The sequence below is a fragment of the Arvicola amphibius genome, chromosome 6, assembly GCF_903992535.2.
Source record: "Arvicola amphibius chromosome 6, mArvAmp1.2, whole genome shotgun sequence".
In the NCBI taxonomy this organism is placed as follows: Eukaryota; Metazoa; Chordata; class Mammalia; order Rodentia; family Cricetidae; genus Arvicola; species Arvicola amphibius.
In genome coordinates this window covers 141,059,009-141,182,331 of record NC_052052.2, presented here as the reverse complement: position 1 = coordinate 141,182,331, position 123,323 = coordinate 141,059,009, and the positions used below count along the sequence as shown (strand labels likewise).

At 40.8% G+C, this 123,323-nt stretch overlaps 2 protein-coding genes and 1 non-coding gene across 3 annotated transcripts; 2 read left to right on the top strand and 1 right to left on the bottom strand.

The window, feature by feature from the left end:
* Nucleotides 1–37,149: 37,149 nt before the first annotated feature.
* Nucleotides 37,150–117,169, top strand: Ranbp9 (RAN binding protein 9). The gene is given in 15 exon segments (XM_038332841.1): nucleotides 37,150–37,419; nucleotides 37,421–37,664; nucleotides 54,435–54,546; nucleotides 77,366–77,418; nucleotides 78,545–78,712; nucleotides 83,312–83,334; nucleotides 89,576–89,760; nucleotides 91,880–91,992; nucleotides 93,297–93,405; nucleotides 95,082–95,272; nucleotides 98,432–98,576; nucleotides 101,511–101,632; nucleotides 103,146–103,297; nucleotides 113,142–113,253; nucleotides 116,178–117,169. Coding segments are annotated over 15 exon segments (2,130 nt in total). The 3' UTR covers nucleotides 116,309–117,169.
* Nucleotides 88,932–89,034, top strand: LOC119818106. The gene has a single exon (XR_005286018.1). It is a non-coding gene; the product is annotated as a U6 spliceosomal RNA (small nuclear RNA).
* Nucleotides 117,170–117,844: 675 nt separating the features above from the next.
* Nol7 (nucleolar protein 7) lies at nucleotides 117,845–122,098 on the bottom strand. The gene is made up of 8 exons (XM_038332842.2): nucleotides 121,807–122,098; nucleotides 121,665–121,725; nucleotides 120,714–120,772; nucleotides 119,596–119,624; nucleotides 119,293–119,374; nucleotides 118,657–118,778; nucleotides 118,277–118,354; nucleotides 117,845–118,074 (listed from the first exon to the last, which is right to left on the bottom strand). Exons 1-8 carry the CDS (start codon nucleotides 122,058–122,060, stop codon nucleotides 117,995–117,997), a joined length of 765 nt encoding a protein of 254 aa, XP_038188770.1. The 5' UTR covers nucleotides 122,061–122,098; the 3' UTR covers nucleotides 117,845–117,994.
* Between the last annotated feature and the right edge of the window lie 1,225 nt (nucleotides 122,099–123,323).

Genomic DNA, 123,323 nt, shown 5'->3' with positions numbered 1-123,323 from the left:
TTTTTTAAAAAAGATTTATTTATTTATTATGTATACAACATTCCTTCCATGTATGCTTGCAGGCCAGAAGAGGGCACCAGATCTCATTATAGATGGCTGTGAGCCACCATGCGGTTGCTGGGAATTGAACTCAGGACCTCTGGAAGAGCAGTCAGTGCTCTTACCCTCTGAGCCATCTTTCCAGCCCTTTAGCATCCTTCTTCACAACACTAATTTTAAAGCTACCGTCGACAAGATAGTGTGACATGGGCAAGGAGAGACAAATGATTGACGGGACACACTGAAGTGGAGAAAGCTTTACTCTAATATGTGGTCAATTGCCTACTAACAAAAGTGCTGTAATTCAGAGTAAAGGCTTTTTCAAATATAATATGCTGGAAAACAGGATACCCATACTGAGAAAACATGAATCTTGAGTTTAACTTCACACCATATACAAAATTGAACTTGAAATAATCACAAGCTTATACCTTTGAAATTATACCTTTAAAAGCTGGAATTATAAAAACACTATGAGAGGGGATGGGGACATAGCTCCTTGGTAGAGTGCTTGTCTAATGTGCACAAGACACAGGGTTGGGTTTCTTACACTGTACAAAACTAGATGGGTAGCACATCTCAATGACACCAGCACTCTAGATTTATAGGTGGTGGTGGGGGATCAGAAAACCAGGTCACAATGACTACATAGTGAGTTTTAGGTCAGCCTGGGTTTCATGTGACTGTCTCAAACTTCTACAAGAAAAGATGGGCTAATCCCAGTACTCAGGAAGCAGAAGCAGGTGGTTCTCTGAGTTCGAGGCCAACCTGGTCTACAGAGCAAGTTCCAGGACAGTCTCCAAATCTACACAGAAAAACCCTGTCTTAGAGAGGAAAAAAGAGGGGGAGGAAGAAGGAGAAGAAGGAGGAAAAGGAGGAAGAGGAGGAGGAGGAGAAAGAGGAGGAGGAGGAGGAGGAGGAGGAGGAGGAGGAGGAGGAGGAGGAGGAGGAGGAGAAAGAGGAGGAGGAGGAGGAGAAGGAGGAGGAGGAGGAGGAGAAGGAGGAGGAGGAGGAGGAGGAGGAGGAGGAGAAGGAGGAGGAGGAGGAGAAGGAGGAGGAGGAGGAGGAGAAAGAGGAGGAGGAGGAGGAGGAGAAAGAGGAGGAGGAGGAGGAGAAGGAGGAGAAGAAGAAAATTTTTACAGTCTCATGCTGGTATGAAGATTGTTAGATGGGACACAAAGATGTGAACAATACAATTAGAAATTAATAAATTAAACCCTGTCTTTTCCTGTTACTGTGGTAAAACCACCTGACAAAATCAGCTAAGAAGAAAGAGTTTATTTCAGCATACAGTTCCAGAGATACAGTCTACCATGGGGAGGGGTGGGGGCACAGCTGGCAGCAGGAGCAGAAAGCATCTGGTGACAATGTGGCTACTTTCAGGAAACTGAGTGTGAACAGGAAACAAGACTGGGCTAGAAGGCCCCAAAGCTTGCCCTCAATGACCGACTTCCTCCAACAAGACTCCACTTTCTAAAGATTTCATAATCTCCCAAACGGCACTGCCAGCTGGGGGACCAAGTGTCCAAACCACAAACCTATGGAAGATACTTTACATTCAAACCATTAACAACCCCATCAGACTTTAACTTTTCACAGATATATTGGACAAGACTGACTTGTATCTATAGTTTATCAATAACTCCTAAGATCAACAATGAGAAGACAAGACTCAATTGTAAAAATCTGCATAAAATATTTAAACAAGTGTTTTACCAAAAAAGATATGAAATTGGCCAATAAGCACATGAAAAATGGCCAATATTTCTGTTCATCACAGAAAGATGAAGACTACAGCTGGAGCAATGGCTAGGGGGTAAAAGTGCTGTGCTCTTTCAGAGGACCCAGGTTTGACTCCTAGCACCCACCTGGGGGCTCACAACTCTCTGTAATGCCAATCACAGGAGAACCAAAGCCATCTTCTGGCCTTCCATGGCACCAGGCACACAGAAACCCATACAATAATAATAACTATAAATAAAAGTTTTTAAAACTACAATAGGAAGCTACTGTATAGCCTCTAGAACAGCTAAATTTTATATCTGACAGCATCAGGCTGTGGCAAGGAAGAAGAGCCACTGGAGCTAAGAGAAGTACAAAATGGTACAGCTGCTTTGGAAAATAGTTGAGCTGTCCTTACAAAAATCACTTTAGCCATGTGACCCAGCATTTCCACTCCTAAGAGAGATGAGTTGTAGGAACTCACAAAGACTGGGTGTAATGGCTCACACCTTTAGTCCCCCTTTTATGACACCTTAGGAAAAGATGCAGGGCAGAATCGGCGATACTGAAGACCAGAGGGTGAGAAAGGAACAAGGGGAGTATGTGTCGTGATGATAGAAACATTCAGGCTTGTTTATGATAATGACTACACAGAAGTGTATGCTAATGATTTTCCTAAGTGGGGCTTTTATAGGTGACTTATACTTCTATTATATAGGTTCTACCGAAAAAACTGTATTGAAAATAGGAGGTTGAAAAAGAAAGAAATACCATGTCTGGAAATAAAACCTATAATTACGTGAAACATTTGGGAGTGCTCTTAAAAAGCCTGGCCAGCTAGGCTTCACTCCCCATCCTAATATGCCAAACAAATAAATATGTCCATCAGCAGAGAAAAGAGAGTTAATCGATGTGGCTACACTGAAAAGTCCAGATGAGGTGGATGTTCCCCCACAGCCCATCTTTAGTGTATTGACATACACTTTTGGATTAAATAGCGGAGTAACTGGAGCAATGGCAATGGTTATGCATAATTAAGCACTCCTGGGTATGGTTGGGTCACTCATGTCTCAATGCTGGTTCTCAAGGCAACCATAGAAGCTATTTTTTGTTTGTTTGTTTGTTTTGCTTGAGGGAAGGAAACAGGACATCTTATCATGAAGTGGTCTGTGAAGTTCTGCTGTCTCTGGAATCCGAGGTGACTACAGATTTGGGACAACGACTGGAGACCTTTGGGCTCCTCTTGTTGGAGTCCTCTAGAACAGGAAGTTGTAAAAGGTGACAGTAAGATGCCTTGGTTATTCTTATCCCTGGGCCTTCAACACGGATGGCTTAGGTGACGCCAGTTTTTAAGAGAGGTGTTTTCTGAGTGATTAGCATGCCTGTGGGCAGAGGTAAGCTAATGACCCAAAGGAAGGGAGACATGCAGACCGCAGGTGGAGATGCCGGGCCGACCCGCCTGGGCTGCCTGGTGGGGCCCAGAAGAAAAGGCGCTGCTTTTAGCGGAAGCAGCTTCTGGTACCAGTTACAGCTGGGTGGCCTGATGACATCACTTCTTCTCTGGGGAGCACCTGCTGCCTTGCTAACAGCCCGGAAGCCTGGAGGATGGATTGCCTTCCACCCACAGTCCTCATGGAGAGACAGAGCAGGAGTGAAAAGACCCCGAGCTTAGACCAAAAGTCCTATGACGTGTGCTGAATAAACATATTCAAAATACTAATGGTTGGACTTAAAGAACACCGTGCAGGTGTTCTCAATTAACGTACACTAAACACTCATTCTGTCAATGGCCACCCCTCTCACCTCCACTTCGCCTCCCCTCCCTGATGTGGGAGAGTCTTCTGTTTGAGTTGATTTCATTGGCTAATAAAGAAACTGCCTGGCCCATTTGATGGACCGCCCCTTAGGTGGGTGGAGTAGACAGAACAGGAAGAGGAAGTGAGGTAGAAGGCTCAGTCAGATGCCATGCCTCTCCTAAGTTAGTCAGACCACCGTGCCTCTCCTCAGAGAGAAGCCAGACGCGATGAAGCTCCAGCCCAAGATGGACGTAAGCTAGAAACTTCCCGGTAAGACACCACTTCGTGGTGCTATACAGATTATTAGATATGGGTTAATCAAGAAGTGAGTAAGGGGCTGAAAATAATGGGCCAGGCAGTATTTAAAAGAATACAATTTGTGTGATGTTATTTCGGGGCATAAGCTAGCCAGGCAGCCAGGAGCAGGCCAGGGTGAAAAGCAGGCCAGCCCAAAGCTCTCACTACAGAATGGCACCCAACGTGGATAACTGAATCCACAGAAAGCCTGAGAAAGCTTGGGAAAGAATAGAGTAAAGCATGTTTTCTTGGTAGCAGCTATTTCTCAGGTTTGGCTTTGCTTGCCAGAGGTAAGAAAGCACTCTCATCTAAGAGAGACTTCCTGACTCAGCTTTAGCTGCAAAATCTTGCAGCTCTTTTAAGAGGTCCTTCCACGAAACACTTAAATGGTGTTGATGAAAAGCTGAACGTTTGTTTTTCGGTTTTCAGCCATAGCAGGAAAAAAGCTGTGCCGTTTTAAAATGCCAGCTTTCTGGGCCGTCCCACCAGGGCAAACTCTGACTCTTTCAAGCAGGCGGTCCTGACTATGGAGCTTTTGAGTGTTGTTTAACACTGTTGCAGCTTGCTTGCTGGCAGGGACCTTGAACCGCCACAGAGTTGTGGTGAGAAACAAGGCTATAGCCGGTACCTCTGCCATGAGTCTGGAAAGCTAAGGAATGGGCTGGATCTAGCTGTCAAAGCCACAGCTTTAATCCTACCTATATTGGTTGGTAAATAAAGAGTCGTGTGGTCAGAAAAAGAGAGATATACAGTAAAGAAAGATTCAAAGACAAAGAAAACCTCTAAATGGTTTACAGTGTGTTAAAATATATGCAGACTAAAGGTTAAAGTTCTTAAAAGTAAAAAAGAAAAAAAAAGGAAGTAGTTTGTTGTGGTGGTACACACCTTTAATCCCAACACTTAGGAGGCAAGGTATATTGACCTCTGTGACTTCAAGGGGCAGAGGTGGATTGACCTCTGTGACTTCAAGGTGTGGTAGCACACGCCTTTAATCCAAATGCCTGGGAGGCAGAGACAAGCAGATCTCTGTGAGTTCACGGTGTGGTAGCACACACCTTTAATCCCAGCACTTGGGAAGCAAAGACAGTGGATCTCTGTGAGTTCAAGGACAGCCTGGTCTAAAGAGTTATTCCAGGACAAAGATATAAAGAGAACCTGTCTCAAAAAATAAAAGTAAAAATAAACGAAATAGAGGTTAAAATAAAGCTGCACAGAGATGGAAAATACACAGAGAATCTTGGTACTGTATGCTATTATGCTCTCTTTGAATTGTTTAAATGCTGAGGAAGGAGCAACAGCTGCTAAAAGATATTTGTTTACAAATGCTGCTAAACTATTCCAGAATAGATATTTTGAAAATACCTTGACTTTAAAATTTGGATCTAAGGACATGATGCTTTGGAAAGGAGTTTCTTTTGTTTTTACAGAAAATGAGACCCTGTGGATTGCTTATATCCCAATATGGTATGATAGACCACGCCCTCCTGAAGGTTGTTGTGAACATCCTCAAAAAATTACTTTACGCAACTGATGACTGAGATGAACATGGTACACAGCTTACACCATAAAAGATCGGATTAACAGCGTCCCCATTCAGCAGGAAGCAGTTTGGAGAGAAATAACTGCACCCATATTCCCAAATATTGTTTATAAGTGTTCTTTTACATTTAAAGGGGGATATAATATGGAGATGAGTAATTTTGCATTGATATGGATTTGGCTTTAGTGATTTAAATTTAAGGTCAATTTTGTTATATGTATATGTATTTCTGATACTGATTAATGTATTGTGATTGTGTAGTTCATTTAAAAATGTAATGTATATAGGTTGTTAATGGATAGTTATCAATATTAGTAAAACTTGTAGTTATGTTAGTTAGATTTTCTAGCTATATAGAGATATATTTAAGTTACATAGGCATTCTTCATATCTTTCAAAGACTACAGAATATCGCATTTTAGATGTTTTAATAACTTAAGGCTTTTCATGACAATGAGACACGTCAGCTCCTGGCAGCACCAATCTACTTAAAGAGGAAGATGGGCATCGAAGAGGATACTTATGGAGTTTGATAGCCATTTGGGCAAGAAACTGCTCTTGCCTGGACTATTGCATAAACTGAACACAGAGAACCCTCAGAGAGAGGACTGCTGAACTTGCCTATAGGTGAGATGTTCCTTCTGGGTTCCTGATTCATGAAAGAGTCTGCGAGACATTCTGCAGGACACAGCAGATAGCGACTGAACTGTCTTTGAAATTTCCTGCTTTATGGAAATGTCTGCTGGAAACTATGGGCCTGAAGGCCGAAGATGGATGCTCCAACGGTACAGAGGAATTTTGGGTGACTGTCCAGGCAGCTAGATGTCTCTGTCATTTCTAGAGTTTTGTAAGTTGCTTACTTCTTATTTACTTAGGTAATATTATATCTTTCCTGAGTCTTTGATGGAGTTGAAGAATGGATAGTTAAAGTTTTCCTTTGTTATGATAAAAGATAAAATGGATATAAGTATTGTAACTAATTCTTACTTGATAACTATTTTGTTATATGTAATTTTACTATGTTAAAGTTAAAGCCTTTCTTTTATTGTTTAAACAGAAAAAGGGGAAATGATGTGGGAGAGTCTTCTGTTTGAGTTGATTTCATTGGCTAATAAAGAAACTGCCTGGCCCATTTGATGGACCGCCCCTTAGGTGGGTGGAGTAGACAGAACAGGAAGAGGAAGTGAGGTAGAAGGCTCAGTCAGATGCCATGCCTCTCCTAAGTTAGTCAGACCACCGTGCCTCTCCTCAGAGAGAAGCCAGACGCGATGAAGCTCCAGCCCAAGATGGACGTAAGCTAGAAACTTCCCGGTAAGACACCACTTCGTGGTGCTATACAGATTATTAGATATGGGTTAATCAAGAAGTGAGTAAGGGGCTGAAAATAATGGGCCAGGCAGTATTTAAAAGAATACAATTTGTGTGATGTTATTTCGGGGCATAAGCTAGCCAGGCAGCCAGGAGCAGGCCAGGGTGAAAAGCAGGCCAGCCCAAAGCTCTCACTACACCTCCCTGTTTCTTTTTTCCCTCGTGACTGAGGATCAACACTCCTTCAACAGTTCTCTGCCAGAGGTCACAGTGACCTACTTTCTAATTGCCGATTCGAAAGCACTCTTTCATCTTCAATTTACCTGGATCTTGGCTACACTGGGAGCGCCTCTGCCTCTGGTCTCACAGACCTGGAATTTGTTTCACGTCTGAGCGGCCTGTTTATCAGTGTCTCCCTGTCTCTCAGATGACCCCAGCTCAGCTCCATCGTTTCATGTTTCTCCCTTCTAGAGCTCAGCAAGTGTTTTCTGTAAGAGATCAGATAGTAAATATTTTAGGTTTTATAGATCACGGGGTCCCCTCCATAAATGCTCTTTTTTTTTTTCTTTTTGCTTGTCTGTTGTTGCTTTTAAATCCTGTGAAAATGTCACAGCCGTCCTTAGTTCATTGGCTATGTCCAAGATGAGTCTCTTTCTGTTCTTGTCACCTGATCCCCTTTTCACCTAGAGAGTTCTTCCTGGACTGTTCCCCCTATCCTCTGTCAACCATTCAGCACCCACCTGGAACCCAACTACCTAAAGAGACATTTTTTATATCCTTTTTTCCCATTAGAAGGGAGTTAAAAATATCCCCATATTTTTTCATTCCCAGAAAAAAGTTAGTTATAAAAGAGAAAAAAAAAGTTCAAGTGTATGAACAGATGCTTCATAAAAGAACAAATGTTGGGCTGCAAAGACGGCTCAGGGAGAAACGGCATCTGCTGCGCACCCCTGACAACCTGAGTTCAATCCCTGGAACCCACGTCAAAGTGGAAGAAGAGAGGCAACTCCATATACAGAGTTCCACGTTCAGGGTGAGACCCTGCCTCAAAGGAACAGAGAGTGACAGAGAAACACACGCTGACTTCCACACTCACAGAGACGCGTACATCACACACAGACATTACACACATACACTTGCGTGTGTACACACACACACACATTTTGTCTATCCAGTAGGTAAAACAATGTTCCTCATTACAGTGTTAGTTTGTGCATTTTGAGTCACTAATGAGACTTTTATTTTTCTTTCTTTTTTTCCCATTTTGCTGCTACACTGATGGCTATTCAGTTGATTTGCATCTTTCGCTATTCTTTTTTTTTATTTGTGAGCATTTAGGTTATGAAATCTTAGTTAAAATGTATAATGTAAACTTTGTTTTTGGTTCTTTGAGAGAGTTTTGTGTAGCACAAGATGGCTTCAAACTCACTACACAGTCAAGGCTGGCCTTGGACTTTTGGTTCTCCTTATTTCTGCCTCCCAAGTGTTGAGAGCATAGGCCTTCACCCCCATGTCCAGCTCTAAATATCTTGTTCTAGACTATCCTGGGCAAGTTTTTAGATTTAGTTTCTATGTGGGTAAATGTTTTGCCTGTTTATATTTGTGTGTGTACCATGTGTGTACCTGGTACCCAAGGAGGCCAGAAGAGGGTTGTCAGATCTCTTGGAACTGGAGTTATGGATGGTTGTGAGCCACCATATGAGTGCTGGGATTCTAACTCGAGTCCTGTGAACAAGCAACCAGTGCTCTTAACTGCTGAGCCGTCTCTCCAGCCCTATAAAGTGTTTGTGTGTGTTATGGTTTTTGTTTTGATTTTTTTGAGACAAGATCTCTCTATTATGTTTTATCTCTCTATTTATGTCTATTATGTATTATCTAGCTGTCTAGGAACTTGATGTGAAGACCAGGCTGGCCTTGAACTCACAGAGATCCACCTGCCTCTGCCTCTTGAGTGCTGGGATTAAAGGCATCTGCCACCACACTTGACTTTAGTTTTATGTTTTTTTTAAACAAGGTCTCTCAAGGTACCTCATGTGGAGTTAGACTTGTAATTCTGCTGTCCCAGCCTCCCAAATGTTGGGATTACAGACATGTGCCTCCACACCTGGCTATATTCTTTTATGTTGTCAAATCTGACCACTTTTAAATTTGTGTCTTCTGGATCATTCCTTTTTAGAATGGCTCTGTATTTCATATGCACAGCTGGCCTTTCCTTTTATAGCAGGGTCACTGTTAGGACTGCATTTACCACGGGATTTTTGTCCTTGACTACCTAGATACCTAGATAGGTGATGGCTTCTTTGAACTGAAAAAAAGTACCAGGTCCACCTGGCTCTCCCTTCAGTACCACAAGATACCCAGCTGAGGACAGCCACCACAGCTGGAGGGCTCCGGTTTCTGTTCCTTTCATATTGACTAAACTCAATGCTCATGGACATGCACATGAAAGCAATAATGTGGACTGGATTGTTTCATTTATTATTACAAAGCTCTATTGTTTGGTGTGTGTGTGTGTGTGTGTGTGTGTGTGCGCGCGCGCGCGCGCGCGCGCGCGCGAGTTTTGGATTCTCTTGCATCCACCTCCTAAGTGCTGGGGATAGAACCCAGAGCTGTGCTCATAGGCAAGTCCTGTACCAGCAGAGCTATGTCCCCAGTTACCATAACTCTTAAAAAGACTAGACCCAGGTACTGAAGAGATAGCTCAATGGTTAAGAGCACTGGCTGCTCTTCAAGATGACGGGGGGTTCAATTCCCAGCATCTATATGGCAGCTCATAACTGTCTGTAACAGATCCAGGGTGTCTGACACCCCTCACACAGACATACATGCTGGCAAGACACCAATGCACATTAAATAAATAAATAAATAAATAAATAAATAAATAAATAAATCACTTTAGCCAGATGGTGGTGGTACATGCCTTTATTCCCAGCACCCAGAAGGCAGAGGCAGAGGATCCCTGTGAGTTCGAGGCCAGCTTGATCTACAGAGCTAGTTCCAGGACAGCTAGAGCTGTTACACAGAGAAACCCTATCTCAAAAAACCAACAATAACAACAACAACGCAACAAAAAATCCCACATTTCTGCACTCCTAGCATTTGGGAGGCTGAGGCAGGAGGATCACAAGTCTGATGAGGTCAGCTTGAGCTACATAGCAAGAATTTCTTTTAGACAAGTTCTTTGTTGTGGTTCTTTGTTTAAGCAATTTTTTAAAAGAGTGAGTCTAAGGAGGCTGTGGATGCAATTTACTGATAACAGGTTGTGTGTGAGAGGCCCTGGGTTAAATTCTCAACACCAATAAATTAAAAAAAAAAAAAGACGAGTGAGGAGCTGAAGGCATAATCCAAGAAATTACAACCAAAGATTCCATAACAACCAAAAAATTGCTTTCTAAGCAAACCATAACAGTAGCATGGTGAGTGGAGGTGGAGCCTGGGACCAGTCAGTCCCTTGCACTCTAATTGGGTCATACCAGGACTGTGCTGAGGGACCCAGAAGCTTCTTTAGAACTCAGAGCTGAGTTCTTTCCTAGACGCCTTCCAGATCCTAAAGGCTGGGGAATGTTAGCAAGCAGAGGGCAGAAAGGCGGAAGGATTGCTTTGTTGCTTCATTTTGACATTTAAATATCACACTAAATGCCCCTGGCCTTTGCATTAAAGCAGTATTTGCTTTACAAGATGCTTCGTGATCTGTCTCAGACCTCACAACAGCCTTGCCTCACCTCTTACCTCATCTTCACCTTCTCTCCCTGATCCCCTCCCTTCCCCTCATCTCCTTTTCTTAATATAAGGTCTCCCCATGGAGCCCAGGTTGGTCTTGGATTCACATTATAGCCCAAACTTATTTTGGCTTCCTGAGTACAGGGGTTATAGGCCTGTACCAACACATCCAGGCACAGGCCCATAACCTTCTCTTTCTGTTCCCCAGAACAGTCCCTGTCTCGTCATCTGTGTGTCGCCTTTGCCTGCTGCCTTGCCTTCCTCTCAGTGTGTCCTTAGCTGCTGCTATGGGTCAAAGCGAACTGAGCACAGTGGTGGGCCTGTGATCCCAGCATTCGGGAGGCTGAGGCAGGAGCCTTGGCTTTGAATATCGAGAGTCTGCCTTCAAAACAAACAAAAAAAAAATCATACTTTGAGGTTCTAGCTCCTGGAACTTGAGAATGTGAGTGGGTTTGGACATAGGGCCATCCCAGAAATAGATGAATGGGGTGAGGTCCCATTAGAGTAGGGTGGCCTCTTACATGACTCCTGTCCTTATGAAAGGAACTGATCTGGACACACTAAGCCACAGCCTAGGGTCTCCAGGGGAAAACATGTGGGTTGCTAAGGATGACCGGCCATCACCAGGGGCTGGAAACATGGAACACATTCATACTCAGGCCCAGAGAAGTGCTAAGGAGGGCCGGCCATCACCAGGGGCTGGAAACATGGAACACATTCACACTCAGGCCCAGAGAAGTGCTAAGGAGGGCCAGCCATCACCAGGGGCTGGGGACATGGAACACATTCATACCCGTGCCAGAGAAGCAACAGTACTGCTCACACCAGTATCTTGACCTTGGTTTGCCAGTCTCCGGATCTGCAGGGTATCATACCCCTGCTGTTTGAGCCATGGAGTCACAGTGCCTTGCTTAAGTAGCCCCGGTAAACTTCAGAACCACCTATCTCGGTGTTAGTTATTTGTTCACCGCTACAACCAGATACCTAACCAGCATCAAGCTAAGGAGAGAGAAATTTACTTGGGCTCAAGGGTTGAGGGTGTGACACCGTCCATCATGTGCCATGAGGAAGGCATACAGACTCCATGGAAGTAGGGTCACAAGGCAGCTGCTTGCTCACCTCTCAATAGAGAAGAAAGGAGAGACACAACAGGAAGTAGGCCAGACTGTGAACCTCAACTGTACCCCACCCCTAAGATTCACCTCCTCCAGCAAAGGCCTACTCCCCAAAGGTTTCACAGCCTCCTAACAGGGACACCAACTGGGGACCAAGCATTCAAACCCATAAGCCTGTGAGGGACACTTTGCCTCTGAACACAAACCTTACATACAGAACTCCTCCCAAGCATCTGTGGCCCTTCTCTAGGTCACCCACTGTTCTCAGAACTCACACCGTGACAAGCAAGTTTTCTAAAACTATTGCTGGGCCTCCCCACTGCCCTCGGATGCCAGCCTCACATCCCATTAAATGTACCAAGATATGTGAATGTTCCAAAACATAATTTATTTAATTAAACATTATTTAATGGTGGAAATAGTTGGGAATGGGCTTTATAATGTTGTTTGGAAATGGGCTATGAGGGCCTGTCTCCGTCTACAACTACTTAATCCACCATAATTATGTATGCCTAGGGGTTATAGGGGAACATTTCTTTAAAAGTTGCTTTCAAATGTGACAACTTTTACAAATGTCACTTGAACTTGTATGTGATTGACAGTGCATTCCATTCTGTAGACACTTAAGCACTTATCTGATTTTGTCACAATTTTTAATATTTAGGGCATGATTCTCTCAGGAGTAGAAAAGGATGTGGGTCTTAAACTCCTCCCTGTGATACCTAAAGAATCATTTCACACACATACACTCACATAAACATGTGCACATGCACACATACTTACATGTACACATGCACACACACACACACACACATATATATAACATACATGAACACACACATATGCAAGATTACACATACAGATCACCCTGAATTTTTCTGGATTTGGTTTTGTTCTATGCTCGATGCTGGCAGTTACCATGAGCTTCCTACTGCTGTGACCATGAGCGCTGGATGGTGGTGGTGCACGCCTTTAATACCAGCACTCAGGAGGCAGAGGCAGGTGGATCTCTGTGAGTTCGAGGCCATCCTGGTCTACAAGAGCTAGTTCCAGGACAGGCTCCAAAGCTACAGAGAAACCCTGTCTCGAAAAAACAAACAAACAACAACAACAACAACAAAAACCACCATGACCAACTGCAACTTGGAGAGGAAAGGACTTATTTTTTAATCTTAAAGTTTATAGTCTGTCATAAAAGGGAAGTGAGGCCAGAAACCTGGAGGCAGAAACTGAAGCAGCAACTCTAGAGGAATGTTGAATTCTGGCTTACTTGGCCTGCTTTCTTATACACCCAAGATTGCCTGCCCAGGGGTGCCCTGCCCCATAGTGGGCTGGGCCCTTCCACATCAATCATTAATCCAGCAAATGCCCCACAGACATGCTCATAGGCCAGTCTGATGGAGGCATTTTCCCAGTTGAAGTTCTCTCTTCCCAAATGACCCTAGCTTATATCAAGTTAACAAAAAACAAACAAACAAAAACCCAGAAACAACCCCCTCCCAAAAACCCCAGCATAGCCCGCAACCGTGAAGCATGCTGGAAAAGTACAGTTCTCTTGGGGTGTACCCCAGCCTTTACCTGAGTTACAAGACGTATCACCTTCCATGTGAGCATGTTAGCTATTTTTTTAGGTACTTATGGTCACGATATGTGAGAGAGCAGCATAGAAGAAGGATCTGTTTTAGCTCATGGCTTCAGAGTGTTTACTCCACAGTCCAGGGCTCTTGGTACTGGGCCATGGCCACACTAACAAGTGCAGGAGTCTGTTCAGATACTGGTGACAGAGAGCAGAGAGAGGGACGGAGGAGCCAGGACAACAAAGCCCCCTCAAGGACACATCCCTAGTGGTCCGTTTCCCCCTGTGACCCACCACTTCAAGCTTGGCCCCACGACTCCAGTTATTTTAATCTTTGTATTTTTCAATTTTTTTCTTTGTCATTTTTAAAAAAATTTGTGTGCATTAATGTCATTGGTGTTTGCCTGCATGTATATGTGTATGAGGGTGTAGGGTACCCTGGAACTGGAGTTACAGACAGTTGTGAGTTGTCATGTGTGTGCTCGGAACTGAATTCCAGTCCTCTGGAAGAGCAGCCAGTGCTCCTAACTGCTGAGCAAACACTCCAGGCCCATTTTTCTTTCTTTTTTATTATTTATTTATTTATTTATTTATTTATTTATTTATTTATTTATCTTTGTTTTTCAAGACAGGGTTTCTCTGTGTAGCTTTTGGAGCCTGTCCAGGAACTCGTTCTATAGACCAGACCCGCCTCAAACTCACAGAGTTTATTTTTCAAATTTCTAAACTTACAAACATTTATTTTGGTATGTGTGTGGTGGGTAGGCAGGCAGGTAAACCTTTGTTGACAGAGGTCAGAGGACCACTATGGGAGTCAGTTCTCTCCTTCCACCCTGTGAGAGCTGAGGCTGGAACTCAGGTTGTCAGGCCTGGCCGCAAGTGCCTTCACTGGGGCCTTCTCACAGGTCCGCAGGGCCCACATTTGAAACAACCCCTAAAAAACAGCATTACCAGCTGGGGACCACGCAATCAACACCTGGGCCGATGGGGACCAGATGACATTCTAACCATATCTCTGTCTTTTCTGTATTTCCCCAACAATCTCGGATGGTCCTTGAGGGATCCGTCAAGATCTTACACCTTTCGCCTCCACCCAACGTGGTGTGTGTCGGTAGTCTCCTTCCGTGAAAAAACGGGCAACCGTGCGCAGATGTGACCTGAAAAAAAGTCACCGAGTATGGCAACAATTATGTTTAGACTTTAAAGCTGCAATGCGGAGCTAAATAGGAAGCAAAGAAAAATCCAGGATTCATGTTTTTTAACGTACCCTGAGGGCATTGGTGTTCCGGCACTGTATAGCAAAACCACACCATAAGAGATAAATTCTCCCAGCGCTGCTCCTCCTGAGGGACAGGCGTGGAGGCTGATTAGTCCAAGGTGACCAGTTTGATTGTACTTCTAGCTCTCTTGGCCTTTCCTCTAAGCCTTGGCTCAGGGAGGAGAGTCTCAGAATAGACCAAGCTAAGGACGTAGCATACATACTGTGAATTAAGTCCATGGACGCGATAAAACCACCGACGCCATGACGACGGGGTGAGTGTCCTCCAGAAGGAAGCAGGCACACAAGGGAGGGGAGGGAGAATTGGCAGAGTGTGGGCTTCTGTGTGGCGAAACAATGGCAATAGGAGAAAAGAGGCAGCAGCTGCGGGCCTGTGAGCAGAACCGAGCGAGCGGTATCAGCAGTGAGGCGTGAGCTTTGGGAGCCCTGCCTCCTTCTGCCCTCGCCACAGCTGGCTGTTGCCACCGTCAGTCCCCCGTTACACTGAAGAGGTTGGTCTGTAGAGGTGGCGCTTCGCAGCCCGTGATGCCAGCGTGATGCCAGCGTGATGCCAGCATGATGCCAGCGCAGGCTCGCCTTGCTGCCCTGCCTTTCTGGGGAGTCACATTCCTGTGTCTAGCAGTAGGTTAGATCCCGGCTCTCTTTGTATTGTAAGTTTCCTTGTGTAGCTCCCCGAAAGGAAGAATGTGAGTAAAATCTTTATGTACCAAGCCAGTTCATTCTGATGGAGGAAAGGACACTTATATCATACTCTTCCAATTCATTTCCCTTATTTGTATGGAGACAGAGTCTTGCTATGGCGCCCAGGCTGTTCTCGAATTTGTAATTCTCCTGCCTTAGCCGTCTATGTACCGGGACCACAGGTATATGCCGCCATGCTAGACTCAAAGTCACTTGTCTTGGCATTTATTGTAATATTTATGTGCGGGCAGCACTCCCTTGAGTCAAGACCTTACCCATTAAGGTTATTAAACACGTCAACAGTGCTTACTCTGTGCCAGGCATGATCTCGCCTGATCCTGCGTACAACAACTCATATAATTAGAGTGGATAGTCTCAGTGCAGAAGAGAAGCCTAGAGACAAACAGTTGGGAACGGTGTCCTCAAGGGTACAGAGTTCTTCTGTTTGGGTGTGAATGTGTGGGTGCAGGAGGTATGTTTGTGGGTGTGATGGCACACATACTACAGCACGCAAAGTTTAGAGGTCAGCGTTGATCCTCACTATGTCGGAGGCTAGCTGACCTATGGACTTCCAGGTAGGAGCCCGAAGATTACAAATGCGTGCCCTACTGTGTCTAGCTTTTAATTTGGCTTCTGGGAATGGAAACTCAGTTCGTCATACTTACACAGCAAGAGCTTGGCCCCCAGAGCTATCTCCCCAGTCCTAGATGTGTAAGATTCTTCAGCTCTAAGTGTTGATCCTGCCTGTACCTGCTTAACATACCCATTCTACAGAACAAGGGACCGAGGCATGAAAGGAGTCAAGAGAGACATCCTTAGTTAAGGGTTAAGTCAACATTTTAATAACTATATAGCAGGAGTCAAAATTTTGATTTAAAAAAATGAAGCCTAATTAATTCAGCTCAGTTGCAAGGGTGGGTGTTTTGGGAGGGAGCTAGAATTTATTCTTTGAAAAGTGTATGAATTATAGAATTATTTCTAGGAAGTTCATTCTAGCACATTAAACTAGATTTCAATTAGTTAAGTACTTCCAGATTGACTCTGAAGAGGCACTGTCATGTTCTTAATAAATGTTGATGTCTCACTTATACTGGGGAACAATCAGGTCTTAAAATCCTTAATATTGAGAAAGAGCTGGCTTTGTTTAGCTTGTCAAGTATGTTCCTTACGAGTTGTCTTAGTCAAAGTTCTAGTGCTACAAAGAGACACCATGACCATGATAATACTTTTACAAAGGAAAACATTTAACTGGGATTGGCTTACAGTTCGGAGGTTTAGTCCATTGTCTTCATAGGTGGCATATAGGCAGACATGGTGCTGGAGAGGTCACTGAGAGTTTTGCATCCATATAGGTAGGCAGCCAGGAAGAAAGCGAGAGGAGTCAGCCACTGGGCCTGGCTTAAGCTTCTGAAATCTCAAAGCCCACCCCCAGTGACACACTTCCTCCAACAAGGCCACACCTCCTAATGCTACCCCCTGTAGATCTATGGGGGGCATTCTTATGCAAACCATCGTGCAAGTCTATGGGCTAGCTTGGTAACTTGTTTGTTAAACAGCTTCTTAAAGATGTCACCATATCAAATGAAAGTAACACAATTTAGAGTTGAGTTGAACTCACCAAGGTTTTATTGCCCTTTGAAAGGCAAAATCAGGAAAGTTTCCAGCAGGAGCTACAGGAGAAAACATGGCAAATTTTGTACAGAATTCAAATTCTGGGTAACACAGGGTATAAACCTAATTCTTGCCTAGTATGCCTGAGGCTTTTAGGCTTAATCCCAAGCATCACAAAAATAAATAAATAAATTAACAGACAAATCTGGTCCACTGCTAATTGAATACAGATTTTTCTTGGGTCTAATTTCTACAATTAAAACTGTTTTAAAAAGAATTTAGAAGCCAGGCAGTGGTGGCTCATGACTTCAAGCAGGCAGATTTCTGTAAATTTGAGATCAGTCTGGTCTGCAAAGTGTGTTCCAGGGCAGCCAGGGCTGTTACATAGAAAAACACTGTCTCAGCAAACAAACAAACAAAAACTGTAGAGACTTCCAAATTAACCTTTCTGTGTATGAACACATGCGCTATTATCATGCAGCTGGAATTGGCTGCATAGTAGTGTAGGCTTTGACTTTCTTAGTCTTTGCTGTTCACAGGAATCGCTGGGAATCTTAAGGATTCTTATTCTGAAGGTCTGGGTTAAAATCTGAAGATCTGGAAATTTAAAATGCACCCAGGTGTAGAGAAAGGACTTTGGAAGCAAGGGCACTAGAGCCAAGATGGAAATTCCAGCTCCATACTTACTAGATCTGAGTCCTGGGACAAGGCACTTAGTCCCTGTGGGCCTTTGGCTTCCTAGGCTGCCACACAGAGAAGTAGAAAGGTATATATCCCTGGGGAGTCTGGATCAAACACTTCAGAAACTTTAACCAGTTTAAGCAGGGGAAAGAGAGCGCTCCCTTTGTCCTGATCATCTGAGGTTACAAACATGACCCCCCTCCCCATTTTGCAGATGCAGAAACTAAAATCAGAGAGACCCAATGACTCATCTGTGGTTATTTAAGTAGGAGCGGAAAGAGAGCTACAGATAGGACCACACCCCTTCCCTCACACTCTGACCGGAAAAGGCTCCTTTCTAGCTTTCTTTAGCAATGTATGCACGGAATTTAAAGGCAGCTGCAGATTCGGATTAAAGTCCAGAACAAAGAGAGTCTTGACTAAATTACATATACGAGCTGGTGAGATTACTCGGTGGGTAAAGGTGCTTGCCGCCAAGCCTGACAACCTAAGTTCAGTCCCTGGAACCGGCATAATTGAGGAGCGCCCTGACATCCACAGGTTGTCCTCTGACCTCCATATATGTAGCATGAGCATGTCCACATACATACAGACACATACCCACACAGACAAAATAAATAAACAAACATTTAAAAAACTTAAAAATATCACACCTCTCTTGAGAAAAAGCTTCACAGTTTTTACTCAATTTGCAGATAAAGAACCTTTAAGTCTTGTGTATGTTTGATTGGCGCTGCCTGCAGTTGTCCAGTCTCCTTTTCTGCAGCTCTAGGGACTGAACCTAGGGCCTCGCACACGCGTGCATGTGAGCCCTCCAGGCTCCTTCCTAATGGGGAACCTCCTTCATCCCCAGATGGTATGGATTTTGTGGAGTAATGGTAAGCAAACACTAGACTAGGGGAACCTCCCACAAACTGTTCGTTCTAGGGGCTATCCTAGGCTCAGCACTAACGTACTTCTCTACAGTACTTAAAGGGAATAAGAGAGCTCAGGAGGAACCACAGCAAAGCCCCTAACACAGAGAACAAAAGAGACTATAGAGGTTTGGTATCCCCTGGGCAACCAACCAGACAACTGCCCGAGTGTGTACACACGTGTGTCCAATTATTTATAGAACGGGACTCAAATGATCTATCAAAAAAAGAAAAAGCAGCAACAACCTTTTATATTCGGTGGGGGGTAAAAATCCTCTAAAAAGTGGCCATGACGAGCAGATCTAAAAATTCCCTTTCCCTCTTCTCCGTATGAGGTATCTTTCATCTCCTCTTGTTTTTGCCAGGAAGAAAGAGCACTGTGTGCATTTCTCATCACTCTGCCGCACGTGCCGAGTTCAGGATCATGTTCACAGCTCACATGTTGTTCTGGCAGCCTGCATGAATTCCTCCCTGCTTCCATCCCTTAAAGGAGCCAGGCACAGCAAAGCGGAACTGCAACTGTCACACTGGCGGCAGGGGATGGATGCACTGTGGGTCGTGGCTGTGTGGTGCTAGTCTATGGATCTGTTTGGGGGATCGGGGTGATTAGGGAAAACGTGAATATAGTGTGCAGCCTAAAGCTACAATCTTATTCATAATTGTGAATACAAGAAGGGGAAACAAAGGTTTAATATCTACAGGACTCCAAGAAAATACACTGGTTCGGAGATCAAGATTTCCCATGTTTGATGCTCTTTAGTGATTTGGGTCAAGGTATTTAATAATTCTCCCACCCTAGTTCATATCCAGCCTATCAGGCCAGGGTGACTCACATCTGTAATCTCAGCAACTGGGAGGTAAGAGGATCAGGAGTTCAAGGTCAGCCTCAACTACATGGCAAGGCTACGTGACGTCCTGTCTCTAAATAAACAATAACAGTGACAGAAATAACAACTAGAAGCAACCTGTGTGAATATCCACCCTCTACCTAGTTCCTTAGAGGCTTTGCTATTCGACCCCACATCTGATTTGTTATTATAAACAGCTCTGACATTCAAAGCACGTGCGGCTTCATACACTGAATAACTCAAAAGACCTGTGAGGGGTAACATTCTTAAACACCATCCCTGTGATATAACCGGGCTCACACTAGGAAGCTGGTCCTCAGCTACCATCGCAGTAAATGGTGTGGCCTTGTCAAATTCCAATCCTGAAGCAGAAGAACCTCTAAACCTTTGATGCTTCCCTTTTGGATTTATTTTATTTTATTTTATTTCAAAATATTTATTTTAGTTATGCATATGTATGTGTATGCATGTACATATGTGTATGCGCGCTTGTGAGTGAACATGGAGTCCAGCAGGAGACATCAGATCCTCTGGAACCAGAGTTATTGGCAGTGTGAGTAGCCTGGTGTGTGCATGCTGGGACCTGAACTTGGGTGCGCCACGAGAGTGATACATGTTCTTAACCACCGAGCCACCTCTCCAGCCCCGGTTTGGTTGTTTTTGTTGATTGAGATATGGCCTGATGTAGCTCAGGGTGAGCTTGAACTTGCTGTGAAGTACAAGATGAACTTGAACTTTAGATCTGCTTGACTCTACTTCTGAAGTACTGGGATCACGGACATGCCTCATTACACTTGGCATCTTTCTGTGGATTGCAAATGTAATCGTGTATCCATGTTCAGTGGAAGCTTTTAATTTAGGATTAGTATGATATACAGGAGACAGAAAAATCAGGGGTCTCAGTGAAACTTTCCTTCTAAATTTGCCTGCATCCCATTGTGACAGATGTCATAGATTATACATGGGTGTGCTGCAGAAATCATAACTGATATACGTATCAACTTGACTTCAATTGTACAGTTATTGAACATTTCTGTGTTGTGCTTATCCTCAACACAGTGAGCTTAACAAGACAATAAAATACAAAAATGGCTAGTGGGCCACCCTTCTGGAAGTATTTCCACTTCCCGTTCTAGATAGTGGCTGATGCCTGTCACTCAACACATGTTGGAAAGACACTGGAAAATATAACTTCAAGGAATGTCTGTCTACTTCCGGAAGAAAAAAAAAACAATCTGTGTACATGAGAAAGTTGGAGATCAATGTCAAGTCATATGGAATCAAGAGCTGGAGGTGAATGCAGAGGTGTTTGAACCAGGAAAGAGGAGCCTGGAGCCGGCTGAGACAGGTCAGAGTCTGCCCTAGGAGAAGGAGGAATCTCAGAAGCTAGCCCATAGATGAATTGCAACTCTGAAATAATTTAATGCAAAAGAGAGAAAACTGGGTGTTTGGCAGTGAATGTGGAAAAGCCTCATCAGGGCATGAAGAAAGAAAGCAAAGACTATGGATGCCCTGCCCCCCGTCCCCATCGCTTCATGTATTAGACATCACCTTTCCATTCCAGCTGGTAAGCTGGAAGCTCACAGACTAGCCAGTCACACTTCGCCCCATCTGCCGAGGGAATGTCTTATACTCTCTCATCTTTCGGGGCGGGGAAGGGAATTGTAGTGCATACTGGAGAGAAAGGGAAGTGTGGAACAGAAATGTGCCACGTTTCTCCCTATTCCTTCCCTTTCTTCCCAAACGGCTTGGCTGGAAAGCATTAGGAGGGGCAGAGCAGGGTAACATCTACGATGCAGGGCCAGAGGGTGAGCTTCTGTGTATCAGAACCGTAAAGGTTAGATGGGGCCTGCAAGTCAAGCCAGGCCTGGCACGAGGGATCAGGTCCCATCGGGCTGGAGGCATCTTCACATACAGGCATGAAATGTGTGTGTCAGAACCCAAGTCAGATAGCCGAGGCAATCTTACAGGGAATGTATCGGTCCGTTTAGCTATAAGGGAAAACCTGAGGCTGGGAAATTTTAAACAAAGGCCATTTACTTAGTTCATGGTTCTGGAAGTCCAAGTCTATCAATCTTGACTTTTCTGTTCAAGCCTGGGCTAGCTTTCCGGCTAGTCCTTAATATGGTGACAGTATAGTGGAGTTCATACAGAAAGCCAGAGAGTGTGGTGGTATTAGCTTTTATAGAATCCTCAAGAGATTCTATGATAACTGCATTAACCCCTCCTGAGAGCATGAACCCGTTGACCTGCTCACCTTTTACAAGACCCCATGTCTTAAATATTGCCCCTCTTCTTCAACCACCACATTGAGACCAGGCTTCCAACACATGAACCTTTGGGGATCAGGCCACATCCAAACCAAAACAAGGAGCAGGCCTCGGGGTCTGGGGAGAGACTTTCTTAGCTGTCTTAGTGACCCCCCCCACTACTGAACAACATTTTTTAAAATTTCTACCTCTGTTTCAATCCATCAAAACTTGATAGTATCTATTTAAAAAAAAAAGAAAAAAGAAAAAAAAAAGCACGAATTTATCAGCCTTTAGAGCTGTCTCCGGAGAGGACAGAACTATTTATTTAGAACACGCCATATGCCAGACTTCATGATAGTTTCTTTGCCATAAAGAAGAAACCCCACAGTTTTCCAGACACCTTCTAGAATGTCAGGAAATTGAGTTGACCAGAATTCTCTATTCCAATCTGTGGACTAGTCTAGTATTACTCCAATCCACTGTACAAACATCCAGTGATTGCTTGCTTTGTGTTCCAAGTGAAGAGGGCAGAGCAGGTGAGACGCACATTTGCAGTGTGTGGTGGCCGTGACAAACACTTTCATAACACATATCATTTATTTTTTTTGAGATCCAATATTAGTTATGTTCCTGTTGTGCTAAAGCATGATGACCTCACCAGCTTACGGAAGAAAGAGTCTATCCGGGCTTCCAGCTCTGGTTTAAGCTTATAGTTCCAGAGGGTTAGGAGTCTATGAGGGAGGAGCAGAGGCATGGCCATAAGCAGCAGGCATGGCGGCAGGAGCAGGGAGCTAAGAACTCACGTCGGGAACCACAAGCATGAAGCAGAGAGACTGAGCTGGGCATAGCCCACTCCCAGAAACATACTTCCTCCTAAACCTCCTCAGACAGGCCACCAGCTGGAGACCATGTACTCCCATGACCAAGACTATGGGGGACACTTCTTATTCAATCCACCATAGAGCAAGCTCAGGGCAAATGCTATGCCCCCAACCTTGTAATCATTCTAAGAACATTTTAAAAAGTAAAAATTAGCCGGGCGGCGGTGGCGCACTCCTTTAATCCCAGCACTCGGGAGGCAGAGGCAGGCGGATCTCTGTGAGTTTGAGACCAGCCTGGTCTATAAGAGCTAGTTCCAGGACAGGCTCCAAAGCTACAGAGAAACCCTGTCTCGAAAAACCAAAAAAAAAAAAAAAAAAAAGTAAAAATTTTGGGGCTGGAGAGATAGCTCAGCAGTTAAGAGCACTGGCTGCTCTTCCAAAGGACCCGGGTTCAATTCCCAGCACCTACATGGCAGTTCACAACTGTCTGTAACTCCAGTTCCTGGGGATCCGACACCCTCAAACAGAGAGACCCACAGGGAAAACCCCAATACGCATAAAATAAAGGAAAAAAAATGTAAAAAAATTATTTTATCTTATTTTATTTTATGAGTGTGGGTGTTTTGCCTTCATGTTTGCCTTACATGCCTAGTGCCTGTGGATACCAGAAAAGGTCATCAGATTGCCTGAAACTGGAGCTATAGATAGTTGCAAGCCATCATGCAGGTGCTAGGAATTGAACTGGGGTCCTCTGGAAGAATAGCCAATGTGCTAAAACCCTAAGCCATCTTTCCAGTCCCTTTTAAAAAATTTTATTAATGGAGTCAGGTATGGTGACACATACCTTTTAATCCCAGCATTCTGGAGGCAGAGATGGGCCTCTATGAATTCAAGACCAGTGTGGTCCATAAATTGAATTCCAGGACAACTAGGACTGTTACACAAAGAAACCTTGTCTCGAAAAACAAAAACAAACAAACAAATAAATAAATAAGAATAAAATTAGTCAATTTTAATTTTAATTTTTTTTTAAAGTCAAGGTTGCATGTATGTCAGGCTGTCTTCAAACCTGCTGTGTAGCTGGGGATGATGTTGACTTTTGAGCCTCCTGTATTGGTGTAGCAAGTTCAGGGATTTCAGGCATTTCCCAGTCTGGCTGATTTGTGTGGTTCTAGGGATCAAACTCAGGGGGCTTCATGCATGCTAGACAAATACTGCCAATGCAGCTACATTCTTCATCCCATAAAATTGATTGATTGACATAATTCACATATTAATTTATTCATTTGATGTGGACAAGTAAATTATTTTTAGTATATTCCAAAGATTATACAATCACTAACACAATGCACTTGCAGCCTTTCACCCCTGCAAAAGAATTCCCACATCCACCAGGTGGTGGCGGTGGCGCACTCCTTTAATCCCAGCACTTGGGAGGCAGAGGCAGGCAGATCTCTGTGAGTTCAAGGCCAGCCTGTTCTACAGAGGGAAGTTCCACAGCAGCCAAGACTGTTACACAGAGAAACTCTGTCTCAAAAACAAACCTAAAAAAGGGGCTGGAGAGATGGCTCAGTGGTTAAGAGCATTGCCTGCTCTTCCAAAGGTCCTGAGTTCAATTCTCAGCAACCACATGGTGGCTCACAACCATCTGTAATGAGGTCTGGAACCCTCTTCTGGCCTGCAGGCATACAAGCAGACAAAATAAATAAATAAATATTAAAAAAAAACAAAAAGAGAGGGAGAGAGAGAGAGAGAGAGAGAGAGAGAGAGAGAGAGAGAGAGATCCCATATCCACTTGCCCCTATTTCTTCCTCTTCCAGCTTCTGGAAACCACAAATCTGCTTTGCCTCTCCAGAGGCTGCCTAACCTGGAGATTTCAAACAGATGAAAATCATGTGATCTTTCATGATGACTGTCCTTCCCTTCATATTGTACTTTTAAAGTACATCCATGTTGTAATGTTCATCAGAACGTCATTCCTTTACATTGCTGTATAAAGTCCCATTGTGTGGCTATATAACATTGGATTTACGGCTGGAGAGATGGCTCAGAGGGTAAGAGCATTGGCTGCTCTTCCAGAGATCCTGAGTTCAATTCCCAGCAACCATCTGTAATGAGACCTGGTGCCTTCCATGCCAGCAGAACATTGTATGCTTAATAAATAAATAAATAAACCTTAAGAAAAAAAACCACATTGGATTTACCCATTCCATCATGGATAGACATTCCAGTTGTCTCCTTCTGGGCTACTGTGGAAATACTGCTATGAATATGTGTAAGATGATATGTGGGCATATGTTCTCTCTTGGGCAGATACGTAGAAGTCGATTGAGTCATATGTGAGTCTATGTTTAAGCCTTTGAGAAAAAGTAAAGGGGACTGATTTCTTCACATCCATTTTAACATTTGTTTTGGGACCTTATGTAATCTTGCTTCATAATCAAACCATGAAAAAACTCATTCTCAGGATGAAAAGAAAAAAAAACAAACAAACAAAATTCATCGTGTGCATTAGAAAGCCCTGGAATCAAGCTTCGTGGAACAAGCTTGTCCACATCACCAGAAAGTGCTTACGGAGCGCTTTAAGAAGAACCCACTCTTTCAAGGTGTTTTGGTTTTACTCAGTTGCCCCTATGACTCAGACTTCCCTGGGTGAGGCAGGGAGTGTCCCCAGATTCTTGGTTCTGGTTCTTCAGGATGGGGCAGCAGGCCTAGAGAATCTGGTGGTTTGTTTTAGCCAAGGTAGGTAGAGACAATAACTTTGGGCTCCTTGGTGACCCAGGCCAACAGAAGACAGAACTACGACTTCTGTAATTGGTTGGCATTTCCAGATCTGGGAGTTCAGAGCCTTTAGGCCACCCACCGGTGACCCATTAGCCAGCTCCGCCTCACACAGGTGTTTTGCTTGTCCTGTATAGTATTGTAAGCACTCTGACTTAGGACTTCACGCCCGTCAGTCTGTTATTATACCTGGCACGGTTCACTCTCGCACAGGAATTATCTGAAGCATTTGCATTTGCGATTCCTGTTGGAGAAGGTGCCTCCGCCGCATTGTTATAGAGCTTCAGCAGTTGTTAAATAGAACACTGCCTCCGGGAGAGCAAGCAGTCACGTGTCTGCGCGGCAGCAACAAGAAACGACACACTTAAAAAGCGCATGTGACTTGTGCCTACTGAGTCAGTACAGACTGAGATCAGCCACGGAGGCACCGACAAACCTGTATGGGCTGGCGAAGAGATGAACAAGGCATACAGACCTCAGAACCAAACAGGGACTGGGCAAAGTGTTCAGGCACAGCTTAACCTTCCTAGTTTGCTTTCTGTTGCTGTGACCAATAGCTAGTTGGGGGAGGAAAGGGTTTGTCTGGCTTTAGGTCTGTGTCACAGTCCGTTGTTGAGGGAAGTCAAAGCAGGACTCGGAAGGCAGGAACCAAAGTGGAGAACACAGAGCCATGCTGCTTCCTGGCTTTCTCCGCCGCTGAGGTTCAGCTGCCTTGCTTACACAGAGCTAAGGCCCACAGTGGGCTGGTCCATGCTACACCAATTAGAAATGGAGAAAATGCTCCCACAGCTATGCCCACAGCCAACCTGATGCCGCCGGTTCCTCCGATGAGCTTCCCTCTTGTCAGGTGGGTTAAATGACAACCAAGATTAGCCACCACACAAATTTATGGGCTTGAGCTCCTTTTTCAACTCGCATTTTTAAAAGCTGGTTACTGTATGAAAATGTGAACATATTTGCTGAATGTATCTCCCTGATGAGTTGCCAGTCTTATGAAATTCCAACTTCATTCAGTAATATGTCTCTTTTTTCTTACTTTTTTCTCATACATTTCTTAAGCAAATGACTCTTTGAGATGATATTAAAAATTAGACACAGAATTTTTTTAAAAAAAATGTTGAAAGTAGGAGACACATACCCCGTTGAAGCCCTTGGTGCTCTGAGCAGTCCCCATCTGAAGGCTTTTGGGAGTGTTGGTTGCCAATGGTTCCTTATCCCACACATTCTGGGATGTTGTGCTCCCCAAGGGATCAGTATGGCTTGCAGCTAATGAGTAATTAGTACAGGTTATAAGGCTTTGGGCTCTTACTCTGGGAGGAGGGACAATTATGTGATGCGTCTGTGCTCATGAACTCCCTGTGGGGAGGCTGAAGGCGGACTTGCCTGAGTGTCTGTCTGAGCCCAGCTCCACCGCTCCCCACAGCTCATGATCCTGTTTCTTTTCCTTTCTTCAGAAGGAATTTGGGAGCCCTCTCCCAACCACTTATTTCAGACATTCCATGGCGGACTCCAGTGTTGTGGGGACCTGGTCTGGAACACTGACAGCACATGACCCTATCCTGGGGAGACTGGGTTTGTAAGTGGGTCGACGTGGCATGAGGCATCTAAGGGTTCAAAGGTGATAACCGGTGCTTCAGCAGCAACCTTCTGATAGTGCCCTAAGAGACCATGATATATCCCAACTCGTAACTCCATCAATTACTTTGCCACTAGCCTAGATACTTACATAACCTGTCTGAATTGTGGAGGAGTTGGGGGGAGGGGGGAGAATATACGACAAGAAAGAGACTCAGTTTGTCTCATCGGGTTTTATAATTTATGTGGCACTCTTCCCTCTGTGTCTTACAAAAAGGTACATTTAAAGGAAAGGCATTACAGCTCTGATGGGAAATATGGCTATTCCTCCACTTTATCTTCCACAACATTGTGTACTTACCGTTCTCACAACGTTGCCTCCCCAGCCCTGAGCCTAAACAACAGGAGGTGTTCTCGTCTGTATTCTGGTTTTCTCTGCCCTCCTTAACAGATACTGTGATGGATGCTTACCATATAGCTCAGAAGGCTGGACATCCAAAATCAAGATGTCAGAGTTGTATTCGATCCAGCACCGTAGGGAGAATCATTCTTTGCTTCCTCCTGGTTGGGTGGCTGGAGCATGTCCCGGCTATGACCACATCTCTGTCTGCCCCACCTTGCCATGACCTTTTCCTCTATATATGTCAGTGGTTCTCAACCTGCGGGTCATGACCGCTTGGGGGGTGAACAGGGATCCCATGTCAGATATCCTGCATGTCAGATAGTTACATTATGATTCAAAGCAGTAACTAAATTACAGTTCTGAAGTAACAACAAAATAAAATTTTATGGTTGTGAGTTATCACCACACGAGGAACTGTATTAAAGGTCGCAGCAGCATTAGGAAGGCTGAGAACTGCTGGCGTACTGGTGGCTTGAATGAGCTTGGTCCCCAAGCTGTTTATATTAAAATGCTTGTTGTGAAGTTGGTGGATCTGTTTTGGGGAAGGACTAATTAGGTGATATGGCCTTGTTGGAGTAGGTGTGTCCCTGGAGGGTGGATTTTGAGGTTTCAAAGGCTCAGGTCATTCATTTCCAGCTAACTCTCTCTGCTTCCTGACTGTGGGTGAGATGTGTGCTCTCAGCGACTGCCCCAGGGGCATGCCTGCCTGCCTGCTGCCATGCCCCATCAAGGTGGTCATGAACTCTAATTCTCTTGAACTGTGAGTCCCAAATTAAATGCTTTCTTTTATAAGTTGTGCTGGGTGTGGGGTTTTTGTCATGGCCACAGAACAGAGACAAATGTGTCTCTTCTGTTTTCTCTCTCAAATTGCCTTTTGCCTTATTCACAATGTCACCTACTATGGGACTCAGAGTTCACAAGACAACCTTGTTCCCTTCCAAGATGAACACAAGCACATCCACCAAGCCCCTGTCCCAGGTTCTAGGTGTTTGAGATGGACAGCTTTCGGGGGGGACATTTTGAAGTGTGTGTGTGTGTGTGTGTGTGTGTGTGTGTGTGTAAAAGAGAGAGACAGAAGAGAGAGGACACAAAGGGAAAAGGGATCTCTATATTTGAATGTATATATTTGATCTGTATATAAAATCAGGGGGAAGGATGGAAAGGTGGCTCAGTAGATAAAGCACATGAGGTTCAAGCATGTTTAGATCCTAGAACCCACAAAAAGATGGGCAGGCCTGGTGGCCACATGTAATTTCCACCACTCAGGAGGCAGAGATATAGGATACCCTGGGCAAGCTGGCTATCTAGACGAGTTGGAGTAGGTGAGATCTATGTTCAGCGAGCAACTCTGGCTCAATAAAGAGTGGTCAAGCTCACCTTCAGACTTTCACATGCAAGCACATGTAGATATTCACACACACGCACACACACACACACACACACACACACATCAACAAAGGAAAGAGAAAGAGAGTATAACCAGGAAAGCTGGTGCCCATCTAAATCCAGCACTTGAAAGGTAGAGGCAGAGGATTCCCAAATTCCAATCCAGGCTATGGTGCACAGGAAGGGTGTTGCAAACAAAACTATATAACACAACACTCCCAAGAAACAAACTCTACAGAACCCCCAAACCGAATAAGGGCAGTACTTGTACTCACATGAAACACCTCTGTTCACACCAACTTTAGAAGCAATTCAGAATGCCCTTGCCATAATTTTACCAAGCGCCTAGGATCCCATGAGTACAGAGGATGGTGCCCTGCATGGAAGCATGTCCTTGGCTGTTGAGTCAACTACCAGGCACTCAACACCCGGTGCCAGGGAGCCTTTGTGTCAGGTACACCCATTACACCGGCTGAATTTCATGGGGTGGCATAGGACTCAGTGAGACCTGGGTCTCCCATGAACGTCAAAGCCCTGTGTGGAACAATGTATCTATCACACATACCACCTATAGCTCGTTTCCATGGGGACAATGATGAAAGGTGTATCGGAGGGACCCTGGGTGACCAGTAATTCCACAGCAAGCGCTACTGGTCTATAGATAATTGATGTCCATCTCTAAGTTATATACCTGGACCCGAAAGCAGAAAAACAACTGAAGGATTTGAAAGAGTCTTATTGTTTTAAAGATACAAATGTTTTAACATCTTTGAAAACTGAAGGCCTCACACATTGCTGAACATATTTCTCCTTATGAATCTTTGAAGCTGCTTACGGGGAACAAACAAAATTGTTAAAGCCTTACCAAGCATATATAGCCATAATGAAACAAATTAGTTCTGAAATGGCCTCACTAAATCACTTCAGATTGTGGTACTCCAATCACAAGTCAATTTTGTGCCTTTTCTGAAGGCGTCCTGACTTTAAAAAAAATCAGTTATCTCCTTGCTGTAAACAACACTCAAAAAAAAAAAAACCCTGAATTAATTCATGTTACTCAAAACAATGGGTTAGGCTGGAGAATACTTTTCTTCTGTGACATTATCCTGACACACATGGCATTTTGGTTTGTTTTGAGGCCCAAGCTGGCCTTGAACTCACGACCTTCTTGTCTCAGTCTCCCAGTTCTGAGGAGATGGACAGTCACCAGTACACCTGGCTTCCCTGACACTATTGCCTTTATTAGGGTACTTTTCATACTCTGAAAAGTTGATCGTGTAAGTAACATTCTTTTCCATAAGTTACACACTTCTTAACGGCAAGGATGGTAAGTTCTTTCAAAAATGGTGTTTTGGGCCCGGTGTGGTGTCTTGTAATCACCATATTCAAGGGGCTAAGGCAGTTCCAGGATACAGACTGCAGAGAGAGGAGAGATTGTGTCTGAAAAACACAAAGCAAAATGAAACCAAACTAATACATTTTACTCCTCGGGTCTAGGATTGTAGCTCAGTGCGGAGAGCAAATGTCACGCGTTGGGTTCATTTTCCAGTGGCCTCCCATCCACGTGCTCCTTGCTTGTGTATTTCATCCAATTGGCACTGGATGGTTGATGAAAGGCATGCAGGCCACTTTTGGGGCCAACCCACAGTGGGTAGGCAAGTTATAGCCCCATGATATCTGGCACTTCGGAGAGCTATTTATCATGGCCCCAAAGCACCATCATTTTCTCTAGTCCCTACCCTGTCTATTTTTGGCTCCTGTGTCCCCTTTCCTCTGTCATTCTTCCTAAATGTGCCTTTGGCTGCCTGCACAAGAGAACAGTCACTTAACTATGGCACCTCCAAGGATGGCAGGCACCTTTCCCTGGGGCTCAAGACTTTCTGGGTCAGCTTTCCTGGTCTACAGTTCCATCGTGAACTTGACTTTTGACCCAGAAGCACTAGGGAGGAGATGCATTCTTGCTGTCTGCCCTCTGTGGCGCATGCTCCGTTTTAAAGCACCCTGTTTGTCAGTTAGCAATAACGAAGAGGAACATAGACATTAACGTGGAAAAGAGGGTGTAAGTTTTGCCAAGTCAGAGAAAAGTCACAGGAGTTTGGAGAGAAAAATAATAATAGGGTAATCAGGAGGTTGAGACTGTATTCACTTGTCAAATCATCATTAATGCAAATTATTTCCTCCAAAATTGTATTTTTTTGTCTAACATCTTCAAGAGCAGATGAATTGAACATGTAGTTTCCTTTAAAATAACTGGTTTTCCACATGAATTTTACCTCCTGAACCCTGAATTATAACCATTTAAAAAACTTGACTATGAGTTAAGCAGTCGTGGCACACACCTTCCTTTAATTCCAGCACTCGGGAGACAGAGGCAGGTGGATTTCTGTGAGTTCGAGGCCAGACTGATCTACAAGAGCTAGTTCCAGGACAGGCTCCAAAGCTACAGAGAAAAAACCACAAAAATAACAACAAAAAAATCATGAATATGAAATGGCACGTTTGCCTTGTCCCATGTGATTCAGCAGACCCTTTTTGCCTTGAGCCCTGGACCTCTGCAACACTGTCCTTTGGTGTGTGGCAGTCACCAGCAGTACCACCTATGTGTTCTGTCTAAGACAGCGTGGCAACTCAGATGCAGAACCCTCCATCTTTAGACAGTGGTCCATCTGCCTCTGGACTAGAAGCACGTGTTTCTAAGGAGCATCAGCTGGCTTTCAGTCTTTGTTTCTTAAGACCTGATGCACTGACTGACATCAATATTGCCTGTAATCCCCTGTTGCATTTATTTAATTATTCTTTACCAATAAAAAATCGGGAGTCAGATATCGGGGTAAGAACCTGAATAATCAGAGACGTGGCGGAAAAGCAACCAGTGACCTCCTATCTCTTCTATTCCTCCATCCAAAAGGACTGAGATCCTCTCTTAGCACCCCTCCCCCACTACCTCCTGTCTCTCTATCTGTCCTCAGTCCTCCAAAACCTCTATGGTTAATTTTGGTCAGCTAGTAGCTAGCTCCACCCTCTGATTCAAAGCAAACTTTATTGTCAGAATGCGATCAAAATATCACACAACAATCCCCTTTTCTTCTCTTCTTTTCTCCCATACCCAACACAGCATTCTATATGTGTAACAGTAGCTTAATAAACACAAACTGAAAGCTAACCCCAGTTTGGACCTCTTCTTGCTGTAGTTCCCTCCCTTTGGATAGCTACTGGCATTTGTTTGTTTGTTTTGGTCACAGGCTAGGTGCAGAAATGTCACGAGGCCATCTAGGATAGAAGTGCCGTATACATTGTGGGTATGAGTGTCGCATATACTGTGGGTAACAAACTGAACTTCTTGACATCTGGGATTCCACCCCTAGTGACCTGGTCTTGTTGCATATTGATCTTGAGCAGCAACATCAACCACATCTTATAGTGTCCATCTTGTATATTTTTGTAAAAAAAAAAAAAAAGGTTTTATTGACATACAACCACATGCATTTGCTTAATAGATTGTTACTGACTCATTTCATCCACAACAGTGAAGTTGAGTTGTTTCAGTAGATACACTGTGACCCACAGAATCTAGCATATTAAGAACGTAGCTCATTGCAGATGAGGTTTGTTAATCTCAGGTTTAGAATCTGTTCATGATAAGGTTGGTGCTAGCGCAGTCTCCAGGAGTCATGGGAACTTGTCACACATGTCAAGTTCTGCTGTAAATGACCATGTCTAAGTTCCCCCACTTGAAGGTGAGCTGGCTTGGTGGCTTATTTTTTTTAAAATATTTATTTATTTATTTATTATGTATACAATATTCTGTCTACATGTATGTCTGCAGGCCAGAAGAGGGCACCAGATCTCATTACAGATGGTTGTGAGCCACCATGTGGTTGCTGGGAATTGAACTCAGGACCTTTGGAAGAGCAGGCAATGCTCTTAACCTCTGAGCCAACTCTCCAGCCCTTGGTGGCTTATTTTTAACAGACACTACAGCAAAGGTGCCGAGGTGTCACCTCTGTGGCTAGGGTTTGTCCTGGTGCCTTTGCCTTCTTGATTGGCACACTTTGGTGAAACCAGCTGCCATGTAGAAGAGGCCCACTCAGAGGGTCACTTCTGGCCAGTTGCTAGCAATGACCTGAGGTCCTTACACATCCAGAGAATTGAGTCCTGCTAATAACCATGTATGTGATCTTGGGAGCAGGTCCTTCCCCAGTCAAGTCTTAAGAGGCCTCACAGCCACAGCTGACACACTTCAAATGCCTGAGGTGGGATCTGTCTTAGTTAGGGTTTCTATTGCTGTGACAAAACATCATGACCCAAAAGCAAGATAGGGAGGAAAGGGTTTAATTGGCTTGTACTTTCGTATTGCTATTCATTATTGAAGGAGTCAGGACAAGAACTTTAACAGGGCAGGATCTTGGAGGCAGAAACTGATGCAGAAGCTTTGGAAGGATGCTGCTTACTGGCTTGCTTCTCCTGACTTGCTCAGCCTGCTTTCATATAGAACCTAGGACCACCAGCCCAGGGATGGCCCCATCCACCATGGGCTGGGCTCTCTCCCATTGGTCATTAGTTGAGGAAATACCATACAGCTGGATCTCATGGAGGCATTTCCTCAACTGAGGCTCCTTCCTCACTGATGATTCTAGTCGTGTTGACATACAAACACCCAGTACAGGATCTGAAGCAGGGAAGGTGTGGTGGTTTGAACGAGAATGGTCCCCATAGGATCATATGTTTGAGTGCTTAACTGGTCCCCAGTTAGAGGAAAGGTTTGAAAAGGATTAGGAGGTGTGTCCTTGTTGGAGGAGGTGTGTCACTGGGGTCAGGCTCTGAGGTTTCAAAACCTCACACTAGGTGCTCTCTTTCTCTCTCTCTGCCTACAACTTTCAGATCGAATTGTGAGTTCTCAGTTACTTCTCTAGTAATGCCTGACTGCATGCTTCCTGCCTTGGTGATCATGGACTAACTTTCTAAAACTGTGAGCAAGCCCCCAATTTAAATGCTTTCTTTTATGAGTTGCCTTGATCATGGTGTCTCTTCACAGCAAAAGAATAGTAACTAAGACAGAAGAAACTTGCTTCATAGATACTGTTCAATAATAGATTTTAAGCCTCTAAGTTTGGGGGTGTTTGTTATCTAGCAACTGATAACTAATACAAACCATAAACTCATATTTTAGATCTTGGCACACATTTTGTGCCAACTTTCAGTACATAGAAGGAAGGATGTCACATGGACATACGTGAAGCTGACCAGTGTCTGAAGCTCTTTCCTGATATTGAAGACCTTTTCCCACCAGGGCAGTATGTTTTTGACTATTCCATGTCAGACCATAGTCAGAAAGCGAGATGTCAGGTACTCAATGAATACTCTCTGGAGGATGAACTCTGGGGACTACAGCCACTGCAGGGCTATCCTGAGCTGACACTATCCCTATTAAGTTTGCATACTTATGACACTTGGATTAAGCTGTCTGGCTGTCTATTGGCAGTGACTGGCATGGGCAGGAGACGTGTGCTCGCCAGCTTTGAAATGTGTGTGAGTGGTGTGGAGATGAGAAGGATCAGAAATCAGAGAGCAGAGAGTGATCATATTTGGGGGGTGACTTCTGTGTCTGTTCAGGGCCTGGGCCTAATCTTCTTGACCTTTGTCCCTCTGGTTGTCCAGATTTCTGATCAATTCTGAGAACCATACAATTTGTTTCCATTAGGTTCTCAGTCTGCTTAGGATAACCAGATCTGGCTCTTGCTATTTGTTCCTGAGAAACTCAGTAGACGTGGATGAACAGAAATATTGTAAGCCGGGCGGTGGCGCACGCCTTTAATCCCAGCACTCGGGAGGCAGAGGCAGGCGGATCTCTGTGAGTTCGAGGCCAGCCTGATCTACAAGAGCTAGTTCCAGGACAGGCTCTAAAAAAAAGCTGCAGAGAAACCTGTCTCGAAAAACCAAAAAAAAAAAAAAAAGAAATATTGTAGTAATATATGATAAAGATGGAATACTCTAGGCCCAAGAAGAGTGATCAAGTTCGTGGCTAATGGATTTTTACCAGTTGTCTATTACAATTATAATATTTTGTAATAATTTATTTTTAATTATACATTTTAATTGACTATCGTTGAAACATTTTATGATGTTCTTTCATGTCTTTTGGTAACGATTTGGACAGTGCTATAATTATTGGATAGCCTCTTTTCATTTAGCACATCATAGTCATTTTTCTGTGTCGGTAAAACCACGTTTTAAAAAAGGCCATAAAATCTTTGTTTAAGCCTCTGCCTGTGGAAGCAGCCTCCAGGGAGTGTCTGAAATTGGGCCTGAGATCCACCGACTAGTATGAAAGGGGTGGGGAGTGGTGCCTTTATCTAAGTGCTTGGCTCTCTTTGAGCAATTCCACAGCCAGAAAGGGAGGCTTTTCAGAAAGAACAGTACAGCTATGCATATGCGCTCCTGTAATCATAATCCCGTTAAGTGGCACACGGATAATTTCTTCAGCTAGTCTGCTCATGTTGGGCATTTCCTTTGCTCTATCCGTTCACCTCCCATTAATATTTTCACACTTGGCTTTTGTTGCTTGGCTTCTATATTTATTATCTGCTTACTTATTTAGGGTGTATGTGTGTGTGCTCCCAAACATATAGAGAGGCCGGACGTCAGCTTCAGGTCCTTTTCCTCAGGAATTGTCCACCGTAGTTTTTGAAACGGGACCCCTTATTGTCCTGGAACTCGTGCTTTAGGCTGGATTTGCTGGTCTTCGAGTCCCAAGGACCCTCTTGTCTCTGCCTCTCCACTGTGACTACAAGTGTGGGCCACCACATCCCACTTTTTTTTATGTAGCTGTTGGGGCTTGAACTCAGGTCTTTGTGCTTGTACAGCAAGCACTCTACCAACTGGGCCATCTCCTTAGCCTGGTTAGCGCAACGGTGTGGTTAGTTTTGTGCCCATACATATCCACCAAACTGGTATCACCGATGCTCTCTTCCTCTGCTGTTGTGAGAAAGTGGCATCTTACAGCGGCCTCTCACATTTCACTGATTTTTGAGGCTACCTGGAGGACACCAAGTCCCTTCAAGAAAAAGCTTCCAACAAGGTTTTAGAGAGTTTTATTCCCTTAGCAATGCCTAGGATATGTAAAAAGTTCTGACAAAAAAAGATTAGTACCTTTCATGGGTAAAATCTTGATGACTCTTTTAAGAAAGTTTAATGAGGCACGGAGCCCACATGTTCTGTCTTAGCTACCAACATGTAGAAGAACATGGCTTCCCTTGAACTCATTGCTATTTTATATAAAGTTCCACTGTGCTTTAAATTCAATGGCATCATGTAAGTGTGCTGAGATTTGAATTCAGACCATAGGTTAGAGTTACATGATTATTATTTTTTTTTTAATAAAGAACAATGGAATGTCTAGTGTGGGTAATTTAAGATGGAAATTAGGCAGAATGACAGCAAGTTCTGGCCGGGCGCTATGGGAGTCTTCAATTAAATCACCATTGACCCATGCTCTTCAAAAACAAAATAACTAGTTCTCCATTCAGTGTTTATATGGCCCAATGATTACCATTATCTCGGGAAGCAAACAGGATCTGTATCATGTAGCTGACATGTGTGAAGTCTGATTTTGGCCGCCTATGGAAAGGGTAAGCTAAACAAAGGGAAGTGGTGAGAACAGAATAGTAACGCTATGCGGGGTCAGAGAGCAACACTTGGCAAATTGTGCCAAATGAATTGACCAAGCACTCTACTGAGAGTTGCAAAGTAGGAAGTTTCTTAAAAACAAAGCCCCAAACCCAACTCTGCTGACCCCAGTAAATAATGTTAAGACATGGGCACAATCTCTGCTATCTAACAAAGAGGCCTAGGATGAGAATGAATAATCTTAGAAAATGTTTTGACGTCTCTCCAGGAGCCCTTCCTAAATGCACACGCAGTTCGCGTCCCTGCCCTTTGACGAGCCGCTGGTCTAGACTGGTATTCCTAACATGGCTTTCCATTAAGTTCGCTCGGACTCCCCACAAACTAACTAATTAATTAATTAGCGAGAGAGTCACTATTTGAAGCGAGAGACTTCGCCTTCAAAAATGGTTTCTAGGGGCCCTTTTATTGACCCGCTAGCGTTCAGGCGTTAGGAACCCAGGGCTCAGCTCCCGGCGGCCCAGCGGAGCTCGATTGCTCTCGACTGGGCGCGACGCGGGCTCCCCGCGGCTGAGCGTGGGTGGTGGGGGGGGGACGACGACAACACGACAAGTCGTGCAGGTTTCCGACCGGCCGGGCGAGGGTCCCGCGGCCACCGGAGCTCCGTGCCCGCGCCCGTCAGTCCTAGGCCGCCGAGGAAGCCGTCCGCGCGCGCACCCGGCCCGCCCCTCGCGCTGCGGCCCGCCCCTTCGCCTGGCGCCGCCCGCGCGCAGCGTCTCGCGCCGCCCGCCCGCCCGCCCGCCGGGAAACAGCCGCGAGAGCAGCGGCCGTCGCAGCCGCCCGCACCCTTCGCAGCCTCACCGCTTCACCGCGTCGCCCCGGGCCGCGCGCCCGCCCGCCCGCCAGCCTGCCCGTCCGCGTCCCTCGCCGTCTCATCCCGTCGCCCCCGGGCCGCGCGCCCGCCAGCTCCGGGTTAACGCTCCCTCGCTCTCGTCTGCCTGCCCGCCCGCGGCCGGTCGCCTCAACCGTCGCGCTCCGCCGGGCCGCGCGGCCCGCCGCCTGCTTCCGGGGCGGGCGGACACTGGGCGCCTGGTGCCGGCGGCAGCAGCCACAGCGCCCCCGGGAAGCAGCTGGAAGAAGCAGGGACGAGTGGAGCCGCCGCGGACTGAGTCGCGGCCGGGATGTCCGGGCAGCCTCCGCCGCCACCGCCGCAACAGCAGCCGCCGCCGCCGCCGCCCGCCGCCGGGGCCCCAGGCTCCGGAGTCGCCCTACCCGCTCCCGCGGCCGCCAGCGCCGGCTCCTCTCCGGCCGGCTCTCCCGGCGGAGGCTTGGGGGCCGCGGCGGCCTCCCTGCTGCTCCATCCGCCGCCGCCGCCGCCCCCGGCCACCGCCGCGCCGCCGCCCCCCGCCTCGGCGGCCGCCCCCGCCAGCGCGCCGCCGGGCCTGGCTGCGGTGCCCCGGCTCGGCCTCAGGCATCCCGGCCCCGGGCCTGGCGGCGGGCAGTAGCGCCGCGGCCCCCCTTCCCGCACGGCGACTCTCGGCCCTCAACGAGCAGGAGAAGGAACTGCAGCGGCGGCTGAAGCGCCTCTACCCGGCCGTGGACGAGCAGGAGACGCCGTTGCCCCGGTCCTGGAGCCCGAAGGACAAGTTCAGCTATATCGGCCTCTCGCAGAACAACCTGCGGGTGCACTACAAAGGTACGGGGCGCGGGGTCCCGCGGAGAGATCCGACGGTGCGGGGCGAGGCTCTGGGCGAGGGAAGGTGAGAGTGGGTCCCCCAGGTGGGGAGGAGCTGGACGCTTTGAGGGGAATCCGGGATGACGGGACATCTCGCACCTTCCGATTTCCCCGAGATAAATCTTAGGGCCGGAGTTGGGTTACATTGTTCTCCAGGTGGAGGGTCAGGCGGTCTCCTCTTACGCAGCAGGGGTGAGAGGCACGATTCCGAGGTACAGTTTCTAATTAAGGGAGCGCAGAGATACACAGGAAGGGGGAGGGAGGCGTGATCTGTGGCGGATTTGTCCCAAATTAGGCCAGAGATTGTCTAGGGGGACAAAAGGACAAGGGGCCCAAGTTGGCCATCATTGCACCTTATTGAAAGCAACCGGGAGGGTGAGAGGGAAACCTTAGGATTCGCTGTTTTCTTCGGGGAGCAGAAACCCGCCCCTCCGGGTGGGAAATGCCCTGTGTTTCTGGGTTGATGTTACATGAAGTTTTGTTGAAAACAAGGGCTTTCAAACATGTTATTTAACATTCTGAAGAAAATTGGCTCCTATTTTGCACCTGCAGTTAGCAACCTAAGCACCTTAGGCTTCTGCTCCCTCCCGTTTCCACTTTTCCTTGGTTAAAACAAAGCTTCAAGCAAATCGGTTGTATAGGAAATTGTAAATGGCAGTAGGGGTTTTTTTGAATTGTAGCTCAGATTGATGGCATGTGTCAAGTTTACTTGCGTGGAAGGGGTAAAAATAAATGCAGTGGTGTCAGTTTGGAAGCACATTCTGTGTTTCAGGCCCTAAACCTTAAAAGCTGGAGCTTTTACATTCCGAGCAGGTTCTTTTTGATTGGCTCTAAAGGAAGGGTCTTCGGATCTTAGTGACAAGCATGTAAAAGGATATAAACAACCTTGCGATAAGATTCGGGAAGAATTCAGAACTGGGGTTTGATAAGAATCTTAATAAATCTGCTACTATTTAATTGGAAAGGAGTATGGCAGCAGAAATCTGCTGAATGATTTGGCTGTAAAGACTACACAAAGATAGGCCTTGTTGAACATTCCTTTTTATTTTTGCCATAGGTCCAAAAAAGTGCTTACTATTTCGAATGTTATGTTCCTTGATCTAAGTGGTTGAAAATTTCAAAATACTGAAGGTTTTATTTTCCCCCTTTTAGTTAGGACATTTTGTTGATTTCTTCCTGAATTATTACTTAATTTGTTTTTAAATTTGTGTGAACAGTGAGTGCTATGTTACGAAGTGTTTACTTCTGTTTGGGCTGCCAGAATGCTTTTGTTAGATTTGACAAAACTTTATCATTTTAAATTTGTGGTTTATGGTCAATAAAAAGCTTTTAAAAGCAGAGACTGTATGTAGGGGAGATTAGTGAACAAAGAATCATAGGTTTCCTGAGTCCTGGCAGGCACTGGTAATATTAGGTATGTTAAAAGAGAGCCTCAGTTTCTTCTGAGTGATGTGGGAGTTGAGCTACATAGTCCTTAAGGAAATTTCCATGATAGCTTAAGACTCACGATTATGGCTTTATTTAACATTATAACATTCCTTGATTAGTTATATTTCTTTTATGTAAAATTAATCATCTGGGCCAGAGACAAGTGTGTGTTTATGTGGTTGGGGTTTGACTATTATGGTACTGTTGTTGCAATTATTTTTTCCTGTTGGCCTTTTTATTACTTTCTGTTGTGTAACACGGAGATTCACTTTCTGGAAACATCTCTGTTTTATAAACATAAACCATTCATTCTGGAAGAGCAGATTTGTTGTTGTCATATTTTCTCCCTGTTTTTATCTCCTCTTTGTTTCTCATTTCCCCATGTTACAAAGACAGTGTCTCTTTTCTAAACTTTCATCTAGTCTTATTATTTTAAAGTCTGTGTGTTTTCTGTTGTTACTATTTTTCCTATGTGTCTTTTGAGAGGAAACCAAGTGTTCTGGGCAACTTTGACTCAGTACCAAAAGGAAGTGTTGTAGGTAGTGAATAATAAAACTTAAAAGTCACAAATAAGAATAGATGTTTTATGTAATGTATCCTTGTACTGCCTTGATTTTTTTAAACACAAAATTGTTATTCTATTGGCATTTTTCTGTATTACAGAATTTTAAAAGATTAATCATACTTATTTTCCAAAAATGATGATCTTGATTTCTTTTTCTCAGAACAAATGTTTTCTAAGTCGGAATTGCTGATTATGGAAATAGTTTCTTTAGTGACCTAAAGATTCCATGTCAATAATGACAGATACCTAGATAAAATGAATTGAGTTGCAGAAGAGTCACCGTGTGTGTAGAATAGTGTATGTTTTTTCTTTGTGTGTGTGTGTGTGTGGGTGGGTGGGTGGGTGGGGTACTTGGGTGCTCCATGGTGCATGTGTGGCGCTCAGAGGACAAGTTTTAGGAGTAGGTTCTTTATTTCCACCATGTGAGTCCTAGGTTCCCGTCATCAGACTTGTTGGCAGGAGTCTTTACCCACTGAACCACCTTGCTGGCTTTCTATGAAATTTTTTGAGGCTTTTTACTTAACAATCACACATTTGTTATCGAGAAGATCCTCTTATTTCAAAACTTGCTGATATTGACTGATTTTTAAGGTGACAGGTTTAGATGTAATTATAACTTTATTTTAATGATTATTAAAGCAACATTTAATGAAAATTGGGTTCAGTTAGCATGTGTGCTATCACTATTAAGATGCTTTACAGAGACAAGTAGATCTGGAAAGTGGGAGCACTTGGAGGTTCGATTTTTTTTTTTCAGTCACAAGTCAGGATTAAAAATTAATTTTCTGGGGCTGAAGAGATGGCTCAGCTGTTAAAAGCACTTGTTGAGCTTGCAGAGGACTTGGATTCAATTCCTAGCACCCACATGGTGGCTCATAACCATCCATAAATAACTACAGTTTCAAGGAATCTGATGCCCTCTTCTTACCTTTTTGGGCATCAGGAACACATACATGCATGCAGGCAAAACACTTTTACATATAAAGTTAAATAAGTTTTTAAAAATTTAAAGAAAATTTAAAAGTTTTTGCTGACTCCAAATTTTGTGATCTTTGTTTTATTCTTCCTACTTCAGTCTATTTGTGTGAGCATAATTTCACATTTCTAAAAGACAGTTGTGCTCAAAGGTACTTCCTTTAGGGGAAAAGGTAACTGAAATGTAATAATGCTTCAGAAAAGTTGGGATTCCTTGGTACTCCTAACTTAAAATGCTTCATACAGATGCCAGAGAACTGAAACTTGAATTTGAGGAAGTGATGGAATAGTGAATTGTACCTTTTAATTGAAGCAGCTTTCAAATCTCTAAGGAGATACTGTTTATGAGTGTAGGGTGTGGGGGTAGGGAGGTATGTATGCCTGAATGCATGTGCCTTGGTGTCCAGAGGAGGGCATTGGATCCCCTGGAGTTGGAGTGAGTTACTGGTAGTTGTGAGCCACCTGGTGTGGGTGCTAGGAACCAAACTTGGGTCCTAGGAAAGCATTAAGTTCTCTTGAATTGCCGAACCAAGTCCCTGAAGTTACTAATTTTTATATAATTGCTCATAATTTTTGTATTTTTTCTTAATACTTTTTATTTATGTGTGTGCATGCAGGCTTGTGTGTGATTGTGTGTTGTGGACATGTACTTGTGAAGGTCTGAGGACAACCTCCAAAGTTTGCTCTCTTTCTATCTTGTGGGAGCTGAGGGATTGAATTTAGATTGTGAGCGGCACTCCTATTCACTGAGCCATCTTGCTGACCTTGTTTTCCTTAAGTCTGAACAAATATTTTAACAAATGTTTGCTTACTAGGACAAAGGCCTACTAAGGATTATAGGGGTGCTGAGAAGATGGTAAAGTGCTTGCTATATAAGCATGAGGACCAGAGTTCGGATCCCCACCACTCCCGAGAAAGCAGGACGTGTCATTGTGTGCCTGAAACTCCTGGGGTGTGTGTAGGGGCGAATATGGACACAGGTGAATCTTGGGGACTTGTTAATCAGAGAACAGTCAGTCCCAGGATCAGTGAGAGATCATCAAATGAGAGCAAAAAGTGATTGAGGAAGACAACTGTCACTCTCACAGGGTGATCTAAGAGACCTTAAATCAAGGAGTTTTACTGGGCGTGGTGGTAAACTCTTGTAATCTCAGAATGTGTGAGAGAAAGAGGTAGGAGTTCTATGCCAACCCAACCTTCATAGCAAGATCTTGCATTAAAACAAAGAATCAAAGAATTAAAAGTGAACTGAATATTACCTGGGAATCTCTTTGCTAAGGTTTTGATAAATTGGCTTTGGTTAAATTTAATAATTATACTCAGAAAAAAACTAGATAGCAGTAATGATAATTGAGCAGTTGCCATGGAACAGAAAATTGTGGTTTGTGTGCATACCTTGTTTACTCATTCATTCTTTATTTAAGCTTTCATTTCATTTCTTCATGTTTACTTGGCACTGGTTTCTGGGCTTAAAGATGACTAAAATACTGTCTTTGACTTCACAGAAAGAACATAAAATGGAGTAGTAAAGAAATGTTAGAGGATACTGTGGAAGACAGGAGCATCTAACTTAGGCTGACCCAGGGAAGGGGTGTAGTGATTCTCAACCTTCCTAATGCTGTGACCCTTCAATACGAGTCTTCATGTTGTGGGGGGGGGGGGTCCATCAAGCATAAACTTATTTCATTGCTACTTCATAACTGTAATTGTGTTACTGTTAAGAATCATAATGTAAATATCTGATACGCAGGATCTCTGACAAGACCCCTGTGAAAGGGTCATTCGAACCTCTGAGGTTGAAAAACCACTGAATTCGAGATTCAGTCATGAGTAGTTTCTTCGAGAAGTTAAAAGCTCAGTGGTAAAACTTAAAAGATGAGAGCAAAGGCTTAGAGACCTTATTCTGTGGGAGCTGGAGAATCATCAGATTTTTAAATAGAAAGTGCCTGGATCACATTGTTATTTTGTCAGACCTCACAACTGATTGAAATATAGATCCAAATGTATTAAGACCAAAAAAAAAATTCAGTTTCTTTAGGAAATTGTTGCTTTAATGTCTTGATCAGTGGAAGGGGCAGAGAAGACCAATATATATATATATATATATTTATATATATATATACACACACACATATGTATACACATATATATGTATACATATATATGTATATATATAGTGAGAGTTTAAAGGTAATAGAGATTGGAGAAATCAAGGATAATGTAGAAACCAAGGCCTAAGCCCTTGCTCTCATTTTTTTCCAGTTCTGCTGAGATCTTAAAGTCAATCTTGAGTCAGATAGGTTGGAAGATGTTAGTGCTATATCACAATATCTTTGGAGTAGGTGAAAATGGGAGCATTTTGTTTGTTTCTGAAACAGGAACTTTATGTAGACCAGGCTGGCCTGGAACTCACAGAGATCCACCTGCCTCTCATCCTTCTGAATACTGGGATTAAAGGTGTATGCCACCATGCTAGGTCCCAGAAGTGGGAACTTTAATCTGAGATCTTAATGGAAACCAGGAGATGCTGAAAAGGGGAAAAAGCCCTAAAGAGGAGCAGACTCAAGGGTCTTTTTAGTGATCTCAGCAGTGGAAATCCACTGTAGTTGAGACCTAACTACAGTTGCAGATTTTGGATCTCCCCCATGGACAGCTTATCTTTCCTTCCCCATTTGAAGTCCTGGGGTCCTATGGTGTCTGCTGAGCTAATTCTTAGTTTATTGGATAGAGCTTTTCATGGGCTGTTGCTATGTGAGCTGGTAGTCTTCAGATGGGGTGCTGGTGATGTTAGATTAGTTACCTTTCTCATCACTGTGACAAAATAACTGGCAGAAGTCCCATGGGGTAGGATTGACTTACTCTGATCACTCGAGAGGGAAGGCAGTCCTCTACAGTGGGGAAGACCAGGTGTGGAAGGCTATTTGCTTACATTAGTATGGATCAGGAAATAGACTGCAGTTAGACTGAAGGAGAGCTGGCGATGGCCTCTGTTCTGCCCCCAGCTACTCACTTTTTCCAGCTCAGTGGATGCCACCTCTTAAAGGTTCCACAGCTTTCCCAGATTGCTCTAACAGTTGGGAACCAATTTCAAACATATGTGCCTGTGAAGGACAGGTCCACTCAAACCCCTCACAGCTGTGTTGAGTTAGTTTGGATTGGGAATAATTATAAAATGCAAGCTGAAGTAGCAACAGCATAGTCTGAGTCCTGTCTTCAAGAAAGGGTACGTAAGTCACCTGAAGCTTGGAAAGAGAGAGGCTCTCTGTTAGGACTGTTTAAGGACTCATCTTGAGGTGGTAGTTGAAACTGAAAGTGTTGAGTGTCAGGAGTAGAAAGCCATGGCAGAGGCAGAACATGTACTGCATCATTAAAAGGCGGGGGGGGGGGGGGGGGGGCAGGAAGAAACCGTTTCCAGGAACCTGAGTGGAAGGAGAGTAGTATCACAGGAGCTGAGCAGGGGAAATGAGAAAGGTGGAAAAGGCCCTAGTGTGTGTATAGTGTAGTGTGTATGGAATAGGCCTGGACAGTTTATTACTGAATTTGGAATAAGATCATTGTAGCCTTTGAGAGAGCGTTTTGGGTTTCATGATAAGAACAAAACCCAGGTGGCAGGGATTGAAACAATAAGTGTGGAAGGGTCCGAGTAGAGAGGATACGGCATATAGAACACACTTGAGAAAGTTAAAGGGAAAAATCTGTTTTTTGTTTGTTTGTTTATTATTATTATTATTTTGTTTTTTAAACCCTGTAGCTTTGGAGTCTGTCCTGGAACTAGCTCTTGTAGATTAGTTTGGCCTCAAACTCACAGAGATCTGCCTGCCTCTGCCTCCTGAGTGCTGTCTGTTTTTAATAACTGGTAATTGGTTCCATTTTAGCTGATGGCTAGATTCTGATAGATGAAAATCCCACATAATCAAGACTTGTTAAAATCTGAAAGTACTGTTTGGAACAGTTTTATCATTTCCAAGTCAGTCTTCATTTAGTTTGTGGGTAAAGCTGAAGCATGAGACTATGATTTTAATTCAAGGTTTGGTGTCTCAATAATTATAAAAATTTAATAAATAAAATTGATAGCTGCAAGGCCTTTTTTATTACTTTGAAATAAAAAAATTATTCACCAGCCTTAATACAATAATGACAATGGTTTTTAACACAGAGGCACAGAACTTTGTGAGAAAAGTATACATTTTAGGGATAGTGTGCTCTTAAAGGTTGAGGTGAAATTAAAAAGAAAATAGCTGAAGGTATTTAGCTTGCAGACTGTTGGGATCAAGGCTGGGAGGAGCGTGCAAAGCCTAGGTGGTTGACTGGTCCTGGAGAGGAGAAAACCTTCTGTTCCCCCAGTAGTAGTGGCATTCTTAAATTGGTGTGGACTTTGGAATAGCAGAAGGAGAGCTGATTATTACCACATCTAATGGCCTCCCATTTTCTTCACAAAATAGGTTCCCTGAACTTACTCTGCCGTGAATGAAGAAGATGTAGATGAGCCTTTTGGAGTAATTGGAACAGGTTGACTGGAGGGAGATTTCTGAACATGTCGCTAGCAGCCCTGGGAAAGGCCAGGTGGCATTCTGAGTTTGCAGCAGTGTTCGTTTGCCACCTTGTTAGACTTTTCAGCAGAGGCTGACTGCTCGGTGGTAGCAGGGAAGGTGCACTGGGAGACCCATAAAAGGCCATGGCTGTAGCTTTCCTGGTTGGTGTGGTGGAAGGATAGTCTTAGGATGGAAATCCAGGGCTTTTGAAGCCTTTGAAGAGATTCCCATGTAAGCTTGTCCTGGAAGAAGAGGAAGGAAAGGAAAGAAAAACCCCAAGGAAAGATTCAGAGAATTAGATAAAGTTTAGAAGTGACATCTTCAGAAAGTGTGTTGTGTAAGAAGACAATAGGCTTTTCTGCTTCAGTGCCACAAATGCATTGCTGAGAAAACCCTATTTTCCACTCAACTGTGCTTAGAAATAACAGGATCCCGGCTGTTTGGGGTTGGCATAGTCACTTAAGAGTGTGAGCTTTGGTAAGAGCCAGAAGAGTGCAGAGCTGCGGCTGTCACACTCCAGTGATCTACAAACCTGGTTCAGTCCCCACCAACATTTGTGCCACTGTAGCATGGGACTGACTCTGCAGGCTTAGATCCTGGGTCTTGGACTTCATTCTTCAAGGTGTAAGTGCTTGACACCTGTTTAATTGAAATGAAAAGCCTCTTAAAAAAAAAAGCCTGACAGTGTGCCGGTTGTTGGTGAGGACGCCTAATAACAGAAACCCAAGTTATTGTTAGTGGGCGAATACAAAATGATACAGCTACTTTGGAAATGGTTTGGCAGTTTCTGACAGAACCAAATATATTTTTACCATATGTTTACTCAACTCATCTGAAACTTGAAACTTGCATGTGAACTAATTCCCTCCCTCCAAATTGAGCATGATAGGCAAGACTACACTGAACTTACCCCCTGCCCTGCCTTTAAATATTTGCAGCAAATTTATTCATGGTCTTTAAAACTGATAGCAACCAAAATATCTTAAAGTAATGGTGACAGAATCAAGACACGTAAGAAGTTTGTCATGGGATGTTATCAGTCACTAATGAAATGTGCTGTCAGTCCATATAGACATGCATGAGTTTGATCTACATATTCCTAAGTGAAAGCAACCTGTTTTAAAGGTCTAAGTAGGCCGGGTAGTGGTGGTGCATGCCTTTAATTCCAGCACTTAGGGAGGCAGAGGCAGGTGGATCTCTGTGAGTTTGAGGACAGCCAGAGATACACAGAGAAACCCTATCTCGAAAAAAAAAAAAAACAACAAAAAACAAATGAACAAAAAAAAGGTCTAAGTAGAAAGGGCAAAACTGTAGAGACAGTTAAAAAAGACTGATTGTCCAAGGAATGAGATCAAATAGATAAAGCATGGAGGGTATTTTTAGGACAATGAAAATACCTTGTGTGTTATATATAGTTGTGGATACATGGTCTTAGGCAAATCATAGAACTTTGTAATACCAAGAACTATAGTAAACTCAAGTTAAAAAGTCATTTAGGAGACAGGTAAAATCCCAGTGTAGAATGCAGAATGTGATTCATTTTTTTAAAGTAGAATCTCAGTTCATTCTGGTGAGTAGTTGTTGATTCCCAAGCCGCCTCCTTCAGAACTCTGTTTAGCTGGGTGACAGGCCAGCACCACTGGGCCCAGCTTGACAAAGTAGTCTAGGTCCTGTCCACCCTCTCTCATTTCCTCCCCCTCCCTTCTTCCTTTTCACTCACCTCTCTGCTGTTCTTTTTCATAGGGGAATGATTCTCAACCCATGGGTCATGACCCCTGGGGTCAAACAACCCTTTCGGGGTCACATATCAGATGTCTTGCATATCAGATATTTGCATTATGATTCTTAACAGTAGCATAATTGCAGTTATGAAGTAACAATGAAAATTAATTTTATGCTTGGGGGTCACCACAGCATGAGGAAACTGTGTTAAAAAGGGTTGCAACATTAGAAAGGTGGAGAACCACTGTGATAGGGTCTCATGTAGTAGCCCAGGCTGGCCTTGAGCTCACTTTGTGTAGTTGAAAACAACTTTGAACTCCTGATTTTCTGTTTTTACCTTCCAAGTGCTGGATTATAGATGTTTACCACCACACCCACCTTGATAAAATAATCATAACTGGGTACCACATGTTTGAAATAACCTCAGGGAAGAGGGGAAAGTGTTGACCTCGGTAACTTTGCAAACTAATGAAGACTAAGTAAAGGCAAAGTAAACTGTATACTGAACTCTAGCTGATAAGTCACATCCTGTGTGACTGTGGTCTAATTTTCTCATGCTAATTGTCATACTGTTATCTTCTCATGCTGTTATACATGTGTGCTGGAAGTGAGATGCATGAGTCTGCACTCACAGAGGAAACCTTAATGGCCTTACATTGTTGCCCTGATGGTTTTGTGCACTGTACATACTTCTGTAGGAATCTTAGCTCTTTCTACTCAGGGCCTTTGCATATTGCTAAACTTTTAAAATTTATCAGGGTATTGAAAAAAAACTGTGCTATAGACCAAGTGGTGTTTTTATTATGCTAGCACCATTCCCATATTTAAATGCAAGTGAGCCAATTTGTATTTAAGGAATGTATTTTGTTGTAGCAGAACAGTACTGGTTAGAATTTAGTATTTCTGAGGTGGAATAGTTGTAGGTGCCAGAGTCTAGAATGTGGGTCCAGGAAAGAGTACTTTAAGTTGGAGTAGGAAGTCCATGATAATCACAGATAAGTGCTAATATGTTAGCATCATATAGGAGAGAGGCGTGCTATTGGGAGTGTGTGTAAAAACGAGGTTAGACCAAGTCAGAGAAGTTAGCTAGTGTTTGAGGCAGAAAAGATAGAGCTCATATCTAAAGAGTAAGGAAGAACTGAACAACCTAAGAGAAGACAGCGTTCCCTTGCAGTTAGTGCCCAGATAAACTAGCTGTGTGACTAGAACAGGGCTAACAAGGCTGAGCAGTAAAAGAGGTTATGATGCATCCTGATGACCGGCTAATAAGATTTGTAGCAAGTGTGTCTTCTAGGCTAAGGGGGAGGCTTTCAGGGAGTTTTTCAGTAGTATCTCTTAAGGGACTACTATTTCCAGAAAGGTATTAGTTGGCTGGCTGCTTGTTGGAGAGTAGATGGGTGTGGCTTTATTCAACTTTCCATTTCAGTTAAATGGAATCATCAGATTATTAGGATACAATCTAACAAGAGCTAATCTTGTTGACTTTAAAACTTCTAAGTAATATATTAATTTTCTTCTAGAGCTATAAATGTCTCATTGACATTGAGGATTTTGAACTTACAAAGATTTAAACTTAGCAGGGTATTTTGACATATCTTTAATCCCAGCACTTGAGGCAGAGGCAGGCAGATCTCTGAGTTTGTGTCAACATAGTGAGGTTCAAGACAGATAGCCGGAGCTACATAGTGAGAAAATTTCTCTCCCTCTCTCCCTCCCTCTCTCTCTTCCTCCCTCCCTCTCTCTCTCTCTCCCTCCCCCCCCCCCTCCCTCCCTCTCTCTCTCTCTCTCTCTCTCTCTCTCTCTCACACACACACACACACACACACACCACCCCCCCAAAAAACCAACCCAGTTTTAAAGTTTGGGGGATCAGCACAAAGGCTCAGTAGATAAAAGCACTTGAGCCAAGAAGCCTGAAGACCTGAGTGTGATTGTAACTGGAGGTTTCTCTCCTACCCACCAGTTCCTGAATAATCACTCTGAGGCTTAATATTAATTACAAACTGTTTGACCTATTAGCTCAAGCTTATTATTAACTAGCTCTTATGACTTAACCCATTACTATTATTCCATATTTTACCAAGAGGCTCGTGACTTGTTACCTCACATCTTGCTTCTCCGGTGGCTACCTGTGTCTCTCTTACTCTGCCTTCTTTTTCCCTTTATCTTTGCTTGGATTTCCTGCCTAGCTATATTCTCCCTTGCCACAGGCTAAAGCAGTTTCTTTATTAATGGTAATAAAACATAATCATAGCATACAGAGGGGCATCCCACATAACGTGATCCCTGGAACCTACTCAAAAGTGGAAGGAAAGAACATACTCTGCAAAGTTGTTCTCTGATCCTCCGTAGATGCCCTGTGACTCTTCTGTACCCATATACATGACATGCGTGTCCCTAAACACTTTTTTTTTTTTTGGTTTTTCGAGACAGGGTTTCTCTGTGGCTTTGGAGCCTGTCCTGGAACTAGCTCTTGTAGACCAGGCTGGTCTCGAACTCACAGAGATCCGCCCTAAACATTTTTTAAGAAGACTGAAAGAAATCTTTTAAAGTGAGACTCATGAATCTGTACTCTTAGAAAGAGTGAGGGATGCCTGTGGTCCTCATCTCGATCTCATCCCCCAGCAGGGATTGAATTTAGGACCTCTTGCCTTTGTTAGGCAGGCACTCTGCCGCTGTCTTCCCAGCCTCCTTTTACATTTTGTTTTGAGCTAGGATCTCACCAGGTAGACCAGGTTGACTTGGAATTCATTTTCTAGCCTGAGCAGACACTGAATAGAAATCCTCCTGCTTCAGTGGAATGATAAACTTGTACTACTACTGGACTTGGCTCCACCCATCTCTTTTCTTTCTTAAAACTATAGACTTTAAAATAATGTTACATTTGATGAGCATAGCTAGAGGTAGGCGCTATGCATATGATATTACCAGCCTTGTCTAAGAGATGGTACTTTTAAAAAAATTATTTATGCTTTCTTTGTTTATCTCTTTATTTTCTGTGCTGGCAATTGATCCTAGGGCCTTGAGTATGCTAGGCATGTGCTCTATAAGCTGAGACACCCCAACACCTCCCGCATTTTGTTTAGTGGAACTGGGGATTGCCTAGGGCAGTGGCTTTCAACCCCTTTTTGATTGACCCTTTCACAGGGCTTGCACATCAGATAGCTTGTGTATCAGATATTTACATTATGATTCATAACTGTAGCCAAATTACAGTTATGAAGTAACAATGAAATAATTTTGTGATTGTGGGTCACCCCAACATGAGGAGCTGTATTAAAGGGTCACAGCACTAGGAAGGCTGAGAACCACTGGCCTAAGCAAATGCTCCACCTCTGAACTATACTCCCAAACCCCTGGAACTTTTAAGTTTAATACAAATGCTTTTAATTTTCACATTTACAGAACTTTTCTATAGTGTTTTAGAAAAGCATAATAAGCAAAGGCTATTTAAAGATTTAAGATTGTGAAGAACTTATGGATATTTTAAATAATGAGAACATATATGAGATTTTAATCTGCATGGATTTACTGTAAATCTACCAATTTGGAACAAATCATATCTCTATAAAAGTTTAATTTAAAAAAAGTTAGAAAATACCTGTTACAAATGTTGAATGAGAAAATTGCATACAAATGCTCCTATCACTGCTAGAAGTTGTGTACCTTTCAATATTGGTTCTCTTTTTAGTCTGCCTTGATGTAGGAAGAATAGATAAGGATAAATGTGGAGTGATTCCCAGAATTCTCAGTGTCCTAAATCTTTCATGTGGGGTCAGAGCTCTTGCTTGATCAAGCTTCTTGAATTTAAATTGCAACACACAGACAAACCCACACACACACACACACACACACACACATATCCTGGCTTGGAATTCTCAGTAACCAGCAGGGTTCTGAAATAGACATGGTTTATTTCACTTTGTGTCCTTAGTTGTGAAATGAGGCTACCTAGTATTTCCTTCTTTGGATTGTTTTGAATATTGAATGAGTTACTAAAAACAATTGACTCAAAACAGTGCTTTTTCTATAGTACTGGATTATTTCTTAAATCTATCTTGAAATTACTCCTAGAAGCTGTGGCTCCCACCAGAAATTTTATTATTCATTGTTAGTATAAACTTTTTGGTAAATTAAAATAAGCTTAAGTCACTGCCAAAATTTACTATTTATATATAAAAAAACCCAATAATAAGATAATTGATTTAGAATTTCAGTCAGAGTCTTCATACTCCCACTAACACCCTCTTTATCCAACTAATCTTCCTTTTATCACCACCATGCATGCGTGTTTGTGTGTGTGTGTGTGTGTGTGTGTGTGTATTTAACACAGTGAGTTTCATTAGAGTTGCTTACAGAGCTTGGATGATGGGTTATTTACAGGAACAAGAACAACTTCTTAGTAGCTACACCACTGAAGAAAGTGTCTTTCTCTCTCACCTAATAACCTGTTGGTCCTTCACATTGTTGACAGATCCAAGCTTGTGCAGATAATCTTGTCAGCTGAGAATGCAAGTGTTGTCTGTGCCATGTTTGGAAGACAGCATTCCACAACACTCCACTCCATCCTCTAGCTCTGAACATTTTCTCCATATCTCTTTTGCGATGTCCCCTGAGTCTTGGAGAGCGTACTGTAGATGCTCATTTAAGATTGAGTATTCTGTGGTCATTTATTCTCCACACTTGGACCAGTGACTGCCACCCACTGTGGAAAGAAGCTCTTTGACCAAAGCTGACAGCAGCACTAGTTTATGGGCTAGACATAAATGTTTAGAAGCCAGGCACACCATGGACCATTTAGCAAAACAATAGTAGTAGCTTCTTCACTAAAGCCTGTGACCTCAGCTATGGGCTTTTGGTCAAGTTTATAGAACTAGATGTGAACTGACCCCGAATTGAAGCAAAAAGTGGTTGATCATGCCTCTAGTATTTATTGTGCCAGTAGGCAGAACTTTACTGGTAGGTCAGTAGTGTATAGTATATAGTGTCCACAGTTGACTAAGACTGCTCATGACTTCTCCAGCAGCCCATGTAGCACCTTTTGGCACTATTTAACTGTATGTTATGTACTGTAACCAAAGCTTGTCTTTGGTAATAGGATCTTAGCCATCTAGTTCTGGTGGGCAACTAAAAGCAAGGGCAAATAGCCTGTATTGTTATAGGGGCTATATAGACCTCCCTGGCCAATAGCTAGCTCACAGAAAAAAGACCTAACTATGACTGTCTAATTTTTAAATGTGCATTCAGTTCGCATGAGTTTTGTATTATCAGGTAACCTAATTATTTAAATAAATTTTACTGAGAAGCTAGTTAGTTCACTGTTACCACAATTCAATAAATGTCTGTTTATTAAGTAGTTAACATATTGGGGCTGGAGAGATAGCTCAGTTGGTAAAACACATACTACACAAGCATGAGGTCTTGAGTTTGATCCTCAGGACCCACATTTTCAAAAACCAGCTGTGTGGGTGGTGGCATACACTTGTAATCTCAGCCCCAGGGATGCAGAGATTGACATATCCCTGGCCTACCATTGTATCCTGATTGAGGTGATCTCTGGCTACTATGAGATCACTTGTCTCACACATGGACACCATCTACACACATAAACATGCAACTGTTTCTCACATTTTGCACTTTTTTTCTTGCTGCTCAGCGTACAGATGTTAAGATAAAATTGTTGGGCTGTGGAGGAAGAGGCTGCATTTTGCTGCTTCCATTTTTGTCTTCCTAGCTAACTTGTTAGCTCTCAGTGGTCATGGGGCTGAGTCTGTTGCCTTTATCAGAAGTTTCATGGTGGTCTGGTGAAATAAGTGTAAGTCTGATAAGCTGGGTTCAGTCCTTAGGAGCCACAGTGGAAGGAAAGAACTGACTCCCGAGTGTTGTGCACATACATACTCCCCACTTAATGTCTATCATACAAACATTCAGTAATAAGAAAATTTGTTTTCATGATAATAGAAGGGAAAAGGAGAGGCCCAGCTTTGATCCCTGCTGCCACCACCACTATCACCACCAGGGGAAAAAAGGAGTCCTTTCGATTCATTCTTTTGGGCCAGTGAACATGTACTAAGTTGGCACTGCAATTGTCAACATAACTTTGTAAATAAGGTGTATGTTAGTAATTTGGTAAACCGAATGCTGAGATACATACCTCATTTGTGTGTATTGTATGTCATACGATAGAGTTTTTTACTTGAAAGCAGTGCTTCATTGTAGAGCAGCCATGGTGACTTTGAGATGGAAAACTCTACTGTGTGTGAAGGATGGTAAATGACAGTTTTGTACTGAGTGACACGTGCCTACCTAGAACACTTGAGTAGTAATCGAGACTGTTTCTCAAGCAGTCCTTCTGAGGGTGGAGGAGGTTTGACTCACATTCTGAGATTTCTGATGGATGGACTGTTGCCAGCTTCTGTCTATTTTCTTGTAGTTTTTTGTTTTCGTTTTTTAGTTAGGTGTATATGTATGTGTCTGTATGTAGGTGTCTGCATGTGAGTCCATGTGTCCTCCAAGGACAAGCATGTGCTCTTCACTGCTGAGCTGATTTTTTTATCTTTTCATTTTGTTCACAGAGTAGCTTTCAGGATATTTAAATTTTGAGGAAGGAGTTAAGAATTGATAAGGTGATTGTGAGTGATGGAGACCTGTGGGATTAGAGTAGAGGAATGGCAAGTGTAGAAAGTTTAAAGCCATCGCTCAACAGACGGTCCAGTATGTTAACAATAGCATTGTGTTATTGCATTTCTTAAAAAAGGAAAAAATACAGAACTGTACTTATCAATAGACTATTCTTGAATGAGAATTGTGAGTTGGTGTTTTTTTCAGAAACGATGATAAGAACATATCAAATAATAGGACTATAAGTTCTTTGCGAGATCTACCTATTAATATAGTTTATATAAAATTATTCCATCATATAAATATCTCCAGTTTAAAAGTGGTCTGTTTTGCAGAAGAATATAGGATTGTTACAAATTAAATGAAGATTGAGATCTGATAAATTTAAGATTCTTTTATTATGTGATTCCCATCCAGAATAACTACCTAAAATACTGTAATCTGGGGACTGGAAAGATGACTTGGTAGTTCTTTCAGATGATTTGGGTTCAGTTCCCAGCACCCACATGGCAACCTCACAAGAGCCTGTCCTTCTAGTTCTGAGGGATCCGATACTCTTCTGGCCTCTGGGCAGCAGGCACACAGGCGTACACATACATGGTTGCAGGCAGACACGTAAAGTAAAATAAATCTTTTAAAAAGTTTTCATTAAGGGCCACTGCCAGACTCAGTGTGTTCAGACTCTGAACTCTTACTTCAACTAGTGATAGTATGAAGAGGTCTTTGGCTGGTTTCTGCTGCTTTGCATATTGGATTCATTGTGATGATAATGCTTCATTACCTCTTCAGTTACTTGAAATTTTCATTGAAGTGCCTTGTTTTCTTGAACTGTTCAAGATTTTCACATGAAAATCTCATTTGCCACTTTCCATCTTATTTTCCATGCAGGTCATGGTAAAACCCCCAAAGATGCAGCATCTGTTCGAGCCACGCATCCAATACCAGCAGCCTGTGGGATTTATTATTTTGAAGTAAAAATTGTCAGTAAGGGAAGAGATGGGTAAGTGTAAATTTTGGTGGGCATGACAATTTTTCTATTCCTGGATAGTTATATTTGAAATGATTCATAAATGTTTATGATATAATTGGAAAGTTGTAATCTTAAATCTTGGTTTTGAAAGAATAGACTCTAAATATTACAGTATAGCAGATTGGTTCTGGTTCTGGTTAAGTCCTAGTTGAACTAAAGCTTTTTATCAGTCTTTTCTGGCAGGTTCCTTATGAAAACTGAGAGTTGGGGTTTTAGCTATAGAGTGACTCTTCCGAGTTCTGCCAAGAGGCTAGATCTAACTCATGGTGAACAAAAACAAAGCCAGTAAGCAACTTGCAGGTATTGGTAAAGGGTGTGGTGTTTAGAGTTTTAGGTGATACTTGGAAGATGGATGTTTGTGTTGTGTGTTCTTGATTAGAAAGCTTCCTAGGAGGTTAGTTTAATATGTGGTATGGAAGCTTCAGGATGAAAGTGCTGGTTGATTATGGAACCAGCTTTTGTTTATTGCTTTTAGTCTTAGAATTGATGTGTGTGATATGTATGTACATCAGAACTACTTATGGGACTATTAAAATATAGTTTGGGCCTTAACTGGAATATTATTAGAATTCGCAGAAGTAGAGCTTTGGTAAAGATGTAGGCATTTTGAGAAAAGTCCATGGGGAATTTTGGTACATATTCCTTCTTAGTTCTCTCAAGTCATACTATTTTCTGATACTTCATTGGGATATTAGAGAGTCCTTTAAGCAACCATAGAGTCATTCATCCAGCTGTCAAGATATTGGGCTCTTCCAGTAAGTAAGTTGACCTGCATTTGAATTGCTCTTGTTGGTTTACCTGTGTTTGATTAAAAAGGTGTCTAATACAGTATTCTTCACTTTGCTGAATATGCTCAGTGCCAGTGGTACTGAAAGTAGACAGGGAAAGCTTGAGCTTTAATGTCCTGTTTTGTTTTGCCATCTGATCACACAGAATATAAAACTAGAAATTCCCAAGAGAAAGCTTCTGAGAGAGACATTGGTCTAGCTCTGTAGTTGTATGTTCACTTTACTCAGCTACATAATGCTGGCATTGTCATGATGACTCCCAGGTTTCTCTAACTTTCATTCTGTGTAGTCCATTTGTAAATGACCTTGGCCTTATATTTTCTTGGCTACAAGTCCCTGGAACCTTAAGTCTAGTGCTGTGTTTCATTTATTCCCCTGAGCTCCAGTCAGATAGATATATCTACTAAGATGCTTCACAGTCATTAAATTTAGCCTCTTTGAAATGCTTTTTTCAAAACCAGTTGGGTTAGTGTTTTCACTGTTGGTGTAAACTTGAGGATTTCCAATCTTTTATCTTTTTCTTGTCCCCATTGCATCTCCTGTAGTTGGATGGGTCTTGACAGTTTAGCTCTGGAGTTCCCCCAGGTGGTTGGTAATTGCCTTCCAGGTGCTCCATGTTTGTAATTGTTACCAGTGTCTTAAACCTGACTTGATTCTGTCTCTTCCTTAAGAAGCTAAAATAGGAAACTTTTTACCAGAGTTTATGATGTGATTGGATCCTGTGTAATTTTTCATTCTTACCTGTTTGTAGCCAGGATTCCTCATTCTTCTTTTCCTTTTGTTTAAGATTATATATGTTTTGCATGTAGTAAATGTGGTCCCTTTTGGTGTAGAGTTCTGTGAGCTTTTGCAAATATGTTCAGTCATAACCACTATAACTAGTGTGTAGAATAGTTCCCTCACTCTCTGTCCCTTGGTAGATGACCCTTTGCCATTTCTAAAATGGCATATAGATGAAATCATAATATTAAATCTTCTAAGTCTGCCAGTATTTGCTCTTCATAACTCTTAATGAATTCGAGATCCATCCTTGCTGCTGTATATTTTGGAGAACAGTCCTTATTGCTGAGGGTATGGAAGATTAAACCAGTATGCTAATCCAGTCCCCAACTGAAGGGTAGGTTTTCACAATGATAAATATAACCATTATCAACATTTATATGTACAAGTTTTTCTGTAAATGCAATTTTTCACTTCACTTGGATAAGTATCCAGGAACAAGATTGCCAAAATGTAGTTAAAACATATTTTTAGCCCTATAAGGAACTGTGAGATAATTTTTGCAAAGAAGCAGGCCTAATTTGCATTTCCATCAACAGTGTATGAGTATTTCTCTTGATCTGTCTCAGTGGCATATTTTGTTGTGTTGTCAGAGTTTTGATTTTTTTGGCTATTTTTTTCCACCTCTTTAAAAATTATCTTGGTAAAGTATACAAACCACTGTGACACTTTCTTACACAAATACCTGCCATAATTACTTTGTTCTTGTTTTCAATGTTCTCATGGTTTCCACTGTTATAATGGTGTCTGTTTTTCCAAATGGCTACTTCTTAGTTCTCATCTGCTCTTCACCTATAAGGCATTTTCTTGACACGTTCTGCACATGTAAGCTTAGGTTTTTTAGTTCTTTATATCTGCCCTTTTCTTTCCCCCAGTTAGCTTCCTGTTCCCTCTTCGTATTTGCCATTTCAACAAATCAGTTTTTAATGTCTAACTTCGGGGTATCTTTTTTGTATGTGTGATTGCCTTTATCCCAGAATAATATTGTGTCCCCTTTACCTTTTGATCAGGCTAATGATGGAACAAACACTCTTTTGTCTGTGTACTACTGATTGAAGTGTAGGGATATTTCAAATCTTGAATTTAGATGAGTAATTAGTTTTTGTCTCTACTTCTTCCATTCTAAAACAGCATATAAATACTACTTAAGTAGTCTTATAAGTGTGGCATCTTCAGCCTAACATGGTGCATTTGAGATGCAGTTGTGCTGCAGCATATATTGGAGATGATGGCATGGATGAGCAGACTAGTTCACTTATTCACTCCCCAGTTTCCTTGGAGAGAGCAGTGTCCACCTGTTTGTTTATTTCATTTTAAGTAGAATTTTCTTTAGACCATGTTTAAGAATAGAACAGGTAAAATTATTTGAATCCAATATCTTAGCTTTCTAGAAAAATTGTCATTGATGAGTTTACTCATGAAATGGTAGTTTAATATGATTGCGTCTTTGGACAGTGAAAGCTAACAGGCGGGTGTGGTGTTAAAGTGTCGTGTGTGTGAAAATGCTGTGCGGATTCTGACCTGTACATTGTTTCTAGGTCTGGTGAGGAGAATTAGGAGCATGACTATGATGGGGATTTTTTTCTTCTGCCTAGAAAATAAGGCTTGAAGGAAATTTGTTTTACTGTATGAAAGAATATAGTTTATTTTCTGAGTTAGCTTTTTATTTAAACTGAGTATAATTTTATGTGTAGTCATAAAAATAAGTTTATAAGGGCAAATTATCTGACCAGTAACCTGTCGATTTATTAATTTAAAAATAAAATCTGAACACATTTCATAACAAAAAATTAAATTGTGTTATGTACATGACCATATTTTTAGGAGACATATTAAGGGTATATCTTCCCTTTGTGTTTTTAGTAAGAAATTTTAAAAAATATTTTCTTTATGAATGTACTTTCAGCTTAGGAGTTTCATTCAAGTTTTTAAATTACACATGCCAATAGACATAGAGGTAGCAGAGAAAGTTAATTCAAACTGCGAGAGATAATATTTTATTTGAGAACTTTCAGTTATAATTTATTATGCGTATGATATTTTTAACTCTTCAAACAAAATATTGATACCACTGTTTGACAGTGATTCTGGAAGAATTGGCAAGTGCTTCAGTCTGTATTATATTCCTCAGTTTTCCTGCTGGTAATAGTATACTCTCAAAGCGTTCCTTTTATGCTTATTAACGTTATAAGCTATTTTTTATGAAGAATAGAAAGCTTCCTATCTAGCCTTGAGACTATCCAAAAACCAGAAGGATTGGGACTGAAGATATGTCTCAGCAGGGAAGAGCGTGTACTACCCTTGCAGAGGACCCCAGCGCCCATGTCAGACAGCTCACAACTGCCTTCTAACTCCAGTTCCATGGGTTTTAGCACCTTCGTCTGGCCTCCTCAGGCATTGACTCAAGTGCACAAACCCACATTTAGACACATTTATATTTACACTGATTTAAAAAAAAACTAGAAGGGCACCTCCTTGTTTCATTTGGTTTTATCAACAACTGAATGCTTACAGAGGAAGGTGTAAGCAAAGAGAAAGTAATGTAAGCAAGCAATATGGCTATCAGCTTAACCGATGTCTGTTGGATACATTGCATGGTTAGAAGGTCAGTGAGCCGAAGCAGCATTACTTTATTCATGGTTGTCTAGGGGGCTTTCTGACATGCAGTAGAAGAAACTTAAGGAAACGTATCCAGGCTGGTATTTAGAAAGTACAGTGGGATAGGGCAGAGAGCAGTCACTATGCAAAAAAGCCTCTAGATTAAGACAGTCTGTATTGAATAAAGATTGAGATCATATATGGGGGAACTGAGGAGTAATTCTGGCTCAAGGAAACATGTATTAAGGAAGTAGTATATGCAAGCCCTTTAATATAATTAAGAAATTGAGAGGCTTTGTTGTAGAAAAACATTCCACAAGGTGGTAAATGACTAAGGTAGTCTTGGGTAGAGTATGAATTTGTGTGGTCTTTGGCAGAGGCATTATGGCTCTCATACTCTACTGGGATTTAGGGGGTTGTAACGGAAACAGACAGAAGAAAGAGTGGACTTAAATATGAGAGAGTCTTGATGGCAATTCTAAACTTTATAGTAATAGTGGATCGTCTTTGTTTTTAATAGGAAAGTGAGAGAATATCCATATTCAGCAATACCAGCTGGGAACTAGGAATGAATACCACATGTAATAGCAATGTGCAGGGTAGCTAGAAAGAGTATGGCCAAGGAGTAGATTACAGTAGGGATGATAAGGGAGGAAGAGGATTATGTGTCGATTACCTAATATGTACCACAAACTGGCGTAATGTAGCAGCAGGCTGCTTGTTCGTCCTGGCCGCCCAGAACCAAAATAATCACACAGAAACTATATTAATTAAATCACTGCTTGGCCCATTAGCCCTAGCTTATTATTGACTAACTCTTACATTTTAATTTAACCCATCTCCATTAATCTATATATCGCCACGTGGCTGTGGCTTACCAGGTAAAGTTCTGACTCCACCTCCTTTCTCCCAGCATTCAGCTTATTTTTCCCCACCTAGCTTTGTTCCCCTATAGCTCTGCTATGGGCTCAAAGCAGTTCCTTTATTTATTAATGGTAATCACAGCACACAGAGTGAAATCCCACATCAGGGTAAGAATTAAGACTAACAAGGTTTTATAAGGATAAAGACTCTTGCTGAAATAGAGTCCCTACTGTCTAGAAATTTATAGGAAAGGGGAGAAATAGACATTTAATTAATAATAAAATCTAGTGTAAGGTAGTAGTAATACAAGTGAACAAAGTGATGAAGTGCAGACCAGCTCTTGGGAGACGGTGGTGATCAGGACAGACTTTATAACATCTAACACTGCAGAAGAGGAAACAGGCAAATACCTGGTTCTGGCTTCTCTGTCCTTCAGGCACCTTTACACTCTGCCGTAGACAAGCTTCTTGGGCATCCTTTTCTAGATGTGTGTGATTTTAAAGGTAAATTCCTGCTTTTCAAGCTGGGTTACTTTTGCTGAGGAGCGTAGTGAACATTTAAATCTTGCCTCTGCTGTTCACTGGTTCTGTGATTTTTGTACTTTTCAGTAAACGATTTCAGTCTCAGTCCTGAAAAAGAAACAGTACTGCTGACCTTATGGGACCAACTTAAATAATGCATTTGACACATTATTAGAGTGCCCAGTCCATGGCAGCTCATGACTCATTGATGCTGTCGGTGACAGCTGCCTGGTACCCAGCAAGCCCTGCACCTCTGCTGCTATGCTGTTTTGCTGCTGTTGAGGAGGACCAGAGCATAGTAATTGTTGCCTAGAGAAGAGCATGGAGGGGTGTCTTGATGTTACCTCTCAGGTACAAGGCAGTGATATGGGTGGACTTGACTTGTGTTTTTAGTAGTCTTCTCTGAAGTTATGGAAAGTATGAAAATAGTTGTAACAATATTGAGGGTGTATAGTGGGGTTTTCGATGACTTGCTAACAAGTCATGCTTCATCATTGACTGTAGTACTTTCTTAGAAATTTGTCCTTACGCGATTTTGTAGTGGGATCATCACAGACTATCTTTGCATGCACATTGTAGGTGATAGATGTGTGTGCTTTGTGTTGTTGACCAGTGTATTCTCTGGCACATTATGGCTCTTCTTGATTGTCAGTTTGACTATATCTGGAATGAGCTACTATCCAGAAGTGGAGGACACACCTCTGAGAAGTTTTCTGTTTGGTTTGAACTGGGTGAATCCACTTTTAGTCTGTACCTTTAAGATTGAAGACACACTCCTTTGATATGGATTTTGAGGCAGGAAGACATACCTTTAATATGGGCCATACTTCTGATGGAACTCTATAGAAGGACATAGAAGATGGAACTTTGGCTCTTTGCCTACTTGCCCTCGCCTTGCTAGCACATCCATTCCATCATGGCATTGGAGTCCACTTCTTTGGGATTCCAGCATGGAACAGAAGACTGACCGAGACATCCAATCTTATAGGACTGAGCAGCTACTGGATTCTTGAGCTTTCTGTTCACAGCTAGCCATTATTGGGTTAGCTGAATTGCAGCCTGTAAGTCATTTCAGTAAATCATATATCATATATATATATATGTATGTATATATACCTACATATACATGTGTATGTATATATGTATGTATATATACACACACATACATACACACACATATACATATATAGATTCATGAGTTCTGTGACTCAAGAGAAACCTGACTAGTACACCTTGCAAAATTTGAGTGAGAAGTGAACAGTTGTAGAGGTAGCTGGGGAGAGAAGTAAGCATGATGACTCCAGGGTGTCTGGCTTAGAGAACTAAATAGGTAGAGGTGTGATTAAACAAAGTGAAAAATTAGGAGTGTGGATTATGACCTGGAATTGATTAAGCTTAAGCATTGCTGCTTTGGAAGCTTGTCTGACTGCCTTTCCATCTCCAAACCAGATCATGTTCCTTGGTAATTATCTCAACCCCATCCTGTGCTTTTCCTTCATAGATTTTGTTGTGTTCATGTTCCTAATTACTGTGTTTAAAAATCTACCTTCTTGTTAGTGTTGGCGCTAGAGGAAATCCTATTTATATTTGACTATCTCAACACTTTCTTTTATTTTGTACCTAGTGCCTTTTTAAAAAAATATTTATTTATTTATTTATTTATTTATTATGTATACAATGTCTGTGTGTATGCCTGTAGGCCAGAAGAGGGCACCAGACCCCATTACAGATGGTTGTGAGCCACCATGTGGTTACTGGGAATTGAACTCAGGACCTTTGGAAGAACAGGCAGTGCTCTTAACCTCTGAGCCATCTCTCCAGCCCCTGTACCTAGTGTCTTAGTTAGGGTTTCTCCTGCTGTGAAGAGACACCATGATCATGGCAACTCTTATAAAGGGAAACATTTAATTAGGGTGGCTTGTATTTTCAGAGGTTTAGTCCATTATCATCATGGTGTGATATGGTGGCATGTAGGCAGACATGGTGCTGGAGAAGAAGGTGAACTTGACCTGTGGGCAACAGGAAGTTATCTGAGACATTGGGTGTGACTTGGACATATATGAGATCTCAAAGGCCACCCCCACAGGGACACACTTCCTCCGACAAGGCCATACCTACTTCAACAAAGCCACACCTCCTAATAGTGCCACTCCCTTTGAGCTTATGGGGGTCAGTTATTCAGACTAGCACATCTAAATTGATGGTAAATGTTCCCTGATCAGAGAAGCAAAAGTATTAAGAGATTAAAAACCTTAAATTTGAACTGTATTTGATGGTGATTACCTTTGCCTTTGAGAGAGACAGAGGTTGAGATCAAGGCTTAGGTCTCATCTACATAGTGAGATCCTTTCTCAAAAATAAGAACAACAAAACAGTGAAATTGTAAGTTTGTTGTGTCAGCAGTTTACATATGCAAGGTACTTGTCTGCACTCAGTTGGTAAGAATTCTGTGCTTGCTGCAGAGTGGGGAATTACGGTAACTGGAAAAAGTCTCAGTTGAGATTACTGATGAGAGAATGTGTAAATGGGTTATTTTTATTGCCTATATGAACTCATAGAATCTGTGACAGCATGCGCAAGTCCTGCACAAGCGTATGTCAGAATTCTAGAAATGTGTGTGGACACTGCTCAGAAAGGGGGAAAAGTCAGTTTTCTTCAGTGTGTGACAATAAGTCTACCAGTCACACTCTGAGGCAGGTTACATTCTCAGGAGCAGAACAACACAAAAGTACTCCATGGCTTTTTTGTTTTAGGAGAGAAAATATAAAGTTGGGTGGTTGAGGGTAAGGATCTGGGAGGAGTTGGGGGAGGGGAATGTATATGTGATCAAATATGACCATTTAAAAAATACTAAAATAATTTTTGTTGCATTTAGTTTGTGGGGTGTGTGTATGCAGGTGTGTGTTGGTGCATTTATGCCATGTTGTGTGTGTAAAGGAGGTCAGAGCACAGCTTGAAGGGATTTGTTTTCTTCATGCATCGGTCCTAGAAATTGAATGCTAGATAGTCACTGTTGGCTACAAGTTACCCAGGTAACCATCTTGCCAACTCACATTTTTTATTGGTCATCCAACCCCTTTACTCTGAAATATCTTTACCCTTTTAAAAGTTTTATTTATATGGGTGTATGTGCATGTATGTGGGCACATGTGTGCCACTGCATGTGTGTAGAGACCAGAAGACAGCCTTCAGAGTAGGCTCTCTTCTTTTACTATGTATGTTCTAGTAATTGAACTTCAGGCTTGGTAACAAGACCTTTTACCCAGTGAGCAATCTCACCAGCTCTATGTTTCAGGGCCAGGTGTGGTGGTGCAAAATTTTAACCCAGCACTTGGAAGACAGAGACAGGCAGATCTCTGTGAGTTCAAGGCCACCCTACTCCACATGAGTCCTCTAGGCCAGCCAGCCCTTGTACTGAAACCCTGTTTGAAAACAAAAAGAAAAAATCGACAAAACTAAACTCAAATTTTAATTTTATTTAATTAGCGTATAAAATATTAGGTTTCTTTATCCATTTTCATACTTATTTAGTTTTGACTGATGACTCTTCACAGCTTCCTCCTCCCCCCATTTTTCCATTCCCAGTAGTCCGCTTTTTACTTTCATATCTTGTGTTCTACTACCTTCTTTGATCCTCTCCTATGAAGTCTCTTTTTATGTCTCTCATGAACCCCTTTCTGGTTTCCTGGCTTCTATAATACTCCCACATAAATGCACATATATAAAAATTAAAAGCTAGAGTTCGCATGTAAAAGAGACCATGTGTTGTTTGTCTTTCTGAGTCAGAGTTATCTCATATAATACAATTTTCAGTTTCATTCATTTTCCTTGTTTGAGTCAAATTCCATTGTGTATTTGTACCACATTTTATAAAATGGGTTCATCTCTTGAGGGACCTTTAGGTTGATTCTGTTTCCTGGCTATTGTGAGTACAGAGGAGCAATAAGCATGGATGCTCAAGTGTCTCTGTGCTGTGTTATGGAGTCCTTTGGGCATATTCTGTGTTGTCCTTTTAGCCTATTTGAGAATGCTCCACAGGGATTTCCATAGTGACTACACCAGTTTACACTGTTATCAATAGTGAATAAGTGTTACCTTTTCCAATGTTCACGTCAGCACTGTTTTCTTGATGATAGACATTCTGACGGGTACAATGGAATCCCAGTGTAGCTGAACTTTCCAGATGGTAGAGGCAATTCTTTCTTTTGAGATTTCTATTCAGTTCTGTAGTCAATGCTTTGATTAGGTTGTTTTTTTGTTTTGTTTTGTTTTTTAAGTTCTTTGTGCAATCCAATTATTTTCTGTCTTGCTTATCGTGGGCAAAGATTGTCTTTATTTTGTAGCTTGTCCCTTCATTTGACCAACTATTTCCTTTGTCGTTTTTCCAGCGTTGACCATGTCTCCTGAGTGCCTGATTGTCCTATTCAGACAGTCCTTGCTATGTCAATATCTTGAAGTATTGGCCCTCCCTCACCCGCTGGGCAGTTCCAGAGCACCTATCACCTCTTAAGCTAAGGGCTTGATCCGTTTGGAATCGGTCTTTGTGCATGGCTAGAGATAAGGATCTAGGTTCATCTTGTGTGTAGACACGGAGTCTTCCTGGTTCTGTTTTTGAACAGGCTGGCTTTTCTTCCTTGAATGGTTTTGGCACCGTTGTTAGAAGTCAGAGGGCAGTAGTTGTGTAGGTTTACGTCTGATCTCTGCTCCGTGGATCTGTCTATTTTTGTCTCAGACCATATTGTTTGTCACAGTGACTGCAATGTGACTTGAAATATGCATTGTTCTTTTTTTGAGGATTGCTTTGGCTGTCTGAGGCCTTTTGGGCTTCCAAATTAATTTTAAGGTGAAGTCGTTTATTTCTGTGATAAATGATGTTAAAATTTTGATTGGAAATCTCTAGATTGCTTTTGCTTACTTGCATTTTGAATTGATTAGGAAGGATGGAATCTGCACTTTTGTTGGAGAGCAGGGTGAATTCTATATTTTAGTTAATGTGTGAAAAGTGACCTGGAGATACACAACCAGTATATTCCTTAAATATTCTTCAGTTGTTGTTGTTGTTGTTGTTGTTGTTTCGGTACACTTGAAATCACAATTCAATTCTTGCTCTGTCAGTAATTTTATACATAGCAAATGTTGTTTTTAAATTTTTTCTGTTATAAGGTATTAATATTTTTAATTCAAAGGAGGAAATTTGTGAGACAGAACTTGTGAGACAGAAAAGAGCATAAATATTTGTTACTTTGATGATGATGATGATAATTATATAAAACCTATGGCTTCATGCTCTGTGCTTGAAAACCCCAACGGTGGGTGGGGGTGCTGAAGAGATGGCTCAGAGGTTAAGAGCACTGGCTGCTCTTCCAGCAGTCCTGAATTCAATTCTCAGCAACCACATGGTGGCTCACAACCATCTGTAATGAGATCTGGTGCCCTCCTTCTGGCGTGCAGGCTGAACATTATATACATAATAAAACTTAAAAAAGAAAGGGAGGGAGGGAGGGAGGAAGGAAGGAAGGTAGGAAGGAAGGAAGGAAGGAAGGAACCCTTATGGTTCTGTAACCCAAATTAATTATGCTGATATTGTATATGTGTGTGTGTGTGTGTGTGTGTGCGTGCGTGTGTGCGTGTGTGTGTGCGTGCACGCGCACGAGTGTGTTCACACACATGCAAGCATTATTTGTCTGGTTGGTTGGTTTTTCGAGACAGGGTTTCTCTGAGTAGCCCTAGCAGTTCTGGAACTCATTTTGTAGGCCAGGCTGACCTTGAACTCTTCTGTTTTATTTTCTTATCATGTTTTTCTCTATTCAAACTTATTTTAACATTAGTCAGAGAAATAGGGCTTAAGGTGTATTTGGGTCACAGAAGAGAGACTTTAAAAATAGTTCATTAGCCAGGCCTGGTGGAGCTTGCCTTTAATTCCCCCACTCAGGAATCAGAGGCAGGCAGATCTCTGTGAGTTCAAGGCCAGCCTGGTCTACAAAACAAGTTCCAGGACAGCCAGGGCTGTTACACAGAGAAACTTGGTCTTGAACAACAAAAATAAACAAATAAATGTTATTGTGTACCACTACTTACATGTTGATTTTAATACAAGTTTAATTAAGAGTTTAGAGAAAATTCCCTTTTAATACTGTCTTCAAGATACCTATAATTTTCTATTAAAACTTCTAACATTGTATGACCTTGTTTTGATATACTATTTGCAGTTTGTTATAATTATTTTATAATTATTCCTTGCAGTGCTATTTCTTTATTTTCTTTTTTTTTAATGAAAAGCAGTGCGTTTATCTCATATGTTGCTTGAGTATTTGTTTACTTCTGCTGGACTCAGGTTTGCGTAACCTTCCAAAATTAGGAAAATGATTTGTCCTTGATCTTCATGCTTGATCAAGGAATCCAGTGGATGATTTGGTGATTGGTTGAAATGATTTAAAATGATTGAGGAGTAGTACTTGGGGCTGTGTAGAAAAAATGAGTGAGTAAAGAATTGAATCGCTGATGGGTGAGAGGGCTCAGTGGTAAAGGTGCTGCCAGACCTGACGACATGAGTGAGCCCAGTCTCTAGGACCCAGTTGGTGGAAGGAGAGCCTCTAACCTCCAGATGAGCATGCTGGCCTGTCCTCCCGTTTGTCAAATGTGCCAGGTGTAGTGACACTCTCTTAATCCTATTACTTAGTAGGCAGAGGTAGGTGAATTTTCATGAGTTTGAGACCATCCTGGTCTATGTAGTAAGTTCCAGGCCTAACTAGGGCTACATAGTGAGACCCCATCTCAAGAAACAAACAAAACCAAAAATGAACTGGGGAAATGTTTTCGCGGGTAAAAGCAGGAAGCAGAGGGCGTACATCTTGAACCATAAGCATGAAGCAGAGAAAGCAAACTAGAGATGGTGTAGTCTTTAAACTTTTAAAACCTTTCTTTCAATGGCATACTTCTCCTAAGCCTCTCCAAAATGCCCAGGACTATAGAAGACATCTCCTTCAAATCACCACACCTGTTGAGTCTGTGTTTGTATCTGTTGTTCACAAATAGATGTCACAAGTCCAGCAACAGTTGCTGGAAAGGCAGACCTTTCTCCACCAAATCACCTGTGTTGTTTTGTTAAAGATGAGTTTGTTGTATTATTGTGGGTCTGTTTTCCAGGACTCTGTTTTGATCCAGTGAGAAATAATTACAAGCTCGTTCTTTTTAAACTTTGAACCTTGTTGCAAATCGCAGCTTTAAGCAGTGTTAGTGTTTGAAAAGCCCCCAGGTCCTATGAGTAGCTATTGTTTATTTCGGCAATTCTCTCAAGTCCTTGCTTTAATCTGAAAAGTACATTGTCTCTTGCTCTTTATCTTTTAATAACCCAACTTGGCTTCATACTGACTCATTCTGAAATTATTTTTAAGATCTAGCCACCCCGGAGGTCCCAGTGGGATTGCTGCTTAGGCTGACTCCTCCAGTGTGACCCTGTGGTAGCCTGCTGTCTTGTGCTGCTTAGATATTGTATACTAACTTTTGTATGTGTATCTACTTTAAAAACAAAAAAGAAAACAAACTATCATTTTTCATTTTACATACCTTATAATGTGTTGCTGGTTAGGTCCAAGGCCTCTGGCTTCTGGTACATTATCAAAACTGGACCCTCATTCATTGAAACTCCTCTCAGGTATCCTGCAGTTACCTTGAGTCATGGAGATTCTGTGGCAGGACCAGTCCCTTCTCAAGCTTCAGCAGGTCATATGGATGGGATAGATGTTAGGGAGTGCCAGCTTAAAGCCCTGAGAATATGTGTCTGGGTGGTATCTGAGTTGGTCTGAGAGACCACTCACCTCAGACAAGGAGCAGAGTCAGGTCTCCCATGCCCGTGCGGGAAGTAGATAACCCCCCAGATAACCCAGGGTCTATGAGGGGCATGGGGAGCTCTGCACTTCCCTCACACCTGCATACATGGTTTGCATGGGCCCCTGTGGTAACATAGGCAACAGACATGGACACAGACCCTAGCTGTGGCAGGACCACAGACCCAGACATGGCCAGCAGCAGCATCATGGTCCCTGGTGTTGGCCTAGACACTAGACAGTCATATGGCCTTTGAAAATAGGAGCCACGGACCTCAACACAGACCCCAGCAGTGATAAGACCACAGACCCAGACATTGGCCCCCTACCACCACTCCAGCCTTGTATATCAATATGGCCCCAGGTGGCAGCTCAGGCCACCCTGATCTATATGGCCCAGACCACAGACCCAGATATGGCCTTCTACCACAACTCCAGCCCTGACGGATATCAATATGGTCCCAGGTGGCAGCTCAGGCCACCCTGATGTATATGGCCCTGACCACAGCATAACCCTCAGGCCCCAACATGGCTTCAGGTGTTGGCCCAAACCCCAGGCATCTGCATTACCTTCAGTGCTAGCTGGAGTTACCCAGACATGGCCCTTGGCAGCACCTTGGACCCAACCAACGCTGTGGCCAAGGGTGACAGTGCAGACCACTCAGGTCGGCTGGTCCTGGCAGCAGCACATCCCTCGGACCCCAACATGGCCAGAGTTAGTGGCCCAGAAGCCAGGCATTCTTGTGGCCTTTGATGGCAACACGGGTCATGGACGTCAACACAGATCTCAGCTCTGATAGGACCATGGATCCAGAATGGTCCGTGGCAGCATGCCAAGCCCAGATGTCACTATGGCCTAGGGTGGCAGTGCAGGGAGGGCAGTCAGATATGTATGGCCCCAATAGCAGCATGATCCTGGCTTCGGCTTGGGCCCAGTCAGCACCTGTGGGCCACAGATAAGGCCACAGAATTTTATAGTCACTTCTCTGTGTTTAATCAGATAGAAGACAAATTATTAAAAATGCATTTACATAATTTTCTATATATTTAAGATTTTTTTATATTTTTATTTGTATGTGTATTTGTGTTTATGTGTGTGTGAGCACAAGTGCCACAGCACGTGGGAGTGGGTTCTTTCCTTCAACTTGTTGATTCCAGAGATTGAACTCAGAGGTTAGTCTTGGCGGCCAAGTACCTTTCTCTACTGAACTACCTTGCCCACCCCTGTTATTATTTCTTGTAATATATAATGCTAACAACATGTTCTCTCAGTTTTTGTTGGAAAACTTTTTAATTTCTCCTTTTTAAAAGTATAGTTTAGCGGAATATAAAATTATTGGTTTGCATTCTTTTTCTTCCAGCAGTTTGAGTACATTCTCCCACTGGAAGCTGGCATCCATAGTTTGGTTAAAGTCTACTCTTACTCCCTTTAGGTTAAATTACAGTAATTGCTTAAAACAATAACAGTTGTGTGGAAGTAATAACATGAAGACATGAGACATGATGAGAATAGCAAAACAAAGCGTGAGGAAGTAAATAGGCTTTTCAAAGTTATGTCTTACATTATCAGAATGTGATAAAAACATTAACTTGAAGTAATATATGAAAGATACATTTTTAAATTTATAAGATTTAAAACTTAGTAGTAGTCAAAAAAATTAAAAAGAAAAATGTTGCCAGGTGGTGGTGGTGCACGCCTTAATCCCAGCAGCACTTGGGAGGCAGAGGCAGGTGGATCTCTGTGAGTTTGAGGCCAGCTGGTATACAAGAGCTAGTTCCAGGCCAGCTAGTACTGTTACACAGAGAAATCCTGTCTCAAAAAACAAACAAACAAACAAACAATAAAGGAAGGAAGGAAGGAAAGAAAGAAATAGGTAAATGGAAGGGGGAATAGAGAACAGATGCTGAGATAATAGGCATATATCTTTAAGTCTGCTAGTTTCTGGTATGCAGTGTTGGGCACAACTATAACTTAATTAAAAATACTTAAGAATTAATAATTTGAAATTTTCTGTCTTGAAATATTCATCTGAAGAAATCTTTGACTGTTACTTTTCATAAACATGTAGTGCCAGAACAATAAATTTCTTGCTCGTCAATATAAGCAAATTTTACTACCATTGAGTTTCTGCCTTTTCTACTACACAGCACCCTGAACATTTATCAACTGTTCGGTTATCTGTGTGTTATGAGTCAAACCCAGCTATACCCGTGTTTGCAAACTTCCTTCTGCCGGGTAACTTTCCTCCCATGGCTGCACAGAAACTTTTAAGCTGTAGCCCTGTGTCTTAGTCAGAGTTCTGTTGCTGTGTGAAGAGACACCTTGACCATGGCGATTCTTATAAAGGATTAGTCCCTTATTGGCATGGTGGGACTTGGCAGTACACCGACAGATGTGGTTCTAGAGAAGGAGCAGAGAGTTCTACATCTGGATAGGCAAGCAGCAGAGAGAAACTCTGGGCCTGGCCTGAGCACCTGAAACCTCAAAGCCCACCCCCAGTGACACAGTTTCTTCAACAAAGCCACACCTTTAGTGCCACTCCCTGTGAGCCTATGGGGGCCATTTTCATCCATACCACCATACCCTGTGACACTTGCTTTTTACCTAAATATCAAACTGTTTTCAAGATAAAGTGTCTAATTTATTGTAGTTTATAAATTTTTTGTTTTGTTTTGTGTTTTTCAAGACAGGGTTTCTCTGTAGCTTTGGGGCCTGTCCTGGAATTCACTCTGTAAACCAGGCTGGCCTTGAACTCACAGAGATCTGCCTGCCTCTGCCTCCTGAGTACTGGGATTAAAAGCATGTGCCACCATTGCCCAGAGTATTTTATAATTTTAACACATGGAAAATCATGTTTTTTTTAATGTATGGCAAAGGTTTTGCATGCCATATCTCATTTTTTCCTATAAGATTTTTTAAAATGTTGTTTTTGTTTGCTTTTTATATGTATGGATGTTTTTACCTACATCTATGTTTGTGTGCTGTGTACATGCAGTACTTACTTGCAGAGGCCAGAAGAAGGTGTTGGTTCCCCTGGAACTGGAGTTACAGATCAGTTATAAGCTCTGGGTGTTGGGCATTGAACAGGTTCCTCTGCACTGAGGTATCTCTTCAGTCCCAGCCCTTTAGTTCTTATTCTGCAATTTCAGATAGTGTGTAGTTTTTAAGAACGCATATCATGGTATAGAAGTGATGGTAATTGCTTTATCTCACATCCCATTTCCTTGTTCTTTCTTTGATTCATTTTTTCTGATGTTTTTCAAGATAAATTTAACCCCTTATAACTGTCATGCATATATAATTAGCTGTAGTGGTTGGCTTTGTTAGCTTAACACATGTGACATGGTAGGCACATGTCTGTTTCTCCTAGTGAAATTTCATGGTGCCTTTGTTATGCTTTTGTCTGCTGTAAATAGTAACTTTGGGTCTTGTGTAATGATATCTCACTGAAGTTAGAATTTGCCTATTCTTGATGACTAGTAGCACAAAATAGTGTTCATGCCAGTGGGTATTTGCAGTGAGAACAACTGTGTTTTTTCCCCTACCATATGACTCTTTGTATTTATTTAAAAATTTATTTTCTTTGAATCTACAATTTTTTGTCTTTCCAAGTTTGGAAAATTGTTGTGAATTATTTTTTCTGCTCCATTCCTTTTCTTTCTGGTGCTCTGGTTTACATGTATGTTAGATGTTTTAATACTGTTCCAAGCACATCCTCCCACCTCTAGGTTCCCCCCCCCCCCCCCATTTTAAGATCTGTGGTCAGGTTTATGTACATTGCCATCTTCTATCTTGCTATTAATCATACCAGGAAATAGTCGTTATTTTTGGCTCCAGGATTTGGTTTATTTTAGTCTGTTAATCTGTTGTTTAGGCTGCTATAATAAACTACCTTATACTGGGTAATTTATTTTGTAAAAACATTTATTAAAATTATGGAGTCTGAGAAGTCAGAGATCTGGGCATCAGTAAGTTTGGTCTCTGGTGAGAGTTCTTCATAGATAGTTCTGTGTGTCCTCTTTTGGTCAAGGTGTAAAACCCTGAGACACGGGTTTTACAGGCACTGACCCTATTCCTAAGGGGAGAGCTTCTGTGATCTAATCACTACTCAAAGGCCCTACCTCTCTCATACCATCCCATTGGAAAGTACAATCAGACGCTCCCAGTTCTTGTTCTTTTCTTCTTCCTGAGACTTCCTATTTTTCCTTTAAAACAAGCTGTCTTTCTTCCTTTTTCATCCTGAGCATGTTAACAGCTGGTTTGATTTCTGTGTGTGCCAATCGTATTTTCCTGTTTGTTTTTCCTGTTTTTCTTTTCTTTTTCTTTTTTTTTCTTTTTTTTCTTTTTTTTCTTTTTTTTTTTTGGTCAAGTCTTTGTTATAGCTGGGAAATTGTGCAAAATATAGATTTAAAAAATCTCAATAACATTTAGTTTCTGATGATATGTGATATGTATTTTTTGTTTCTTTTTTCTGTGCTGATGATTGCTTTGGCCCATGCGTTCATTTTTTTTCTGCTGAAATACATCCTTAAAACATTCTTTGATAAAGTCTATTTTTAGTAAATGATTAGTTTTTACATGCTTTGATTTTCTCCTTTTCTTCTCAGTCTTACTGCTTTCCTTGGACATTCAAGTTTGAGGTTGGCAGTTACTACCACCAATAATTTGACCTGTACCCACCACTGCTTTTTGTCATTAGTTGTTAGGAGTGGATGTCCAGTAACAAATATCACTTGTTGGTTAGTGCCTCTCCTCCCTAGTAGCTTTTTGCATTGCATCTTCCATTGATTTTCTAAATGTAAATTAATGTTTAACCTTCTTAAATGGTGTACATTTTTATTTCAACAATACACTTTTTAAGTCTGGTAAACTACTAGATAAATGATCTCAGCAAAGAGAGTGTTCCACTGTTTGTTTCTTTTTTTTTCTCTAGTGATTATGGATTTTCCTTCCTTATAAAAATCCCTATTTACTAACAAAAGTAAGATGCTGCCAGGTTCATAAGGTGGGTCATAGCTCAGTGGGTAAAAAGCACTTATGCAAAGATTGGCAGCTTCAATTGGATCTCCTGAGGAGTGGGAGGAGAGAACCAGTAGTGTGAAGTTTTCGTCTGACTTATACATGTGTGCCCTCTCACCCCCACGCTAATGATCAACAAGTACATGCTGCTGTTCATTGAGTTGCATCACCCATAATAAAATCATGGTACTGTTAATTTTGTTTTATATTTTAGAATTTTGTGGCCTCATTTTTATTAGGAAGCTTAATATTTATCTTTTTCATCTATTTTCTGTGCAGATTAGCATTTTTATTTTTATTTTATTTTATTTATTGTACTCGTTCCAACTCCTTGGACCTGAGTCTAAAGAGGGGAGGTTTTCTACCTTCCTAATGCAGTTCAATACAGTTAATACTTTAATCTAGTTCAGGTTGTGGTGGCCCCCAACCATAAAATTATTTTTTTGCTACTTTATAACTATAATTTGTTCGTTATGAATCATAATGTAAACATCTGATATGCAACCCCTGTGAAAGAGTAATTCAACCCCCAAAGGGGTCAGAACCCCCTAGGTGGAGGAGACCCACTGGTCTAGAATTCCTTTTAGAGTTTCTAGGTCTTCTGTGGGATGTGGGAGGAGTGTTGCTGATTCGGCGACTGATCGTTAAGAACTAGTCTAGATCATTGTCCAGAATTTCCCTCCTTCTCTCTTGCCTTCTACCCAGACTGTGAAGTCTTCTAAGCTCAGGGAACAGGTGGTATCCTGTTTTCTTAACTTCCTTAGTATGAGAGGGGTGTGGTCCAGTCTGTAATTAAGCATCAGGCTTGGCGAATGCTGCTTGTGCTGACTAGTTGTTTTGGAACTAGAAGGAGCCTTAACTGAGGGATTGCCTCCATCAGTTGTCTCGTAGGCAAGTGAGTCTGTTGGGCATTTTATTAATTGTTATTAACTATTGATGCTGCTGTGAAGGGACCTACCTAGCCAACTCCCACTGGGGATGATACCACCCCTGAGCCGGTGGTCCTGGGGTATATAAGACAGCAGATTGAGCAAGCCACGGGAGAGCCAAGTCAGTAAGCAGTATTTCTCCATGGCTTCTGCTTTAGTTCCTGCCCCAGCTTTCCTTTGTGATGGAGTAATTACATGAAGTGTAATGTAAAATAAACCCTTTCTGCCTAAAGTTGGTTTAGGTCATAGTATTTGTGGAGAGCAAATCAGGATGTTAAGTTTTCCTGGGTTGATGAGATGACACATCAAGTCAGGGTGCTTGCTGACAGTTCTGAATACCTAAGTTCATGACCAAAGATCCACATGGTAGAAGGAAAGAGCTAACTCCTTCATGTTGTCTTTTAACGTCTACCTGCACACACAAAGATACATAAAAATAAATGTATAAGTGAAACTCTTGTAGAACATTTACTTTGGTTTGTAACTGGAGGTTTCTCTCTCGCCTGCCAGTTCCCCAATAACCACTCTGAGGCTGATATTAATTACAAACTGTTTGGCTGATGGCTTAGGCTTCTTACTGACTAGCTTTACATATAAATTAACCCATTTCTAATCATCTGTATATCACCACATGGCCTCGTGTTAACCTCACATCTTCTTTGGCAACTTCTCGTGTCTCCCAGACTCTGCCTTCTTTTTCCCTGTATTTTTCTTTGTATTTCCTGCCTAGCTATATTCTGTCCTGCCAAAGGTCAAAGCAGCTTCCTTATTAACCCGGTAATAAAACATATTTACAGCATACAGAGGGGCATCCCCCATCATTGGTTAGTTGTTTTTTTTTTTTTTTAAGGTATATACATATGTGTGTATGTATTCACCTTGGCTATGAGTGGGATTATTTCCCTGATAGCTTTCTTGGTATAGGAAGGCTACTTGGTTTTGTATGTTAATTTTGTATCTTGCCACTTTTCAGAGTTTATCAGTTCTAAGTCTTCTGCTGGAGTCTTTAGGGTCTTTCTTTCATATTCATACATAAATTATACTTTGCAAATAAGGATAGATTGACTTCTTCCCTATTTGTGTCCATTTTGTTTAATTTTTGTCTTACTCTCTTGCTAAGACTTCCAGTACCATATTGAATAAGAGTGAGGTGAGGAAAAGATAGCTTTGTCTTACTCTTGGTTTTAGTGGAAATGCTTTTGAGTCTTTTACACCATTTAGTATAATGTTGTCTATAGGTTTACTATACATAGTATTTACTGTGATGTGTTAAATTCTTTATACTCGCAGTTTCTTCAAGACTTTTATCATGAAACAGTACCTTCAGAAGCCTTTCTCCCTTTTTTGGGATGACCATGTAGATTTCTGTCCTTGTCCATTTATATAATTTGTAATGTTTATTATAACAGCCATCCCTGTGTCTCTGGAATTAAGCCACCTTGATCATGATAATCTCCTTGGTGTTTTCTCAAACTCAGTTTGTAAATATTTTCCTGTTTTTTTTCCCTTTCCTTCCTCTCTCCTTCCCCCACCCGCCCCCTTTTTTTGTATCTTTATTAGTTACGTTCTGTTACTGTGAAGACACCAAGAAGAAGGCAGCCCTTTAGAAAGCCTTTGCTTAGTTTCATAAGTTGGTCCATTATCATCATGGCAAGGAGTATGGTTGCATATATGGTGCTGGAGAAGTAGCTAAGAGTTTTACATCCTGATCCGCAAGCAGGTCAGCAGAGTAGACTGGGCCTGGCGTAGACTTTTGAAATCTCAAAGCCCATCCCCAGTGACAAACTTCTGCCAACAAGGCCTTACTTCTGAATCTTTCTAATCCTTTGAAAGAGTTTCACTCTTTGGTGACTAAGCATTCAAGTATATGAGCCTATTGGGCTCATTCTTCAAACCACCACATATGTCTGTCAGAGAGACTGGCCTGTAGCATGATTAATAAAAACCCAGAGACAGAAATTGGGGTTCATTCTGAAGGTCGGAAAAGCAAAACAACTAGTCACTGGCTCTTACCTCTACCTCAGTCTGAAATGGCCATCCAGCCTCCAGGAATCTCAGAATGAGACTGTGAGTCAGAGCTGTCTCCTCCCGTTTTATATTTCTCTCTAGGGCTGGGATTAAAGGTGTGCACCACTACTGCCCGTTTCTTTGGCAAACTAATGTGACTACTGGGATTAAAGGTGTGTCACCACTGCCTGGTCTGTAAGGCTGAGAGTGTGGCTGTTTCACTTTGAACTTCCGGCAAGCTTTATTTATTAAACTACAAATGAAATATCACTACATTGGCTTTAGTTTTGTTTTTTAATGTCTTTATCTGTTACTGGTGTCAATTTATACTGGCTTTATAATAAGTTGATACTGTTCTGTCCCTTCCTATTTTATGTGAGAGTTTGGGAAACATTTGTTTTCAAAGTTTCTGTAAAATTCAGCTGTCAATCTATTTGGATTTAGACTTTGATTAGTTAAGTTTTTTTTTTTTTAAGCTAAGCAATTGTGACGTTTATTTATAATGGTAGTGTGTGATGGTCAGAATAGTTTATGGGTAGTTAGCTTTTTGCTCCTTTATGGGGTCCCAGCACCTTTACCTGGTGAGACATCTCACTAATTGGGATTTTTGTTTTGTTGTTTAATTGCTGTTTCTATTTCACTACTTATAGATCTGTTTGAAATATTCATCTTCTTTTGGTTTTATTTTGGTAGGTCATACATGTTTAGAAGAAATTATTCCTTTTCTTTTAGATTTCCAATTTAGTAGACTGTGTATAATATTTTTAAAGTTTGTCATTGTTCCCTTTTGAACTACATCGGTATATGTTGTAAAGGTTTCCTTTTCATTTCTCATTTTTAAAACTGGGCCTTTTTTCTTTTGGTTAGCTTGGTCAAGGGTTAACAAATCTTAATCTTTTCAAAGAAGTAACTTGGCATTAGTGATGTGTCTTATCATTATTTTCTAACTCATCAATTTCAGTTCTGATCTTATTTCTTTCCACTTACTGATGGTAGGTTTTTTCTTGTTCTTGTTTTTCCAAAGCCCTAAGGTATATCATGAAGTTATTTGATCTCTCAGATTTCTTCTTATTGGCACTTAGAATGTAGTATTGGCACTTTGTGTATATGGAGGTCAGAGGACAACTTCTGAAAGGCCATCACTGTGTGGATCCTGAAGTCTGAACTCAGGTTATCATGCTTGGCTGTGGGTGTCATCTCACCTACTGAGCCGTCTCTCCAGTCCTTACTAATATTTTTAATGTGCTTATGAGTGATTACTGTAGTTTGCTGGGGATCTAGGTTTTTTTGCTTTTAATAGTGCTCCTTGTTGCTATGGAATACACTGTAATAACATTTCCGTGACTACCTTACTTAGGAGCTTCAGTTTGGGCTTGGTTCTGATTATGTTTTAGAGTGTGTAGTGATTTGTCTGTATCTGACTGTAATAACCTGCCTTTCCTTTGTTCTCCAACAGCTACATGGGAATTGGTCTTTCTGCTCAAGGTGTGAACATGAATAGACTACCAGGTACACTTGCAAGTGAATTACAGTGTTATTAGAGCATTAGGACTGACATGTCTGGTTAAAATTTTTAAACGATACTGGGTTGTTGTTTTAATTAATCACTTATATTATGAATTCTAAGTGGAAGTTGAGTGGAGTTTAAATATATTTAAATTTCATGTTCTTTTGTAGAACATACATAGCATAATATCTGTGCTTTGTTTTTCTGTTATTGTTTTGTCCTTTTTAACTTTATATACTTGTATCAACCACTTGAAACATTTTAATTTGACTGGTTCTGTTGTCACCAGTCACATCCTGACCTTTAATCTTTAAAGTGAGTTGTGTGACCTTGTAAGAGTATAGATAAATGACAGACGTGAGTTCAGGAGTGTGCAGACAGAAGGAATTGATTCTGTTTCCTGATGTTAAAAGTCAGTAGTAGAGGAAATTTTTTTAATGTAAAATACAAACTGACCTATACAAAAGTACAGGAAATACACTGAGACATGAACATATCAAGCCAGTACTGCTGCCATCTAATTATATTCTTATGTAACTTGATGCGCTTTCATTGTGTGCTTTTGTTAAAAGTTAAGAGGGCTTAAGTGAGGTCTTAATTATAAGAATGTGTGTAAAGAGATCAAAGATTACATGACTTTTACATATGGATCACAGCTTTGAGAAATTGTGGCAAATGAGAATTAAAATCTAGGGCCGGAGAGATGGCTCAGTGGTTAAGAGCATTGCCTGCTCTTCCAAAGGTCCTGAGTTCAATTCCTGGCAACCATATTGTGGCTCACAACCATCTGTAATGAGGTCTGGAACCCTCTTCTGGCCTGCAGGCATACACACAGACAGAATATTGTATACATAATCAATCAATAAATGTTTTTTTAAAAAAGAAAATTATAATCTATTTTACATTAAAGTTTGTGTGTTATTCATATTAGAGCAAAAATTTTTTGCTATATTAGCTAAAGAAGTAATTCATGGAATACATGCCCCCACTGTGACTGCTGTGTTTATATGTTCATGTTCCTGGTATGAATCCTTTCTCTTCAGTACTTCTTTTTAGTGTTCTGGGTAGTGAGTTTATTTTCCTTAATGCTTTAGACAACATTTTAATGTACTGGACCTGTCTCTCTAGGTTGGGATAAACATTCATATGGTTACCATGGGGATGATGGACATTCGTTTTGTTCTTCTGGAACTGGACAACCGTATGGACCAACTTTTACAACTGGTGATGTCATTGGCTGTTGTGTTAATCTTATCAACAATACCTGCTTTTACACGAAGAATGGACATAGTTTAGGTACTGAGATGTTGTATTGCATGCAAAATGACCAAATATTGTGATTGTTTTACTAGTGCTTGATGGTTATGTTTATTATGTGGTTCTGTTTGATGAACAGATAGATGCCTTTTTATTCTGTTTATATGGATGTTAAGGAAGTGATAAAAATTCATATCCTGTGAAGGCTAACAACTTATCTTATGTACAGACGTAACAATAGAAGTGCTGCTTAGTATTGAGCCATTCATTCTAGTGATAGAAATTCGAACTTTGGTTTGAAAAAATTCTTTACTAGTTATCCAGTTCTCTAGTACAATAGTATCAGTTCTAAGAATAGTGTAGGCAAATAGTTAAAAGAAGTGAACAACTCAGTATTTCTAGCAAAAGATCAGAATGAACATAGTTAAATTAGATAGATATGCTAATGGTGACTGCTGAAGGATGGTGTCTGAGATACTTTTTGGCACAGGACAATTAAATATATAACAGAAACAAAAGACCCGGGCTAAAGTGTGTTAATGGAACAAAGAAACATTGCAAGAATAATATGAAATTAAAGACTAGCTGAATTAGGTATGCTCATTAGCATTGTGTGTAGTTATTAGTTTTTTTCCCTTAAAAATGTATTTTTATTTTATTTATGGGTACACATGGACATGTTTGTATGAATGAACACCATGTATGCGTGGGTGCTGGAGGAGGCCGAATGAAGGCATGGGATCTACTGAAGCTGGAGGTACTAGTGGTGTGAGCTGCCCAGTGTGGGTGCTGGGACCTGAACTTAGATCTTCTGGAAGAGCAGGAAGAGTTCTTAACTGCTGAGCCATCTCTCCAGCCTTCATTTCTGTTTAAATTGCAAGAAATAGGAAAGCTAGTAAGACTAACATTTTTTTTTCTTTTTCTTTTTTCTTTTTTTGGTTTTTCGAGACAGGGTTTCTCTGCAGCTTTTTTAGAGCCTGTACTGGAACTAGCTCTTGTAGACCAGGCTGGCCTCGAAACATTTTTAAAACCTTACATTTTTACCATTGGGAAATTTAATATGCTCATAGCAGATTATTTCTAATGGGCTCAAGTGAAGAGAAGCAAAAACTAAATAACCTTAGAGGGCATAAATAGCTTTACTTGGGGATAGTAGTTTGAAAGGCGTCGTCTTATCTATAATGGAATTTCTTAAATGACAAACATTTGTGTTCTATTACATAGAAGAGAATTCTGAACCTCAGTGTGCACTGCAGCAGTTTTCTGTAGAGCCCAGCACAACCCATGGGCAAAGGCTTTGCATTTCTCTCCAGCTTCAGATTTTCACTTAGAAATTTTTTTTTAAATTCTGAAGAACCTCTTTTTTTTTTTTTTTTTTTTTTTTTAAATATGACTTAAAAGTTGTTACAGGTCTATCAAAAAAAGTCTTATTCTCATCCATGTATCATGTTAATGACCCCATGCAGATTATATGATAATACTAGTCTTGTTCTGGCTGCTTAAACTGTTTAAGATCTTAAACTTAAGGGAAGTCTGCTTTTAGATTTGACAGCTCAAAAATGCAAAACAAGACATTTTTAGAAAACCACAATTAGTCTTTTTAACACTAATTTTTTAAACTTTTCAGAGAAGAAATTTTATTTTGGGAGATGGGAAGATCACAGGTGATGTGATTTTTTTTCCTATTAGATTTTCACAAACATTTAAATCAAACCTTTTCATTGAATAAGAAAGCCATTTTAAAAGGTAAGATGCTTAAGAAAAGGGTACCTAATGATGGAATTATGTTCTAATTTTCTGTAAATTTGAAATGTTTGATGGTGTGCATAAATCTAATAAATTTTGAGCATATAGGTAGTGTAAAAATGGTTAATCAGGTCCTTTCAGTCAGTCTTGACTGTTTTTGACTCTTGGCTCCTTTGCTGTGTGACCTCAGGCAACTTGCTGAACATTTCTAAGTTCATTTAAAAAAAAAAAAAAAAAAAAAAAAAAACATTACCTGTAACACATCAGTGTTTAGAACCGCAGTAAGTTCTTCAGGGAAAACTGAAATGATATCTGCAAAGTTATAGTTGCTGAGCACCTCTGTTTGGCTGGGGTGCCAGGGCTGCAGAGGTGACACTGGTGAACAAGTTGTTCCTGTGAACGGAACCTCTCTAGAATTGACGGCCAAAGCTGCCTCCTGCCTGTTCTAATCAAAGCTGCTCTTGAACACAGCTCCACCCGTTCATTTACATGTTCCCCATGGCTATAGTAGCGGAGTTGGAGAGTGGTGAAAAGCAGGAAGTATTAACTAACTGGTGGACAGCTCCCAGGAAAGGGCCTCAGGATTTTGGTCTGGACTCGAGTCTAGAAGATCAAATACTGCTCAGCTCCTGACCCATCTCTTGCCAAAGGGAATCTGCAGAGGGGACTTCTACAGTAAAGCTAGTGGATTAGTTTTCAAAATGTACAAAGAGAAATGGAGAACTTTTTATTTTGAAAATTAAGAGACGTTTAAGTATAGAACTTTACTAACTTGAAAAAATTTAATGTATTTTCTTATCAAGCATCATTTGTTAGCTGAAGATAACATTTTAGAAAGCTTCTTGACAAGTCAGGAACTTGAAAAATAAAGTTTAAATAGTTGTTCCAGTTTCTTTATAGGCACCTTTTTGTGGCCTGAACCACAGATGCTGTGGATGCTTACTTGGCAAATGTCTGAACTTGTTGAACTCTGTAACTAATTTGGATTTTTTTTATTAGCATTCCTGATAAGAAACAAAAACTTTAGCAATTATTGACAAGATTTTTTTGGTAAAAAATGTAAATTTGGACAGATTTATTATAAATATATATCTTTGAGAAAAATAATTAGGCTTATATTATAAAAATATTAAAAATGAGATAGTCATGTTTTGCTAAAATGTTCTCTTAATTTCTGTATTGTTTAATTTTCTGATAATTTTGGTATAAATTTTTATATTTAGCTCCCAACCACTATAAATGAACCTAAATATAGTCAAAATATTTTGTATGGAATTACAAAAACAAAATACCTTCCAGCTTTGCTTTCTTTTTGACAGATGAACACAGTTTACTTATTGGTAAAAGTCATAGAGGCAGAGATTTATCGACCACAAAGCATTATTTTTACATTAAAATATATAATGACTATATTGTTAAATAGATGTTAGATATCTTTTATCTGAAATGCTTAGGGCCAGAAACATTTAAGATTTTTGATTGTAGGATATTTGTATGGGTTTGTGTAATATATACATATATAAAATGAGATGTCTTTGAGATGGAACCCAAATATGAACAGGAAATTCATTCAGGTTTCATACATGCCTTACACGCACACCCTGAAAGTAATTTTATGACCTACTTTTAGTATGCCTACATTTTGAATATGACCTATCACATGTGTTGAGGTAGAATTTGACACTAATAGTTTCATTAGTTTCAGACTGTGATATTTATATTCACTGTCTTTTATTTATTATTTTAATAAGTAGATCAGTTTACGGTTGGATGATTTGCTGTTGGTACAGCACAGCTCAGCACTAGATACTCTTAGCTATAGATGCTTTTCACAGCAGGAGAGATGCTGGTGCTGGAGGGGGTGCTTCCAGTGTGTGACTAGACATTGCTTTGACCCTCGAGGTCAGTGAGGTACTGCAGAAAGCCTCACTTCATCTGTTGTGTTCTTTGTAGTTAAGGATGCTGGTAGACTTATGCCATTACCAGTATTTCAGCTGTATTTGGTTCATGGCTGTGTTGAAATTCCTGTTGAGGCATCCAGGAACACTCTTCATCCTTCAAGAAGAAATGGATTTCTTTTGTTTTGTTCTGTTTTTGAGATACGGTCTCAGCAAGTAGCTCAAACTGGTCTCTTTAAAGGTCCTTATACGTCCTTCTATTTCCTGAATGCTGGGATAACAGGCATCCATTTACTATTATGTTCTGGCAAGAAACTGTGTTTTGTTTTAAACATGAGTATTATACTTGCTTTTGTTTACCTTTAGAAAAAAACACAGAGAAAATGTCTGCTCCTTTCGCCTAAAGTGCTTTTTATTTATTTGGTTTTTGGAGACAGAGTCTCTTATAGCACAAGCTGAGTTTGAATTTGCTGTGTCACTCAAGATGACCTTGAACTGATCATCTTGCCTCTGTATTCTGAGTGCTAGAATTACAGACATGCACTATAATGCTGAGCTCCAACCTAAAATTTTGTAAAAGCTGAATCTAGACAAGAATTAAGTGTTGAGGTAGATAATACAGCTTGCAGGTGAAACCATCAAATCTGATACTGTTGCAACCAGTGTTCTCACTCATGTCTCTCTGAAGGTTTGTCTGTCTAAGATCATTCTAAAGCTCTGGGGTTAATACCAATATCCCCAAAATAAAGTGTGTGTGTGTGTGTGTGTGTGCGCGCGCGCGTGTGTGCGTGCGTGCGCGTGCACTCACTAAGACTGATGATCCATAGTAGAATAGCATTCACTCAGACAGATATTAGTGCTAGTGAGAAAAATTAGGCTTTTCTTTCACCTTTTCTTCCTTTGCTATTCTCTCTTTGTTTTAGTTAGATATTTAGCTTTTTGATATTACTTGCCTTTGAAAAAAGCCACTAATACCTTTCTTTTTTCTTTCTAGGTATTGCTTTCACCGACTTACCGGTAAGACATGATTTCTTGAAAGATGTTTTTAATTTTATCTAAAAGAAATACAAGAAACTAGAAGTAGACATGTAGAGCAGTCTCGCTTATAAGTATATGTGCTATGCATCAAATAGAGGGTCCTTCTCTATTCACCCTGGAGCATCAGAAGTCAAGCTCTAAATTGCATGGCATCCTGTTGTATGACATAAAATTATCCAAAATACTCTTTTTATTGTTTGTGGATTAGGCCTGTGGTCTTATTTGTAATAAGCACTCATTTACACTGGGGTATGCCCCAGCCCATAAACACTCTTGTTACTGTGCATTCATTTAAAATGTTATGTTTGAACATGTCAGCGAAGGGTTGTACAATTGTAACTGTTCATTCATCTAGGAATATTGGAAACCTGCTATGTTAGGTGCTGTGCGTTTGGTGTCGTTTGGCAGCCAAATTAGAAAGTAAGCACATAAAAATAGTGAATTGTGACATTTTAAAGGAATTTATGTACTTTGGAGAAAGATGGAACATGTTAAAGGCAGAGTCATAGAAGCTGCCCACTTTACTCAGAGTGGGGCTTGAGCAGAGACTTTTCACAGAGTAAGTCAGTGGATGTGTAGGGCAAGAGTATTTCAGACAGCCGGGAGGGAAGTGGTCAGGCAGAGTCCAAGACTGGATTTAGGAACTAACGAGATGGCTCACCAATCAAGAACACATGCTGTTCTTCCAGAGAATTAGAATTCAGTTCCTAGCACCCATGCCAGACAGCTGATAACTACCTGTAATTCTAGCTGCAGGGCATCTGACACACTCTTCTGGCCTCTGTAATATTGTATTCATATACATACACACAAATAAATACTCTTTTAAAGAAAAGAACTTGATTTTAAGATCGTAGGCCTGAGGAACTGAGAGAATGGATGGTGGAGATAGGCCTGCTTTTAGTCCTATCTAAAGCAGGAAAGTTTTCTTTGTTTGTATCAGAGGATCAAACTGTAGGTTCTTATGCTTGGTAGGGGAAAGCTTTAGCACTGAGCCACGCCCAGCACTTGTGTTTGTTTTAGGACAGGCACTCTCCGTGTTGCTCCATCTGCCCCTCAACTTGTGCTTGAGCCATTACTCAAGCAGCCCTTCTGCCATAGCCTCCTAGAAGACACCACACCTGGGTTTGTTGGAACATTTAGGGGGCAGAGTGAGTAATTTAGTTTGATTTAAGAGTCAAGGTCAAGTATACAGTTGGGGTTGCAAGCTGGAATTAAGAGAATTGTCTGCTGTAAACTTGGGGGCCATTTGTCATTTAGGTGTCAAAGTCTTAAAGCTGGTTGTGAACAATGTGCAACTATGTGTTGACCCAGAAGAGAAGTGGGCAGATTTCTAGGACATGGTTAGTTTAGGAGAAAATAAGGAACTATCAAAGAGAAATTGAGAAGTAGTCAGTGAGGTAAGGAAGACAATGAATTAACACTGAAAGCCTGATGAAGATATGAATTAAGGAGGAGTTGTATTACTATTTTCTTGTTGGTAAGATGGTAAAACATCACATCACAGGTGACTTGTGGAAGAATTTGTTTTGACTTATGTCCCAGAGGGTAAGAGTCTTATCATGGCAGGGAAGCCTGGCAGCAGGCATTATGACAGGAGCAGGAGATGGAGTGATCACATTCTCAACCACAAACCCGAAGTGGAGAGAACTTGGAAGTAAAGAGAGAGATTATTAATTCTCAAAGCTTGTCCTCCACTGACATGTTTCCTCCTAAACTTCTCCAAATAATATCACGAGCTGAGGACCAAGTGTTGAAACGCCAAGCCCATGAGAGAGTGTTACTCAATCACAGGAGTCATCAACTATATCAACGCTGTGCTGTCTCCTGTCTGTGAGAACCCAGAGTAAATAAGAGACTGTGAATGACTTTGGTGATGGGGAAGTAGAGATTCAGGGCAGTAACTGGTGGTGGAAAGCAGATGAGTAGAAAAAGAACATTGAGTTAGATTTAGCAGAATATTGTTAAGTGAGTCAGTAGAAAACAAAAAGTTGATATAATACAGAGAGGAAAACTAATATAGTGACCATATTCTTCAAAAGCAAGTGTGTAAGTGGAGGGAATTTGCTTTTAAATAGAGCATTTATGGGGGTGATAAGCAAAGTAACAGGTGCAAATTATTTTGTGTGGAAGCATATACATATGTGGTGAGGGTGGCACACACCAGAGGAGAAGATAGTCCTCTATTGCTCTCACTGAACCCAAAACTTTCTGTTTCCCAGCCAGTGAGCTAATGCAGTCTGTGTCCTCAGTGTAGGCCTTATCTTCCAGGAATGGAAGCTCTTCAGCTGATAGTCAATGATAGGTAAGAGCTTGTTTGGCAGACTAATCTAAGATAGGCACAGTCAGTCAGTTGCTGAGCCCTCCTGAAGCTGGATCAACAAGGCCTGAGCTAACTCTGGCTCCCACTGAGTTGCCATACAAATAAAAAAGGGTGGATACGTGGGAAGATGAGGCCTACAAGGCTGAGAGATGAGTCAACCTGGAATCTGTCTGAAGGGCCTAGCAGTAGGTACCAACAGAGGTCCTGATGTGCTTAGCCAATGAGGGGTGACCACACAAGGTCAGTGGATCAGAACACAGCCTGGGTGCCGTGCCTTCTCACCTCTTCCCATAAAGGAGCTGTTAGGATGCAACAACACTCCAACACTGTCATTACAGCACACACAACCATGTCCGACTCTTACATGGGTGCTGGGGACTTGAACTCAGTTACAATTGATTTCACAGCAAGCTCACCCACTGAGCTATGTCCCAGACCTGCAGGTAAATTCTAGTAGGTAAGATGATGGCATTCTTAACTGTTGCAGGGTCTGTCATCAAGAGACTTCTTTGCCTGGTGGTGGTGACACACACTTTTAATTCCAGCACTCGGGAGATAGAGGCAGGCGGATCTCTGTGATTTCAAGGCCAGCCTGGTTTACAGAGTGAGTTCCAGGACAGACTCCAAAGCTACAGAGAAATTCTGTCTCAAAACAAAACAAAAAACCTCCCAAGATTCACTTGGAATAATTAGTTAGAGGGTTTTGTTGCGGGGCATTTTGCTTGTTAGGCTCTAAGCATGTTAAACCCCGTCCTCAGGTGGGCTGTGCTGTAATGGTTCTCCTCAGCTCTTTGTCGGGCAGTTCAGTAGTGATCATTTACCAAGGCATACCTGGTTTTAGGCGTGTGTGTATGTGTGTTTTGTCTGCATCTAGTGGTTTTCTTTCCCACTTTGTTGTATGTATCTACTCCCACCCCTATGCATTTTTAGGGAATCAGTGGTCACTTTATTGTTACTGAGCAAGGTAGTTATGGTGGTAATGCTTATCAGTTTCCTTTATAGTGTCTCTAGGGGTCTTCTGCATGTTGCACTTCACTTTTCAACTGCAAGATAAAAGAAAAGCTAGTCTTTCCCTTAAAAGGGGTTGCAGAAAATACTTATTTTCCTTACCTATAGTTTCTTTTGAGTTAGTTGAGCATTGAATCCCGAGGTCATATATTTGCAAAAAGCCTTAATTCTCTTCTACTGCCTTGTGCCATTCATTGGTCATATGTGCTCACAGCTCTGACACCCTTACCTCTTGTTGTTTGTTTGAGATAGTGTTTCACTCTGGAGCCCCAGTTGGGCTGGTACCTACTGTGATCCTTTCCCAGCCTCCCGAAGTGTTACACCTAAACCTTAAATTTTTTAACGAAAATACTTTTTCTTTCTTAATTCACTTCTGTTTGAGAAATATTTTAAACTTTAAACAAACTAATGCAGTTTGGAATCAGGTACATACTCCTGATGTCATTAGCTGTTCTCATTTAAGATTTATTTTTAGTTTTATATGTACTCATGTTTTACCTGCATCTCTCTCCACACCACATGCATGCTTAGTGTCCATATATGTAACTCATATATGAACCCCAGGATGTGGGGTTACAGGCAGCTGTGGACTGCCGCGTTGCTTCTGGATCCTGAGTGTGGGTCATCTGCAAGATCAACAAGTGCTGTTAACTGCTGAGCCATCCCTCTAGTCCCATTCACATTTAGAACAACAATGCTTTCCAAGTCTACAGGCTGGTTGCACAGATACATTATTTGCCTTTTTTGAAGAAATATTTAAAATATAACAAAACTTCAGTTAAGTATGAATTTGAACATGTACATTAGTAGAAATAGTTTTTTCTATTCTGAAAAAGACACGAAATTGTTGTGTCTGAATAGTCAAGGATGATAGTTTTTGAAGAAGGAATTTCCTGCCCATGTATGTTCTAAATGCGTGTGACTGCATGTAAACCACAAAACTACTTAAGCTTGTAGTTTTTGTACTGAAATTACAGAACTGTCTTGCCCTCCTTTGATGTCTTTATTGTCTTTGATTCCTTACATGTTTTTGTTTGAAAAATATCTAATAATTCTGTGATGGTTTTGTTTTGTTTTGTTTTCATTTAAACACTGCCTGGCCCATTAGTTCCAGCCTCTTACTCACATTTTGATTAACCCATATCTAATAATCTGTGTAGCACCACAAAGTGGTGCCTTACCAGGAAGATTCTAGTGTACGTCCATCTTGGGCTGGAGCTTCATTGCATCTTTCTCACTTTGGAGAGGCGTGGCATCTGACTGAGCCATCTACCTCACTGCCTTCTTCTGTGATGGTTTTAATGAAAAGTTTGCCATGTAAGAAGTAAAGAGACAAGATTTTTTTTTCTTTTATGTGTTGTCATTACCAAGCTGTGCAATTTGATTGGGTCTCAGGTTTTCTGACTAGTGAAATGAGAAGATTGTATTGAGTGACCGGCCTGCTTTAAAAGCTTTAATTTTTTTAATTCACTCTGCTGATTATTAAAAGTTAAAGCTAGGCATGATGGATCACACCTGTAATCTTAGCACGAAGGCTGAGACAGGAAAAGTGTCATGAGTTCAAGGCTATCCTGAGACTCTTGTTTTGATAACATACATAACCATATCTTCCCACCAAAAGAATCAATACTTTGTCTTACTAGATATCTTAATAATAAATAAGATTTCTTATTTATTTTGACATACTATCTTGTATCTGTTTGTGTTACTTGTTGAACAGTTATTTTTAAATAATCTGCTGTAAAATCTCTTTCTGCACACACTTTATCCCTCTTTAATATTTACCTTGTTTTGTTGTGAAAATACTTGTGATAACTACAGTTAAAAATAATAAAGAAACAAGGCACAAATTCAAGTACTAAAGGCATGGGAGGGTTTGGAGTCTAAGAATAAAGATGGGGCTTGATCTAGTATTGTTTGCCTCTGTTCTGTCTTTGCTTGCTAGTAATAGAGCAACCCTGAGCAATTATTTAACTTGCACATCTGTGAAATGGCAACAAGTACCTCACAGGCGATTTTAATGAGTGGACCTGAGATTTAATGAACACTCAGAGTGTGATCTCTTTTTGGATGCAGCAGTGGATTAATCACAGCAAAAGAAGGAATCCTGACTTTTTTATGTGTGTATTTGAAGCTGCTACTTTTTACATTTGATTTTTTTTTCCTGGTTAAAATCTTAGGGTATTTTTGAATGCATTTCAGTTTGAATATTCATATTTGTCTCTTCTTGCTTTGAAATTGTACATTTGAACTTTTGCATTAAGAATCATCTAAATTGGAATGATAGAAAATTAGATTGGCCCCTGTTCAAGGGTGACACATAAATTCACAAAGCGCGTATTTTTTTAAAAAAAAGGAAAGGAAAATCCCCATGGTGACACTATGTCTTGCTTAAAGCAAGTTTTTACCACTGACTTTATAAAGGCTGGCTTCCAAGTGCGCTGTTGTTGATGATTGTAGTAAATTATAAATGGTATTTTCAATGAACTAGCTGTAATGTACATTTTGTAGACATGTAGCTTATATAAAAGCTGGGATAAGCCTGAGTTGTGTGTTAATCCTAAAGCTTTGTAACTGTTATATGATGTTTTAAGAGCATGGGTTAGATTTTTCATATATTAGACATAGAGTGCTACATGATTATGCAACAGGGTCTCAGAATCATTCATGTGAATATCTTAGTTGTTTACACTTTCTTGGTGATTAGAGTTTAGAAAATAGCAGCTTTTGTCCAACACATAATGTGTTGTTTTAGTTGTCTTCCACTAATACTTTGATTGAGATTTAAAAATATTCAGGAAGTAAATTTATGGTTCTATTCTTCATTAAAGAAAATGAAGTCTTTAGTTTATAATCAATAGATATTTAAAGAAATATGTTGTCTTACAGCCAAATTTGTATCCTACTGTGGGGCTTCAGACACCAGGAGAAGTGGTTGATGCCAATTTTGGGCAACATCCTTTTGTATTTGATATAGAAGACTACATGCGAGAATGGAGAACCAAAATACAGGCCCAGATAGACCGGTTTCCTATTGGGGATCGAGAAGGAGAATGGCAGACCATGATACAAAAGTAAGAGCAAGGAATTTTGAATGTACAGAATTTAAAGACTGAGTGTTTATAAGGCAAACAATTCCTTTTTTAAATTAAAGATATGTATCTAGAAGTCTAGGTTAAATCCTAATCATTTGTGTGTACTACTGATTGTATTTTAATCTCTTAAAAAGTAATTTGACAGTTGAAATAAAATGATTTAAGGCACATAGAGAATTGTGTTTGACTTAATTGGATGGAGGAAATAGTGATGCTTGTTCATTTACTTTGTTAACATTAGTAATATTACTGAGCGAATTCTGTAGATTATACAGTCAAATTTCTAATAATGTTGGCAAAAAGATAGATTTTAAAGGTGTGACCTAGATGTTATGTTTTGGGTTCTGCGACTTAGGAACATGACCTCGAGCGCCTTCCTCAGCAGTACTTTAGGTACAGTGGGGGAAAGAGAATGGCTGTTTGATGCTCACTCTCAATGTGGAGATGTGTGGGAGTATAGTCAGAATGCGCATACACCATTTCCCAGGGCGAGTTGTGTGGGTTCTCTCTCTGTGAGAGTGTCAGCAGGGGGCCTCTAATTATTGGAGTGAGCTCCTTTTCTTTGTATTTAGCATTTAAATTCAGAAAGACTATAATTGTTCCTATCCAAGAATCTAACTGTAGACCTCTATCTGAAAAGCTTTAAAATTTAAATTAATTTTTAAAATTTGGGTAAGAAAGATGGCTCCACCAAGATGGCTAAAGTTACCTTGCTCCTGAGCCTTTCCACCTGAGTTCTAGTACTGGAACCCACATACTGTAAGAGAGAACTCTTACAAGTTGTCTTCTGACCTCCACGTGTGTGCCATTGTGTGAGTGTACACGCACACCAAATAAATTAAAAAAAATAAATGTAATTGTAAAAATAAAAAAGTCTTAGTAACTATTTTTAATGCTATTTTTTATATAAGTTACCATTAGACACTTAGGATAAGATAAAGGGGAAGAAGACCAAGGAACAATTGACTGTGGAGTTAGCCCAAGTGCAGCATAAATACTTTGAATTCATTAATAATAATGGAGGATGGCCAGCAGCAGAGAAGAAAGTAAGTGTTAAATCTGTTACTAGGAAGAGCTTTTCAGTGGCTTTATATATTTGATTTATGTTGTAGAATTTCATAAGAAACAGCAGGAAACTGAATTTTTATGTCAGTCAGCTTTTTTAGACTATACATCTGTCCAGAAGTCCAGAGACACTGTCTGGTTATCATTAGGAGTAAGTGACAGTTGTTAAAACGTGAAGTAGATAGTACACATACAAAACTTAAATACCATTAAGTTAAAATCATTATGATTGCTTCATCTAGGCCAAGAAGATAGCTAAGATTTTTAGATGGCATCAGTGTGACATGGTCATGAAAGTGTATTTTTAATTGCTTTAAAGGCTCTTCAGTTTACAATTCTAAGAAAATCTTTTTGGGTTTTATTTAGAGAAGACAGTGGTTGGAGGTAACAGATTTTTGATTGATGTTGTATTACCAGTTTGCTGACTATTCGTGGCTTTTTAAAACATAGGATTGTTGTCTTAGAAATGTATTGTCTGTAAACTGCAAATTAATTTCCTGTTCAAAACCAAGTTGATTGCAAGATTGATTCCTTATTGTTTAATTGACCCCTTGTGGGTTTATTCTGAACATTTTTCTCTCTGGGCTAACATCAATGTCTCTCTTCAAACTTTGAGATCCCATCTTATTGGATTAATGAGCACAGAAAGTATTTGGACCTCCAGAACACCAGGAATTAATCATCTCAAAATTGGGTGTTTTACACCTAACTAACATGTTATTGGGATATCTATATTTAAGCTGAGGTAGAAATTATCATTAGTAGGATTAGATAACAGGAAAATGAATTAGGAGCCAGGGGAGAAGGATCCAAGAATTAGGAAAAAAATGATTTAATGCCTTTAGTCTTACTTTAAATTATCTCTTAGACTATCCATAACTTATATTAAAGTTGAAAGTCATAGAGCCTGACTTTAAGGAAATAGATTGATTTTGTAATACCAGATTAGACTCTATTAACAAAGCTTGTTGTCTGAAACATGTATTCTCCTGACTAAAAAGATATGTTTTTTTCCTTTGTTTTTCCTTTTAAGAATGGTTTCATCTTATTTAGTCCACCATGGGTACTGTGCCACAGCAGAGGCCTTTGCCAGATCTACAGACCAGACTGTTCTAGAAGAATTAGCTTCCATTAAGAATAGACAAAGTAAGAACATCATGGTGCACAGCAAATACTTGTTTTTAAATTATAAGTTTGGTTGCTTTACCTTGTAGAAATTTTATTCTTTTTAATTAAAAATTTCATGAATATATTCTTTTAAAGTGGATGCCTTCGGATTTATTTTCATTTACTTTTTGAATGTTTTTGTTTTGTGCCAGGGATGAGGAGTTCTTCTGTTTGAGACACAGGGTCTCTCATAGACCAGGGTGACCTTGAGCCTTATTCTTATGTCACGCTCATTGACAGTTTTGAAACTTTTAAAGAAAAATTTACACTGGAGTTTTAAATATAGAAATAATCTTTTAGAACTTTAGAAAGAAATGTCTTTATCACATTTTCATGCAAAGGTTGCTTTCCTGTGGTTGGGATTGAGGTCATCAATACAGCCCGGTGCTCTGGGCTTACTGTCAGCACCTGGTAGGTGGAGGGTGGGGTGGGACAACCTTTTTAAGCTTCTTAAAATAGGAAGCATTTGATACAAAGAAAGTTTCCTTTTTTTGCTTTGTTGACAGTCTTGATGGCAATAGTATATAAAAGAATGTTTTTCTTTGAAAGAAATTTAAATATCTTCTAATTTTCTCTGAAATTTAAGGTGGTATTGGTTTTAAGTATTTATTGCTTAGGGCCTTGAGCTGGCCAGTGCTGGTATTGTTTTAACCAGGGCAAAGCATGCTGACAATAGATGTAAGTTAGTCATCAGAGGAGGTCCCACCCGATGGGCAAGAGTGGAAGGATGAAACAGAGCAAACAGGTAACACTGATTGGTGAGAGGACCCTATTATAGGTCAGAAGACCGGAGTGATGCCAATGCCAGTTGGAGCATGCTGTAGTACATGTTATATTGGTCTTTCTCACCACCTCAGTACACTCTCCTGCAGAGGAGGTCACTTACTTGAGTATTCTTTGTCCTCAGTGTCTAATTTAGCAAAGTTCTGATCTTTTCAAATTCTGGTGTTCCAGTCTTGAGTCAAGGTTCCATAAGACATTTTAAGTGTCAATAGTCTTCTAAATTCTACTGTTTAAAAATATAGTACTGCTCAATTGCTATTTTTCCTATAATACTTACATATCCATTCATAATATTTAAAGTAGTGTCTGAAGATACTTGTTTTTCCAATTTTTAATGTCTGAAATTTTTCCTTGGATTCCCCAATCTAAACTTAAAAGGTTTAAAAAGAGAGTTTAACAATAATTATTTTAGAGGTTTTCACTATTACTTTTTTTCTGGAGTGATTTTAAAGATTTCTCTGCTTTTGTAGAGTTAATATTTTGCTTTCTTTTCTGAATAGGAATTCAGAAGTTGGTGTTAGCAGGACGAATGGGAGAAGCCATTGAAACAACACAACAGTTATACCCAAGTTTACTTGAAAGAAATCCCAATCTCCTTTTCACATTAAAGTGAGTTTTAGTAAAATGTTTTTTTGTTACACATCTTAAATAGCTAAAATTATCTTTATGATTTGTGGTTTTGATATTTTATTTTGCTTTTTTCAGATATATACATATACTTTTATCATATAGAATGTTTAAATGATATTTTTAAAAATGTGTAGCTGGGCTGGAGAGATGACTCAGAGATTAAGAGCACTGCTGTTCTTCCAGAGGTCTCGAGTTCAATTCCCAGCAACCACATGGTGGCTCACAACCATCTGTAATGCATTCTGGTGCCCTCTTCTGGCCTTCATTGCAGGCAAACATATTGGCAGAACACTATATACATAATAAGTAAACCTTAAATAAGTAAAAATTTTAAAAAGCTGTGGAGCTGAGGATGTGCAGCTCAGTGACAGGGCCAGTGCTCAGCGTGTGTGAACAAACGCGGAGTGTGTACGCTGAGATCTGTAAGCACGTGGTACTTTGCTTTGATCATCCATCCAGTCTCTCACTTAAAATGTGAATGTCTTAACTTAGAAGACAGTGATCTCAGTTTTCTCCTGAAAGGTACCCAAGTAACTTAATGACTATATTGAAAATTTATAGTAAAATATACATAAAATTTTACCTTTTTACCCATTCTTAATTTGTGTTACTATATGTTTAAGTATGCTTATGTTTTGTACATCCTGCCATTAACCACTAGCTTCTTCCCTGCTTGCTAACCAAGAGCCCTCATACAGTATTGGTTGTTTTGTGGCCTGCTTAGTCACTTAGCATAATATCCTTAAGTTTTGTCTATATTGTAGCATGTGCCGGAATTTTCCTTAACTGTGAAGGCTGGGGATGGATCATCCCATTGTGTGGATGCACTGCATGTTGTTTGTTCTTCTGTCTGCTGATGGGTGCTGGGGTTGCTTTTGTCTTTCTGCCACTGTGAATAATTCTGCTGTGCATATAGGTTTATGAGTATCTACTTAAGTCCTAGCTTTCAATTCGTTTTTACTCACAAGTAGAATTGCTGGCTGATGGTTGTGCTTAACATCTTGAGGACCTTCTGTACAGTTCTGGTGGATCCTTTGATTTACTGTAGAAGGTTTTCAGTCTTTACACATCATCAACACTTGTTTTCTGCTTATTGGGTTATAGACATCATGATTTGGCATTAAAATTTTTTTGATGATTTTTTTGTTGTTTAAGAAAGAGGGACATGTGGGGCCTGGGGTACATGCCTGTAATCCCACACTCATAAGACAGAAGTAGATGGATCTCTGAGACTTCAAAACCAGTCTGGTGTTCACATAACAAGTTTCAGGCCAGCCTGGACTACAAAGTATGACCCTGTTTCAGAAAGAAAGAAAGATAGACGTTACTGAAATTTGGATTTCAGTCTTTCAAACAGTAGAAAGTCTTTGTAAGCCAAATATCATTTATTTTGCCTCACAGTAAAAGCCAACTGAGGCCCATTTTGGCTAAGAGGTAGGTAATGCATCCAGCCTGGGGTAAGGAAGGACCAGGAGAAGGCTGTGCTTTGTACCTCTCTAGGTATGCGTGTATCTAAAATCTTGTTTTACATAACTCACTTGATATGATACCAAGAAAAATACAGATTTCAACTTTTAAAATGAGGTCTTTTTTAATTTTGTAGCTGTGTACAGACTTGATGAATGTGCCTAAATAAACTTCCTTTTTTCTTTCAGAGTACGTCAGTTTATAGAAATGGTGAACGGTACAGATAGTGAAGTACGGTGTTTGGGAGGCCGAAGTCCAAAATCTCAAGACAGCTACCCCGTCAGTCCTCGGCCTTTTAGTAGTCCAAGCATGAGTCCCAGCCACGGAATGAGTATCCACAGTTTAGCACCAGGCAAAAGCAGTACTGCACATTTTTCTGGTGAGATGCAGTCTTTCAAACTTTTACTCTTCTTTATATAATTTTGAGTTTGAAAAAATTTTTTAAATCTAGACATTCTTTTTTCAATTTTATATGTACAATTTCATGTTTTGCATAAAAAGAAAAACCAGATTCATTAGTACCAAGAAGTATCAGAAGGAATTGAGATTATTAATAGAGCTTCATAAATAAATGTCAGTCTTCAGAAAGAGTTGTTATTAAACCCATGAGAAAATAATCATATGAAGTAAGGATTTAAAGTGGTCTGGCTGTGCTGTCCCACAAATTACCAAGCCTTGTTGGCTTTCTTTTTCTCTTGATTCATTCCAACTTTTTTTTTTCATTTTGCAAATTTATGTTCTTTCCTAGTGCCAGGTGGTGGTGGCGCATGCCTTTAATCCCAGCACTCAGGAGGCAGAGACAGGCGGATATCTGAGCTCAAGGCCAACCTGGTCTACAGAGAGAGTTCCTGAAAACGCTCCAAAAAAGCTTCAGAGAAACCCTGTCTTGAAAAAGCCCCCCAAATTATTTTCTTTCCTGTCTGTTTTTCAGCTTACTTACTACTCGCACTATAGCTCATGGTGTTCTTGTGATGCAGATTTTCTCTGTTGGCTCTCTTGCCGTCACTTCTACAGATCCTTTTCTTTTCTTTTCTTTTCTTTTTTTTTTTTTTTTTTTTTTTTTTTTGGTTTTTCGAGACAGGGTTTCTCTGTAGCTTTGAAGCCTATCCTGGAACTAGCTCTTGTAGACCAGGCTGGTCTCGAACTCACAGAGATCCGCCTGCCTCTGCCTCCCGAGTGCTGGGATTAAAGGCGTGCGCCACCACCGCCCGGCTTACAGATCCTTTTTTAATCCTCCTCCTTCTCTCTTTGCCTCTTTAATTCTGTTTCCCAACATGAGCCTTAGCTCTCTGTATTTAACTTTATTTTTGTTGTCGTTTAATTCTTCATTATTTATTCCTTGTATTAGCAGATTAAACAAGTAGTATTTCCTCAGGTACTGATCTAGAGATGCTAAGAAGCACCAACAAGTTTCACAAAGACTGGCATCTTTACATGCAATTTTAATTCTTATTATAAGCTAAGAACAAATAATTTAATGTAATAGGCTAAATACACACATAGCCTGAATGTCCTGAACTACTAAGAGTGATTTGTATAACCACATATGCTTTTATTCAAGTATATATTTCCAACACGAAGTAGTTTAAGTTATGTCAGTAAGAACTACCCCAAATGCTTGTCTTTCATTCTTGTTACTGAAAGCATTTATAAACCCCAAAAGATTTTAAATCAAAGGGCTCCTCAGCATAGAAGTACTAACATAAAACTTAGTTTCTTTACAAAAACAAAAAACCAAAACACCACTCTTTTGAAAAGAATGTTAAAGCAAAGGATCTATTACAGATAAACATTTCTTATTAAACAAAACCAAACTAGCCATTATCTTTAATAACCTCTCATGCCATTGTTGTCTAAAACCGTCAGTTTCATAGAGCATGAATCTCAACTTTGGTAAATTGAAAAGGACATTTAGATTTCAGATATTATGTATATAGCTTGTAATGCAGAAATCTACCTAAATCAGAAACCCTACTTTACCCTTTATATTTGTGTGGTTTGCAGTATTTTAATTTGAGTTTAGTCTTTAAAACCCAGAAAGCAATTCAAATATGGCCAAATAAGGCAGGCTGTTATAGGCTCAGATTAGAATTCTAAAACTGAAAACCTAACTATCAGGGCAGTTCTGTAGAAAACTGTTATAATATATAGTTTCCACAGGAAATACCATAGTTTCCGAAATTGTTGGTTGTCTCAAGATCCGTAATTGGCTTGGCAAAAGCTTTTCTAGCTAGTTCGAATTCTTCATTCATAGTAAGTCTGTCTTCAGCCTAGCAAACTTCCTTTGGTCCTTTTTAGTTAAGAAGATAGAATATTCAAACTTGTACTTGCCTTTGTCTTCCAGTTGACATGGCATTGTAAGTAATTTCTGTGATGAACTGTCAGGCTCTTCAGTAATTTCCACTGATTTAGCGTTAAGGATTCTGCTCATCCCCAAAGCCATACACATAGCCTGTAATTCTGTAGAAAAAAAAAAAAATCTTTATTTTACTCTGTCTAGAGTCTGTTCTTCCAGTTTCTTTATTTTTTTTTTCCTCATCTGGCATCCTACCAGCTTGTCAGCTTGCTAAGCCTGTCTCTACTTTATAGAGCAGATCCAGTGATGGGATGGCTTCATTCCCAACAAGTAACCCTGTTCTTCCCTATGTTCTGTACTGCTTTACTTCAGGACTTTTGACTCACCTCCCCATATGATGAGAACAAGCTTGCATGTCTGTATCTTCAGCCACCATCAGACAGTTAGTGTATTCATATGAAAGGGGATGACTGTCACATGCCATATAACAGCATCTCTATTAGTGACAAGCTATGTAAAGTGGCCCCATGTGGTATGGTATTGATGGAGCAGAAAAACGTCACAAAATCACATGATATTTCTATTGTGATTATTTCTATGCCAAAGTATAAAAATACATACCATTGTATTCTGATTTCTTTATGGATGTTTTGCTTGCATGTATGTATGCTTGTATACCATGTGTATGTATTGGCAGGAGAGGCCAAAGAGGCCATCGGAGCTGAGTTATAGTTGGCTGTGAGATACCATGTGGGTGCTAGAACTCTAGCCTAGGTCTTCTGCCTGCAAGAGCATCTAGAACTCTTAATTACGAAACCATCTTGCTAGCCCTGTATTATGATTTCTTATATCATGTAGTTATAGTAGCTGTCCAGATTTGTAGCCTCAGAGGCATAGGCTGTCCCACATTGCCTAGACAGACTGGACCATCTAGACTTTTGTAAGAATACTCAATGTTAGCACTACAATGGAATCATTAATCCAGTTCTCATAATTTGTCCTTGCTAGTAACACTGTAGGGCCCTCACGAGTGATTGTGGGGATTAAGTAAGATCTGTAATGAAACTTGGAGGAAATAATAATTTACAAAGAAGTTTTAATACACTGTCAAACTTTTAAAAATACTGTAAATACCCCATTGGCCTTCCTACATTCTAGAAGTGTAAAATATAAAAGTATTATTGACAACCTAATCAAATTGTTGTTTGTTTCTAGTATTATCTTTTTCTCTTTTCTTACCAGGTTTTGAAAGCTGTAGCAATGGTGTAATATCAAACAAAGCACATCAATCATATTGCCATAGTAAACACCAGTTATCCAGTTTGAATGTACCAGAGCTAAATAGTATCAATGTGTCAAGGTCACAGCAAGTAAATAACTTCACCAGGTAATAAAGTGATTCCCTTACCTTTTGTATTAATAGAAATGACCAGGGCATAGATGCCATCTTCACTGATAATGTTTGAAGAACTTCTGTGATCCACACTGGGGCCTGGAGCTATGAGTTGCCAGAAAATAAAAGGGTAGAGACTATTTCCTGTAGGTTTTTCACTTCTTGTGTGCAGAGCTCTTCTTAGGTCTTCCGTTACCTACTGTGTTCTTTCCTCCAGGAAGGTATAAGGACAGATGTTGGGCTTGGTGCATTGTCTTCCTGCCAAGGACCATGAAAGAAGATATATCTTAATGAACATACTTTGGGCCTTGACACTCGCAGATTTAACATAACATCCATGCATTTTTTTTAAATCCATGCAGTTTAATTGCTGAATACAAGCATCCAAGAGCAAATTTATGTGCATTCAGCCTTCCCAGTGATGTAGCATTTGAACTGGGTTCATACTAATTTGGTCCTGTAGCTAGAACAAGAAACATTGTATTTTTGTGTTCTAAATCTCATATTGAGGGAGAACCAACTGATAGCCTGGAATCTTACAGCAAATATAGTTCTGCAGGAAGGAGTCTTTTAAAAATTATATATGAAAATTTAGAGATTGAAATTTCTGGGTTATCTATCACATATGATGAAAATCTTAAATGGTAATGGTATGTGGTACAGGATCTGGGGGTGGGGTAGGCACAGAAACCTGAGAACAGTAGGAAAAAGAACTGCTGAGGAGGGTGGGTACTCATTCACGGTGAAGTTGACCTATTAGAAAACAAATTCTGAATGGAAAATGTAAATATTAATTAGAACTTTATAATTGGCATTTTATTTACAGAGTTCTGCTTTTGTTTGGCAGTATGATTGCTGTTGGTGTGTGGCAGTTTCTCTTAGATGCTACCCTCATGACAGGAAGTTGCACAGTAAACCTGTTCTTGCTTAGCTGCAAGGTTGATAATGCAACATCCCTCCTTTGTAGCAGAGAAGGAAAAGACAGCAAACTTAGCAACTGCCTTTCAAACTACTAACCAGTCAGAATTATTTGTTAGGTAATGACTGTTCTGCACCAGTATTGTGAAGTCAATAAAGATGGCATTAACTGTTTAAACATTTTACAGATGTGTAGCTGAATATCAGAAAGTAAATGCTATTTTTTAAGGTCACCAATTAGGTAGTAAGTTGCAGAGCTGAAATTTCTCACCAGGGTTTCTGACTTAGGAACTTGTGCTTTTCCTTCCTGCTGTCTAAAATGCTCCACCCACTCCTGTTCTTGCCTAAGTCCCAAGTCCAGGCGGTACCTCTGTAGGTAACCTAGATGTCATCTCATTGTCATTGCTCTGTACCTTCACACAACATGCTCCTTTGATTAACATTCTTCATAGCACTGGTGGAGACCACGCTGGGATACGTGAACTAGCTGAGCACAGGCCATTTTCTTTCGGAGAATGGTATAATATCCTTAGTGCCCAACAATGAACAGGCCTCAAGGCTTTTTTAAATGTATGTGAGTGGATGGGGGAATAAATGAATTACTCTAATACTAAATCAGGTTGTTCAAAATCTTAAAAAGCTTATATAATTAAAAACTGTGACAGTAAGGATTTTAAAGTTTAAAACTTATTTTCCTATTTATGAAATTTCTCTAATAGACAGACTTTTTCATATTGAATCAGTCTGTTCTATAGTCCCTAATGCTTTGCTTCATCTCCCAGGTCTGTCTTTACCTTATAGACTTGTTGAACAGGAAGCATGAGTGGGTGTGTAATGTGTATGTGCTCACCTCTACTCACATACCCACAGCTGTTAACTAGGGGGTTATCTGTACTAGGGTTTGGATTTTGCTGTTGTTGTTATTTTTCTTTGCTTGTTTGTTGTTTTTTTCCTGCAAATGATTATAATTTCCTTTATGATGAGAAATGCCCCCTTTCCACATTTCTTCAGTTTTCACCAGTTATCCACCTCTGGGCTCAGTGTTGCTTAACTCTTTATAGGAGACATCCTAAGACTAAAGTTTTTATTGTTTCTTTAGTCTAGGTGGATCTGAAAGGGCATGTATGTAGCACAAAGGTGTTGATATACAGTACAGGATGAGCAAGCATGAGAACTTGTCCAGAAAATATCTGGCTGCTGTTGAAGAATAAAGCTTTGTTGAGCTGGGCATGATGGTGCATACCTGAGATTTCAACTACTTAGAAGGTAGAGGCAGGGGGATTGAAAATTCAAGGCCTGGGCAACATAGATCCCAGTAAAATAAAAATCAAAGTGAAGATTTGATAGTCCTTTAGACTCCCTTGACCAACAAGATAATCTGGAGAGTAGTAGTGCTGTTTAGATCTAAGCTGGAAGATGATGAGCCAGAATAGTTTGGGTTTTGTTCATTTTGTTTTTTATTAGCTACTTTTGAGGTAGCGTATTTTTAAATAGCAAGGACAGGGACCAAAAGCAATTGTCAGTAATGACCTAGGTATGGGAGAGTCTAGAGATTTGTAAAAAGTCCATAAATAAACAAATATTGAGGCCAGGGAAGCAGCATACTGGATTCTCCGAGCCAGGTTTATCAGTTTGGAGAGCAAAGTTTCTCCATTAAATGCTGGAAATGACTCTTGGGGGCAATGGAAAGGGTTGTCTCAGGAAGACCCGGGGACGAGAAAGAAGTACAGATCTGATTTTGAAAAATAAATATTATGCCAAAGCATAATTTTTCATATTAATGTAAGGTCATAAGAATCACTACACTTTTGCACCCATGCCTCTGCTCCTTCATCTCCAGGAGTTCAGGTTTGTTACAAAACAGTTATGTGTGTGTGTTAATACATTTGAGACTTAACCTCATTTACTTCATTTGCAGATTGCAAAAGTTAGTTTTCTATAGGCTACAGAGTTATGTAGTAACTTACCTTAAACTAATTTCTAAAATTAGGTTTGTTTTTTCATTTTCAGTAATGATGTAGACATGGAAACAGATCACTACTCCAATGGAGTTGGAGAAACTTCATCCAATGGTTTCCTAAATGGTAGCTCTAAACATGACCACGAAATGGAAGATTGTGACACCGAAATGGGTCTGCAGTGATATTTCTTACATTTTAAATAAAAAATGGTGGCTACAAGGTTATGTTTTTACTTGGACTGATTCACAGCTAAGCATAAGCCAGATTTCAGAGATGAAACATCTCACTTAACACTCTGAGCATAGGTTGCTGGAAAAAGCAGGCACCTTTGGGCTCTTGAGGGGAAGTGCCAGTCTTGCTGGCTCAGCTCTGGTGATAGGCTGTGTACTACCTTAGGGGTGAAGGCTGGAGATAGAAAACATTTTTATACTCATTTCCGGTGTAGTTAGCAAGACCTTATGGTTAGAAATTATGTTGTAAATTTCAGTTAAACTGAATCTCTTAAATCCATTCATTGCAAGCATATGACATGCATAGTGCTATTCCTAGTTGTGACTTCTCCCACTTTAGAGCAACATCTTAATGGTGCATTTGAATGCCTCACTTTACTTGATTGTTGATAATGTCTGTGGAGTTAGATGGTCAGCTGACATCCTTATCAAACAGTGAAAATGAAGCTTATACATTATTTGTGGAATTCGCTTCGTTATTAGATATCTTTTTATTTTGAGACTGAGAGATAATTACTGAAGTTGTTTAAGGGACAGCCTGGTTGGTCTTTTCTGCTGATGTAAGACCCTCTATATCTAGAGACATGGAAACACACTGGGTCGGGGCAAGAGTTCTAGAGCCAGATTTACTTGTATTTGAAAGCTGCAACTGCCACTTACTAGCTGCTTGACCTTAGAATTCTTAACTGCTCTGTGCCTCAGTTTTTTCATCTTTAAAATGGATAAAATAAATCTCCTTGGTCATTGTGAAGAGCAGATGAGTTCATCTATGAAACATAAAATTTCACAAAAAATTATATCAAGTACTTTGTAAATATTAGCCATTCTTCATCATCATATGAATACTGTTAGTGATTTTTATGGGTATAGTGTTTTCAGTTACTAAGTCTTAATAATATATAATATGAAATACTTCTAATTTTTCTTAATAGTATAAATTTTTTCATTATAAGATACAATATCATCAATTTTTCTATTGGGGTCTTCTAAGAACATTTTATCTCTGTTTCCTATCAATTAAAGCCTGAGAGGGAATAACTGTTTCATATTCTCATTCTCTTTCTCTCCTCTCCCTCTCTCTTCTCTCTCATATTTCATATTGTTTTGGGGAGTTCCACTTAATTTTCTATGCAAACACTGAAAGGTTCTTGCCTCTGGGCAGCACTGAGTGTTGGATCCCAGACTCTTGAGACAAAGTATATCTTTTGAGTTACAAAGTCCATACAAGAAAAATTTTGAATCTCTGTGTTTAGCAGCCAGGCTACCTGCTTGTAACACTAACCCTTGGGAGGCCAGGGCCAGCCTGGTAAGAACAGACAAACATCTGTGTGTAGATTAACTACTAAGACGTGGTTACTAAAGAATATACAAATGTTACATTAAAAAATTATACCATTTTTTCCTATTGTTTTTCTTTCAAAAAGTAGTGAAATGGCTGTTTGTTTTGCTTATAGAAGTTGATTCCAGTCAGTTAAGACGCCAGCTGTGTGGAGGAAGTCAGGCTGCCATAGAAAGAATGATCCACTTTGGTCGAGAGCTACAAGCCATGAGTGAGCAGCTGAGGAGAGAATGTGGCAAGAACACAGCAAATAAAAAAATGCTGAAGGTAAGAATGTGGCTTGCTTTCTGTGATAACATACTGGGGGAGTGGGTGCTCTTTAGCTCGTCATTTTAGAGGTTCCAGACTGTTCCCACTTTGTCTCCATTATTCCCGGGTCTGTGCTGAGACAGCACCTCATCTCAGGGAGCTCAATAGAGCAGAGCTGACAGGGAAAGGATGGGGGAGGAACAAGCCTGCAGTAACCTTTTCCTTCCAAGGAGGCTCCACCTTCTCCAGTTTCCATTTGTCAGGTTAATCCATCAATAAAATTAGAGCCCTCATGTGTAGGTGGACTTTCCTTTCCTGCCCATCAGTTCTCAAATACACAGACTTAATATTAATTTTAAATATGTGGCCAATAGCTCAAGTTTGTTAGCTAGCTTTACTACTTAAATTAACCCATTCATATCAATCTACATTCTGCCAGGTGGAGTTACCTCTCTATCGTTTTGTACCTCTTGTTTTCTCTCCAAGTCTCTCTGGTGACTCCTCTTTTCTCCCTTCTTCTTCCCATTGTTCTTATTCTGGTTCCCCTGCCTAACCTTATCCTTTCCAGCTATTGGCCAGTCAGCTTTTTTATTAGCCCAAGTAGATTCAGTAATCTACCCTTTTATCCTATCAATTCTATATCCCCTTTTTTTTCTTTTCTGAATGAGAACCCTGAATCTAATCTCCTTTGTTTGATTTTTTTTTCCCTGACCATTACCAATAACAACTTGTAACCAACCTCCCCCCCCCCCCCCCCCGAACAATGACAAACATCATTAAATAACTAAAACCCACTGGTACTCCACCTCTTGGAATGTGGGCATCATCATTCTCTAGTCTACTTACTGTTGTCTGTGGGTGCTGGTATCTTTGGTGGCAACCTTGAGAAAATCAGGATACTTGTTGGGTCTTGACTGGAGCAGTTTATGAGCCTGGATCATTTCAGCCAGCAGCTTGAAGCTGTTTTGGATGCAAAATTCTAAGGAGACTGTAATAGAGGCATTTTGAGGTGCTAGATCACCTGGGCCATCTGTTTTCATTGGTGTCTGGTCCCTTTGTCCTGAAAATACATAAACTTTTAGCCAGGCGGCGGTGGCGCACGCCTTTAATCCCAGCACTCTGGAGGCAGAGGCAGGCGGATCTCTGTGAGTTCGAGGCCAGCCTGGTCTACAAGAGCTAGTTCCAGGACAGGCTCCAAAGCTACAGAGAAACCCTGTCTCGAAAAACAAAAATAAAAAAAATAAATAAATAAAAATAAAAAAAAATACATAAACTTTTAAAGGTAACGCACGTGTCTGTATTAATACAAGTATAGACTGTGTGTTGTACACAAGTTAGCCAAAGATGATTTTTTTTTTATTTTATGCTTGAGTAGGTAAAATAGACGTTATGTTTTGTAGTTTTCTCTTTCCTTCCTTCCTTCCTTCCTTCCTTCCTTCCTTCCTTCCTTCCTTCCTTCCTTCCTTCCTTCCTTCCTTCCTTTCAATTTATTTCTTTATGTCTGTAGTCAGGATTTTCAAGGGGTCTTCCTCAATCATCTTTAACCTGAAATGAATCCATAGCCTCTCATTTACTGTGGAAATAAAAATAGAATCTCGTCCCCAAAGCAACATACCTTTTGACTTCCATTTTGAAATCAAGATATTTTTAAAATATATAGGTTTGTTTAATCTAGTAGCTTTCATAATCCAGTGTCTCTTGCAGCCAAAAAATTGAGAGACAACACAATAAAATATAGGATCCAGACTCTGTACATTTTCTAGCTATATATGGCCTTTTTCTTTTGTATTACTTTACTCATTCTTTTATTGTTTTATTTTAAAACTGTGGTTTTGTTTTTTGTTTTGTTTCAAAACAGGGTTTTTCTGTATCCTGGAACTAGCTCTTCTAGACCAGGCTGGCCTCAAACTCAGAGAGATCTGCCTGCCTCTGCCTCCCGTGTGCTGGGATTAAAGGCGTGTGCCACCGCCGCCTGGCTAAACTGTGCTTTTTTTTTTTTTTTTTTTTTTTTTAAAGAAAAAAAACTGAGATCCTGTGGAAATGGCTCTCACATGGAGAAGGTACAGCACCCCAGAATCTCAGAATGTTTATTATATACAGTTGATCAGAGAAATAAGGTGTGTACGCAAACAAACATGGAGGTTGAGATTATGATACACAGGTTTAGTTAATTACAGTCAAAACATTATCTGTAGGGGAGCAGTTTTCTAAACTGTGCGTTTTTTATGACTGTGTATGTCCATTTTCTGTTCTCTCCTAAGCCTATGTACATTTTTAAACACACTGTAACCTGTTTAGAGTTTTGTTTTTTTTTTTTTTTTTTTTTTTTCCCGTCTGGATCTGTCTTTACTGAATGTCTGTATTGTCTTTTTAATTACATGAGATGATTCTTAAATTGTTATATTAGTTGCTGGCATGATTCATCTTAGCAAATGGCATTGGCCACTGGCTCCTTCCCTGCTTGGTTCCCTGAGAGCTTAGCTTCATGGTGGAGTTATTGGCGGGAGCCATTTTACTGCCCCAGCTCTGGGAAGTTGTTGGGTTCATGATGCCACCAATTAGCATGCCTTCTGTTGCTCATAAACCCCACTTAAGTGTTTGGTAGCAGGGCCTCTTAAAAGAGCTGGGCTTGCTAGCAGCTAGCAGTGAGCCAAAGAAGCTGCCTCTTAAAGGAGCTTCTGTTTGTCATTAATATCAAGCCTACCCAAGAAAAGTCGATTATCAGGAAGCTGTTTGGCTCTGTGTTTGTATGTTTTTTTTGTTTTGTTTTTTTTTTAAGCTTTGTTAGGTCTTATGTGGAAATTCCAGGCCTACATTGGAATGCCACTCATGGTTCAGTTACCTTTTAATGACTTCACTTCTACATGGGGACCAAGTCCCTCCCTCCCTCCCTCCCTCCCTCCCTCCCTCCCTCCCTCCCTCCCGTCTCTCTCTCTCTCTCTCTCTCTCTCTCTCTCTCTCTCTCTCTCTCTCTCTCTCTCTCCTCCCCCCCCCCCCATAGGGTTTCTCTGTGTTACAGCCCTGGCTGTCCTGGAACTCAGACCAGACTGGCCTCGAACTCACCACACCCAGCTTTTCAAAGTATTTTCTTCTTTGTTGGGGCAGGGACCAAGTCTTACACATATGAGCTTTTGGGGAATATTTCACATTCAAACCATATCATATGTTTTCCTTTGAGACTTAGAAATGTGTTAGAGGTGTCAAGATACTGCTTTTTAAACATTGAGCAATGTCTTGGAAATTCTTAGGAATTTGTACCTGGAATTTCCCCTCAGAACCTTGCCCATTTGTTAATCAACACTCTTGATGGCTTTAGTCAGCTGTGATTTAGAAGAATGTTCAAGACCGACCACAAATACAGTCACAGTCTTAAGTGCCAGTTGTTCCGAAGAGCAGTGCCATGCTGTGTAATTGTAGTGTGCTGTTGAAACCAGGAACTTGAGGTGTGGTTTTTAGTAAACATCGTTCCAGAGTTGCAACAAATTAAATGGATTTTATGGTGATCAGTGAAGGAGTAGATTGTCTATTATGTCCAGAATGGTTAAAATCATTTTGAAGTACCTTCTGGATATCTCAGTGGTTGAGGATAAGAGGGATAAAATTTCAGTAATAAGTTAACCACAGTTTTGTGTATCAGTTGAAGATGGACTGCTTTATTAAGCTAGATTGCATTTAATTGTATTGATTTTTGAATATTTAAAAGTTAAATTGTTAAAAGATAAACATCACACACCAAAATTACAGAGACCCATAGACTATAATACATCTCTAAACTTCCATATAGTTAGTATAGCCATTCTGAAGCTGTGGGGCTTCACATTGGATTTAACATTTTCACTATCAAACATTTTTTATGTACTTACCCACCACCACAAACAAACAAAATAAATCTATGTAGAAGTAAAACTAGAGGTGGGAGGTGGTGGCACACTTCTTTAATTCCAGCACTCGGGAGGCAGAGGCAGGAGGCAGGTGGATCTCTGTGAGTTCAAAGCCAGCCTGTTCTACAGAGTAAGTTCCAAAACTGGCTCCGTAGCTAATGGGAAACCCTGTCTCAAAAAACAAAAGAAGTAGAACTAGAAAAATAATTAGTTTTATATCCTCTTTCTTAATTCCTATCTATTGTCTGTGTTCCACCCATAATCCTATTGATTCTGGCCCCTTGAATACTAAGAGCAGGAGCCCATGGCTGAGAGAAGCAAAGAAGAAACTAAGGATCATCTATATCCTTCAAAGACATGGTCCCAGTGACCTTCTTCCTGTAGCTAGGTCCCGTCTCCTAAAGTTTCCAGGGCTTCCAAAAATAGCACCACCTGCTGAGACAAAGCATTAAACTTACAAGCCTATAAGAAATGTTTTATATTCCAACACAGCATAGCCTAGAAAGCAAAGGAGATGTAACTGATATGTGAGTAAAGGTTGGATATTACAGGAAAGGGCAAATGACTGCTGGCTGGTATTTGTTCTGGACCTGAAATGAGAACTCAGTGGTCAGCAACTTTTAATACCAAGATATCTACTTGCTAGTAAATATCTACTTGCTAGTAAATATCTACTTGCATGGTAGCCTCAATTATGATGATTACAACTTATATTTCAGTAGCTAAGTTAGGAAGAGAAGTGTAGTCACCATACCACATCATCTGCTTGGGTAATATAACCGTTGTGTTTCTAGTGGTAACTTAACCTTCAACAATTGAAAGAGTTAAATTACTATTTTGTACTAGATATAAAAGAATTGGTAGAAACAGATATTCATGTATCAGGAAATGATTATCATTTTTAAATTAGAAGATTTTCTAATGGCCGGATATATGTTTACTTACTCTTCCATTTTAAGTACGTCTCCCATGAGTACATTTGTAATGCACAGTTCCGATAAGCATTGCTGTGCAGCTCTTTAGAGCCTCTTGGTCAGTAGTGTTAAGAAAGTTAACATTTTAAACTCCGTATTAACTTTTTAGCTATCTTTTGTTGTTGTTGTTTTTGTTTTTCGAGACAGGGTTTCTCTGTGTAGTAGTTCTGTTCTGGCTGTCCTGGAACTCATTCAGTAGACCAGGCTGGCCTCCAACTCACAGAGATCCGCCTGCCCCTGCCTCCCGAGTGCTGGGATTAAAGGCGTGCGCCACCACCTCCCAGCTTTCTCTGGCCTTCATTAACTTACAGACAGAACACCATTAAACTACTGTTGGGGAGAGTTCTGATACCCACAAACCCAATGCACCAGTTCATCACAGTCTGCAGGGAAACAAACCATCCCAACTTCATAGAGGAGCATGCATCCTCGGATAAAGAGTCGCTGGGCCCAGGAGGCTCCAGCTAAACCTCAGGAGGGCCACAAGTCATTAGAGAGAAAGTAACAATAATTTGAGATGATAGTAACAAAATAATTCACAAACAATAATTTGAGGTGATAGTAACAAAATAATTCACAAACAATAATTTGAGATGATAGTAACAAAATAATTCACAAAGGCATGTGCCACCACCACCCAGCTAGCAATTTTGTTTTTATGCAAACATCATTGTACACTTAACACAGACCTAGATGGTGTAGTCTACTGCACAGCTAGCTATATGGTGTGTGTTGTGGCTAGCAGTGCTTTATACTTTGTTTATATTTTCTCACACACATGAGTAATACTGACATGACCAGTGATGTCAGTAGGTAATAGAAACTGCCCAGCGACATCATAATCATAAGGCATCCCCTTGTATGTGCAGACTGTCAGTGACATAGACCCTTATGCGGAACAGTTTCATGCACACAGAGAATGGTTTGAAGTTAAGGTAAAATTTTGCTCTAATTTTTGATGATGGGGCAGTTTCTTTTTCCCTTCACATGCCGCACTCCAAAGTCCATGGTCAGGGAGCTCCTGCAGCTGTGGGCGCCCAGCGTCCCCAGTCTTCCTCTCCTTTCTGTGTCATCTTTGTTCTTTGTCCCTGAGAGCCTGTTCTTTCCAATAGCTCCCAAGGAAGTTGCCTGGATTGGTTGGTTTGGCAGCCATTTCTTGAATGTCAGCTGTGTGACTCAGATGTGTAATCATGGCTTCAAGGTGCTTTGAGTACAGCAGCTGAGAGAGAAATAGAGCCAGCTCAGATTTACACTATAGAGGAACTGTTCTGGCTCTTACGTCAAAATTGAGTAGTTTGAGACTCTGCATTTCCCTCAGAAGTTATTTCCATTGAAGCAGTCTTTTTCTTTAAAATGAAGCATAACCTGGGATGGCATCATATTTTCTCCCATGTGCACATATTTCACCTGGCTAATAATTATGGTGGTTCCCTTTTGTCTTCTTAAAACAAGGCCCCACCATGTGGTCCCTACTGGCCTCTTAACCTTCAGACCTCTTCCCTCAGCCTCCCAAGTATGAGCTGTCTTACACGACTTGCGAGATTCTGGCTTAATTTTGTTTTATCTGAAAGTATTTCCTCCAGATTCTCTACCTTATCTATAGGTAGTTTTGAAGTGGTTATGTGACCTGTCCTTTGTGCATTGCTGTTTTGATCTTATGTCAAGGCGTTTTTGTGACACCTTTATTCATATACATGAATCTTGGTTTCTTTAAAGATTTTTCCACTGAGAAAATTTTTGAGAAATTACTGAGAAAGGCTATGAGTGTTACCTTGACTCATGCTGCTTGATGCTAGATTGCATTCCAGAAACTTTGTCCCAGTGAGCCAACAGTGGTGGTAATGGATTACAGAAGTGGCATGAGGTAGGGCCTTCATCCTGTCCTAGGGTAACACTGATTACAGTTTTAGAACTGGTAGTTTTCATAACATTGTAGGGTAAAAACATTCATATTGCTTTCCTAATTTCATTTGTGTTTCTTAACTTTGAACTTTCTAGGTGTTTATGCTTGGGAGTTTGATGCTGGTTTTCTTGCTTATTCTGCTTCTAAGCCTGTGGCGCTCAATCTGTGGGTTGTGACTCTTTTGGAATCATATATTAGATATCCTGCATTATGATTTATAACAGTAGCAAAATTACAGTTGCAAAGCAACAACAAAAATAATTTTATAGTTGGGGGGTCACCACAACATGAGGAACCGTAGCACAAATAATAGAAACCCAGAGACAGATATTGCGGTTCAAACTGAAGATCAGAAAAGCAAAGCAGGCAATCACTAGAGAGACCTTTTACTTACCTCTACCAAATCTTCAGACCAAAAGGGTGAGAATCTGTCTTCACGAATCCTCAGACTCCACACTCCTGTGAGTTCTTGTCTCTTCCCCTTTATATTCCTCTCTCTGCCTAGCTATATTGTTCCTGTCTCCACCTCCCTAGTGCTGGAATTAAAAGTGTATGACTTCTGAATATTGGGATTAAAGGTACGTGCCATAACTCCCTGACCTCTAGTGCCTTAACTTTGCATTTTGATCTTCAGGCAAGCTTTACTTATTAAAATACAAATAAAATATCACTACAAAGAACTGTATTAAGGGTCGCAGCATTAAAAAGGTTGAGAAGCACTAAGCTGTATTTTGTGGTGTTTTCTGTGAGTTTTTTCAAGTCAAGTCTAATCCCTGGTAGGCTTCTTTCTTTAAAGTCCATTGCCTCTCTTATGGAAAACATGTTTTCATCATGTGGTATTTGGAGTATTTTAGGATCTAGCTCCTCCTTAGCCATGCCTTTTTCTTTCTTTTAGCCTCCGTTTACATGTTTCCATTAGGTCAGTGGAAATATGCTAAATGCAGTGATTAGGTTCTGGTTGTTGCCGTGTGCCCTGCCTCGCAGCTGTGCTCACCCAAGTAAGAGGAGAAATTGACGCTAATGTCTAGACTCTAAGGGAAGCTCCTCCATCTTAATGTACTGTGTGATCCTCACCTTTCACTGTGCCTCAGTTTGCATCTGCAGGGTGGGCATACCAACCTCAGGTGAAAGCAGTTGTCTTATAGAATATTGGCCAGCAGTAATTCATTACAGCTGTTACTTCTGTGAGTTTTTGTTCTTAAATACTAAAGGAGGTTGAGATTTTGAGGCTTCAGAATCTGCGTTTTTGGTGGTGTCATGGTGTAGATCCATGACTAGTTTTATACTTAGTTCTATGTACTAGTCGCTCATTGGACATACTCTTGGTATATCTTATAAAATGTATCTATATGGTGGCAATGACACCTCATTAGATGGCTGTGGTTTGCCTGGTAAATTAGTGTTGCTGAGAGCATAGTCTTTAGAAATAACATGACTAATAGTAAGTTAGGTCTGAGGGATATGGACTGTTCTTTGAATAGTAAGCTGGAGGTGGAGTGTGGCATAGGAAGCATAACCACTAGTTGTTAGATACAGAAGCATAGTCAGTACTGTAAGAAGCAGTTATTGTTTTCAAGCAGGTTCATAGAGGCTTTCTACACCCAACACCTATGAGTAGTTACTGGTAACTGTGAATGGTTTATTAAGAAATTTCTGTGTTTCTATAACTTACATTATGATTGGGGCAATCTAACCTGAATGAAATACTCAGTAATACAAGCCAGTCCTATGTGTACTTAGTGACATATATGTTCCATTTGTAGCCTCAGAGCAACTTCAGATTGTGTCATGGGTTGTGTGAATGACACGAGACTAAGTACAACTGACCAGGAAGTACCCTTCCACCCACCCACACTCTTCAGCAAACATTTAGTAATGCCGGGTAAGGGGAGTAGAGTTGCTTGAACAACTAAAGCTAGAGAAGTTCCTCAGAAATCTGTAGCACACACTGTTTTCAGAGTGCTGTGCTTACCAGTTCATGAGTTTATACTCTGTGCCACCCTTCATATGTCTGTGTTGGCAATGGAGGCTCTTGTTCATTCAAGTTGGTTTTTATTCATTTATATATGTGTGTAGAATATTACTCTGGGTCAGTCTGTTGACTTGGCATACAAATACAGAAGCACTAAAATTTTTCTTAGTTACAATTCTGTTGCTGTGAAGAGACACCATGACCAAAGTAGTTCTTAGTAAAGAATTCAATTGGGGGCTTGCTCACAAAACGAGAGGTGTGGTGCTTGAGCAGCAGCTGAGAGCTGTACATCGTGATCCACAGGCAGCAGCAGAGAGTCTGGGCTGTGGTGTAGGCTTTTAAATTCCCAGTGACAACCTCTAACAAGGCCATACCGTATCCCCTCCCTAACAGTTTCCCTTACTGGGTACCAGTCATTCAAATATAAGAGCCTAGGGGGACCATTCTTATTCAAACTGCCACAGGACATCACTAACTTTAGTTCTCAAACACAGTCTGTGCAGTAGCATCTCTTTGTAATCACATCAAATGATTAAACTCATTTTAAGACAGTTTTATTATGCTAGGAGCTAGAGAGCTAGCAAGTAGTACTGCTTATCCTTGAAGCTGGTTTTTGAAACTATCACATCTTCTGTGTTAAGAGAGAAAGTGAGAAGAAGGCTATGTGCCAATTGTTTTAAAGTTGTAAGAGAAGTTGTTTCAGTGTAGTTGGAAATAATATACCGAATGTTTACAAGATCCATCTTGGCTTTATTTTTTTTCCACTACTAAACTTGAAAGGCTATTCAATGAGATTTGTCTAGTTTCCACATTTGTTTAGAATTAAGGCAGGTCTTACCCATTAATGTCAATTTTACATCAATGGTCATGTGGTAAAGCACCTGAATGTTTGATCTCTTCTTTTTCTTTTTCTTTTTCAAGGCAGGGTTTCTCTGTAGCTTTGAAGCCTGTCCTGGAACTAGCTCTTGTAGACCAGGCTGGCCTCACACTCACAGAGATCCGCCTGCCTCTACCTCCCAAGTGCTGAGATTAAAGGCGTGCGCCACTTCTGCCCAGTGTACCTCAACCTTTCAACCTCGAACCACTGTGCACACATCATCTGAACTGTCTGAACTGACATTGTTTTCAACAGGACGCATTCAGTTTACTAGCGTATTCAGATCCTTGGAATAGTCCAGTTGGAAATCAACTTGACCCAATTCAGAGAGAACCTGTGTGCTCGGCTCTTAACAGTGCAATATTAGGTAAGTAACTAAAGCAAGACAACTAGACTTCAGCTACATTCTCTAAACATTTGAAAAGACATTGCCCTAACATTTGTTTCAGTAAAACAGGAACATATTAATCTTTTTAAAATACCGAAAATTTCCTCTATACCAGATTACATGAATTCTGATGGAATAAATATGGTAAGATGCTGAACTATATCTTGGAGTGTTTCAAAGTAGTTTTTGTCTGCACATATATAAGCACTGAGGATTAGGTAATTGAGTAGTTTTTGTGTTTAAGTGAAAAACCCTACCATAGAGGCACCCTGTAACCCATAGCCCACACTGGGCCTGGGAATAACAGTCTTAAATTCTCTCAAGTACTAGGCCAGCTCCTTCTCCTGTATCATTATTGGGGTGATTTGAAATTGTAGAAAATATGTGATTTGACTGACCCAGGTGAAAAAGGTGGCTTTATATTGATAATATAGGAAAGTACAGAACCTTCCTATCTCAGTAGCTGTGTTTAATGGGCTGATCAAAACTTGGTTTGACTGCTGGGGAAGGAATTTGGGCATTTTATAGAGTTCTGATAGTTGCTCTACAGGAAAGTGAGACTAGAAGGTGTTACTTGACTTGAGTACTCAGGAGTCAGAGCTGGTACCACCCTGAATACTGCATTCCGCTCTTTTTGATTTGGGGTATTTAAAAAAGGAATGAGGGTAACCTGAGTTCCCCACATCATAGCTTCTGTCTTAAGATATAAACAAATACCAACCCCTGGACTCAAACATTTGCATTCAGATTAACCAGTCACTTAGGTGGAGAGGCTTTATCAGTGTGTATGGGAACCTATTGTTTGGTAAGTTTCTGTTCCCATCAATATGTCACTGCAGTTGTGATAGTAATTACATACTGAACAAATACTTTTATGCACATTCTGTAGTTGCACTCCCATGTAAATGTTACCAAGTTGATCTGCACATAAAGCTTAATTTCTGAGCTGTTTTCGTCAAAGGTAATTTAGATAAGGGTTGTTTTACATCTGACTTTAGACTCTTCTCCAATGAGACTTCATTCCAGTTTTGCAGTTTGTACTCTTACTTGGCCTGGTGAAATTTAGAAGATTTTTAGTCACGTGTTTCAAGCAGTTTTAAAAAGGTGACAGGCAGCACTGTCACATGACTAATTTGGACATCGGTACTTGTATTGAAGGCTAATTAATATTCATTGCAAGAATGTAAAGGAAGCCATGAATGCTCATACTTATCCTAAGTTTGATAAGGGTCAATACTGCCATTTGGGAATAAGAATAGTGGCCTTTGTGTTAGCTTCTTAAATTAGGGTTTGTGTGTAGAATAATATGAATTTGGTTTGTGTGTTGTATTTTCAGTGGCCATATAAGATCAACTCTTGAAAAAGTAAAAGAATCTAGTAACAGTGCTGACAGGAATGGTGGCTTACTATAATTGTTGTTTTGAAACTACTGCATTGCAGGTAGTTATAAACATCTGATTGCCAATTTTCTTGTGGCTCTGGCAGTATTTAACTTCTTGAGTTCTTCAAATCAAATGCTTAGGAATATTATCCAAGATACAAGTGTTAGGCTGAGGCTTGAAACTAGCCTGTTTTACATAAGACTTTCAGACCAGACAGGAGTAAACAATCTTGTGGATGACTGTATCTTTTGTGCTACTAATGGGCAGACCTATATGTAATGCATAATGTATTAGCTATGTATTTTATATATCTTAAAAGCTTAAAAGATCCTTAAAAACCAGCCTCCTTTGATCAAAGTATAATCATGAACCTGGTGCTCACTTGAACCTTCCTTAGGTTTTAAAAATAGTAACCATTTTTCCTTTGTATTTATCAATAAATCAGTATTTCAATAATCTTAACCCTCAGATCACTTTTTATTAAACCATTACTTTCTTTTCAGCCTGCTCCATGCTTTTATTCATGACTTTTTTATGGTTCATTCAGTTTTGTTGTTTTTTGTTTTGTGCTGTCTTGTTAACTCTAAACTGAGGCTGTAGGTAATCAGAGTGTTTGACAGCCACTGTCATGGCTTTGCCCTGTGAGCTTTGCCTGCAGAGGATTGATTAGTTTCCCTAACTAATCTGGACACTATCTCCAGAGAGAATTACTAGCTTAGGGTGGGTTCTGTCACCCTTAGTTCACTTCATCTTTGATGCATCAGAATTTTACTGCATTTTTAATAAGGAGGAAGAGGCAGGCAGATCTCTTGAGATTCAGACCAGACTGGTCTACATAGCGAGTCCCTATCTCAAAAACAAAACAAAAAATACACCTGTCTGAAGGTTAATATGTAGCACCCAAGAAGTATTCTATTTATTAAAACGTCGAAACTAATAATTAGAAGTTAACCTCTTCAATTCTAGGGTGACTTTGTTCTAAATTTTGACAACCGTTCACTTGCTTCTGAATAACATTTGCCAGTGTGCCTTAGACCTCTGTAGCCCTCTCTGGACTTTGGAAACTAAATAAAAACGTGGAACTGCCTTTTCTTGCTAATGTTAGCTGACCTTGGTTAAGTAGATAGGTAGTAGATTTTCCTTATTTCAGCCCAAAATGTCAGCTAGGTTACATCTTTTCTATCATGGTTAAACAGAGAATGAAAGAGTATATACTTTAAAAATCTAGTTCTGGCCAGTGTGGTGATACACACCTTTAATTCCAGCATCAGGCAGAGGCAGGCAGATTTCTGAATTCCAGGCCAGAGAGGAATATGAAGTGAGACCATTTATTAAAAAATAAACTTAAAAAAATTCTTAGTTCTGCAAGAACTTTTCTTTAGAATATCATTCTGCCTTGTCATCAAGTAGTTCAGATCCTCAGACACTGATGTAGCAAATGTTTTATTTCCCTGATTGAAAGATGGTTTTTAAAATGGTTTGTTAATTGCTATTTCCATATTTTAATCCTTTTTTCCTTAGAAACCCACAATCTGCCAAAGCAACCTCCACTTGCCCTAGCAATGGGACAGGCCACACAATGTCTAGGACTGATGGCTCGATCAGGAATTGGATCCTGTGCATTTGCCACAGTGGAAGACTACCTACATTAGCTATGCACTTCAGGAGCTCACACTTACATTGTGGCAAATAGTCAACATGGAAGTAGACCGGCTCTGCTGATTTGAAATTTAGATTTTTTTAATTATGTACTGGGGACAGGTTTTTGTCGCTTTACATTGCTTCCTAGTTTACAGCATGATGCAAATGATTTTCTAACTTAGTGTTAGGAGAAAATATTTTCCATCTTTTAACCTCTTAGTTGTCTAAGAGTTAAATATTACTGAATTTCAGACGTTCAAATTGATCATCAGAAATCCTTTAAAACAATTACCTAAAAGAAACCAAAAATCCTGCCTTCTTTGTTGGGGGGAGAAGGGGGAGGAAATGGAACAAGTTGTGTTTGTGTTAGCATGTGGGTGATGTAAACTACAAATTGGGAGCTGTTCCGACCCCCGCTCCTGTGTAAGCATTCAATCAGTGTAACTTGCAAAATGCATAAACATCCGACAGTTTGAATTTAATAGTGTTGATGGAAGAAATCATTTTTAATGTGTACTGTAAAACTTGAAATACTCAGGAGCTGAGTGAGTATGTTTGTTGCTACTTACAATCCCGACCTGTTAGTCCCAGTAATTTTGTTTTAACATGGTCTTTTTCAACTTTGTTTCCTGTTTAACTACAGATGACTTCTGTTGTAGACTCACAAGTTTAACTGTTGTATTATAACAGTATTACATGTCAACAGTGTGGTTATGACCTTTATTTATATAAAAACCAAATATTTAGTCAATTTACCGTGTCTTAATTTAATCTTTGTACACCTTCCATTTTTAAGTGCTTAAATGAGTACTATATTGCAATAAAAATGTAGTGATATAATTAACCAGCCATTAAAAATTTACTTCTACAGATATTAGTGTCATTGAATTTATGTATTAGGTTCTCATATACTTTTTAGAGCAATTTATAGTAATGATTCTTCCTATCAGCCCAAGTTAACAGGTGATTGCAGTAGTCAAACTTGATACTGTGTGTGCAAAGAAAAACAGGAATGTAACAAGTACTGTAACTATCAACCAAGCAAACCCCCGAAATAATTAAAATTTGAAAAGCTGTTCCAGGGCTGGCAAGATGGCTCAGCAGTACTTCCTACCACATCTGGTGACTTGAATTCAGCCTCTGGAACCCACATGGTAGGAGAAGAAATAGAAATTGTTCTCTAACACACCATGCATGCGTGCATGCACACGCCTTTTTCTTTAAAGAACAACAACAACAACAAAAAAACCCCACTTATTTCAGATTTAGTCCATTGTTAGACAAAAGTGCTGGCTGAAGTTTAAGCCCCAACACATATTTATTTTCCTACTCTTGGGATTCCCTCCCATCCACCCCCCCTCGCTATGCTTTTTAACAATGACAATCCACATCTACAACACCAGAGCAGCTTTTCAGCTGTACTGAAGACTTCATGTATGGTCTCTTTTTACCCCTCTTCTTGTGCCCACACAAGGATGAAAATTTTTTAAACTGCTTTTCCCTCCAAGATGATCGAAAGTATTCTAGAAAGAAGTGTAGCCAGCTGCTTTCCCAGACAAAAAGGTTTATGGTTTTTTTTCGTAATGATCCTTTACAATGATTTATGAATGACTAGATTTTGAAAAATCAGTGTTCACCATACCAAATAACCTTAAATTCTATACATATAAATCATCATCATTTAGCTTTATTTCATTTCACTTATAACTTTTCTTTTTCATCTTTTTGGCCATCCAGCGTTTTTTAAACCTCTTGGCATTTTGTTGTTTCTTAGCACCTACAAGAGAACAAGAGGAACATTGAATAAGTATTAGTTAAAACCCCAAGAAACATAAAATTCAGATTTTTTTTGGAGTGTAGTTACAAAAATGGATACACTATAAAAGTAGGTTTTTTAGTTATAATGACCCATCCCTCCTTCCAAAAATATTTCCTTTGTAAAATAACTAGAGTCAAGAGAAGAAGACATTCCAGCTTACCCCATGTGCTGTTGAGAAACTGGGCTGCAGCTTTTTTCACTGGTAGCCTCTTGTTGTTCAGGGACAGGAACTTGTTCACTAAGGGGAGAATCAGCTAATCATTTCTTTGTCATCGTGAGAGCCAGACAATCAGACAGACTCTTTAAGAAAATTACCAGCCGGGCGGTGGTGGCGCACGCCTTTAATCCCAACACTTGGGAGGCAGAGGCGGATCTCTGTGAGTTCTATTCGAGGTCAGCCTGGTCTACAAGAACTAGTTCCAGGACAGGCTACAAAGCTACAGAGAAACCCTATCTTAGAGAAGCCAATAAATAAATAAATAAATAAATAAATAAATAAATAAATAAATAGATAAATAATTAAATAGTAAAAAAAATTACCAGTAGTCCTCTTGGATTCTGAACCATATAAACAATTGTGGATAAAATGTTTGGCTGCTTCTTGCCTTGAATCTCTCAGATCTTGATCTTTTAGCCTTACAGCCAAGTAGCTTTTAGTCTGACTGGTGAAAATAAAAAAAGGTCAAAATGAATTAGAAGGTACATGCTCATTCTCCTATGTAATTGTGGGTCTGTGTGTGCGCGCGCACGGGTGTATGTACAGACACACGTGTAGTGCTGGGGGGAGGGTCAACCCAAGGTGTCTCAATAAACACTACCATTCAGCCACATCCTTAACCCAACTTTTTACTTGGGGGTAGGGAGAGAGGATTGTCAAACTCAGGGCCTCACAGATGCTGGGCAGGGGACTCTACTCTAGGACTCCCAGCCCCTACATGACTTTGCTTTGAAATAGTCATTTTGTTCTTTCTTATCAACTGTATTTAAATAATTGTATGTTACACAATACAGATAAATTACATGCTATTTTATAAGAAAAGAAAGTGCATTAACATATTTTAAGGCAGCAAGTTATATTTTTCTACAAACAACCCAATCTGATACACTACTACTTTCTCCTCATAAGCTTTTAAAAGGAAACTTTACATCCCACCGGGAAAACAGAAAGCTCATTACCTGTCGGACTGTACTTTTTGTATTTTAGCTTTCTTGGAGTTTCTTTCTTTTGCAATATGTTCATCTTTCTTTTTCGAATTAACTGAAAAATTAAGATCCACTTGATTAATATTAATTAACACTCCATGGCACGCACTTCAGTGACTCATATACTATGTTGAGTGCAGGTTTTATTTGGAAGAAAAAAAAATGGGGAATGGTCTGAAGCCAACTTTGGCCAGGCCTAAGGACCATAAACAGCCAAGAATACCTGCAATTCCTCACCCTTACACGCAAAGTTACTTAACTGAGAAGAATTCATACCTTTTACGTTTCCTGGTGATTTCTTTAGGCTATGGAAAGAAAAAAACAACAAAAGCTCAGATTGGCAGGCAGTAAGAATACTCAAAACAAACGACACGTAAGCTTCCCTTTCGGCTTTCATGACCACTGCCCTTAATTTTCACTTCTTGTGCCACCAGCTCAGTAACTACACTAGCATAGACTGTCTTCAAATCAACCTGAGCTCAGTAACTACACTAGCATAGACTGTCTTCTCAGAATTCAAACCTGAGCACTGTTAGTGGGCATCCAAAAGTATGCTCAAGATTCTGAAACATAACTTAGCACTTCATGTACCAAGTGGTGCTTATCTCAGTAATGAGAAATCACAGATCATTCAACAGTACGGACATTGGAGACAAAAAGCGAGCTCCAGACAACTATCAAATGGCAAAACTGCCTCAGAAATGAATTACAGAAGCACCTGTACTGATCACAGAGGAGAAAGTGATGGGGGAGGGTGACACTTGGTTATGTAAGACAAGAGCTTCACCATGAGGGCTTACATGTCTCATGGAATTCAAAATAATAGAAAAAATAACCAACTATTCTGTTTAAAAAAATATTTCAGAGTTTACACTAAGACCAGGTGTGGTGTTGCATTTAATCCCAGCATTGAGATGCAGGGGCAGACAAATCTGAGTTCGAGGACAGCCTGCCTGGTCTACAGATGGAGTTACAGGACAGTCAGAGCTACACAGAGAAACCGTATCTAGAAAAACCAAAGAATGTACCAAGGAGTGCCAAGAAGTAGAGGAGTAAACTCAACAGAGCTTAAATGTGATGGAAATAAAGACAGCCGTAGCTCAAGCTTTGGGTTTAAGCACAGACCACAGGGCAAAGCTGCTAAATGAAATGGGGATGAGAAAGGGTGGTGGCAGATAAAACCAGCTTAAGAAAAGTTTGGATTTTAGGAGTTTGTGGTAAGTCACTTGACCTTGACCTCCAATTCTGCCCCAGAACAAGTGCTGGACAACAACGTTTACTTGTAGGACTGGGATTGGGAATTTCAAAACCACTCTGTAGCTTTTAAATTTGGACAAATCTCTTCAGTTATACAGACAAAGACTGCCTTACAGAAGTAAAAGTCTATTACTTACTCAGCCTCTGAAGCTGTAGTTAGTTGCTGTAAAATAGCATCTGGAAGCAGCTTTCTTTTCTTTTGGAATAAAGACATTTGAAGACAAGTTAAAAGTGATGTTCAGGTATTCTCAGAGTTGGTTTTAAAAAGTTACTCATTTTGGTGTCTGGCAGTGGTAGCGCACACCTTTAATCCCAGCACTCAGAAGGCAGAGGCAGGCGGATCTTGTGAGTTCGAGGCCAGCCTGGTCTACAAGAGCTAGTTCCAGGACAGGCTCCAAAACTACAGAGAAACCCTATCAAAAAATAAAGACAAAACAACAAAAAAGTTAATTATTTCGGCCAAGCATCGGTGGTGCACGCCTTTAATCCCAGCACTCTGGAGGCAGCGGGAGGCGGATCTCTAAGTATACAGAGTGAGTTCCAGGACAACCAGGACTGTTATATAGAGAAACCCTGTCTTGAAAAAACAAAACAAAAAAATTTACTCGTTTCAAATACTCCTGCATCCAGACCAACACTGCCCTGCGACTTCTAAGGCAAGACTGGGCTTACAAAGCCAAAAACGTTCTTTGTAATTGTGCCCACGGTAGCTCAACGTTCAGGTGTCCCTATTGTGAATAGAAAGGTATCAGACATGGCCACTTTGAAGTCAAATCTCTGGGATATGAAATAAGGAATCGTTTGTATATGCCATTTTTACTTTACAAGTCACTTAAATCTTCGGAGCCCTAGTTTTAGACTAAAAAAACCCCACAACCTTGGAAGCCTGAAAGACCAATACGTCAAGGCCAGGTGAGTGTCAACGCTTCCACGCCCACTTTGAATTAGGTCAAGACACCAAGAAACATCTGCAGCCCTTGCGCCGCTCCAATATCCTATCCTCTCCTCCCCTCCCTCCAAAAAAAAAGCCGTGAGCAAGGAACTCCCGCCCCGGTCGTGTTTCCAAAGCGACACGGCCCGCCCCCAACCTTCTGTTCGATGAACAGCTCCTCGCGCCGCTTCCTCTTCTCCTTCAGCAGCGTTTTATCCCTGGAAGAAAAGGGGACAGGTCACCGCCGGACGAGCCTAGGAAGTCTCCGGGCGCCCCGTTCCCCGCCGCGGGCACCGCACCTCCGTGCACTCTCACGCACGCGCAGCTCCTCCTCCCTAGCTTCCGCCTGAGCATGGGCGAAAGTCAGTTCCTCGGGGGCTTCGTCGTCCCCGTCCTCGTCCTCGTCCAGCGGCTCGGCGGCGGCGCCGCTGCTGGGCTGCCCGAGGAGCAGGCCATGCTCCGCCTCTTCCTCCTCCGAGGCCGGTTGGTCCTCGTCCACCATCGCCTCCGCCGGCGCGGGGACTCGCGACGGACGCGGCCGGAGCTGCACCATGGCCAACGGGAAGACGGCTGTCTGACCCTTGACCCGGAAGCAGCCGCTGGCTGTGCGCGCCGCGCGCTCTCCGCGCCCCCTGTTGGTTCGGAGGCCACAAGACGCGCTGAAGCGCGTGCGCGGAAGGAGGGCGGGACTTCCCATGGCTGTTGCGACCCGGAAGACAGTCTGGGTAGGAAGGGAACGGACATCGCGTTATTCAATGTGTTTCCTGTTGTTTTTGTTGCTGTTGCTGTTGTTGTTCCCACGTTGGTCTGATCAAAGGAACAGCGGCGGCAAAGGCGAAATAAATGCTTAATGACCTTCTGTATTCTGGCCATTCACGGCCCTGTGGTCTCTTTCTCTTACCCGTTATATAATACGAAATGATTCTGCATTCCCTATTCAGGAACTGTATCTTGTTGCCTGTGGTAGATTATTTCCGTTGTCAACTTGATTGGTTTAATAAACATCCGTGGGGAGCCATGAAGCCTTCAGTGAATGTGTATTGTTGACATGGGCATAGCCCTGTCAGTGTCAAGGATTCCAGTGCCTCAGACCCATGGGGATGACAAAGCCTTTCTGTGCCAATGTTGACTGTGCAAAAACTGGCAACCACAGCTCCCTCCTCCTGGGGGATTGCAACTGGAGGCTGCTCCCCTACAGAGACCTCCCACAGAGACAGCTGAGCACCTCCTCCTTGTGCTGCACACAATAAATCTGCTGCGTTTCCAGGTTGCATAGAAGGTGCTCTCTATCAGAGTGTCACAACCAACCCGACCCCATCTTTTCTGGATGTGTTTCTGTCGTTTGTTCCAAGTCTGTCGTTTCTTCATTTCCAGCACCCAGCGAAACAGCGCTCACTGCCTGCATTAATGAGGCATGTGCTTGTGGGGAGTTCCCGGAGAGGATTAACTGGGGAAGAAACCCCCTGAATGTGAGGGGCAGAGTGTATACAAAGGGGGAGAGGGAAGCAAGTACAATACTGGGAGTCCTTTTCTCTGCTTTCTGAGCAGCTGCAGACCAAGTCACTCCCTCTGTGGCACTGTCCCTGCTATGTTGCATTCCTTTGGACTGGCAGCCCAGATAGACCTTCCTTCCTTCCTTCCTTCCTCCCTTCCTTCCTTCCTTCCTTCCTTTCTTTCTCTCTTTCATTTTTCTATTGATTTTATTGAGCTCCACATTTTTTTCTGCTTCCCTCCCTGCTCTTCCCTTCCCCTTCAGTCCTCTCCCATTGTCCCCATGCTCCCAATTTACTCAGGAGATCTTGTCTTTTTCTACTTC

Coding starts and splice junctions, on each gene's coding strand:
- Nol7 (XM_038332842.2), bottom strand. CDS start 122,060: ATGGTGCAGCTCCGGCCGCGTCCGTCGCGAGTCCCCGCGCCGGCGGAG. Junction 120,773..121,664: donor AGCTGTTCATCGAACAGAAG/GTTGGGGGCGGG, acceptor TTATTCCAAAAG/AAAAGAAAGCTGCTTCCAGA. Junction 118,355..118,656: donor AGAATCCAAGAGGACTACTG/GTAATTTTTTTT, acceptor TTCTCCCCTTAG/TGAACAAGTTCCTGTCCCTG.